General features: G+C 42.2%; 1 protein-coding gene across 1 annotated transcript; it reads right to left on the reverse strand.

The window, feature by feature from the left end:
* Positions 1 to 38041: 38041 nt before the first annotated feature.
* Positions 38042 to 121219, reverse strand: LOC133409942 (xin actin-binding repeat-containing protein 2-like). The gene is given in 11 exon segments (XM_061690558.1): positions 38042 to 38131; positions 38215 to 38348; positions 40126 to 49231; positions 49474 to 49577; positions 49865 to 49931; positions 52650 to 52736; positions 54389 to 54526; positions 66137 to 66282; positions 84105 to 84216; positions 120891 to 120974; positions 120976 to 121219. Coding segments are annotated over 10 exon segments (10050 nt in total). The 5' UTR covers positions 121087 to 121219; the 3' UTR covers positions 38042 to 38131; positions 38215 to 38253.
* Between the last annotated feature and the right edge of the window lie 677 nt (positions 121220 to 121896).

The following is a 121896-nucleotide window of genomic DNA, read 5'->3' on the forward strand; positions in this document are numbered from 1 at the left end:
TCCTGCAGTACAAATCCACCTAAAATGAGTGGCAGAAATCAAAGGACATTTTTTAAATTTCATTTTAAGACAGAACTGCATTTGCGTCAATTCAGTACTTGCTTGCTCAAGGTAAATCCAGATTGACATTCAATGAAGGGCTTGTAGGGAAATTTCATGGGAGGGGAAAAGTGATTATGCTGAAGCTGTCAGCTGAAAGCAGCACGTCAAAATGCCACCCAGGCATCTAGCCCTCCAGGTGCTTGATGCATCACGGTTATGAAAACTGAGCATGTGTTCATGAGCCTGATGACTAATGAGTTACTGTGGGATTGTGTGGCAGGCGCACACACAGAACACATAAAACATTATCACTAATGCAAAATAAGCGATGCGCGTTAATTTGTGAGTAGATGACCCGCCATTTACCATTTCTGTCACTACTATAAATCGAATGATTTGAGATGAGAGAGCAGCTAATAACATGACTGAATGATTCAAAATGTGTCATCCCGTTAGTCAAATTCATTCATCCTCAATTCATGCATTTTAAAGCAACAATGTTGTAATTAACAATGGGACATGAATCTAAAAGAATATCAAATAATAGTTATTTTTCATTCATTCATCTTCTATTCCGCTTCTCCTCACTTGGGTCGCGGGCGTGATGGTGCCTATCCCAGCTATCTCCAGGCGAGAGGCAGGGTATACCCTGAACTGGTTGCCAGCCAATCGCAGGGCAATTTAGAGTCTTCAATCAACCTACCATGCATGGGATGTGGGAGGCAACCGGAGTGCCTGTCCGCATTCGGGAGGGAGACGAGTGGAAGACAGCATTTAACACCCATAGAGGGCACTACGAGTACCTCGTCATGCCTTTCAGCTTAACCAATGCCCCTGCTGTCTTCCAGGCACCAGTCAATGACGTCCTGCGTGACCTGATCGAAAAATGTGTTTTGTAAACCTGGATGACATCCTGATTTTCTTCCGTTTCTGCACGGATCACAAATGACATGTTTGCCAAGTGCATTAGAGACTCCTTGAGAACAAGTTCTTTTTAAAAGCAGAAAATGTGAGGTCCATGTTTCAAAGACCACCTTTCAAAAGTAGCCGCAGTCACCGAGTGGCCAACGCCATCCACACGAAAGGAGCTGCAACGGTTCCTTGGCTTTGCCAACTTCTATCGACGGTTCATTCGGAGCTACAGTCGGGTTGCACCACCCCTCACTGCCCTCACGTCAACCTTAACATCCTTCCATTGGCCTGAGAAGGCTGACCTGGCCTTCTGTTACCTAAAGAAATGTTTCCTCTGCTCCTATCCTCATTCATCCGGAACCACATAGGCAGTTCATTGTTGAGGTCGACGCATCGGAGGCGGGGGTTGGATGATGGTAAGGTCAACCCTTGTGCTTCTTTTCTCACAGGTTGTCTCGTGCAGAAAATAATTATGGGATTGGAGACAGGGAACTCTCGGCGGTGAAGATAGCGTTGGAGGAATGGCAGCATTTACTGCAAGGCGCCGAACACCCATTTATCGTGTGGACCGACCACAAAAATTCGGAGTACACCCGCTCTGCCAAAAGGCTGATCTCCCATCAAGCCAGATGGGCGTTGTTTTTTGACCAGTTCGCATTCACCTTGTCCTACTGCCCAGGGGCCCATAACACCAAGCCTGATGCCCTGTCGCACCAGTTTACCTCAGAGAGTACCAAAGACAATGCCATCTTGTCTCCCTGTTGCTTTCTTGGCCCAATGACACTAGAAATAGAAGCACTTCTAAAGGAGGCCCAAGAAGATCTGGTCCCGGTGGGGGTCCCCGCAGCTCCTTTTTTGTCCCCGATTCTGTCCGCTCCCAGGTGCTACAGTGGGCCCATTCATCACGACTTATCTGTCACCCTGGGATCCAAAGAACGTTGGCCTTCCTCGTCACCTCTTCTGGTGGCCCACCATGGAAGACGACACCTGGTCCTTTGTCTCTGCATGCACCGTATGTGCTAAAAATAAGACATCAGGCTCTAGTCTACTTCGTCCGCTTCCCAATCCCAGACACCCTTGGTCGCACATTGCCCTGTCATTTGTTTCTGGGCTTCACCCATCAAATGGAAACCCTGTCATTCTCACTGTGGTGGACAGGTTTTCTAAAAAAAAAAAAAAAGCCTCCTTTGCACAATATAATCATATTCCCAGTGTTGGACTGAGGCAAATAGTCATTTGTTTTAACAAAGTTAAGGTGTCTTAACTTTTGTTCGCCGCCGCCGTTGGGCACAAGCATGTCTTCATTTGTGTTCTTCTTCGTTGGTTTTTGCTGCTTCTTTGGTGGTTTTCGCGACTTTCGTCTTTGGGGTCGGCAGACTGTAAGCATTGAAACTGCGAACCGAAATTTTAAAATTTGAACGATTCTGGGAGGACCGCAATGTTGATCCCGGTTCCAATCGGTTCCCGATTCTCAATGCCCAACCCTACTCATAAGGAAGTGGAACGCTGGAGCAGCCTGGCTAACGATGTGGCAACGTGCAGCCGGCCCTAAACAAAATTTTAACCATGACGGCTTATTAATTTACACTGAGATAAGACCACGATGATATCGAGGTACTTTTAATACCCAAATATTGTGATATTGTGAATATTGTGGCATCCCTACGGTTAACGTCTATTTATATTTTTCGACTGTGAAGAATGAAAGAGAACAAGTTGCCTGTACAGTTGGTAAAGCTTTTATGATGAAGACAGTTTAATCCTTGAACAAACTACCGTAATTTCTCGTGTATAATGCGCATTCTTTACCCCCCAAAAATTGTCAAAAGTCAATAGTGCGCATTATACATAGGTATAGGAGAAAATGGAAAAAAAACTTTCACATTTTATCAATGTATGCCGCCGTCTAGAGGTTATGAAAAAGCTGTACAGTTTAATTCCACTATGCCAGTATTATACACTATTTTGATTTATTATTTGAACAAGGTGTTATACTACGCTAAGCATCGGCAAGGTGATACATCCCGGGAGACCCATTGCAATAAGATGAACTGCTGTTGTTGTTGTTGTTTTTTTTTTTGTGGAAATGAAATGTATAAATTGCTTCATCAAAGCCACGTCATGGGTTGACCCCCAGTTGTCATGAATCAGTGGGAGAGACACAGGCGCCACAAAATGGTATTGGGATTTTCCTCTGCAGTGAAACACAACAGGCTGAAAAGTGCTGTTACCTTCATAAATATTATATTTACACAGAAAACAACCAGGTCAGTTCTGTCGAAACCCGGTACCAAACCTCGTGACTAGGAAGAAACCAGGTCATCATAATTTTCAACAGAAGACAAATGAAGATCAAGTAGTGTCTAAAATGTTTAAGATATTTTGTATTTCCTTCCAAGACCTGATTGTCTCAATTACGTTTGAGTCAAACAATGTAGAGATTGTTTCAGATTCTAAATAAGAGCAGGTGGTGCATTGTTTGTATTCCTGACATGTGACTAACAATCAGAGACGAAAAACAAAAAGCATCTCATATTAGACACTGAATTTTTCGAAATGATATTTTGTGATGGAAATCTTGTCACCAATTACCAGGTAAATTGGAAGCGCAGCTAACAATAAAAGGCCCAAAAGAAATGCATTTCTCCAAGGACAATTGGACCAATCATGCATCTCAGCTTTCTTCTTGGTGGCAACAACTATACATTGAAAGAACAAGGCAAATGAAACCATTATATACCTATAACCTTGAACCTAGTTCTTGTAAAGGAATATAAAGGCCACCTGGTGCTGGTTGCGCTCAAATAGTGCATTCTACGTAAGCCGCCATCACTTCCAGGCATGATAGACTGCACAGCAGAGCCATGTGAATACAAATGAAAGATCGGCAAAGTTCCACACAATTTGAAAACCTCTTCAGAAACAATATAATCTAATCTAAACAATCTCAACTACTCTTCTGCTATTATGGAACATGCATTTATAATGTATCTACTTCTGGTTTACTTTATTGTAGGCCAGTTTGAATAGGACGAGAATCATTGCTGTAAGGGGACAACTGGGATCATAATCATGTTCTTATATGCCCTGTACAGTATGTAAAATAAAAATTATTACTACTTATTATTATTATTACTCATCAAAGGCTGCACTTAAGCCTGGCAGTTCCAGTGCCAGAGTATTCCCATACCTCCGTGGTACATTGGCCGACTGTTCGTCTGAGTATTGCTTGTCGGAAAAGCTATTTCATTACCTGTGCTCATACTTACCCTTGTGTCTTCTTCTCCTCCTCCGCCAGTGCTTTTTTGTGTCTCTTGCAACGCCACCCGCCTAAACCACACTGCCAAACTCACTTACCTGCTCACTCTTCAGCCTCCTACACGCTCCTGCTCCCACGGACTACTCTTTTTGTAGCCAATTTTTATTAAATTGTTCTCTAGTGTTTGATCTGCAGCCACTAACTTATCCCACTGATAAATCTAAAATTGCCTTCTTAATTAACCTTCTGCGCGGTAGAGCTGCTAGATGGGCTACCGCTTTGTGGCACAATCCCTCACCGGTGTTAGCCTCATTAAACTTGTTTTCTGCTGAGCTGAGTTTTTGACCACCCCCTTAAAGGCAGGGAAACCACTCCGGGTCTCCTGGTCCTCACTCAGGGATCAAAATCCATAGCCTCCTATTCCATTGATTTTAAGAGTCTAGCTTGTGTGGGTGGGATGAAGCAGCCTTGATGGGAATTTTCATTAAAGGGTTATCCAAACATCTTAAGGACGAGTTAGATGCTAGAGATGAGTCCACCTCGTTGGGGGAGGTTAATTTCTTTAACTATCAAGTTGGACAAAGGACTGAGGGAGGGAGTTAGAAAGAGAGGGGATAGAGGCCGCAGTTTAGCACCCTCTGCGGGCATTGTCCCTCCAGCTACTCCTCTGCCCGCTGAACCCCCACGGTCTCCCTGCTTGACTGGAGGAGCCCATGCAGCTGGGCAAGGCTCATTTGGATCTTCTGGAGCGTCAGTGCCGCTTGAGTCACCGGGCTATGCATCTACTGCAACTCTCCGGTCACTGTTATCATGGACTCCAAAGCTGTCAACAGTTTTATTCATGGGGGTTTGGTGCGTCAACTCCGGCTACTCCTCGAGCTTCTCCCATTCCCCAACAAGGTTACTGCCCTGGATGGGTGCCTAATTTCCCAAGTGACCAACCAGACTGCACCGATCACCCTCATCTCTGGGAACCACTGGGAAACCCTCCAAATGTCCGTCATCCCCTCTCCTGAGACTCCGTTAGTTTTTGGACTTCCCTGGCCAAAGAAACACAACCCCACCATCGATTGGAGCAACCTGTCGATTACTGGTTGGAGCCATTTTTGACATTCTCACTGTCTTCTCTCAGCCGTCCCGACCTCCAGTGAACCTCAGCTACCAGTAGCACCACTTCATCTCTCTCTCTCTCTCTCTCTCTCTCTCTGTCTCTCTCTCTCTCTCTCTCTCTCTCTCTCTCTCTGTCTGTCTCTCTCTCTCTCTCTCCCTCTCTCTCTCTCTCTCTCTGTCACTAGTCCCAGAAGAATACCACGACCTCTCTCCTGTTTTTTGGAAGGATTTGCCTGTCTCTCTACCCCCGACCGCCCTTGCTACGTCATCGACCTCCTTTCTGGTGCCCTCTCCCCTCAAGTTGCCTCCTCAACCTTTCCCGCCCTGAAAAGACTGCTATGGAGACCTACATCAGAGAGTCCCTAGCCTCTGGGCTCATCCAGCCTTCCTCCTCTCCCCTCGGGGGCCGGTTTCTTCTTTATTGAGACGAAAGACTCTTCTCTCCACCCCTGTATTGACTTTCATGGACTCAACAACATCACTGTTAAAACAAATCCCCTCTGCCCCTCATTGACCCCTCATTCAAACCCCTCTTTGATGCTCAGATCTTCACCAAGTTGGACCTGCGCAACCCTTGTCACCTGATCCGCATTAAAGAGGGGGATGAATGGAAAACAGCCTTCAATAAAAAAAAAAAACCTGACCCCATCCTTCCCCCTTCCTGCTTTGTTGGGGCCGCCACTTGGGAGATTGAACAGGTGGTTAAGAAGGCTAAGAGGAGCCAACCGGACCCCAAGACCGGATCTCCAGACTGTCTCTTCGTGCCCGGTTCTGCTCGCTTTCAGGTGCTTCAGTGGGGCCACAGCTCTAAACTCAGCTGGGATCCCAGAATCACCCAAACCCTCCAATTCCTCAAAGAGCACTTCTGGTGGCCCTAAAGACACCCGGGAGTTCATCCTAGCCTGGTCTGTCTGTCTGTGCCTGAGGAAAGGCGTTGCATCAGCCTCCAGCTGGTGTGGTTACTCATCCCGAGCCACCCCTGGTCCCACATCGCCCTGTCTCCGGCACTTATCACTTCCTCGCCTGCGCACCTTCATGACATGATATGGTTTCCAACCCCCTCTGTTTACGTAGCAGGAGCATCGAGTGGTGGTTCCTTCAGTGAGGGCACACCTGCGACAGATCCGAGCGATATGAAGAAATGTCAGGGCACCTCGCACTCGTTCGGCCGGAAAAAAACTAGTTGTTGGCTGATCTCCATCACTCCCCTACACCTGAGTACAAGGTAGGTCAGATGGTGTGGGTCTTCTCTCGGGTCCTCCCTCTTCAGAAGGAATCACATAATCTCACACTACGCTTCATTGGACCTTTTCCTGTTACCAAGATCATCAACCCCACAGCTGTACAGTTAAAGTTACCCCAGTCTCTCAAGATCCATCCCTATCTATCTCTTCTCTAGCCTGTCTCCACCAGTGTTCTCGGCCCGCCACTTTGTGTTTTCAATGAACCTACCATGCATGTTTTTGGACTGTGAGAGAAAACCCACACAGGCGCAAGGAGATCATGCAAAATCCACACAGGAATGCCAGAGCCAGGATTTGAACTCATGACCACTGAACTGTGAGGTGAATGTGCCAGCCAGTAGTCCACCATACCACCACGTAGCCAGTAGTATTTTGATGCAACTGAAAGAAGGCTGACAAACAATTTTAAAGTTTCACAGGCCTCTCAAGCCTAATTTTCAAGTAACACTGAACAGGCAAATGAAGCCTATTCAAGTAAATCAGAACAGGTAGATGCACATTTCAAATAAAAAAACATTTTGTTTACCTTCCAGTCTCACAGCTGCATTGACACATTCCTTTACGACCAAAATGCTCGTATACGTTGCCCAAAATCCACCCTATGAAGAAGGAACATTCATTTGCTTTTTGTTGAGGTGAATCAGGCGGCACGGTGTGCGACTGTTTAGCACATCCGCCTCATAGTTCTGAGGACCTGGGTTCAAATCCGGCCTCGCCTGTGTCAAGTTTGCATGTTCTCCCCGTGCCTGTGTGGATTTTCTCCAGGTACTCCAGTTTCCTCCCACATCCCAAAAAAATGCATGGCAGGTTAATTCATGACTCAAAATTGCCCGTAGATGTGAATATGATTGCAAATGGTTGTTTGTTTATATATGTGACCTGCGATTGGCTGGCGACTATTTCAGGGTGTACCCCGCCGCTCGCCCGAAGATAGCTGGGATAGGCTCCAGCACGCCCGCGACCCCAATGAGGATAAGCGGTACGGAAAATTAATGAATGAATGAGTTGAGTCATATAGGCTCTGTTGTTCTAGCCTCTCACAAGGATTCACGTTTCATTTCGGAAGGCCTCCTTAACGTTCCCGTTCTATTGAAGACTGTCTTGCAAAACCCTGTATGAGACACAAGAGGTTTGACGCCGGCTTCCGGAAGAATAGAACCATGCTGGTCTGTCCGTCTCGCCCAAAGAGAGCTGGGATAGGCTCCAGCATGCCCGGGACCCTAGTGAGGAGAAGCGGTACAGAAAATGGATGGATGGTTGGATGGATGGTCTGTCCGTTCATTCTTAAAAACAATTTTTTCTGATTCAACTTTGCGAACTTTGAAAAGGGCCATGCCGACCACATGTTCTCCGGCAAATCGCTACCACAAATGTCACTGGTAAACAAATGTTTGTTTCTTTGTTTGTTTACACTAACTAGTTTTACTCATACACAGTCAGTATCTTTATTTAGTGGCGTGGGGCAACATGAGACCTTGACTTGGACCAGATCCGGACCAAGGTCCGCCATTTGAAGATGCCCTGTCTAGTGGTACACTCGCCGGACTTTGGTGCAGACAGCGTGCGTTCCGTTCCTACTCTGTGATGGTGTGGACGTAAGTATAAGTGGTTGTTTGTCTCTATATGTGCCCTATAATTGACTGGCGACCATTCCAGCCCAAAGTCAGCCGGGATAGGCTTTAGCGCTCAGCAACCCTAAACTGGATCAGCAGTATACAAGAACAGATGGATGACATTGTGGCTACACAAAGCATATCACTTAATGCTACACTTATGAGACAGCAATCCAGAAACTACAGGCTGGATGGATACCTTAAAAGCAGGGGTGTCAAACTAATTTTTTGTCGCAGGCCACATTGTTGGTACGGTTTCCCTCATCCTTATTATTTATTACATATTATTTATTATTATATTATTACAGACATTTTGGTGCGGATTTTAGCAAGAATCATGGAAGTTGATGCAAATTATTGGCTTTGCCGGCCACATAAAATGATGTGCCTTAAGGCATCATGAGATCACGGCCACTGTATCCTCGTGTTTGTTTTTCTCTCAAATTTTACATTTGCGTTTTGTTTCTAAACACCCGCAAGGCATTGAGGAAGAATGGGAAAATTGTTTAACTGTTCTCACATGCACTTTTCTTAGATGTTTATATTTTTGTCTCTATTTAATATCCATGAGGTTACCTGCATTTTTACATAATTTTGTTATATTTTTTAAGAAAAAGAAAATGTAAAGGAACAATAAAATGCATTTGCACTGATAACAAGAACAAAATTAAACAAGCTTTTAAAAATAAACTTGCATCACTTATTAGCATTAAACCAGATTCTTCTGATTTATTTATAAACACGAATGATGACCAAACTAAAAACTGTTTCCTTTGTAAATTGCTTTATTTGGCTTAAATAATTCTCCTAAATTCTTAGTTTTAATCTTTCAGTTCTTAAAACCTTTATAAGTACTGCCCTGATATTTGCTGTTCATCAGATTTCTCATGTGTTTTGTTGTATTTGTTGACTTGTAATTAAGTGACGTGTTGAATGCAGGCAATGGTTTTGGTGGCAAATAAGTTTCCCATCTGAGGGATCAATAATCTTTCTTTGTCCGAAGATGCACATCACTGCCACCTCGATCGCAAATTAAACTTTCCTTTAAAGGAAGAGAGAACTTTCCGAGATCTCAGTGACTTACAAACACACAAAAATTGACACAGCGTACTCAGCTAGTATGGACAGCCTGTTTGTCTTTCACACAAAAGCTGATACAGGATGGACAGCAGGGATCACTTCCCTTGTGAATGTGGCCTAAAGCTGCTTCACATTTGGCAAATACTAGCTAGTCTTTTATTACAGAGTCCTGCTCACTCTCATCAGCATTCACTCTGGGGAGCGCCGGACACTAAGGTGGATGCTCAGCGAGTTATTGGAAAGCTAATCTCTTCCTGGGAGGCCTTTTCAGCCCGGTGGACAGCTGAGAGTGGAAAAGGCAATAAGCCATGTAGGACAGCAGCTGATGATAAACCTGATTGAGAAGGCTACAGTGGCAGAGGGAGGGAGTGCGTCTGCCAACAAATGTCCATATATTTTGCTGAGCTGAGGAAGAATTGCTGTCAGGCTAGTAAGAGCATGATTTAATTCTTACAGTCTTGCTTTTATTTTAAGGTGGCTCTGGCTCACATCATGGTGATGGGGGCAACTTGGCTCACTGCTGTTGAATTCAGACAACAAATATTGCAATACTGTGGTATTCCTACAGCATGAAAGACAATCATGTTAAATTTTGAGAATTATTGTGAGTGGTATTCATTTGATAGTGCTTCGATTATTGTGAGTGGTATTTTCAGTGTTGTAGAACTGTACTGCATCAGACTGGTGCATTTGAAAAATGTAGCTAAATGAGGAAAAGCTAACATTATTCAGAAAAACTCACACACGCAAGCTAAATCATAATAACAATATAGTAAAAGGTAATTTAAATGTTTTATGCACTGCTCAGTTCTAACCTGCAATGACGATGCTACTAAACCATGAAACAGCAACATCAAAAAAATTAAGATAAACAAACAAGATGATGTGCATTCAACGTAATGCATTCAACGTAATGCATTTAAAGTAATGAACCATAAGAACCAAGCTTTTCAGGACTAATTTAAAACAACAACAATGAACAATAATAAACATAATAATAATTAGTGGAGATAAGCAAAATAGAATGGATGGATGGATTATGCTGCAGCTTGTTAGCATGAAACACTGAGTGTTTCAATTGTGTGTTTGGCTTTGAACCTGCATCTTCAGGCCAGAGGGCACATTCAAACACACATCAGAGAGTGGAGGCAGTCTGACCAGCAAATTAAAAATGTAATCCTGTGGTTCAATACAGATGGGCTGTGTCAGTGTGCGTGCACTGGCTACTGGCTATTGGATATCTGCCCATCGTACGTAACACTGTTTAAAACTTGGGACAGTACACCGAAAAGTATACTATAGACCACCACCTAGGCTGAACTAGAAATAAAAAATTAATGCAATCTATAGAGCTTTCTATTTTTTTTTGTCCATTTGTTTGTTAGTAAGCAAAGCGATTTCACGGAGAATAGGAAAAAGATGGGAGGTGCCAATATGATTCTTGGGATTGTACAGTTCTATTGATGCCATGGTGACTCGTAATACATAAAAATGCCAAATTTCCCCAATTAACTAATAAAGCTTATCTTAAAAATATAACTATCTGTACCCAAATTCAGATCTTCAGCAAAATATACAGCAATTCCTTGTCTTCTGCACTACCCTTCCACAATGATTTGTGGACATTGTTTTTTATTTATTTCTTTTTGTGGTGTAATCCTGCTAACTGTATGTGTCATATTATTATAGATTTAAAACTAACTTTAAAAAAAAAACTAAAAAAAAAAAAATAACTGATGTTAAAGGGGGTACAGTATTTTTTTTTTTTTTTTTAAAAGCTCAAGTATCAAGTTCACAGTTTGGTCTGTATATACAGAGGTCTGGGATAAATTGACGGTGACGAGTCTGCATATCGACAGGAAGCGGAGCGGCTGGAGCTGTGGTGCGGCCGACACAACCTGGAGCTGAACACGCTCAAGACGGTAGAGATGATCGTGGACTTCAGGAGGCATCCTTTGCCACAGCTGCCCCGCACGTTGTCCAGCTGCCTTGTGTCAACCGTCGAGACCTTCAAGTTCCTGGGAATTACAATCTCTCAGGACCTGAAGTGGGCGAACAACATCAACTCCGTCCTCAAAAAGGCCCAGCAGAGGATGTACTTCCTGCGGCTTCTGAGAAAGCACGGCCTGCCACCGGAGCTGCTGAGACAGTTCTACACAGCGGTCATCGAATCAGTCCTGTGTTCTTCCATCACAGTCTGGTTTGGTGCTGCTACAAAAAAGGACAAACTCCGACTGCAACGGACAATTAAAACTGCTGAAAGGATTGTCGGTACCCCCCTACCCACCATTGAGGACTTGCACGCTGCCAGAACTAAGACAAGGGCGTGCAAAATCCTCTCGGACCGTCTGCACCCCGGTCACCAGCTCTTCCAGCTCCTTCCCTCAGGTAGGCGCTACCGATCAACGCAAACTAGAACTAGTAGACATTCCAACAGCTTCTTCCCTCTTGCGATCAACTTCTTAAACACCTAACCTATAATTCCATTACAACAAGCTGGCAATTTTTTGACTTGAGTTCGTTGTCACATTTGTGTGGGGCCAATTATGTATTACTCGTGCACTCACTGTAGTTGTCTCGCCATGCTGCACTATTTGCATATACTGGCCACTCATGCCAGAGTAGCATCTGCTCCATTTGCACACTGATTGAGGAGTATCTGTAACATTTGCACAACCAACAATTGTCCCAGATGATCGCACTACTCGTCACTTTAAACCGCATACACTCCTTGAAGTCTCAGCGCCCTTTGCACAATGGTCATTGCACCGGAGTATTGCAATATTAGTCGTTCGAACTGCTCTAAGTGCTAGTGGACTCTGCATCTTTTTGCACAATTGTTTTTTGTCAATGTCTTTATGTCCCCAAAGTGTTCTGTAAATTGACTGTCTGTTGCACTAGAGCGGCTCCAACTACCGGAGACACATTCCTCGTGTGTTTTGGACATACTTGGCCAATAAAGATGATTCTGATTCTGATTCTGATTCTGATGAGCCCACGTTATTCTAGTTATATATGGTCATAGCAAACAATAAATCCAATAGTAACTAGGACGCAGTACTCTATGTTATTAATGCAAAATAAAAACATGAAACAAGTAAATGCATGTGTGCCATGTAGATATACTGAATATTAATGCCCACTGGTGTGCAAGTAAAACCCATACTGCCTAAAGCTGATGAAATATGAAAACTCATCCGACGGATGTAATCCACCACATTCTGAAAAATGCATGCACTTCACATATTGAAGAACGCAAGGGGTACATCCCACCAGAACAAACCATAGCACGTTCCTGTTAGATTATTTTTCCCATAAGAGCAACTCACTAAAATAGACAATTCCGAAGTAACTGGAGCACCAAGGGATTTTTACTAATAGACCTTGAGAAAAGTCATTTATCCTCGTCATACCATCGTGCATTTGCTGCAAAGTAAAACATTACGCCTTTTGCAGTGAAACATACAGGGTTAAAATCAATACACAAAATATTCACAAACTTCTCCTGAAAGAAAGATGATTGCTGGTGGCCATTACATGAAAAACAAACATCCTAATGTGAGAGAACAAACACCTTCCAAGAAATGATTACACCAATCAAACCTCAAAAGTGTTTTATTTCAATCTCGGCCATCTTGAGTGCTCAAGGAGAAGATGAGTTTGTATTTTACCCCATTTTGCTGCTATTTCTGATGTACCCGTCTGGTACAATTGAACAACACCAAAGACTTTCAGGTGTGCACATGCGTCAATCACTCAGAAATGCTTTGCTTGTGAAATTACACTCTTCCTGTGGTAGAGCAATTGATTTAAAAAAATAAATAAATAAGAATTAAAGCAGGAAAGGGCTGCAATTGAATTATTCAGTTCCCTTTCTTGCCATAAAATGAGAGATGAACATAAAAAATAAACACCAGAATCCTTATGCCCAGTATACCAAGGCATGAAGGTAGTTTAGATGGAACCTATAGCTTTTCATTTGTGACTAGTTGAGATGTCTCCCTCGGGCTAAGATGTTTGCCAACTTGTGTGTTAGGTCAAAAGCCATTATTGCAACACAAATCCATTTTGTCACCACTTCATCAATCGTTCATTTGAACTTCTTTCTTACCTAACTTTGCAATATGTACAACGAAGGTTGACGCAAAGGAAGCTAATCAATGAACAGTACAAAACGCATCATAGCGTCATATCTTAAAAGAAGGGGTTGCTCATCAATAGAGGGTGCAAGGGCTTTTCTTGCTTTTTGTACTTTTCTTAAGACATAAAAATAAAAAAATAAATAATGATGAGTAAAGTTGTGTTGTTAATCTCTGTTGTCTGAAATCATGATGGACTTCTGGTCTGGGGCACAGAACTTTTTTACCCATTGACTCAGGTTTGACATGCGCAGTAGCTTTTCTTATAATGCAAAAGATAGGGCAAAGGTGGTGTGCTGAGTTTTAGCGCCCAAAGTGGCCTACATAACATCCTGGCTCGTTCTCTCTGCGGACAGCACTTTCGGAGTTGGCATGTCAACAGCCGCCGGACGTCGTCTGATCGAGACATCACAGTTCACTACTAGAATAATTATTTATTAGTTTGAAGTTTTATGTCTCAAATGTTGGTAATGCTTTTCTCTGTGTGATTGTTGTTCAGTGTGAAACGAGAGTACTTATACTCTCGTCCTATACACTTTTATAATTTACATAATGAATGCCACCACACTTCATTTGTACAGCCGGGTTCATGACCCTGGTGCTGCATGCTTCGTCTCCTGTCCTTGTCCTGTTCTATCTTGTCCTGTCCTTCCCTCACAGGGTGTAGCACTACAGCCCCATGCAACACTCATATTTAACGTTTCATTGTTGTAGATAATGTAATGATTTACTTCACTCATCCTGTTTACAATTAGTGCTTTGTCTTTTGTCTTTGTTTCTTTCTCCCTTCTAGAAACTTTGTTCTGTTCGACTGATCAAGTCTGATTCTCAATAAACCTCTATTATAATACCACGAGGTCACTGATGGTGTAGTGGTACACTCGCCTGACTTTGGTGCAGGCAGCGTGGGTTCAGTTCCCACTCAGTGACGGTGTGAATGTGAGTGCGAATGGTTGCCCGTGTCTATATGTGCCCTGCGACTGACTGGCGACCAGTTCAGGGTGTAGTCCGCCTTACGCCCGAAGTCAGCTGGGATAGGCTCCAGCGTCCCGCGACCCTAACCAGGATAAGCGGTGTTGAAAATGGATGGATGGATATAATACCACAGGGGAAGCTTAAAAACTCCACTGTGACAAAGTAAAACTGTTTCGGCATAAAAGGGATACAGATTTTCCATTCTGCTTGACCGAACAGCCGAACAGGACAAAAAAAAAAAAAAGGTTTAGTATGAAATAGACATGTTATCGCATTATTAAGTTATCGCAGGTGGTGTGAAGGCACAAGTCATTCTTCGGCAGCCTTAAAAATGGCATGCTGCCGCTAAATTTTCATCATAAATCCTTATCTGAGTGGTGAGTGCCTAAGGCAATTACAGGAGCTGTTTATGATTTTGCTAGAGTGAGTTTCCCTTTTATGTGATTTTACAACACTTTTATTCTGTTTCGAAGGACAGCCGGTGGGGGAAAATAGAGGGATTCTTCAGAAGCGAAAATTGTTGTAAAAACCTAAGTAGTGCTGCGTTTTGTGCATGCATTGTTAGGACGGTGCTGAACTTCGTGTATTTTACATCAGGCACCTTTTTGGGCAGCTAAGGGTTCCTCAAATTTTTTTGTTGAATTCATTCACGACAAGTATTGTTTTAGTTTACACAGTTACAAAATGATGATGATGATGACGTATGATTAGTTTCCGCTACAGAAACGCAAAAATACTGCAACACATTTAGTTAGCTTTGTCATGGGTGTGTGTTCTGGTTGTTGTCTTCCCCCTGTCTTCGTACACACCTGTTCCTGAGAGAATCTTCCCCACCTGTGCCTCGTTTACCCTAATTAGCCCTTGCATTTAACCTCATGTCTCATTCTTTCTGGTCGCCAGTTCGTTGTACCTTGTTGTCACGTTCTAGCATTCCTTGTTTCCATGTCACCGACTCATCGTAAGACTAGACCCTGTTCTGATTACTCACATTTTTTGGATACTGTTGCCTTTTCGAATTGCCTGCCTGTGTACCGACCTCTGCTCGTTAATTAAACCTCTCTTTTGTGAAACTGTCAATTTGTATTGGAGTCGTGCATTTTTGGGTCCTGTCCTCTGTTCCGTTCATGACAGAATGAACTGGCCATAACACGGAACCAGCAGACTCAGACCCGGTGCGCAAAGCCCTTCAAACGCAGGGTCAACGCCTCTCGAAGCAGGATGAGCAGCTTGCTGCCCTCCACCTTCATCTAAAGGGACTGTCAGAGCATCAGGACATTATGATGAGACAGGTGGCCTCACAGTTTGAAGTTCTAATGAATATGGTTCAGAAGAAGAACCAGCTGGCACAACACCCGATGCAGCCACTGTACCACCGTTTCAATGTGAAGCAGTTACCATGCAGCCACCTGCCACCTCCGCTGCTGTCTGCCCACAGCTTTCTCGACCGGAGAGGTTCTCCGGAGATTCTGGGAATATTAAACCGTTCATCACTCAGTACGAACTCCACTTTGTGCTACAGGCAGCTGCCTTCCCCACCAAGTGGGCAAAGATCGCTTTTGTCATTTCCCACCTGACTGGTCGTGCCTAGGCGTGGGCTACTGCTGAATGGAGTCGCAATTCTGCCGCGTGTCATTCTTGGGCTTCTTTCGAAAAGACTATGGAGCAGATTTTTCAGTATTCCACACCAGATCTTGAGGCAGCTCGCTCCCTTGTCACCTTACAACAAGGCAAGCGCAGGGTGTCAGATTACGCGATTGAGTTTCGCATTCTAGCAGCTGAGAGTCAGTGGAATAGGGCACTGCTCGATGCATTTTTTTCAAAGACTATCCCCCGCCGTCAAGGATTGTTTGGTCCCGCTAGACCTGCCGACCGACTTGAACACACTTGCCGTGAAGATCGACAAAAGGTTTTGGATCGCGAGCTGGACAGAGATCGGTGGAAGGATGCGTCACCGCGCACTTGGAGGACGAGCCTCAGTGACCAGCCAAACCACATCAGATCCCATGTTGCCTGTCTCAATCCACTGGCTAGCGTCACCACGGAAGAACCCATGCAACTGGGCAGGTTCCGTCTCTCCCCTGAGGAACGTCAATGCCGGCTGAGGGAACCACCACCCCATGGGGGAGGTTGTTCTCTCTTTCAGGGCCGGAACACAAGGCTATGAAGGACTATGTGGAAGAATCACTGGCAGCCGGGATTATTCGCCCATCTTCTTCCCCTGCGGGAGCAAGATTTTTCTTTGTGGACAAAAAGGACAAGACCCTGCGACCCTGTATTGATTACTGGGGTCTCAACGAGATAACTGTAAAAAACAGGTACCCTCTTCCTCTCATCTCCACCGCCTTTGACTATTTGGACGATATTTTGATATTCTCCCCGGATGAGGAGACTCACATTATTCATGTCCGCTCTGTATTGCACCGGTTACTGCAGAATGAACTTTATGTAAAGGCTGAGAAATGTGAGTTCCACAAGGCGTCAGTTTCTTTTCTGGGTTTCGTGCTGGCTCAAGGTGAAGTCAAAATGGACCCTTGCAAAGTCGATGCCGTGATTAATTGGCCTACTCCCACGTCACGAAAGTATGTACAAAGGTTCTTAGGGTTCGCAAACTTCTACAGAAAATTCATCAGAAATTTCAGTTCAATAGCCTCGCCTTTGCATGATCTTACGTCGCCACACAGACCATTTGTGTGGAACTCGGTTTTTCAGTCAGCTTTACAGAAACTAAGATCGAGCTTTACCACCGCTCCCATCCTCACTTTCCCAGATACCAAACAGCAGTTTCTGGTAGAAGTTGATGCGTCTGATGCCGGAATAGGAGGAGTGCTCTCCCAGAAATGTCTTAAGGATGGTAAGTTACATTCTTGTGCCGATCGCTCTAAAAAAACCTAGAAATTATGACATAGGTTACCGTGAACTGCTGGTGGTTAAGGTGGCTTTGTTAGAGTGAAGGCACTGGCACAGACTCCGTTTTTCGTATGGACAGATCACAAGAACCTTGAGTATATTAAATCTGCTAAAAGATTAAATGCTAGGCAAACTCGATGAGCTCTATTCTTCACGAGATTTAATTTCATGTTATCGTACCGACCTGGTTCTGAAAATGGTAAGCCAGATGCTTTGTCACATATTTTCTGCGACGAGAATTCTTTGTCCGACCCTAAAACTATTTTGCCCAAGTGATGTTTTATTTCTGCTTTTGTTTGGGACGTTAAAACTGTGGTGAAAGAGGCTCTGAATAACACTCTTAGCCCTGAAGATTGCCCTGAAAACAGGCTTTATGTGCTCCCGACCTTAAGGGGAAAAGTCATCTACTGGGCTCACACTAACCGGACCGTATGTCACCCAGGCATTGTCAAAACGCAATCTGTGGTCGAACAGCGCTTTTGGTGGCCCAATGTTAGAAGGGATGTTATCAATTATGTCAATGCTTCCCAGGTATGTGCTGCTAACAAGCCCTCTCATAAACGTCCTTCTGGGGAGTTGTGACCCCTGCCAATACCACAACGTCCTTGGTCAGACATCTCCGTAGACTTTGTGACGGGATTACCGGCCTCAAAGGGGCATACCACAATTCTCAGTTATTGACAGGTTCTCTAATATGGCACAATTGATTGCACTTCCAAAACTCCCCTCAGCTAAAGACACTGCAGAGTAGATGATAAACCAGGTATTCAAGTTTCATGGTTTCCCCAAGATTGTGGTATCTGATAGGGGCCCCCAATTCATTTCACGATTTTGGAGTTTTGCAGTCTCATAGGTGCTACCGTCATTCTGTCATCTGGGTTTCATCCTGAAACCAACGGACAAACCGAGAGGCTGAACCAGGACCTGGAGGCTGGGCTCCGATGTCTTTCTTCACAGGAACCACAATCCTGGTCTCAGAAACTGGTTTGGGTCAAGTTCTCTCACAATTCTCTCCCCTCTGCATCCACTGGTCTATCGCCTTTTCACGTTGTGCATGGTTACCAACCATCTCTGTTTCCTGCCATAACCCTAGAGTCCACGGTTCCAGCTGCATTGACCTTGGTTAGACGCTGTAGGAGGACCTGGGAGCGAGCCCGCCAGGTTTTGTAGTTTTGTAGGACCAAGGATGGTCCTACAAAACCGCAGCTGACCAAAGGAGGACACCGGCCCCGAACTACCAAGTGGGTCAGCGTGTTTGGCTCTCCACCAAGCATATTCCACTCTGGGTGGAGTCCAGGAAGCTCGCTCCCAGGTTAGTTTGGCCCTTCCCCATCACAAAGGTCATCAACCCTGTCACCATGAAGCTTAGGCTCCCAAGGTCGATGCGGGTCCACCCTGCATTTCACGTCAGCCTGCTCAAGCCCGCCCAAGAGTCCCCTCTGGTCCCCCCTTCCAGGCCCCTTCCTCCCCTCCGTTTCGTGGATGGGGGCCCTGTCTTCACGGTGAGGCGGCTGTTGTCATCTCGTCGGTGGGGGAGGAGGTTTCAATATCTGATGGACTGGGAGGGCTACGGGCCTGAGGAACGTTCATGGGTGCCGTCTGGGCTTATCGTTGATGACTCACTCATTCAGGACTTCCACGTTGCGCATCCTGGGCTCCGGGGCTAGCTGATAACGGGGGGGACTAGGGGTACTGTCATGGGTGGGTCTTCTGGTTGTTGTCTTCCCCCTGTCTCTTACACACCTGCTCCTGAGAGCATCTTCCCCACCTGTGCCTCGTTTACCTTACTTACCCCTTGCATTTAACCTCGTGTCTCATTCTTTCTGGTCGCCAGTTCTTTGTACCTTGTTGTCACGTTCTAGCATTCCTTGTTTCCACGTCACCGACTCATAGTAAGACTAGAGCCTGACCTTGCCTCTTCGCCTCACATTTTTTTGGATACTGTTGCCTTTTCGGATTGCCTGCCTGTGTACCGACTTCTGCTCGTTTATTAAACCTCTCTTTTGTGAAACTGTTAATTTGTATTGGAGTCATGCATTTTGGGGTCCTGTCCTCTGTTCCGTTCATGACAAGCTTTTATATATATATATTTAAAGCTGGAGAGTGTAACTTTTTAGGTATATGTGTGTGTGTACGTGTGCCTGCGTTTGTGCGTGTGTGTGTGTGTGTGTGTGCATGTGCAAAAGGCAATCTATTTACCTGTTCCAGCACACAGGAATACTGCATTGCCTCCCAGTTCTACATACAGTATATAAAAAGTAGGATGTTTGGCTGATGGTTCCATTGTTTATGTCCACTGGTCCAACAGTCATACAAGACGTTATGGGAAAACCTGAACAGACAGCATTAGAAACACTTAAAGAGCAAGAAAAAAGCAAAGGTGCGATATTTTAACCTCTGCCCAGGAGGATAGGCTTCTATTAGTATTTGTTATAAGCAGATTGAGTCAAGCTAAAACTACAGATTACTCTGAAAAGGAAGCCAAGAAACAACAGTAGATTCAGATGTACATCCTGGATTTCCTTTCCACTCTTGTTAAAACTGTGGGAATTTTTGCACAGATGGCAAAATTCAGGAATATGGACAAGGTAAAGTAGGTACCTCTAAAAGAAAAAAATAAATTTTGATGACACTTATATAGCACTTTACAGGATACCCAAAGATGTGTGGCAGCCTTTAATTCAGCACCACAAGTGGATGCAGCAGAGCTCAAGATCAACAGCTCAGCTGTTTGATCTGTCCATAATAAACTGAACAGCCTGGGATGAAATGGGGTTCATAAATTGCAATATAGTCACCCTGCCTACAGTGAAAATCAATTTGAGTCCCTTTGGGAGACATAAAGAAGAGGAGCAAATGTCAAATTTATATAGGGTAACAATGCCTAAACATGCATCAAGAGTATCAAACCGTTGATGAAATCGCTGGTCTTACATCTTGTTAGGCTAGGATTAATGGTGCTCAGCATGGTGTTTGGGTGCACACAATAATGTGTGTGCTATAATTAGACCGAGAAGTCAAAAACATGAAATCTGAAATGGGTCCACAGAGGTTTGCGTACTTGTTGAGAGCAAATTCTGTTTGAAAGCAGCTGCAAAGTCACAGAGATTACATCTAATTTACAGGAAAAATTATTTTGGTGACTGGATCAAACTGCAATCTGTATTTTATTATTTTAACTGAATACCACAAACAGCATGACAAGAGGCAGGACTCCTCATCATAGTTTACGTTTAATCCTGCTGCCTATAAATTATTATCGGTATACAACCGTGAATTCTGTTCACCAGACTTTCCAAATTTTATGATCAGATGGTGTTTTGTTTCGACAAGACAATATACTAGTACTGTTTCGTATTATAGCGTCCACGGTAATACTGGTACTGTATCAACTGCACTACAGTATATCAACGATAGTGTATCAGCTTTCTGCAATGTGAACACATGAGATTCCTTTGTTACTGATGTGAGTGATGTCTAAAATTATTTGTGTGTGATAAGACTAATAGAGCCTAATACAAATAGTCATCGCTGGAAGCTTAAGTACCAACAATGTTATGGTTTTATTTGGGTAAACATCTCCGTGTGTAAATGTACTTTTAAATTAAGGGGTTCAGAAGTATTTAGGTTGAAAGGTTACAAATACAAATATGGCATGAGATAATAACGGCCTCCTTGGAATACAATGTAGCATGGAAGAGGTTTGGCTACAAAAGGTGCAACAACTAGGCACAATATTTAGAGTCCTGTGTAAGAACATTGGAATCATAGCATGGCATACAAGCAGGACATAGAAGCACATGAGGCGCAGATTTCAGCTACTGAAAGATGCAGCCTGAGAGGATTTTGTTTGCACACTGCAAAAATACATACTGGTGCCTGTAAACTGCAATTACACTTCAATGTCATTTTGTTCTCCATTTTTCATAAATATTTGAACACTGTAATAACAAACAGTACAACTGCTTGACCAAAGAGTCATCTTGGCAAAGGAAATCTCAGGCCAAATTCAGTAACAGAGGGAGGGAGAGCCTTCCTCACAGTCATAGCAAGACATGTAGGGAGCTCAACAGGCTTTGCTCAGAGCATTGTGCATGAAATGCGAAGGTGACAGCAGCCAACATACAACACACAGCTGCGAGAGTTGGCGATGCAGCCCTGCGTGGGAGCTGTGCAAAGCCAATGAGAGGCCACGTAACGACGTGTCTGATGAGTCTTTGCATCGCTGCATTCAGTCTAAAGACTCCCATGAAAACCTAAGCTCCTGCAACAACAATCGTAGCTTTGACAACAAACATTCTCGCTCTACAACAATTACCTCTCGCAAAACATCCTCAATCTTAGTTGAAAAACAAAAGCTCAGGCTCAGCAGGGAGTCACGCAGCACTGAGTTTTGCAAACAATGACGTTATTTTATCACATTTACGCCATCACAATTAAGGTCAGTCCCTTCAGAGTATTCACATCATACTCATTTGTCATCTACAGCAACAACATGAGCCATTTCCAACATACAGTGAAATAAGATCAAATTAGTTGGTCCTCCCACATAATTTGCCTGTTGAAACGTAAGAAATTGTAAAAACAAAGGTGCAAGAAACATGTTATTTAGTCCATCATAGTCCTACTACTGTGGTGAGAAATACTGCGGCAGTAATAGTTGTGTGTGTGTGTCAAATACAGTAAATTCATTTACTTACAAATGCATAGAAATGTTCTCACTCTGCACTCAAGTTGAGCATATATACATAGTAAACATCAGAGTCATGACACGTGCGTAACAGCCAAGCACCATGCGTATGTTAATGAATCAGAATCCATTCTAAATTACGTGCTTGTGCCCGGGGCGCTCTAATCTGCATAAACTGCACCCCTATTTCCCTATATACATATTTACATAAACTATATACATAAACATATTTCCCTATGTTTGACGCTTCTTAGCCAATGCGCAAAGGTTGAAAGTTGCGACGCACAAAACGTACATAACTTCCTTAATCTTTATCGTATTTTCAAACGGTACGTATCATCGGAAAGCTTGCCAAAAAAAGAAAGTGAAAACATATTCTAATGATGTTAATCATTTTTTCATTAATTCCGAAGTTAAATTGACAAATGCTGCACACAAAACTTGCATAGAAAAAATAAATTAAGAGCCGAGAATGAGCAAACACTGCACAAATTGTAAGAATAGATAGTAAGGGATATACTGTATATAGCACAAGAAAAGCAATTAGTAGTTGATTAAATTCATGAAATTAGCATTGGAAACGAGAGAAAATATATAAGCCATGCCACTCGAATTTACGTCACAAGCAAGCAATGGCGATTTGTGTGCCTCTGATCTTTTCGACAGTCGTTTGTCAACTGTAAGTTTCGGGAAATGTTGCTTGAGAATTGTATCTGTATCATGCATCTGTACTTGAGCGATACAAAAACTCTGAAGCCTTGGATTAGGGCTGCACAATTAATCACATTTTAATCGTGATCACGATTTTGGTTGCCACGATTAAATGAGACTGATCGTCGGCGATTTTTTGACATTTAAAATGCGGGCACTGCTGCATATGGAAAGTGCTTCATTTGCAGCAGTGCCCGCAACCTAGTCAGCCAGCCACCAGGGGCCAAATCTATGGTTAAGGCTTCATTAAGCGCTGGCACTGCGCTCTGGGGTCAACTTCACAATTAAAGCCTAAAATGTCATTGATGTCCGCCAGGCCACTAGGAGACCGACCAGACCTGAGAGACCAGAGGCACGACAAATATGTATAGGTAGATACGACACACTCATTTTGAGCTCCATGCCGACGGTGATGCTAAACTAGAGAGGTCAAAGTCATCAGTGCATTCCATGTGTGGAGACGGCGAGAAAACCAAAAGACCAAGGATGCCGGCACATTGTGCTGCATACGGCTGAACGCTATACAATTATGACAAGGGACCTGGAAGTCCGTTTCACAGATAATTTTTTGCAATTTTTTTAAATGTTATCAAATGTTGCGTATTGATAGCATACGCTTTGGCGTTGACAAAACAGTGACCCTCATGAAAATCGGTTGAGAAATGAGCAAGTCACGACTAATTTCAGTGTCCATGCATTACCTTCTATGGGAAAGACGACCTCCCCAACATGGCCCCCACACGGGCACGTCGGTTAGTCGGGCTGCTATGGGAAAGACGACCTCCCCAACATGGCCTCCACATGGGCACGTCGGTTAGTCGGGGTGCTACAGGGCGCTGGCCTATCTAGTACCTATGAAAGGCATTCCCTGGTCTCACAGGACTGGTCCATCCCAGAGGGCAGCAGTGTGTGAGTCGAGCAGGAAAATGTCGACTCTGACTGGCTTTTGTCAACCACATTTCCGCCATGTTTGAGCGAGGAACTATGCACACAGCTGATTACCGTGAGCGACCCGAAATTAATTGCGATCATTTAATCTCCCAGCCTTAGAAATGAGTGTGAATGGTTGTCTGTTTATATTTGCCGTGCCATTGGCTGGCGAGCAGTCCAGGGCGCAGCCTGCCTCTCGCCCAAAGCCAGCTGGGACAGGCTCAGCTCACCGGTGACCCTAATGAGGATAAGCGATAGAGAAAATGGATGGATTATTGTTTACTTCGTTGTTGTTTCACACTTGCATCATTGTTAAATGACAATTTGGGCAATTTCATGTGTTCAGTGAATGTTATTTGCAGTGCGCAAAAACTACATGAGTCAATTTTGTTTTTGTATTCAAATTGTAATTTGCTGCAATGCTTTCTGCTATTTCAGCAATAATGTGATCATACTGATAAACCTAATACTTTGGGTCAATATAAATCATGACATTGTGAAATTTGCATACTGTTTCATCTCTAATGTGCTCACTGCTCAGAACAAAAATACTTTGATATTAATATATTATTTGCAATAATCTCTATTATGATTATGGTTCCGATTTTTACTGTCACAGTATGCTGTAGTAATTAGCCGCAGCCACAGTAACAAGAGATAACCTCTGGTGCGATTTACAGGAGGCCGTTCCAGCATGGAAATCGGGGATTATTAAGGAAATAGAGGCCATGCAATTATCTTTATTGGATCTGTTTACAGCAACTAGATAAAGATTTGTAACTTTTGCCTATTACCCTACTGTGAAATGGGGGTTGAATAATTTGGACTCGTAACTTGACATCAAATGTGCAAGTCGAGTTCAGATTTCATCAATATGAAAATACCGTCAAAGAGAAAAAATAAACACTACAGCCACAGTGGTGCCAGCCTCCTGACCTTATAAAAGATGACACCATCATAAAGACCGCTTCCAGGAACAACAGTAAAAACCAGGCACGCATGAATTGTAATGCACTGCAGATTGTAGTTGACTGTTCATTATTCAGTAAGAAGGTCAAGCAAAAAAAAAACATGCGATGACTCTTTGTTGACCCCATTCCCCTCTCCCTGAGGTCAGTTGTTCAGGTTCCAGGGTCTACTACAAGATAAACTACAACCCATGGAGGCACATTGCCCTATTAAAGGCCCCCTGTTGAAGTATTGATGAATTGTTTCCACATAATAGCACCTCAGACTGGTGACCTCTGGCTAACACGAACCACTGTGGACAACTTTCACAAGCATTTTGAGATGAGTTGCGAATATCTCGCTGAGGGAAACATATTGTGCATTTTTTCCAACTCCCAGGTGTTTAGTAACCTTTCTGTGACACACATTCATCAAACTACTCCACAGATCACCGAAGAGCCAAAGCACACTTTACACACCCTATTTCTTGTCTTCCTGAAATCAGCTGATTGCCAGGGGCCAAACTTGTCTTTTCATGCAATAGAGCAGGGTTGGGCTATTAATTGATTATTGATTGATTAAATTGAATTTATTTGTTGAGACCATTATTTTTCATTATTATTCTAGCATCTTGTGAATTTAATCCCTTCTAAGAGACAGACAACATGAGTGGAACAATTTTCACATGGTTTTTAGCCCAACAAGAAAGGAACCCAGTGGAAGGCAACCATGGAATCAATCGTGCTGACATTTCCAAAGACATGGTGCCCATTTATACTTTGCAAAAGCAGCGATTTATCAGTATGTTGGAAACTTTTGATCCGCGTTACGTGCTTTACACCGATCTGATCGGCTTGATCGGTATCGACCTATTATTAGCATTTTATGCTGATCGGCTTTAATGTCATAAATCGCCGATCCGATCAATGACACCGTAAAAGACATTTACTCCACGTCGTCGTCGTATACAGTATATTTGAATCCAAAAGCGAGTTTATTTTTTCCCTTGTCATGTGTCTTTTGACGTCATTTACGGTCACTGGGCTTTGTCAAATCAAATACGACCGGATGCACTCGTTCCCACGCGGCCACGACAACAACAATGGATTGCGCGTGAATTGTGTTGGTCAAAAAAAGAACAAAATGGTGGTGGTGGTCACCGGTGCTTGGGAAAAGACACTCATTCAAGGATTGCTTGAGATATGTTCACGTACTTTTAATACAATAAGCCAACAAACACGTTATGTAGCCGAGCAAGCTAATGCTAGCACTAACAGTTGTAGGTAAACATGCCGCCGTTCTGTCGAATCATGCTCTAAAGTTTTGGTGTGTGTGAAGTAATTTAATTAATTTAAGACGGCACGGTGGACGACTGGTTAGCATATCTGCCTCACAGTTCTGAGGACCGGCATTCGAATCCCGGCCTCGCCTGTGTGGACTTTGCATGCTCTCCCCGTGCCTACATGGGTTTTCTCCGGGTACTCCAGTTTCCTCCCACATCCCAAAAACATGTGTGATAGTTTAATTGAAGACTCAAAATTGTGTGAATGTGAGTGCGAATGCTTGTTTGTTTATATGTGCCCTGCGATTGGTTGGCAACCAGTTCAGGGTGTAACCCGCCTCTCGCCCGAAGATAGCTGGGATAGGCTCCAGCACGCCCGCGACCCTAGTGAGGAGAAGCGGAACAGAAAATGGATGGATGGATGGATGGATAAAGTAATTTAATTAGAGTAAACTGCAACAGGCTGCTTGCTACTTGTGGAAGCAGAGCCCACAGTGTGGAAAAAAAGCAAACAATACACATATTGCTCTCTGACAGTGACAATCAAAACTGAGCATTATTTATTTTGTAAAGGCAGAAAGCAATGCACACTCTGGGGTCTAAGTACCCAATTCCAATTTCGTACCTACGATCTGATATTTTGACTGTCTATTTACACGTACAACAAACTGGAATGTAAAGCGAGAAACAAAACGAAAGGCCCTCATAAAATGGAGATTCCTCGGGAGACTCACTAAAAGCAATTTTGACATTTGCGAAGCTCCCTGATGGCATCAACGTTGCCAGTGTAACAACCAACAAACTGACTGATTTTCCCTTTGAACATTGTTGACAAGGGAAGGCGCATCAAAAGCAAAAATGTGCGACAACATTGTATATTGCAATTCAATCCGTTGGTTTGAAATACAACATCCTACCGTGCGCTTTACAAGCACCATTCATCATTGTCAGAGGCATTTTATTGCATCTGGGAGGGCTGCCTTGCACCAATAAATTGAATTCCAAACACTTCCTGTATGAAAATGTATCGTTTATGTGTAGTAATTAAGAAATGATGTTTTTGCTTAAGCTCTTTTTGCAGATCCAATCCACTCTCAAAATAAAATCCTTAAATTTCCCGCCCTTGAACGAGAAGACACTTGGAAACCCCAACACATTAGGTGAATAACTAAGGGAGTGCACATGGGATTTTACAGAGGTTTTACCACAAAATCATTCAACAGGCAATATTGTAATCAGTCATAAACTGGAATGAGACCATTTCTTGTAACAAGAGTTTCTTATGATAATAATTTATCATAAGAAACTAATAAAAAAAAAAAAAAAATTCTTCTACTGGCCTTTTGTGAGCCTCCGAACCCAATTCCCATCACTGTCATATGAAGGCAATCATGTCAATCATTTTTTTAAATCAAAGAGACAACCCCCCGCCCCACCTCATCATTTTAGACCGCATCAGTATCTGATCATGGGCCAGCACACAGGCCCAAATGAGAGAATGTGGAAGGTGTGTGGAAAAAAAAGACAAAGAAAAAAGTATGTGGAACATGCTGATATAATGACCTTACAGGGCAACATGGGGCCCTTGAGTACCATAATTTCAATCCTCTGTATGTGCTACGCATATTGTAGAAATGACAATAAAAGTACCTTGTACCTTGAAAAAGGAAATTATGTGTATTAATCTCTTAATGCTAGTCAAAAAAATATCAAAGTACATGTCTCCAAATTGGTATGGGAGATTTAGGTGATCAGAGATAGTAGATAGTAGTCTTGAATAGTAGTAAGACCTCTTGGCTAAAAAATTAAAGCCTGAGGAGCCGCCCAGTTGAGTATCACTAAGCAACACTTTGTTTTGTTTCCATGTGCTTTGGGCTTTCTTCCGCAACCAGATTAATCCAATTTTTACACAATAACATTTGTAACTGAAAACTTTCCATGTTAAAAGAACAAATCATAGTCTGTAACAACAAAGGCCGTGCACTTGCCAGTTTAAGTGTAATGTTTCGGCAAGCCAAAAAAAAGGTGACAACCAATACAATAATGGCAGAACAGAGCACTGTTATAGCTTTTGTGTTTATAGTCCTTCTCCAGCAAAGCTTCCATGTAATACGACTTTATTTCCATCCATCCATGTTCTTTACCCCTTTATCCTCACAAGGGTCGCGGGCGTGCTGGAGCTTATCCCAGCTATCTTCGGGCGAGAGGCGGGGTACACCCTTAACTGGTTGCCAGCCAATTGCAGGGCACATACAAACAAACAACCATTCGCACTCACATTCACACCTACAGGCAATTTAGAGTCTTCAATTAACCTACCATGCATGTCTTTGGGATGTGAGAGGAAACCGGAGTGCCCGGAGAAAACCCACGCAGGCACGGGGAGAAGATGCAAACTTCACACAGGCGGGGCCGGGAATCGAACCCCGGTCCTCAGAACTGTGAGGCAGATGATCTAACCAGTCATTCACCGTGCCGCCTACTACTTAATTTATTCTATATATTCAAATATCACATACATGCCCAAGCAGGGTATTTAAAAGACAACTTTGTTCAGACAATCATCCATCCATCCATCCATTTTCTGAGCCGCTTCCCCTCACTAGGGTCGCGGGCGTGCTGGAGCCTATCCCAGCTGTCATCGGGCAGGAGGCGGGGTACACCCTGAACTGGTTGCCAGCCAATCGCAGAGCACATACAAACAGACAACCATTCGCACTCACAGTCATGCCTACGGGCAATTTAGAGTCTCCAATTAATGCATGTTTTGGGGATGTGGGAGGAAACCGGAGTGCCTGGAGAAAACCCACACAGGCACGGGGAGAACATGCAAACTCCACACAGTCGGGGCCAGGGATTGAACCCGGGTCCTCAGAACTGTGAGGCTGACGCTCTAACCAGTCAGGCACCGTGCCGCCTTCAGACAACCAATTGGTGCAAATTTAAGATTTTCTTTACTCATACGGTACCATCACCTACTATGACCTGCATGCATATTACAATATTTTCATTCCTTTTTGAAGGAGGCTCATTTAGACAATGTATGTTAAACTTTTTTTTTTTTTTAATATTAAGACTGGGTCATGTTGACCTGCCCTCAGGGTGACTTAAAATATTTTACAAAACACAGTTTTCAGCATTTGAGAGTTAATGTAAAAAAAGAAATCTTGCTTTTGATCTTACGCCACAATGAGCACTGGGTTCTCCATCATTCAACTTTAAATGTTAATTTTGTTGCTTTTATGTTTCAGCACGATGTTCAGTAATAACTCCACTATCACTTCACACTTCTCCAATGTTGTCAATCTGCCCTCCCGGTAAAATGACTTTTACAAGGTTCTGATTTGCTGAAATGCTTGCCTGACAGCCTGAATTAATTATTTTCAAGTGGACTTTTACTTTTTAATGAAATATGTGCCAAAAGAGATTTTTTTTTTTTTAAATTATTGGGTACATCGCTTGAATGACTGAACACATTATTTGTACTAAAAAGCGCATGATGGATTTGACTCACATGGATTAGTAGCCAGATGCAGTCCTGTTATTAGGCTATGAAGAACTGGGTATTATGAGATGCACAATGCACTAATCTGGACATCTCTGCGACGCTCCCATTCTCTCACACATATAGGGGCCAGTAGCAGAGGCTTCTTGTCACTGGATGATGGCATGCTCTTAAAACGTCTTACAGTCCAACACAGCATGATCTGTGCACGCAATAGATAGTTGCAACACCACTTGCCAAGTAACTAACGCAAAGTAAACATTCAACTGTTATAAATCCATATTGATGAAATACAAACATGCACAATTTATTTACACTCAAGGCAGCGTTACGGCCCGTCATTCGAGAGAGAGAGAGAGAGAGAGAGAGAGAGTGAGAGATGCGGGGAACAATATCACTTCATCAACAGCATTGGTCCGGTGGCACGAGCGCACCTGCAGCGACAAATGAATGATTCGAAAAATAAAATTAAACAAAAACACCCAGGAACCCACACACGAAAGTAATGCGGTATTGAGAGAATTTCCGTGCACATACCGGTGCTCTCCTGCTCTGTTGTGCAGCTTGTCGAGGAACTGCGCTTCGGTAAGGTCGCCAGTTTTGATGTACAGTATGGAGCGCCGCGCGCCGCACGCTCCTGCAACCGGCGCGAGAACATCAGCCGTCCAATGAGACGACCCCTAGTGGAACGGTAGCAGCCAATCAGCATCGGTCTCGGAAGTGAGGGGGGAGGGGAGGGGCCGAAATAGGCGGACGGTGCTGTGAGGCGCTTAAGCAACCGAACGAGCGCAAATGATTGACGGCTCTGATGATGGAATCAGTGCAAAAAGCGACAATATTCAAACATCCACGTATCCCACATTTCAGCTGGCGACGTCAACTTCCCTCCACACTGAGCTAATTCTTCTCCACGCGCACATAAGGGGCGTTTTTGTAGACAGATGGGAACATAAATACATCCCACCAATTGTGTCTTTTCTTTTTTTAAAAACCTGCTTGAATTTGTTTTTGGTTTTTTTTTTAATTCAAATTTATTTTCATTTTCTTTACCACTCAGCCATTGTGGGCCCGAAGAAGAATTTGATTTTGGGGGCCGATGCGTTTCAAGCCCATTTTAAGGGGTGGTCCAGCACCCCTAAATTGAATTCCAGCAGCCCTAAAATTTGAAAGATCCATCCATCCATTTTCTGAGCCCCTTCCCCTCACTAGGGTCGCGGGCGTGCTGGAGCCTATCCCAGCTGTCATCGGGCAGGAGGCGGGGTACACCCTGAACTGGTTGCCAGCCAATCGCAGGGCACATACAAACAAACAACCAGTCGCACTCACAGTCACACCTACGGGCAATTTAATTTTTTTGGGGGATGTGGGAGGAAACCGGAGTGTCCGGAGAAAACCCACGCAGACACGGGGAGAACATGCAAACTCCACACAGGCGGGACCGGGGATTGAACCCGGCCTCAGAACTGTGAGGCTGACGCTCTAACCAGTCGGCCACCGTGCCGCCAGAAATTAACATCACAAAGAAAAATTATGCAATAAAGCTAGCAAAACAGTTTACCGCTAATGACTCTAAACCAGTCTGGCGTGGATTACAATCGCTAACCAATTACAAGCGACCATCTCCCCCAAGATGAGAACAATAAAGGACTAGCTGATGACACCTTATACTGCAGATTTGAAACAGACACTTTCAGACCCCACATCTACCCAGCCGTACCACTGACCACCATGGCACCTCTGACTTCTGCGTTGACCATTCATGAACAGGATGTGAGACGCATCTTCAAACAACAAAAGATCACCAAAGCGGTGATCAGGTTCCTGGGAATTACAGTCACTCAGGACCTGAAGTAGGAGACCAACGTCAACTCCATCCTCAAAAAGGCCCAGCACAGGATGTACTTCCTGCGGCTTCTGAGAAGGTACGGCCTGCCACAGGAGCTGCTGAGGCAGTTCTACACAGCAGTCATCGAATCAGTCCTGTGTTCTTCCATCACAGTCTGGTTTGGTGCTGCCAAAAAAAATGGACAAACTCCGACTGCAACGGACAATTAAAACTGCTGAAAGGATTGTCGGTACCCCCCTACCCACCATTGAAGACTTGCACGCTGCCAGAACTAAGACAAGAGCGTGCAAAATCCTCTCGGACCCTCCGCATCCCGGTCACCAGCTCTTCCAGCTCCTTCCCTCAGGTCGGCGCTACCGATCAATGAAAACTAGAACGAGCAGACATTCCAACAGCTTCTTCCCTCTTGCGATCAACTTCTTAAACACCTAATCTACATTTCCATTACAACATGCTGGCAATTTTTTGACTTGAGTCCGTTGTCACATTTCTGTGGGGCCAATTATACATTACTCGTGCACTCACTGTCGTTGTCTCGCCACGCTGGACTATTTGCATATACTGGCCACTCATGCCAGAGTAGCATCTGCTCCATTTGCACACTGATTGAGGAGTATCTGCAACATTTGCACAATCAACATTGTCCCAGATTATCACACTACCCGTCACTTTAAACTGCATACACTCCTTGAAGTCTCGGCGCCCTTTGCACAATGGTCATTGCACCGGACTATTGCAATATTAGTCGTTCGAACTGCTCTAAGTGCTAGTGGACTCTGCATCTTTTTGCACAATTGTCAAAAAAAATAAATAAAAAATTTACCGGCATTACCAGATAACAAGTAACCCTTTACTGCTCAGTGACTGCTTGTTTTTTTTGTCAATGTCTTTATGTCTCAAAAGTGTTCTCTGTCAATTGACTGTCTGTTGTCGTACTAGAGCGGCTCCAACTTCCGGAGACAAATTGCTTGTGTGTTTTTTGGACATACTTGGCAAATAAAGATGATTTTGATTCATATATTTTTGTTCAAACTGCATTTCGTTATGTTAAAATTTTATCGTTCTCGTTTTGTTGGTGGATAAAAGCATGTGTTTACGTTAAAGTTCAGAACAAGTCAATTGTTTATATTCCCATTTATATGTTTATATTATTGGGTTTCAGAGGACTTTCAGACTTCAAATTGGGACCTGGCACGCTCTAAGTTTTGGGAATTTCTGGAGTAGTGTCTGATTCAAAACATGTCAGGTCATAGTAAAACATGTTGATCAATTTTCCTGAATCCCAGCTGATGTACATGAATGATTTCCTCTTTTTTGTTGTTGTAAAAACACAGACAATTTGTCAGAATCAGAATCAAAATCAAAATCAGAATCAGAATCATCTTTTTTTGCCAAGTATGTCCAAAAAACACACAAGGAATTTGTCTCCAGTAGTTGGAGCCGCTCTAGTACGACAACAGACAGTCAATTGACAGAGAACACTTTTCAGACATAAAGACATTGACAAAAAAAAAAAACAGTCAGTTGCTAGTTATCTGGTAATGCCGGTACATTTTTATTTTTTATTTTTTGTGACAATTGTGCAAAAAGATGCAGAGTCCTCTAGCACTTAAAGCAGTTCGAATGACTAATATTGCAATAGTCTGGTGCATTGTGCAAAGGGCGCCGAGACTTCAAGGAGTGTATGCAGTTTAAAGTGACGAGTAGTGTGATAATCTGGGACAATGTTGATTGTGCAAATGTTGCCGATACTCCTCGATCAGTGTGCAAATGGAGCAGATGCTACTCTGGCATGAGTGGCCAGTGTTGGTCAACAACAGATATGCTTTCATGCAGGACTAGAAATCAAAGTATTCATATTTCAGAGGTTGAAATCAGATGATTTTGACATTTTTTGAATAATATTTTAAAATGTTTCAAAACCTTTTCACTTTCTTTCCATTTTGTGTCCATTAAGCTTGCTGCTAAGAGTGATGTTTTACTGATTTTTTTAATCTTCAGTTTTGGCTTTGGGGATTTAATTATCTGACCACTTATGTATTACTGTAAATGTGCTTCACCTCAACCAGAGTTTGACAGTTGAGTTATTTAGTTCTTTGGCCACTATGGAGAGGAGCAGAAGTGATGATGTTCTGTCAAATTCATTGTTCTGTCAAATTCATTTATATGCTGACAACACAGTAATATACTCCTCAAGTTCAGACATTCCACAAATTCAACCATCATTTCTGTGGTTCTGTGACAATAAGTTTCTTTGAAATAAGGAAAAAGTCATACTTTATGTTGTTTTGCTCTTGACCAGATTCTTTGCCTTTACCACAAAACCGGTATATTGATTTCTGTGATGGAACAGGACTACAAAAGTGGATGAATTTAAATACAGTATTTAGGCCTTTAGCTGGATTCCCACTTATCTTTTAAACCTCAACTCAATATTAAAATACATAATTTAAAGTCACTTTACTGTTCTGTTGAATGTTTCTCTCTGCAAGTATGGAAAATAATTGTGAATGCCAATGTTTTTTATTGCAACACCCCAGAGACAAATTTTCATTCTTTCACTATTTTATACAATAGTCTTTGTAGATTTGTTATTGGACCCAACACCGTGCAATGTACGAGTCCTTGAAGTGGCTAGCTCCAAAGGTCGAAAGGAAATTTCATTGGTTGTTATGTATTGTTTTCTAATGTATTTACTTTATTTCTCTTCCATATTTCTCCTCCATATTTGACATCGTAGGTTAATTGACTACTCTAAGTTGCCCCATAGGTGTGAATGTGACTACGAATGGTTGTTTGGTTGTATGTGCCCTGCGATTGGCTGGCAACCAGTTTGGGTGTATCCCGCCTCCTGCCCGATGATAGCTGGGATAGGCTCCAGCGCGCCCGCGACCCTAGTGAGGAGAACCGGCTCACAAAATGGATGGATTTGAAACAGCTCATAATTTCTTTGAGCTCACAGTATACAGTAGTTTAAGACACACTGATCATTTATCTTTCTTCACTCCAAGATTTAGGAAAGAAATCGGTCTCCGTGCATTTAAGTATGAAGCTCCATCGGATTGGAACAACCTACCTCATTTACTAAAATCTCTCACCTCTTTCCATAGCTTTAAATCAGCTTTATTTGTTCATTGTCAAACATTCTGCTCTTGTTTTTGATTTCCATTTTCTGCTGGACTCAGTCAATCGGGACACACGCTCCATCTTCTTGAAGTTTTACACCTTACATCTAGATGTATTTATTGTGTTTTATTTTGTATCTTGATATTGTGGACACTTTATATAGCATGTATCAATAGATATGTACATGTATATTGTGAAATATTGGCTGGTTGGTGGCAGGCTAGGCTTAGGAGACCACTAAGTGTGAGTGAATTTGTGTGTTTATGGTTTAAGTCTGCCTGTTCTACCCGTGTTATGTCCTGGATTTATCTTTATTATTTTGTATACCTGCGGTTGGCTCCCGACCAGTTCAGGGTGTACCCCACCTCCTGCCCGAAGATAGCCGGGATAGGCTCCAGCACGCCCGCACGCCACATGAGGAGAAGCGGTACAGAAAATGGATGGATGGATATTTTGTATACTGGTTATTATTTGTATGTGTTGAAAGGAACCCCTTTGATGATGCATCTCAAGGGGCTAATCTTGAAATTTAAAAAAACTAACAGGCGGCACAGTGGGCGACTGGTTAGCACATCTGCCTCACAAGTTCTGAGGACCGTGTTTAAATCCCGGCCCCGCCTGTGTGGAGTTTGGATGTTCTCCCCGTGCCTGTGTGGGTTTTCTCCGGGCACTCCGGTTTCCTCCCACATCCCAAAAACATGCACGGCAGGTTAATTGAAGTATCTAAATTGCCCGTCGGTGTGAATGTGAGTGTGAATGGTTGTTTGTTTCAATGTGCTCTGTGATTGGCTGCCGACCAGCTATCTTCTCGCTCGAAGATAGCTGTGATAGGCTCCAGCGCTAGGCCCGCGACCCGCATGAGGAGAAGCGGAACAGAAGATGAAACGAATGAAACAAACAAACAAACCAGGGGGCACTGCCCCCCACACACACCCGCACTTTTTGGCTTGCCTTTAATTTGGCCCTTTTTTTCCTCCTTTTATCTCGTATGTTTTCACACCCCTTATTGTATAAACTGAGCATATGTTACTTATCAGTGGCATAATTACAAGCAGCATCCCATCAAAGTGATTTGTATTTTGCTTTTGAGCAAGGTTGCACTCTTTGTTGGTCGTGCCCCATGAGCACTGTGCACCCCATCCACAAGTAGCTCCACCCCCTCTGGAGAGGAGTAGTTGAACACGAGAGGATGAGAAAATAATCATGCTCCTCTGTTCCAATACAGCTTTTATGCAGACAGGTGGTGTGTAACTCATTAAGAAAAGTTCTGCTTTGCTGTTTTAATGCTCAATAAAAGCTAGAAGCTTTTAACCTCTCTGCTCCCAGAAAGATCTTGCTCCTACGCTGAATCACTCTGAAATGTGCATTATTCTTCTGTTACTGTGGGAATTAAGTCTTTTAGTCCTCCTGCACTTTGGTCCTTACATTTCAGTAAAAACAAGAGAAATAACGTCATGCTAAAACCTTTGACCTGCAGTGAAGCTGTACCACACAGTTTAAGCGTAACACAGAGGAATCAAAAGATTAAAAATGAATGAAAAGAGCCTCTACTGTGAATTGTCAATCCAGATATTGCATGAATAAATGGCTTAATTAAAAAGACAGTAAACATCGATTTAGAAAAAAGGATGCTGAATTATTGAACCAGCAACAACGGTTGCCTTACATACATAAGGGAGCTGTCAGCAGAATGTGCTGTCGAACCCACTCAAAGTCAGTTTTCCGAAACCTGTTGTTTTTGCTGCGGTAATTGACATACAGTACATAGTACCATATCCTCTTTGCTGTCGGAATAAGTGGCTACTAAAATTGGATAAGTAGTATCAAATGAAAAAATGTGTAAGTCCTACAAAGTCTTTCTGTATCAGTAAAAATCAATATACCTCTCTCCGAAGAGATCCCTTCTTGCCCGTGATGTGTGTGAGTAGTGTATCAAACACCCCAGTGCCACAGCTGCTCTCATTTCTCTGTGCACTTACTCATTAAAAAGTCATAAACTGTTGAGGTCATGAAGCTTTATTTCACCCAAAGCGCAGACAATAAATGGAAAAAAAGGAAAAACCTGTCCAAATGTATTCATTCAAGCAATCAATTTTAGGAAAATCTATTTATGTGAAATGCAATATTGCAAATAATATTGCAGCAAGTCATATGTGAATTCTGTGCAACATACAAGAGCAATTAGTCATGTTTTGGTGCACACCAGGTGCAGCACATCTTTGCTAAAAGTGCTGAAAGTTAGGTGAATTAAATGAGAACAGTTCATCTCTCCATGGACAAGATAAAATTGAACATCGGCTAGGCTGCCTGATTATGCACTGCTGGTTGGTATTTAATAATCGTCGCTGTCATCATCATAGCATCGGTTCATCTTGATCTGTTCCTCTGCTGTCAGATTGTCGTCACGGGACCACAGAAAAGCATCCCGGCCGCTGTCGCCCTTTCTCCTCTCATCTCCTGCTTGGTCTGCACTTTCCCTTTGGTCTTGCCCTAGATCCAAAAGGTCGTCCAGTGCTGACAGCGGAGGCCCCTCCCCAGTTGTTTTCCCAAAGATGTCAAATTGTAAATCTGATAGCAGAGTGGAGCCGCTGGTACTGAGGCCGGCAAAAATGTCCTCCAGGAAGCTCGACGTGTTAATCTTTGGCTCAGCCGCCGCCTTCTTGAAAGAAAATGCTCCCTCGGCTTTCTCTTCTGGAAAATGTGCGAAAACGTCTGGATCTGAATCTGTGGCTTCAGCACATTTGGCATCCGCTGGCACGAAGGAGTCATCCCTCTGTGCCAATTGTAGCACTTCAGTTGGCATCCAGTTTGAGTCTTCACTGCAGTCAGCTAGGAAAACATCTTTACTTCCACACACGTCTGTAAAAAGGTTGGACTGAATTCCCCTTTCCTCATCCTCAGTCAGGCCTTGCAACAAAACATGATGGTCAAGCACCATACCGCTGTTGTTATTATTGTTGATGTTTGAATTTCGGGCCTCGTCATCTGGTAAGGTCACCTGTAACGCTTCCTCATTTCTCCCTGCAGCCACCTTTTCACCTGCTGTATAATCTGTCTGTCTGTCACTTACAGTCACTTCCTCCACACTCTGCTCTTCTTGCTTCTCCATCACATTTTTCATAAATCCACTCTGAGTCTCTTCGCTTTGCTCCTCGAATTCAGACTCTACAACAGAGTCTAGTGGAGGCACAGAGTCTAAGGGACTGTTGTTCACTTCCTGGCCGGCACGTTCTCCTGCTGCTTCCTGAGAGCCAGAGGCAGTACAAATTGAAGCTTCGACTGCAGTCTCCTCTTTTGTTTTCATATTTGAGATTAAACAAGCACTCCCTTGCACACTGTCCTTTTGTGCTTCCGCAGGGGGAATGCCACCCATTTTCAATGCAGGCTTGATTGGCTGACTGACTTGTTCTTTTTCTTGGGCTGCACCCTCTGCAGGGGGCCATAATGGCTTCATCAGCTTCAGCTGATCCTCAACTGTGAAGCATGTCTTGGGAGAATCAGTCTGAGGTGGCCACACAACAGATATCTTACTTGTGGATTTTGTGTTTCCACTTCCAGCTGAGCTTGTGTCACAATCCTGATAAATAAATTTGCTCTGAGCAGTAGAATATTTGGAATTCTTAACTTTCTTTTCAGGCGAGGATGATTTGAATATGGTCTTTTCAATTGAATCCCTTTGGCTGTTGTTATTCCATCGTTGTTTGAGTGGTTTCTGTCCAAATCCTTCGTCATAATTTCCTTTGGACTTGAAGAGTTGCTTGTAGTGTGGCGTGCAATACATTCGTCCATGGAGAGATGCGTAGTTGCCAAGACTATTAAAGAAGGAGCACAAAGAGCAGGTAAACTCTTGGAAAAGAGGCACAATACAAATATTTGCTGGATGGCATCACTTCACCTTAGTTTGCCTCTACAATGTTCACAGCGAAAGCAGCTTTTATGGAAGTTTTGCTTGTCTGCAATCAGAGATTCCATCGGGTACACCCTCTTCTGACACACCCTGCACAGTTCGGAATCTGGAACTTGAATCTTCTGCACACAGAGGAGATACCATTTTAATTTACACAAACATACATTAACAACAGCATGCAGCTTCAAGAACATTTTCTGGTTCACTTAATCAGGTACGCCTGCACCGCAATGACATGCAATTCAAGAGCGACTGTATGTCAAAAATCTAAAATCAAAAAGCTAATACTGTAAAGTTTTGACTGACACTGCTGGAGTCAAATTGTGGTAAGAAATGATTGTGATCATGCACCCTCATATTGGTGAGAATGAAAACCCTTCATGGCAATTTTGTCATTGCACGAACAGGGGGGAAAAAAGTTCTGAATCATAAATGTTTGTAATTGTGGTCATAGTTTACATTGGTCTACTACCACACTGCATCGTATTGTGAGGTGTGAACAAAATACAGTATAAGACAGTTCTCAGTATGACACCTTACAGTTCTATTTGACTGCAAACTACAACCGCAGTAGATATATTGATTAGTTGGACCCTACAAACCTGGTGTTGAATTCAGCAGAACCATTATGCAGTTATTTGTATTTAAAAGCTTTTTTCAGCATCACAGCAACAATGTATCAGATTTTAATTTAAGATCCTGGTTTCATATATCTAGCCTGGATGTATTACTTCAAGTGCAACGTGGAAAACCACAGACTATTCAAATGTATTAAAACCAGTGGCGGGCGAGCTGGAACTCAATGACGTCAGCATTTTTTTGTCTTCTAAGTGGTTGGTCAGAGCAAACCAAGTAGACTAGCAAAACAATTCTGTAGCAATCTGCACACATTAATACATTTAATAATCAGCATCTCTGGTGAGTTTGCTATATTTTATTTACATGTTTTGTGTTGGTCATGCTATTAGCTAATGATTAATTCTGACCTGCTCCAGATGATGTCTGTGGTACAGCTGTGTTTTGTTATATTGCATCTTTGTATAGTATTGATTAGTATTATACAGTGCAACGGTAAAACCTTGGTTTATGAACAAATTGGTTTACGAACAAAATTTGGGGATAAATATTTAGTGATTTCACAAACTATGCTTCAGTTCGCAAACAGTCAAAGCATCTAAATGATACACCAAGTTGTGCTTTCTCTCACACAGTATGCCACGTAATTTAGGAAGTATCTTTGTTTTTCTGTGAATGAACCCCCAGTATGACTACTAAAAAAGTGAAAACCGTAAGTGATTCTGCTTTTTGGAAGCCCTAGAAAGTGTCGCAGTTTCGGTGCCAATTGGCCCGCTTTTACTGCTGGGGCTAAGCGCATGCCGCCACATATTGTTTTATTGATTTGTTTTTCTTTTGAAGAGCTGTAAACACGACTCTGTAATACAGGATGAGGAGTTCCATTACTATGACTGTGAAAATGCAATGCGCTGAGCAGTCATTGCTGGTGCATGTAACATAAGCCCCACTGCTGGCCTACGTACTAAATGGCCCGCTCACCACTGATTAAAACACATTGATTGCTTGCTTCTCATTGGAGACAATGAAAAAAATCACGCAACTCAGTGTGAGAAATAGGAGTTCAATATGTTAGTATCATTGCTAGAATCACATCAAAGTGGCATGAACAAACAGAAAAATATGTGAGCTGTGAATACTAGGTGTGAAACTGCTTGTGTCACTGCACCTGGAAACTGCTCCAAACAACAAAATAGTCACGACAACAATAGGCAGGGTTAAGCAGGGTTGATTAAATATTTTTTTTTACACAATGCATTAAAATGTCACAACCAAAACACACCATCATGCCTGTTTAGTCTCCTCATGCTGCAATGCTCGGTTTACCCATCACGACAGTCTCCTGCTGATGTGTGACAATCTGTGAACTCCTCTGCTCCATGACTCTGAAGCCCACATTCTGTAAGCTTCCTTGGCTTTCAGCCCAAGACTGCTGCAAGTTTCTCAGTAGCTCCTCGGTAGAGGCATCAGAGGGCACAGCAACTGTTGGAACTCTGCCTCTCACCACATCAGCATAGGATGGAGGATTGCCACGGGTCACAGAGCTCCCACAATACACCTCACTCCTCATGATGTTCCCAAAATCATCAATGCTGCATAACCCCTCAGCAAGTGAGGAAATTTCAGACTGGTCCACTGGCTTAGAGTGGGAAAAGTCTGTTTCTCTTTTTTCAATTTGTTCTCGTAGGTCTCGGGCTGCCTGAGAACTGTGCTCGCCACTTTCAAACACATTCTTTATCGCTTTGACGTTGAATGTTGACATTTCTTCTATTCGCGGGGCGTGTGGGTTGGGCTCTGCATCCTCAGTGTCACTACCTAGCCTCTCTGTGATCGCAATTGGCTCTTTCCTGGAGTAGACGGTTGCTTGTGGAGACTCAAATTTATTTACCAGCTTTGTCATGTCCACTCTAGGGAGGTCCTCTTTCAGGATGTCTGCAGTCAAAACCTGAGCACTCTCCTCAGTATCAGCTTCAAGGCGTTCAGGGATATCAATTGGATCCTTCCGAAGGTATGACTTGTTTTCTTCTGCTTTCTGGGCCTCCTCAAAGAAACACTTTTTGTCTCTGACTGTCATCATGGAGTCGCCCACTTCTGCCACATTCACCAATACCTGCTCACTTCTCACTGTGGGAGTATCCTGTACGATACACTGAGATGATTGCTCTCCGGCATCCACAAACAACTCTGGTGTCGCCAAAGGAGGAGGAGGGATGGGGTTGCAAGAAACCTTTGAGGCAGTGTCTTTCAATTTCATCAGCTTCTCAGAGCGGTTCATGGTGGGAGATGGTGTGGCCCGGAAGGTAGATGTGGCAGTGTACTGCTTACGAGTTGGAGGCGGAGGCGTTCCGACAGACTTGTAAGGCGGTGGTGACGGGGTGCCTCTGAGCGGTGACTCTATCCTTCTAGATTCAATGCTAATGAAGGTGGGAGAGGGAGTGCGGATGCTTGCCAATGGGGAGTGGACTCTCTGATGTGCTGCCTCACTCAGCTCATGTTGCACTTTGCTTTCGTGCAGTGACTTTTTTTCTTCAGACCCCTTCTTTTCAGTTTTAGATGAACCAATGCTGATTTTTGCTAACTTTGTAGTCACACCACTTAAGACCTGATCTGGTTTTGGAGCCACTGGGGGTGGTGGGGAAGGGAACGCTTTCTCTTTCATTTCCACAGCTGTCAGTTTCTCCACGAGATTTGTGTGCTTAACTTGAATAATATTCTTCAAATAAACCACCATCTCTTTCAACTTTTTCTTATTTGACTGTTTTGCAAGTCCACATAAATTATTTCTCTCATCTGAGCCAACCAGCCAGTCAGGGAGATCACTTATAATCCTGCTGACAGTGGTGGGGTCGATCTTGCTTGGTGTGCCCTCAAACTCTTTCATTTGAGTGAGCAGCTTCTGCATTGCATGACATTTCTCTAATTGTGGCATTTCCTCTGAATGGGCCTGGTCCATACAAGTCATTTGAACAGACATGTCACTTTTTGACTTTCCCGATGTTGTCTGCGTTTTGCTTGCTTCTGCCGATTCTTGCTTTATTTGCTTTTGATGCATATGAGCAGCTTCTTGCCTCTGAGAGCTATGCTGGACCACCCTCTCAGTCACAACCATTTCCTGGTCTCTTTGGACCTGCTGTGCCCTCATGCTCTGCTGAACCTGTGACACAGACGACGTCTTAGCCTTCTTGGCCATTAAAACAGTGACTGCTGGTGGCTGGGTTTCTTTGGTTTCATTCATATGCACGGGTTTCCCAGAAATCATGTGACTTTCTTTCTTAATGGGCACCTGATTTTTTGTCTCTCTCACTTGAACTTCTGTTATTGATGATGTCACCTGGCTTCTTTCCTGAGTCAATTTTGCTTCACTCCTCAGTGACACGTTGCTTATCTGCTGCTGGAAGTGCGTTTCACTTTTCTTTGCCTCTATTTGTCCTAATGTGTCATCTTTCTCATCTTTTTTCTGAGCCGACATCTTAAAGGTTCTCACCTTGAAACTTGGGGTTACCTTGGGAATTTTTGTGGGCTGAGAGGAGGGCATTTTTCCTTCTTTTGTCAAAACCTCATTGACATTTTTCACATCCTTGGCTTCCCGCATGGGTGCAACCTGCCCTTGGAAATGTATATTTTCTTGAGATAGATCACTGTGTGTGACAGCGATATTACTGGCCTTGGACTTCTTAATAATTTGCTGCTCCTCAGTGACTGAAGACGTGACGACATTTGTGCATGACTGGACTGCTACATTAGAGGTTTCATGCTCTGACTGGGATACAGAAAAAGGTTGAGTCTTGAGCACGGGCGCTGGTTGATTTTTTACGCTGACTTTTGAAGAGAGTAATTTACCTGAGGAGATCTTGGTGGAAAGTTGCTGGCTATCTAAATTGGAACATCCTGGAGCTACTTTCTTACTTGCCACAGAGGTCAAGGGCTTGCTCAAAGGAATCTGAGATGGGATTTTCTTGGTGGTTATGTGTTGTACTGAAGTTTCTTCTTTGGGAACTTGTACATTTAGTTTTGCTGCTTCTGTGGTCTCTACTTTTTCAGTCCCATTTAATGTGGAAACCCGCAGACTGTCAACATACGGGGTGGGTTGTGTATTTAATGGAGGCGAGGTGGAAGTTGTGACTGTACTTGTTTCCTCATTCTCCATTCTCTGCTGACGGTATTTTTCCTCTGCAAGCATGAGAGGGGTTTTAAATTTGTGAGCGTACGGCCTCGGCTGTGGTGCAGGAGCAGGTTCAGGGGGCAGAGGCGACTTCATGGGGGGAAGAAATATTTTTTGGGGTGGCTGTGGGCTTGCTTTTTGCATCAGTTTAGCAGAATGAAGGTTTGGTATTTTTGTGTCTGATTGAATTATCTTGTGTGCTTTCTGCTCGCTTGCTTCTGTTATACCTTCCTGAACTTTGACATTTCTGAAGGGTGCTATTGTTGTTTTTTCTTGGTCAAGGTGGAGCTGAGTGGGACGTTGCAATAGATTCTGCATGTTTCTTTGCCATTTTGGTTTAACAAGTGCAGGTCTTTGTGCCTCTGGTTGTTTGGGCACTTTAAACAAAGGCTTACCAATGGACTTCCCTAGATTTGTGCCAGGAGGCAAAGGCATTGCATTAAGTTCTTCCTGTGAAGGTGGGGGAGGAAGGAAATCTTGTCCAGAGCACGAGGTTGGAGAAGGAGGTGGAAAAAAGTCTGGCTCTAATTTTCTACTTTCAACAGGAGGCGGCGGCGGTGGTGGTGGTGGAAGGTCACTTTCCTGCGCTGCGACGGGAGGTTGGGACAAGCAAGATGTTGGGTTTTCCAGCAATGGAGATGGTGGTGGAGGAAGGGAAAGCTCAGACTCAGAGGAAGGAGGTGGTGATAAGGGAGGTGGAGGGAAGTGAAGTTCTGGCTTACCCTTTTTGATCACGCCCCGCGTCACCATGTCGAGATTGTGAGAATCACTTTTCATGTTTTTTAAGCTTTTCTTTTGTCTGAAAGCCTGATTCTCCATCTGCTTTTTAGCTGTATGCTCAGTTATTGTGACATTTTCTTTATGAGAGGCCGTTTCCTGCACGACGGTCGTCTGTACGTGTTGGACTGTCTTTGTTTCACATATTTGCTTGTTTGAAATATTTGTCTGCAATGAGCTGTTCACTGATTTAATTGTATTCATGTCAGCTGTTTTAGCTTTTGCTTGCTCATAATTAGATGTTTGCTTAGTCCTTATCATAATGGGCTTAGAGGATTGTGTTTTCTGTGGGGGCAGCACTTTGGGCTTTTCCTCTTTTATGCTCTTTTTTTGAAAGGCCCCAGCAGTATTGTCTGTTTTGGATACAGTCATAGAGGCCTCGTTGGTAATTACCTGTGTTTTCATCAGTTTGCTTTCATTGTGCTTTTGCGACTCACAGCTTTGAAAGAGTTTTTTCACAGCAGTGTCTGAACTGCCTGTTATGCTCTTCTGCTTTTCTTCAAGTAATTGCTCATGTGTCACTTGATTTACAGTAAGTGGATTTTTCTGCGGAGCCCTTACTTTTGATTGCATGCGCTTTGGTTTTGAATACTGTTTTTTTTGCATCAGGCACTTTATCGCGCCTTGAACATCCCCTTTTAATACTTCCTCTTTTTCCACAAAAGTTGTTTCTTGTCCTTCATAGAGTGATTTTATGGATGTTTTCACATCTCCTTCGATGCTCCCCCGGCGCTGCATCCTTGGGCTGGTTGTTGGCTCAAGGAGGAGCTGAATGGTTGCCTTAACATCCCCTTGTTCACTCACTTGATGCTGATGTGTCTTTTTCTCACTGGAGGCCTCATGTAAACTTTGCATAGCAATGTGGATGTCTCCTTTAACAATCTCCTCTCTTTCAACTTCCTTAACAGCATGTTTGGCCTCCTGCAGGGACTTTAGGGTTCCTTTGATATCACCTGGTACTAAATCTTCAATGGTAGCTTCCATTTTTGTAGTTGCAGACTTCTCAAGTGACTCAAGAGCACTTCTAATGTCTCCTCTGATTATTTCTGGCTTTTCCATTTCTTTGGGCTGATACTGAGCCTTCTCCAGAGATCTTAAAGTCATGGATATGTCTCCTTTCACCACCTGCTCTCTCTCTATTGCCGCTTTCTGATTGATGGCTTGGCTCAGTGAATCCAAGGCTGCACTAAGGTCACCTTTTACAATGTCTTGTTTCTCCAGGTTTCTGTAAGTCACAGTGGGCTCTGTCATTAAGACTTGAACAATGCTGCATACATCACCAGGAACTATATCATCTTTTGCCACTGTGCGGCCTATCTCCTGCTGATTCTTCCTAAGCAAGATTTTTGTTTCCTCAATATCGCCACCAATAATGCAGTCCTTTTCTACGACTTGCGCGGTTTCATCTGTTCCATATTGAAGTTGCTTCAAATAGTCCAAGGCTCCAGACTCAATGCACGTGGTGTAAAAGCTTACATTACCCCTTTCTATGTCTCCTACCCTTATCTTTTTAGAGTCCTCTGCCCCCGAGTTGGAGAGGAGGCGATGAAGGGTTTTACTGACATTCCCTTGAATTATATCCTCTTTCTCCATGCATGCTCTTTCCCCTTTATTCAACAAGGAATATATTGTCATCCTCACGTCTCCCTTTTCATCCTCTTGAATCAGAATGCCATGTTTGGAAGAACTCTCATTTCTAAGCAAATTTTTCATGGCCTCCTGAATGTCCCCATGGAGGATTTCTTCTTTGTCAATATTGCTGCCTCTCTCTTGGTTGAACAGTTGCTCTACTGTGGTGTTGATATTGCCCCGCTCTTCAATGTCAATAGTTATCCCCCTCTCAGTGGTCTCCCTACGATTCAAGAGGTTCAACATGATGTTGCTCAGGTCCCCACGGATAATCTCTTCTCTTTGGATTTGGGGAGTCTCCTGGTTCATCAGTTTGTACTTGGCCATGCGAACATCGCCAATTTCATCTGCCTCAATGAGGATACCTTGTGAATTGACCATTTTCTGACAGTAAAGTTCCTCAAGTGTCTCTTTAATGCTTTTACCTACAATGTCGGTTTTTTCCACAGTCCTCTCATTGAATTCATGGAAAGGTGTCGTTTCAAAGAGCCATGTTGTAGTCCTTACATCCCCCTGTGGGATTTCTTCCCTTTCAATCAAAACCTCTGTGTCCTCCATCTTTTTGATGCTGTCGAGTGGCTGCTTCTCAAAGAGCCACACAGACTGTTTAACATCCCCTTTCATCACTTCCTCCTTTGTCACTCTCTCCATACCATCATACTCTGCTCGTTCGCCACCAATCTCATCAATTGCATGGGTTTCAAACATCCACGTGGCTGATCTGACATCTCCATTTTGGATTTCACTCACACTGACCGTTCGAATGTATTTTTGTGATGTGTCATCTGCCTCGAATCGCTGCTTGTTTGTCCTCACATCACCACCTTGGATATGTGCAACTGTTTTGGACTTAACTTTTATTTCCTCTGTAATTTCATCTAGAGGTTGTGTTTCAAACCTCCATCTGGCCGAGCTAACGTCTCCTTTGTTGATTCCTTCTTCAGTAACAGCTTTTATAACATACACCTCCTCTGAGTCTCTAATAGAATCAAGAGGTTTGGTCTCAAACAGCCACCTGGAACCCACCACATCTCCTCTCATTATCTCTTCTTTGGTGACTGTCGTGACTTCATGGTAACAGCCCTCTTTGTCACGGATAGCATAGAGAGGTTGGGTCTCAAACATCATGGTGTAATTTTTTACATCCCCTTTCTCTAAATCATTTCTAAAAATACTTGTGAGTTTTGAAATATGAGGCTCAGTGGACTCATCTTTAATTTGATCCAGGGAGAACGTCTCAAAAGTGAAACGGCCTTTGTCAACATCACCCCCTTGAACATCAGTGACCGTTCGAATTTCTCTGTCCTCTTTGGATTCATCATGGATTGTATCAATAGGGTGGTTTTCAAACATCCAGGTGCAATTGACCACATTGCCCCTCTGGATGTCCTCAGCCTGCTGCATCTTTAACAGCTGCATTGTTTCCCCGGAGGTGGAGCTCATTATGTCTGATGAGCGATTCTCAAAAATGTACTTCATCCTGGAAACATCACCTGACTGAATGTCGATTTCTGTGACCCTTTTAAAAGAACTACTGTCCTCACCGGTTAGGTTTTCAAGATTCTCTGTCTCAAAAAGAAAGCGAGCCAGCCGCACATCTTTTCCTTGTATGTCTTCTTGTTTCACAGTGCAGGTCTTTAAAATGGTCTCAGACTCTGACTCTGTATGGTCGCGTATGTTGTCAAGACTCTGAGTTTCAAAGAGCCAAGTGCACGTTTTGACATCACCTTTCTGCACTTGCTCAACATTTACCTCACTCTTTTCAACCTTCTCATATAAGACATCCATTGGTTGTGTTTCAAATAGCCACCTACAAGTCTTAACATCCCCTCTTTCAATTTCAGTCTCCTCTTTAGTCTCCTTTTCTTCACTATCAACATGTTTAATGGCATCAAGCTGCTGCGTTTCAAACAGCCACTTGGCCGTCTTAACATCCCCTGACTCAATTTCTTGTTTAGATATACCTTTTATGATCTGAAACTTTTTAAGGCTTTCATCAAACTCATCAATAGGCCGTGTTTCAAACATCCATCGACAACTATGCACGTCTCCCTTGACAATCTCCTCCCGCCTTACAGTTCTCACCTCATGGTAATGGCCAGAGCTGTCTTGCATCGCATAAAGAGGTGTAGATTCAAAAAGAACTCTGTTAGATTCCACAGATCCACTTGTGACACCCTCAACTTGAATTTTCTGCGTTCCTTCACATTTACTTAAATCCATACTTTCAAATTTTTCCTTACAGTTTGTCACATCACCTTTGTCGAGAGCTTCAATGTTCACAGTTCGCGTCACTTCTTTTTTCTCTTCTCTTATATTCGCTAAAGGTTGGCTTTCAAAAACCCACTTTTGATGCCTCACATCGCCCTTTTCTTCTTCAGCTGCTACCATTTTCTGAAGTTTCCCCACGTCAATTAGATCCTTGAGATTTTCCATGGGCACCGTTTCAAACAGGTGCTTTGCTGATTGCACATCACCTCCAACAATCTCCTCACAGGCCAAAGATCGAGCATTGGCATTATCTTTCAACATATCCATAGTCTGAGTCTCAAAAACCAGGCAGTGTTTTTTTACATCAGCGCCGATGATCTCTTCCCTTTTTTTCTTGGTGGTCTCCCATTCCTCATCCTTGATGGTGTCCAGAGTCTTTGTCTCAAAAAGCCATCTACCCTTATTGACCCCCCCTTGAATGTTGTCCTCCATGGAAATACCACATATAATCTTGACATTAGCAAAGTCTTTGTTGATAGTATCGAGGGGTTGGGTTTCAAACATCCAGCGTGACGTCTTTACGTCTCCTTTCTCAGTCTCCTCCCTGCGAATGGTTGTGATCTCTAGCATCTCTCCCGAATCCCCCCTGATGACACACATGGGCAGAGTCTCAAACATGCGAGTGGTTGTCTTCACATCCCCTTTAACCTCCTCTCGCTCAGACTTTAGGCTAAGAAAATGGCTTTCCTCAATCGTTTCTGTTTTTCCCAGTGAATCTAGATGCTGTGTCTCAAAGAGATACCTGGCAGTTTTCACATCTCCTCCAGTGATGTCTTTTGTGATAACAGTGTCCTGTTCATCTTCTTGGTAGATCTTATTCAGATAGTCTAGTGGCTGCGTCTCAAAGAGCCAAGTAGCAGTCCGGACATCACCTCTTGCAAGATCAGTCACCTTTTGTATCTCCTCTGAAGAAGCAAGTGTCTCACTCCCCAAAACATCCATGGGCTGAGTCTCAAACATCCATGCTGTGTATCTTACATCTTTACCAGCAATGATTTCTTGCTGTGCAATATTCTTAACCTCATTCTCATCAGGCGTGTCATCTTTTATCGTGTCCAATGGCTTGTTTTCAAACATCCAGCGCCTAGATTGCACTTCTCCTCTTAGGATCTCATCCCACTCCAAAGATTCTCGATCAGGGCTCGTACTCCTACTCGAGCCTTCATTTTCAAACATAAAGCATGTCTGCTGGACATCCCCCACCATTTGCTGAGTCTGTTCTGACTCAGTAAGGTGACTTAGGTAGTCTTCTTCAAGGTTCTTACGAACTTCTGGATGAATATGCTTGTAGAGGCGCTTTAGTTCAGCCCTGCTCTTGTTTTTAAAGTACTGCTCCTTGTTAACATTGCTTTTATATTGGGGGTCTTGCCTGTGGGGCTGGGCACTGCTCTCATGGGTTTCCTGAGGTACCTCAAGCAGATTCATCGGAGGAGGAGGAGGAGGAAAATACTCTTCTGCTTCATGTGTCACTGATGACACTGCACATGTGGCAGTGGTCTTTACAGAGGAGGAGCTTTGGTGGCTGGTCATTGTTGAAGCTTTGGACAACTGGCTTACTGGCATCCACTGAAACTGGTTAAAATCCATATCGACCTAGGTAATTCATAAGTGGGCATGGCAAGAGGAGACGTTAAAGTAAGGTTGCATTGTATTTCCAAAAACCATTAATGTCAACAAATTCACAATGTATTCACAATAGGATTAAATGTCAAGTCTATGTTCAGTTCACCGTTGAACAGGTTGGAAGTTACAGCATATTTGATCATTTCATGTGGCCTAATATTCTAGTCATATGACATAAAACTACGATCTATTTTGATAAACTCAATCAATACCTTAATTTCATTGGGGGGTGTGGCTTCCTCAATGTTCTTTTCATACTGCTGCTTCAACGCCTGGGTGGAAACCTTCGGTAGCTCCTCTCCACCAGTGAGCATAACTGAAAAAGACACAAGAAAAAGGCTGCCTCATTAAGTCCTTCACAGTGAGGGGAATGGAAAGTGAAATAAATTATTTCATTACAAACCCGAGTATTTCTCATTTTCTGGAGCCACACGGCTGCAATTACTCAGTTTCATCTTTCTAAAATTTTATCATCTACACTTTCCCTTATGATTTGTTTTGCTGTGCATTGAACAGACAATCATCCGAATGGCTAGCTATATTATTAATATGCAGGGTATGAAACATGCATATTATAATATAGAAGACACAGGGAGAACTAACCTGTTTCATTGTAAGTTCCGTGACTGGTGGTTACATTGTTATGGTGGACACTCTCATCATGGATCACCTACAAAAAGAAGGCAAATCGTTAGTATGCTCATAGTCACACATTTTTTATCTACGCCATGAAAACTTCTTAGTATGCTTGTATTATTCAGGACACATCATGGAGCAGAAAGTCCAGAATCTTATGGGTGTGACGTGCAACCCAAGTACAATAATTTATCGTGTATAATGCGCATTTCTTCCCCCAAAGAATTGTCAAAAGTCAATAGTGCGCATTATACATAGGTATAGGGGAAAATGGAGAAAAACAATACATTTTATAAATGTATCCTGCCATCTAGAGGTTATGAAAAACCTGTACACTTTCATTCCAATGTCACCACTACCTAGAGGTTATGAAAAAGGTGTACCCTACACTTTCATTCCAATATGACAGGGGTATGTATGTCTGCATTTACTGTATGTACAGACCGGTTAGAGCAGACATGCCTAAAGTCCGGCCCCCGGGCTAAATCCGGCCCGTGTTCATATTTCCACTGGCCCGAAGCCTCTGTCATAAAATCAATAATATGTGGCCCGGCAGTACAAAATACACGCGCAATTTTATATTTCACCACAGGATGGCAGTAAACTTGTGGCTGAACTCTCGCGGGGCCGTTTTGCGCATGATCTGTTTTTTGCCCATTTCTAAAATGGCAACTGGAAGTAAGAAAAGGAAAGTTGATAGCGAGGGCCGACGTTTCCAGGACAAATGGAAGTCTGAATATTTTTTTTCACTGAGTTTAGAAACAACTTCCTAATTTGCCAAGAGACTGTGGCTGTGTTTAATCTCTGCAAGAAATAATGACCCGTTTTCCAGCGCACAATATCAGTGCGCAAATGAGGAAGTATCCCGCAAACATCTCATCTCAGACTGAGGAGTTTCAACAGCGTTTCAGGGATTTTGCAACTATTGAAAAGGAGATCACGCTTTTTTCTTCTCCCGTTTCCGTGGATCTCAGTGACGTTCCAGCCCACCTGCAGTTGGAGCTCATTGAGCTGCAGTGTGACACGGTGTGTCGCAGCCGGTACCAACAACTCCCTCTTGTCAACTTTTACCAGCAGCTGGATAAAGACAGGTTCCAAGAGATTCGTACATTTGCTAAGAAAATGCTGAGCTTGTTTGGCTCGACATACTTGTGTGAAAAGACATTCTCAGTCATGAACATGAATAAGAACCGCGTGAGGACAAGACGAAGTGACTCCCACCTGCGTGACATCTTGTGCATTAAAACCACCGCTTTTGAGCCAGACCTGCCCCATTTACTGCAGTCGAGATCTCAGTATCACCCTTCACATTAATGCAAACATGTTGTTTGTTGATTCTGATGAATAAAGTTTGAGTTTGAGTCAAATTTCATAAAAATACTTTATTTTGCATTTCATTAATTTTTATTTTAACCTTCATTTAACCAGGTCAGGCAGTTATAAGATCTACCTAGCAACAGACAGCATAGTAAAACAAAGTAAAATAAAAATAAATACAAAAAAGCATTCCCCTCGTCGGTAGCATGTAAAATTAATGCTGGCCCGCATGACAATTTTTTTACGGCAATGTGGCCCCTGAGCCAAAAAGTTTGGGCACCCCTGGGTTAGAGGGTCTGCCTCACAGTTTTGAGGACCGGGATTCAATCCCCAGCCCCGCCTGTGTGGGGTTTGCATGTTCTCCCCGTTCCTGCGTGGGTTCTCTCCGGTTTCCTCCCACATCCCAAAAACATGCATGGTAGGTTAATTGAAGACTCTAAATTGCCCGTAGGTGTGAATGTGAGTGCAAATGGTTGTTTGTTTATGTGTTCCCTGCGATTAGCTGGTAACCAGTTCAGGGTGTACCCCGTCTCCTGCACGAAGATAGCTGGGATAGGGTCCAGCACTCCCGCGACCCTTGTGAGGATAAGCAGCTCAGAAAATGGATGGCTGGATGGATGAACAATAACCATTATTCATTTCTTTATGGTTATGTTTTGTTTAATGATAATGCTTTTCTGAAATGCTTGACAGTTTAATTTGAATCCCATCCATCCATCCATCCATTTTCTGAGCCGCTTCTCCTCACTAGGGTCGCGGGCATGCTGGAGCCTATCCCAGCTGTCATCGGGCAGGAGGCGGGGTACACCCTGAACTGGTTGCCAGCCAATCGCAGGGCCCATACAAACAAACAACCATTCGCACTCACAGTCACACCCACGGGCAATTTAGAGTTTTTCAATTAACCTACCATGCATGTTTTTGGGATGTGGGAGGAAACCGGAGTGCCCGGAGAAAACCCACACAGGAACGGGGAGAACATGCAAACTCCACACAGGCGGGGCCGGGGATTGAACCCCGGTCCTCAGAACTGTGAGGCTGACGCTCTAACCAGTCGTCCACCGTGCCGCTAATTTGAATCCCATTGTAAAAAAAAAAGTAAATATGTTTCACCCAGCCCTTCATGTTTTATTTAAGTAATTGTACCCATTTTACAAATACTGCCTGGGTAATCAAACATATGAGCACAACTGTGTGTTTTCTCATTTACTAAATAAAAGTAAGGCTGTGAATTTCAAAATAAGATCAAGTAAATAAAAAAAGTATTACATGTTCAAATAAAGTGCTTAACTTCAGAATAATTCTTTGAAAAAATACTTGTTTTGATCATATGGGTAGAAGCAAAATCAGGCATTGTAAAAATGCATTATACATACATCCAGAATTTTGAGGTCAACATTTGGGGGTGCGCATTATACACGAGAAATTACGGTACCTCTTGCTGATTCTGAAAGATACTTGTGGAGGGATTGGCTTCTCTGACACTGTTTCTCACCGTCACCTCGGAGGAACGGGACACCTCCTTCCAAATGAGAAAAATACACTCAATCCCTCTGGCACTCTCAACATTCACATACACTTAGTGGACATTTTATTTGGTACAATCTGAATGACATCCAGTATGATTTTGCAGTGATGTGAATGCTAAGTAAGACTAATTTAACTGTCTGACTGTGGTCTTTGGTTACATTATTGTTATTTTGATGAAGTTTTTGTATTGGTTGTCATCAAATTGTACCGAATGTGTAGCTGATGAGCTCAGGTCCACATGCATGTGTATAAACCTCATTCTGATCACCACATAGTTGCTGAAAGCTGAAACAGCTGTAGAGTAATTTTCATAAAGATTAACAAAAGCCCTTAATCGTTAGTGGATGTATTGCTGCACAGCAGAGTTGGAATTACACTCAAAGATTTGTTTATAGAAAATGCATTAGCCAGTTCTTCCAAATGAAATGTGTAAGCAAGTTGTATATTGTAGTATTAGAGCTTGTCTCCTTTGCTGTTAATACAAAAGAAACAGCCTCTGCTTCTGAAACCACTTATGTTGGGATTATAATATCTTCTTGAATGTTCAACAAGCTACAAAACATGGCATGGATCCTGGGTAAAACATCAGTGAGGGAAATCTGACTGGAGAGTGCCTTCTGTTGAGGCGCGAGAGCATTGAGTCGATGAAATAGACACAGACATTTCTTGCACACACCTCAATGTAAAATTTAGCATTCAGCAAGGTCTTTCACGCTCAATTCATCCACTCAGCTTTCCGTCTCAATGAACAAATGGGGGAGAGTGAATGGAGGGCCAGATTTGACCTTGCTTCGCTGGGATCAAGCAGAAGCAGATGTAACATGTTCTGGCATTTGCTGTATGCACAGTTGTGAAGAATTGATGATCCACGTTGATGATGACCTCTTTGATTGACAAATGACATTGGCATCATATCACTTCCATGTCTCAAGGAGAACCTTTTAACGGAGACATGTCACTTTCAATACCTATATTTACTAATGCAATAAATTCTCAACAAATTAATAACAAAAGGTGAACTACCTGTTAGTAGTAATTAGTAGACGGTTGCTAATTCCACTCCCTTAAACAAATGTGTGGTTAAATGGAATTTAGCTCCAAGAATAGTGGTTTACTTAAAACAGTGGTAGACGGAATCAGGAAAGCAGACAAGATCACGAAAACACACAGACTGAGAGAAGAGCACCAGCTTGCTAACCAGGATAAGGGCTAACAACAGAGCGTCTTTCCACTTGTCTTCTTGGATAATGTTCACCCACTTTACAACAACATGAAACTGCTGCTACTCTTAAGCAGTTCCATGGACTTGAAAAACTGCTGTGGACATTCTTGTCAGAAACATTTATCATTGTTGATTACGTTGCCTCGAGTGCTATATGCTAGCAAATTTGCACTGGAGAACAGGCACTTGGGATTTTCGGTTACAGGTTATTTTCATTGCATAAAACTGACTGCCACTGCGATTGTTTATATCAGTGCATTACTACAGCAATAATAGAAATGACAATCAATCGCTGTATAACTACATAGCTTGCTTAGCAAGTCGGTCTGAATACAGAGCGGAGATAGTCTGATGTAAAGGGTCAACTGCATACCCATGGGTTCATCAACAATGGCAATGACAACAACTGTTCTCATTCTCACCTGCACAGATCTCTGTTGTAAATGAAACTGGTTGCTGCTGGACTGGGAAGACAATGAGCCAAAGTCCTGGTTTTCAAATTGTTTCTTCACACTGGCCAGGCCACCAGGCAGTGAACAGGCCTCAGACTCATCCATTACCTGGCAAAACAAAATACATTCATACAAATGGACAGAGAAATCAAATGCAAAAGTTCACAATATTTAATACTGTCATGGTCTGTGTTTTGGTTTGGGTTGTGTTTAGTTTTGTTCCATGTTTTCCTGTGTTCCATGTTTGTCGTATGCTCATTAGGTTGTCGTGTCCACCTGTTCTCGTCGACTTTGTGTCGACCAATCAGCTCTCTCCAGCCACTCGTGCCTTGTCCAGGTGTTCCTCGTTGTCTCGTCAATTTGTTTGTATTTAGTTCCCTGGTTTCTTTCAGTTCTTGTCGTTGTCACATGTCTTTGCCATGTCATAGTCATCAGTTGTCTTTATCATTGTGGTATGTCATTGTCAGGTGTCATTTTCCCTATCTATTCCACGTCTTACTCACAGGTCATAGTTTGTCTCCAGTTTTAGATATTCAAGTGTTTCTTTGTTACTTTGGTTTGATTATCTGTTGTAGGACTTCGTTCAGTTTTGCTTCAGCCAATATCCTTGTTTTCCCTTTTTGAAGATTAAATATTATTATTTTGAGACTTCCGCACTCCTGCCTTGCCTCCCTGCTTCCCTACAATTGGGTCCACCATGTTCTTGCCTTGCGTTACTCGCCTTCGCCCTAACCACAAATACAACCCCAATTCCAATGAAGTTGGGACATTGTGTTAAACAAATAAAAACAGAATACATCCATCCATCCATTTTATGAGCTGCGTCTCCCACTAGGGTCGCGGGGGCGCTGGAGCCCATCCCAGCCATCATCAGGCAGGAGGCAGGGTACACCTGAACTGGTTGCCAGTCAATCGCAGGGCACATACAAACTCACATTCACACCTACGGCAATTTAGAGTTGTCAATTAACCTACCATGCATGTTTTTGGGATGTGGGAGGAAACCCACGCAGGCACGTGGAGAACATGCAAACTCCACACAGGCGGGGCCGGGGATTGAACCCCGGTCCTCAGAACTGTGAGGCATTAAATATCTTGTCTATGTATTCAATTAAATATAGGTTGAACATGATTTGCAAAATCATTGTATTTTGTTTTTATTTGTTTAACACACCATCCCAACTTCATTGGAATTGGGGTTGTACATATAGCAACTCATCAGCTACCTTGAGAATTTGTGAGACCTTGGAGTTGTAGTAAGCAGTAAAGTGATGGCACAATTTCTAGGTATTAGGGATGTAACAATATTCATGAAACTGCTTCTTTTCACTTCGGCTTGTCCCGTTAGGGGTCGCCACAGCGCGTCATCCTTTTCCATGTAAGCCTATTTCCTACATCCTCCTCTCGAACACCAACTGCCATCATGTCTTCCCTCACGACATCCATCAACCTTCTCTTTGGTCTTCCTCTAGCTCTCTTGCCTGGCAGCGCCAATCTCATCATCCTTCTACCAATATACTCACTATTTCTCTTCTGGACGTGTCCAAACCATCGAAGTCTGCTCTCTCTAACTTTGTCTCCAAAACATCGAACCTTGGCTGTCCCTCTGATGAGCTCATTTCTAATTTCATCCAACCTGGTCACTCCAAGAGCGAACCTCAACATCTTCATTTCCGCTACCTCCAACTCTGCTTCCTGTTGTCTCTTCAGTGCCACTGTCTCAAATCCGTACATCACGGCTGGTCTCACTACTGTTTTATAAACTTTGCCCTTCATCCTAGCAGACACTCTTCTCTCACATAACACACCTGACACCTTTCTCCACCCGCTCCAACCTGCTTGGACCAGTTTCTTCACTTCCTGACCACACTCACCATTGCTCCGGACGGTTGACCCCAAGTATTTAAAGTCCTCCACCTTTGCTATCTCTTCTCCCTGTAGCCTCACTCTTCCCCCACCACCCCTCTCATTCATGCACATATATTCTGTCTTACTTCGGCTAATCTTCATTCCTCTTCTTTCCAGTGCATGCCTCCATCTTTCTAACTGTTCCTCCAGCTGCTCCCTGCTTTCACTGCACATCACAAAGTCATCTACAAACATCATGGTCCACGGGAATTCCAGTCTAACCTCATCTGTCAGCCTATCCATCACCACTGCAAAAAGGAAGGGTCTCAAGGCTGATCCCTGATGCAGTCCCACGTCCTCCTTAAATTCGTCTGTCACACCTACAGCACACCTCACCGCTGTTCTGCTGCCCTCGTACATGTCCTGTATTATTCTAACATACTTCTCTGCCACTCCAGATATTCATCCATCCATCCATCCATTTTCTGAGCCGCTTCTCCTCACTAGGGTCGCGGGGGTGCTGGAGCCTATCCCAGCTGTCATCGGGCAGGAGGCGGGGTACACCCTGAACTGGTTGCCAGCTAATCGCAGGGCACATAGAAACAAACAACCATTCGCACTCACAGTCATGCCTACGGGCAATTTAGAGTCTCCAATTCATGCATGTTTTTGGGATGTGGGAGGAAACCGGAGAGCCCGGAGAAAACCCACGCAGGCACGGGGAGAACATGCAAACTCCACACAGGCGGGGCCAGGGATTGAACCCGGGTCCTCAGAACTGTGAGGCTGACGCTCTAACCAGTCGTCCACCGTGCCGCCTCCAGATATTCATGATACTGCAATATCACAAGATTAAAAGTACTTCGATATCGTCGTGGTCTTGTCTCAGTATACAATAATGAGCCCTTGTGTTTAAAATTTTGTTTTGGGCCGGCTATACGCAGCCATACAGTTTAGCCAGGCTGCTACAGCCAGACTGCTACAGCCAGGCTACAGTGCGCTCTCATTAAGGGTATCAACGCACCCGATCGGGAACGTAACCCACGTGGCCAAGTGGGTACGTCACAAAAAATACACTGATTGGCTGAGTGGCCCACGTGACCAAAAGGCTGCATTGGGAGTGATGCAGAAACAACTTGGTGCCCCGAGTCCCAAGGCTACAGCGTAACTGCTATGCCGGTCTGAGCGTCGCAATCTATTTGGCAAGAGGAGTCTTGTTGTCCGCACCGGCTTGTGCCGGCCGCCACCGGGAAGGCCCAATATCCACCACCGCTCCCCTTCGAAGAGATGATCCACTGAAATATTTAAGCATATTGTAACAGCAGCACTCTAGTGGTACACTCGTGAGTGTTTGTCTCAAGTCGGAAATCGTGGGTGAAAGAACATCACACAGAGAGCGAATAACAATTCTGACTCCCCATTACAACATATCCGTCCACCAATACATTACAGTAGTCCCAAGAATTAAATATTGAAATAGATCCACTCGATACAAATACAGATATCCAGCCATCCATTTTCTTTACCACTTACCCACTATGTGGGAGGAAACCGGAGTAACCGGAGAAAACCCACCCAGGCATGGGAAGAACATGCAAACTCCACACAGGCGAGGCCAGGACTTGAACCCTGCTCCTCAGAACTGTGAGGCAGATGTGCTAACCAGTCGTTCACCGTGCCAGCACAAATACCGATATCAATGTAAAAATAAATCTGACATACTTTCCTCTCCAAATATCCACATTTCAAATGAAAAATATTACAGAGGCTCATCAGAAAAATTATCCTACAATATCACTAAGCCGAGGAAAAGAAACTTAGGATTCTCATGCCTTTAAGAGTGCTCCTGCGTTTATGACTTCACTTGAATTTTTAGACTCAAGCAAAGAAATCGCTGTGAGTAGGCAAAATCCGATTTCTTATATTATAAATAAAAACATATGATGCTACAGTAACGACTGTTAAATTATTGAACAGACAATATCTCAATGGACAGTTTTGTTATTGTGAGCATATAGTATTGCTGCAGCAATAATGCTGTTTTGGAGGTAGAATATATGAATGTAAACATTGGATGGATGGGGATAGAAGTGCATGGTAACATATGATTTGAAGCTGTCTTTTTCACAAAAACCTGTGGGAAAACAAACAGAAACTCCTAAAACCTGTTGTGAAAGACTCAGCCAGAGTCAAGAAGAAGAGCAAGAAAATATTTTTTTCACTTCTACTGCTTTCGCCTCTTTGCCCCACCTGTGAACCTTCCTGCAATGAGTCTTTTTGAGTCTCGTGAGTCTTTTTGCAGTATTGTGAGCTTTCCCATGATATCGCAATTATCAATCAATTAGTACCGTGATAAAACCGAATCATGAGACTGACATTGTGACGTCACTACTAGGTATGTTACAACAGTATATCCAGAAAAACGGCCACCATTTTCTTTCCATTCTGCTGTGTTGCATTTTAGGCACGTGAATTTAGTGGAGGTCCACCAAAATCGCATTTTCTCATTGTTTCATGCAAGGTAATACTTGCTCTTTTCAGATTACATTGTTGGGAAATCTCTTTATCACCTTGTTTTCAAAAATGTTAATTTCGATGAGATTTTCTGTGGTCCTGATAAAGATGAAAATGTTCCTCGATTTCGGATTCGAAAATCAGATGTTCATAGGATTCGTACAGGATAGAAAACTATACAGTGCCGTGAAAAAGTATTGGCGCACTTCTCAAATTCTTACACTTTTGCATAGTTTCCCCACTTTAATGATTAATATCATCAAACAAAGAGGTATAGGCAGAGATATAAACGGCTCGCGGACTTTCGTCGCTCCCCTACACCTGAGTACAAGGTGGGTCAGACTGTTTGCCTTTCCTCCCGTGACCTCCCACTCCAGACGGAATCCTGCAAACTCACTCTGCGCTTTAATGATCCGTTCCCGATCACTAAAATCATCAATCCCTCGTCAGTTCAACTAACACTTCCGCAATCTCTTAAAATTCATCCGACGTTCCATGTGTCACTACTCAAGCCTGTCTACACCTGCGCTCTTTCAGCATTAATGGTGCCTTCCAGGGGCCTCACTAGGTTTCATGGATAGGGGGGGGGGGGGGGGGGGCTTAGCCTGCAGGAGATACACAGGATGTGAATGAAGGCAGCGCTCTAGCGCAAAATTTCTCAAACAGCTAACACAGACTGAGAAATTGCTTGTTTTTTCATGTTTTTGGACAGATTTTAAAACAATACAACTGGTTAAAATTTCAAAGTCACCGTTGGATTTGTATTGTGTTTTTTTCAGTCTGTTTATTTTAATAGAGTACACAATCATATTTTACAGCGTTAACCACAAAAAAATATTTTAAAAAATTACACATTGTTACAGTGAAAAAAAATAGTATGCAAAAAAGGTCAGTGTTGTCACAGTCAGCCAAGACAATAATTTTCAATTAACAAAAAAATTACAGAGAATATTTTCCCTTCAAGGAGTTAACAATGTAATCAAGATCAAATTACCAGCTGCAATCGCAAACTACTTGGTGGGTGGAAGCATCAACGAATGCCATCTGTTTTTAAGGGTGGCAAATCGGTCTCTCACTCTGTTGTGACTCAAATTTTCAAGTGTCTTTTTCAATTGACTGTGACTGTGAATTCTTCCCCTTCAAGATACAGTGAAACACATGTAATTAACACCTGAGCAACATAGAAGCTAATGACAATGACTTTGGCTAACAACATATTAACTGTGTGCTCCCAAATACTTTTGAAGTCGCAGAGATTATATTTTGGGCGCATATGTGACTAAAATGGTTGGAGAAAATTGCGTTCCATATGATTCCTAGACTGCATCACAAATGGCTTTATTCTATGAGATCCTTTAAGGCTTCGTTATACTTGCGCGGACATCACTCCGGCTGTCCCTCGCGAAGTTTGCCTTTATACTCGAGCGCAACCCACGCGCGCAGTTTTGAAAATATACTGCAGTTCACCTCCAAGTCGGGGGTGTCACTATGGCGGGTATTGGGTCGTACACCACAGAGTGAAGTTTCCTCATTTTTTTGGCCATTTCCAGTAGCCGTTTTTACTTTCCTTTCAGTAACAAGGAACAAAGCAACAACAACGACCTTGGAACTGTGTCTGCTAGGACAAATGTACTTAGATGACCAGATGATTTAATTATGCTGTAAAATCGATCGATAAGGTGCCGGCGAAGATGGTATGTAGAACCAAGGGGCACGCTGAGTACGTCATCACAGCATGTGACTAAAACGGACCAATCATGAGAGATGATCTCCGCAGCGTTCTAGGCGCAGCAACTATTTTTCCCGTGCGCGCTTCAAGCTACGCAGAGGTGGGGCAATTCGGCGGTCACATGATGCAATGCGGGCGTTGTCGGCCGTGCGACCGCAGGAGTATAAAGAGGCCTTTAGACTCACATTTCCAGTAGATGTCACTTCCTTGCTACTCTCTCTACTGTGATGATGATTATTATTATTATTATTATTGTCATTATTTTCATCCACAGATGACAACTATAAGTGAATGAGCTCAGCTCCTGTTTCACGGTGTGAATTCATGCATAAAGTTCACTCTATAGCCTCCATATTTACGTAAACAGGCATGAGCTTCACAATGATAAGATGTTGCTTCACCATGTTATAAGCCGGACATAAGAGAGTTTTTCGAAAAAGTAAGTCTTCATCACTACTGGTAGTAAGAATTAGTTAGCTCTGGCCACCAGCAAACAGCAGAAAGTCACATGCTTCGACCAACTAGCTTGCCAATTACAGTGGACCCCCACATAATAACACCCGCAGAGTCACTATCTGCTGATTTATTTATTTTTTTTCTCCAAGTTTTTTTTTCTTCTTTTTATTATTTCTTTTGGGGGCAGAAACAAACATTGAAAATGCTTCTTGGTGGTTTATCCTCACTTATTCAAGAATGTATATAATGCAGCCCTATGGGGCACAAGCCAGTGCAATCTGTTGGCCGGTCCCAAGCCCGGATAAATGCAGACGGTTGCGTCAGGAAGGGCATCCGGCTTAAAACTTTGCCAAACAAATATGAGCATTCATCCAAAGAATTCTATACCGGATCGGTCGTGGGCAGGGTTAACAACTTCTGCCACCGGTGCCGTCAACCTGCAAGGCGCCGTTGGAAATTCAGCTACTGTGGGTCGAAGAAGAAGAGGTGGAAAGCAAGTTCTTCGGCAGCACAGAGCCGAGAACTGAATGTGGGGACTTTGAATGTTGGGACTATGACAGGAAAATCTCGGGAGTTGGTTGACATGATGATTAGGAGAAAGATTGATATATTGTGTGTACAGGAGACCAGGTGGAAAGGCAGTAAGGCTAGAAGTTTAGGGTCAGAGTTTAAATTATTTTACCATGGTGTAGATGGGAAGAGAAATGGAGTTGGAGTTATTTTAAAAGAAGTGTTGGCTAAGAATGTCTTGGAGGTGAAAAGAGTATCAGATTGAGTGATGAGGCTGAAACTTGAAATTGAGAGTGTTATGTATAATTTATTAGAGGCTATGCCCCACAGGTAGGATGTGACCGAGAGGTGAAAGAGAAATTCTGGAAGGACCTAGATGAAGTAGTTCTGAGCATCCCAGACAGAGAGAGAGTCGTGATTGGTGCAGATTTTAATGGACATGTTGGAAATAGGGGTGATGAAGAAGTGATGGGTCGGTATGGCATCCAGGAAAGGAACTTGGAGGGACAGATGGTGGTAGACTTTGCAACAAGGATGCAAATGGCTGTAATGAACACTTGAGATTGAGATTGCGACATAAGGCAAAGGTAGAGGTGGCAAAGGCCAAACAAGAGGCATATGATGACATGTATGCCAGGTTGGACACTAAAGAAGGAGAAAAGGATCTATATAGGCTGGCCAGACAGAGGGATAGAGATGGGAAGGATGTGCAGCAGGTGAGGGTGATTAAGGATAGAGATGGAAATATGTTGACTAGTGCCAGCAGTGTGCTAGCAAGATGGAAAGAATACCTCGAGGAGTTGATGAATGAGGAAAATGAGAGAGAAGGGAGAGTAGAAGAGGCAAGTGTGGTGGACCAGGAAGTGGCAATGATTAGTAAGGGGGAAGTTGGAAAGGCATTAAAGAGGATGAAAAATGGAAAGGCAGTTGGTCCTGATGACATTCCTGTGGAGGTATGGCAGCATCTAGGAGAGGTGGCTGTGGCGTTTTTGACCAGCTTGTTCAATAGAATTCTAGCGCATGAGAAGATGCGTGAGGAATGTAGGAAAAGTGTGCTGGTGCCCATTTTTAACAACAAGGGTGATGTGCAGAGCTGTGGGAGCTATAGAGGAATAAAGTTGATGAGCCACACAATGAAGTTATGGGAAAGAGTAGTGGAGGCTAGACTCAAGACAGAAGTGAGTATTTGCAAGCAACAGTATGGTTTCATGCCTAGAAAGAGTACCACAGATGCATTATTTGCCTTGAGAATGTTGATGGAAAAGTACAGAGAAGGTCAGAAGGAGCTACCTTGTGTCTTTGTAGATCTAGAGAAAGCCTATGACAGAGTACCCAGAGAGGAACTGTGGTACTGCATGCGGAAGTCTGGAGTGGCAGAGAAGTATGTTAGAATAATACAGGACATGTACGAGGGCAGCAGAACAGCGGTGAGGTGTGCTGTAGATGTGACAGAGGAGTTTAAGGTGGAGGTGGGACTGCATCAGGGATCAGCCCTGAGCCCCTTCCTGTTTGCAGTAGTGATGGATAGGCTGACAGATGAGGTTAGACTGGAATCCTCGTGGACCATGATGTTTGCAGATAACATTGTGATTTGCAGTGAAAGCAGGGAGCAGGTGACGGAACAGTTCGAAAGATGGAGGCATGCACTGGAAAGCAGAGGAATGAAGATTAGCCGAAGTATGATAGAATATATGTGCACGAATGAGAGGGGTGGTGGGGGAAGAGTGAGGCTACAGGGAGAAGAGATAGCAAGGGTGGAGGACTTACTTGGGGTCAACCGTCCAGAGCAATGGTAAGTGTGGTCAGGAAGTGAAGAAACGGGTCCAAGCAGGTTGGAACGGGTGGAGGAAGGTGTCAGGTGTGTTATGTGAAAGAAGAGTGTCTGCTAGGATGAAGGGAAAAGTTTATAAAACAGTGGTGAGGCCAGCCATGATGTACGGATTAGAGACAGTGGCACTGAAGAGACAACAGGAAGCAGAGTTGGAGGTGGCGGAAATGAAGATGTTGAGGTTCGCTCTCGGAGTGACCAGGTTGGATAAAATTAGAAATGAGCTCATCAGAGGGACAGCCAAGGTTCTATGTTTTGGAGACAAAGTTAGAGAGAGCAGACTTCGACGGTTTGGACACATCCAGAGGAGAAATGGTGAGTATATTGGTAGATTTACATGAAAGTGTTTTTTTGTTTGTTTTTGTTTTTCTTCACCCACACATACAGTACAACTGTAATATGCTTTCGCATCCATCACTATGCTCTATATGTTGAAGTGGACTTTAAGGTCTAAATGGAATAATGCCTTCTTTTGATGAACAGATAGCTGCAAGCCAATAGCTGCCATTCTCCTTTTTGTGTTGGTCATAGCTTGTAACAATTTCATTAAAGCATTGCAATTACATTAAACACTGAACCCAATAAAATTAACTGTCAAGTTGTTAATTTAGCCATCAGATTATTACCACATTTCTGACAATAGGTTTATTAAAACAAAGTAAGGGCAATCATCTCTTTACAGAGTTGTGAGTCTTGGCCCAGTGCAAAGTGAATGCTGGCGGCACGATGTCAAGTGGAAGTACACTATTTGAAGGACTGTGCAGATGACCAATGGAGATACTCGCTATAAGCATGGTGTTATGGAATGTTTTTTATGTGTTATTTAGGATGTATGTTAGGATCACTCACGTTTATATGATTTTACGCTGCATGTTGCAAACACAGTGTGTTGCAATGTGCAAAGTAATTATATGACTTTTTTTATGGGAAGAAAATACAACATAGACTGTTTATTTTTATTGGATGATGGACAGGGCACACTGAGGTTCCTGAGGCACCTTGTCACGTTTATGTGGATATGCCAACGACAGCTGCCTAAGGTAGGGAAGAAAGAAAAAACTCAAAAATCCCATGCAGATTTTATCTGGCAGTTATAGGCCCCAGCTCACAGCTGTCAGTGCTTCCACATGAGGCCCGACACTGAGCATTAAGTGAGGTCAGGGAGGTTGTGGCACTGCAGCAATGGCTATTATAGCAGTGAAGTGCATGAAAATGATTCAGTGCATCCTGCTTGAAGCTCTGCCTGCCGTCCTTCCATACAGCTATTATGTGATGCAGGGAAAGTGATTATGGCACAATTTTAGAACTCTGCACCGAAAATGGATGGATGGATATTTGTAAAGTGGGTTTGCTGCAATTTTAGTGGGACAAGAAAAGCACCAACAACACATCTTTTCTGGAGAGAAATGTAGGTAAAACTTGAGCTCTTAGAAGGCTTCCTGTGCTGTGTAATCAACTGACTGCTGTAAGAGCACAGCCTTTGCTTTATAGCACTTATTACTTCTGTCTGTAGAACCTCAATCACAACGTTCAATAAAAAATATTCTGTTATTGCTGTTTTTCTATCATACCCAGTGGCAGACGGTCAATAGAGGATGCTCGGACCTCCGCCCTACCGCTTAGCTGAGTCACCTTGAATAAGACAAAAATTATTCATTCATACATTTTCCATATCGCTTATCCTCACTAGGATCACAGGCGTGCTGGAATCTATCCCAGCTATCTTCGGGCGAGAGGGTACACCCTGAACTGGTCGCCAGCCAATCGCAGGGCACATATAAACAAACAACCATTCACACTCACAGTCACACCTACAAGAAATTTAGAGTCTTCGATCAACATACCATGGATGTTTTTGGGATGTGGGAGGTGTTTTGTTTGTAGGCATTCTCAGCCATTTTGAGATGTGTGCTACGATTCCTGAAGGAAGCTCCCTACGACCTGCAGCTGAGACTGAGCTGGGCAGTAAAGTTTGTTCTTTGATTGTCTTTGTACCATGCTCATTATCAAGAAACCCTGTTCCGGATGCAGCAAAGCAGCTCTAGCACATACAGTAAGAGTCTCCTCTATGTACAGAGTTCCTTTTTGTACACATAACACAGGGAACATTGATAACAAAATAAACAACAATAGTTATTGAAATACAGTAACCTGATGCCAAGGACTGGAATTTGGCGAAATGCATACTGATGAGACAAAACACTGATCTCATTTGACAGATGAAACTAAACTGGAGCATTTTGTCATGTCAACTCTGTTTTATGGTAAGAGGCACTAAAATGAAGCATGCAAAAAAAAAAAAAAAAAAAAAAAAAACACATCGTACCTACTGTGAAACTTAAGGCAGCTTAGGACTACTTTGTTGCAGGGGTGTTTTGAATGCTTCTCCTCGCCGTATCTTTTTGATAAACACATCTGCCTTAAGTGAAGCTGGTGCCAGTTAGTCTGAGCTGTTACATCTATTCAAGTTTGCATGTGCTTCATGGCTATAAGACCATGCTATGATGTGTATTTTGTTTGCTGTCGGTTCATTAATTAAGTAACCCAGTTTTGAGTTTTTGTTTTATGTCTAAAGAATAAAGCCCCTTTTTTTTTTAAATGAAGACCTCCACCTTTCTGTGCTACCTTAAGTGAAGCGTTTACTATATATGTTGGTAATTGAAGCACAGCATCAACTAGAGCAAAGGCCACTATTTGAGGATATGTATAGGATAGTACTTGAACCGAATCTGAAGCTACAAATGCATGATGAAAGCAGGGTTAGACAGATTCTGAGCATTTCTGTCTGTTTGCACACCATGTCTTCTGCTAAATCTGTGCTGCACGGTCTTACCGCTGCAGAGGAGGAGCTGGTACTTTCTTTGTGGGACACTGCAGCCTGATACAGGGCCAGCCGCTCTTTCAGCGACACAGACTCACTGGTCTCACGGTCATCAGCGTCTGGGGCCTGACTCCCCTGGATGAGCTGTTCCTCTGCAGCTGCATACACACACAAACATGAAGACATGACCTTCTCATATGTGAATACATGTCATCATTGTTGGTCTCTAAGTGGAGACAATATTGAAGTTATTTGGCATTCTCTTTTGTTATTGACGCTGTATATTAATAAGCAAGACAAGCTCAGCGACAAGAATTCTCAACAAAGCCATCAATAAGCACATACTAGTTTATGATTCTTCATTTTGCTCAACGCACCCCATGGACTGCCAATTAGAGGAGACCATTGATTCTACATTTGACTTTTCTGCGCTACAAAGCATCATTAAGCGACAGAGAACGCTGCAACGTGGCTCAGCACACACCCACACTGGACCTTTTAGCTCTTTACACGTTCAGTCTCTCCGGGAAACAATGTGGTGGGATGAAAGAAAAACCTACATGAAAATGATTTTCTCTCATTATGTGCACAGGCTGCAGCCTTTGGACATGCTGAAATCCTACGCCTTGTTCTCTTGTCATTAGACACTCACATACAGTATTTGCTGCACATGCGCTCTATGAGCACAAGTACTGAAAGTCAGACGTTTTTGTGGAGACTTGTAGCACCTGCTTCTTTATAACATAATAGGGCAAAATAAAGATCCTGCTTGCTTTTATTTCTTCCTGTGCTTGGCTGTGCAACTTCTCTCTAAGTCTAAACATTTAAATATGTGTCGTCCAGTATATACCCTCCTAGCCCACTCACCTCTTCTTTTTAATTCTTTAATTCTTTCATCAGAATTTAACTGGGGACAACAATTTATTATTTTATGGACGGAATAAACATCTTGTAGGAATGAGTAATTACTTTCTCTGCAGCTGAACGTGTGAATCTGCAGAGCATAATCGGTCTGCCCAAAGTTAGGAGCAGATCTAAGAGCTGGAAAGTCTCTAAGGGAACTACAGTATATAAAAGTAGTGTACACTCCATGATTTCCGGATCAGATCAGATCCTCTCCCACATGTGATATTTTTGAATGCTTGCCTTATTCACTTACAGATCTCATGAGGAAATGTCTTCTTAAGCTTGACTCACACACTTTTAAGAAGAATACCATGGAAAAATAACTTTTGTGTTTCCTGTGATGCGTTTTCCCATAGCGTTGCTTAATTAAAGTTAGAGCAATTAAAAAAAAAGTTAAAGTTAAAGCAATTTCCTTGGAAAATGATATGGCCTGTCAGCTGCACCTAATTTGTAAAGGTATCCCGTTCTCTGTATTTCATACTAAGGTGTTGAGAGATGAAAGGCTTACCAAAGCTGCCTGCCAAAGAAAAAGGTCTTGAGTTTGAATCGATTTTGTAAGAGAAGTCACTGGTGGTCTAGTGATCTCTTCCCACAGTCAGTTTTAACGTGAGTGTGAATGGTTGTCTCCAGTTACCAATCCAGGGTGTGTCTGCCTTTGTCCCGCATTCAAGTGGGATAGACTTTATCTTCCCCCTTGACACTGAACAGGATTCATGGATGGATCCAGCTTCCTCCCACAGTCCAAAAACATGTATGTTAGGATCACTCAGTACACTTACATGCACAAATTAATTAGTTCACTAACATACTCTAGTTTGGTCTTGCTACTTTTTCACACTTCTCTGTATAGTGACAGTTTACATGCACGGGGTCCAATTCCATGTATGGCAGAGCTACACTATATTTCTAAAGGTATTCACTTGACTCCCATATGAACTTAAGCGATTATTATTTATCAAGAATGATTAATTCATAAGGTGTAATATGACATCAGTCCACCCTTTGCAGCTCTTCTGGGAAGGCTTTCCATAAGGGTTAGGAGTTTGTTTATGGGAATTTTTTTTTACCATTATTCCAGAACCGCATTTGTGAGGTCACACACTGATGTTGAATGAGAAGGGTTGGCTCTCTGTCTCAGCTCTAATTTATCCCAAAGGTGTTCAATCTGGTTGCGGTCACAACTCTGTTCAGGCCAGTAAAGTTAATCCACACCAAACTCTCTCAACCATGTCTTCATGGACCTTGATTTGTGAAAATTAGTGCACAGTTATGTTGGAACAGAAAGAACTTTTCCCACAAAGTTGGGAGCATGGAATTGTCCAAAGTCCGTATTTTCTGCTCCTTAGTTTCAATGAAAGGAACACTGACTGCTTCAGCGGAGTCTTTGTGGCCGACTGGTTAGAGCGTCTGCCTCACAGTTCTGAGGACTGGGGTTCAATTCCCGGCCCCGCCTGTGTGGAGTTTGCATGTTCTGCCCGTGCCTGCGTGGGTTTTCTCCGGGCACTCCGGTTTCCTCCCATATCCCAAAAAAACATGCATGGTACTTTAATTGACAACTCTAAATTGCTCGTAGGTGTGAATGTGAGTGCGAATAGTTGTTTGTTTGTATGTGCCCTGCGATTGGTTGGCAACCAGTTCAGGGGTGTACCCTGCATCCTGCCCGATGATAGCTGGGATAGGCTCCAGCACTCCCGTGACCCTTGTGAGGATAAGCGGCTCAGAGAATGGATGGATGGATGGATGGACTGCTTCTGCTTCATTTGGGGCAAGTCCATCCTCCTAACTTTCTGTGAACAGTTTGGCGATGGCGCCTTCCTGTTCCAACCTGACTGTGCACCAATGCACAAAGCAAGGTCCATAAAGACATGGTTGAGAGAGTTTGGTGGGGATAAACTTGACTGGCCTGCATAGAGTCCTGACCCCAACCCCGTCGAACAACTTTGGGATTAATTTGAGGAGAGGCTGAGAGCCAGGGCTTCCCTTCCAAAATCAGAGTATGACCTCACAAAAGCAATTCTGGAAGAATCGGCAATAATTCCAATAAATACACTCCTAAACCTTGTGAAAGCTTTCCCAGAAGTGTTGAAGCTGTTATAGCTGCAAAGGGTGGACCAATGGCATATTAAACTGTATAAAATAAGAAGGGGAAGTCACTGGAGTTCATATGCAAGTCAAGGCAGGTGAAATAATATAGTTGGCAATACAGTGTTTGTCTGCTGAATGCTAGGTGGTGATGACGCTCCATTTAGCTCATTTAGAAAGCAAGTAAAGAAAAGAATGGATGTTGATTTTTCAAAAAGGAAGAGGTTGCTGGTTCTGGGATTCAAGGGCGTTGAAGTATGGGGAAAAGTTGGACAGTTGGGGCCCCCTGGGCATTTGTAAATTTTTAAAGATTTTCTTTTCTTTTATTTAAATATTTCAGTTGTAAAAAAAAAAAAAAAAAACATCCTAAGTGTTAAGATAGAGTAAATTTTGCTGTTAACGTTCAGAGAGGTTGTTTTGATTAAATTAAGACTGTTTGAGACGAGTTAACTACACCCACCTTGGCAAAACATGCAAAAGGGTTTCTTCCACAATCCATGTGTGTGCGTGTGCATATATTGTGTCATGTGTTTTGAAGAGCTTTATGTCAAACAGAGACAGACAGTGAACCAGGTGACAGTTGCAGTCCTTATGTTACGTAGGTGTAATAAAGTCTACAAGAGTAAAACAAGTAAAGGAATACAGTTCTTTAATCCACATAAAACATTTTTATCATTATTGTATAATAATTAAATTGAAATTAATTAAAATGTTCCTTTTCCTGGTGAAAAGAAATGGGAAAAAAGCAGAAATTAAATAACTGTATAATATAGGATAAAGTAACTAGAAACAAGATATTGACTATAATAGAAACATGAAATAGAAATAACAGAGCCCCCACCCACTACATGAGAGTTCTAGTTTTAATACACTGCTATGAAACCATCAGGAGATTCCCGCAGTCAAAAGCTTAAGGCTACATATATTGTTTTTAACTGCTATTTGTAACTATTAACCTACTCATTTTAAAACATGTTTTTTGTTACTATTGGTAATATTGATACTGAAAATAATTAAAAGCATCTATTTAATGGAGGAGGCTTCTGTATGGGGTCCCAGAATTTGGTGTTATGTCCTTGCTAGGTTGCTAGGGTAACGAGAACTACAGTTAAAACTATTAAGATTTTTTAGTGTTTGTTTTTATTGTCATGGACTACCAAAGTGCAGACATTATTTTATTTTTTCAATGGTGAATAAAAATTCCGTTTTGGTTGAAATATGCCTGTTTGATATGTGTATACATAGTTCACACAAAGGTCACAGTTTAAAACAGAAGTTTGTAGATATTGCACCACTTTTTAAAAACAAATGTTTTCCTTCCATCTATATGCCTTGAAATATTTACCTCTTTAAAATAAATGTATTTTCTTGTCTAGCCATCATTTCTTTTCTCTTGTGAATTAAAGTAAGTAAGTAATAAATTGTTATAGGCAGTCACAGAGCCTGGAGCATATGCGATATGCAGATCAAGGTGTTTACATGCATGATTTAATCGATTTAAAGTAATGTTTCATTTTTTATTTATTTTTTCCCCTGTAGACAAGAGGTGTAAATGTGAACAGTTGTCTATTATTATTTCTCAGTCCTGTGACTGAGTCAGCTGGGATGGACTCCAGCTTCTTCATCACCCTTTACAGGACAAGCAACATATTAAATGGTGCTAAGGTTTCAATACTTAAGAGGGGATTCTGTTTGTTGTCTGTTGAAACTTGTTTTCATAGGACTGGAAAAATGTCTTAATGCTTTAAAACATATACAATTAATTTAGTATGACCCTTAGAGGACTAAAACAGAAATAACTCCTGACAGGGAAAACGATCCCCACCTGATCTAATGTGTGACTTTGAGTGGTATTAATGACTATGGTTCAGGGACCATATGATAAAAACATGCTGTCCTCATGACACCAGTTTAAGCTTTCTGTTACGTGCGGCATGTCAGTGTGTGGTGAGTAATAGGCTGCCAGTAGGATCTGAAAATAAACAGGTTTTTACTGGATCCGTCCTATAAATATTGGTCAGATATCCTACACCTGAGGCCGTCTTGAAACCTCACACCGACACGATGACAGAAGCACAAGGATAACGCCTTCATTTATCACCAGAGATGAATGTTCGCGTCATGGTCTGGCGCTGTCACAAAGCCAGAGACCCGCTTTTTGATGCATGACGGCAGAGACAACAGCCTCTCTCAAAGGTATGTTGTCTGCAAAACTGGCATAGCTCAAAAGTGAGAACTAGCCAGCCTTAGGCTAAGAAAATAAACCAGACCTTTTTATATACTGCCTGTTACTGCAGCATCCCATTCTCCTGTAGAGAGAAAGATTTAGTAAAGGAAGGGGAGAGGTGTGTTGAGGCAGGTGCTGTGTTAACGTGACAAAAGAATGTTAAATGTCTGTAATTTTTCCCAGAAGTTGCTTCCGTGCTCTCGCTATCCTAATTATTACACGCATTAATTAACTTATCATAACCCTAATTTCCTTTTAACGCTAATGTGCTCTTGGTACCAGCTAAACCCAAGAAACTGATGGGCAGGTACTCTGGTTTCTTCCAACATTCCAAAAACATACATGGCAGGTTAATTGAAGATGAGGTGTGAATGTGAGTGCGAATGGTTGTTTGTATGTGTGCCCAGCGATTGGCTGGCGACCAGTTCAGGGTGTACGCCGCCTCTCGTGTGAAGTCAGCTAGGATAGGCTCCAACACGCCCCCGACCTTAGTGAGTGCAAGCGATATGGAAAATGAATGGCTGGATAATTTAAAATATAAAAATGGAAAAACTCAATAGGTAGATGTTGTCAACTATGCATGTATAATATACGTTATTTTTTCTTTTTTTTCTGATATGCATGTTAGTAGCGTAGATTAGGCCAATGGCGACATCGACTGAGTGGGTTTCATTTCCACAAATGATCTACAGTATAATAGTTAAGACACCTCCATGCCGTGAAGATACAGAAATATGGTTATTTACTGATTAGCATACCATATTGAGGCTAATCGCTCAGAAGCAAGCTATCAAGCAAGTACACAGTGCTAATTAACTGGAGGCGGTGGAGCTATTTGCAGATGTAGGAGCAAGTCACAATGTGCCAGTTGGAAGCTTCAAGTTTCAAGCAAGTCCCAGTACTGTGGCAAAAATTAAGCAAATTCATCCCAATTAAATTCAAAGTATGTGAAGTCATTACTTGATTTAAGGAATATGTAAGTCAATTCATTCACAAAATTGCTCAGTTATAACATATATTGGCGTGATAATAAAATCACTGATCGTAAAAAAATAGTGGATTTACACCTATAAAAGCTTAATGAACAACAATTAGAGTATGAGATGGAATTTATACATGTTATACATACGGTGCTTTTTTCTAGCACAAATGTTTACAGTTTTGGTCTCCACGTTGTCTATTGTTTTAGTAACCTACCTCAAGCTTAGTTAATGTTTGACCAGCTATCAGTAAGCTAATTGTGAATTTAGAGTAGCTTACCTACATGCACCTGCAATTTTTTGGTGACGGATGACGTTAGACATTGTAGTTGCTGTGAGACTGTGAGACATCTTTCAGTAGGATGTCGCCATTCTCTTGTTCCTGATTTTATTAAAAACATAATCCATGAATTCGAATGTAATCATTTTAGGCTCTCCCTGCGCCATGATACTTTCTATGAGGTGTCGCAGGAGTACAGGGGGGCGGGTTAGCGGGCCGCCATGTTCACGGTGTTTATCCCTCCATAAAAAGAATAATTATATTTCTTTCAAAAACAACTCACGCTCTCCTCTGAAGATGAAGAAGAAGTTTTCATCACTTTTATTTTGTTAGCAGTACGACCCGAAAACTGCTTAAATTTATGTGCGGTTCCAGATCAAATTTGCGAATCCACGAAGCCTCCCTGACTTTGCCGCACTCCTGCTGAGGTGGGACAGAGACAAACAATGACTTACTTCGGTGATTAAATGTACATGGCAAGAACACTGCCCGGGCTAATCATAGCAGTGTCACACCTCCCTTTCAGCCCTCTCCATACGCCACATGCCTTAAGCAACCCAATTTTGTATTATGGACCAAAGTCTTTGGTTGGTGAGGTTTGACAGGAGTGCAACAAAATAAGCTAGACTAATTGAAATGTCAGCCATGGAGGCTGATTTTCTCCTCACAGATAAAAGCAAAACAGGCGCAATAATTGAGTTGTCAAATATCTCAGAATTAGTGGACTGCTTCCTTGTGCTCAGCTAACCACTTAGTTTCTCATTCGCTACACTCTTAGAATACTCCAGATGAGCTTGGTGCCAGCGATGGTAGTTTTCCTTGTGGAGTCACTGAAATATAACATTTTGGTCCCTTTGGAGCTTATACCACAGCAACTACAGATCACAATCTCCTCATTCTCACCCCCCACCTATGAAAACAATTAATTATGACCGCAAAAGTCAGTCCTATTTCCAAATTGTTTTCTTTTGTGCTTTGGCTGTAATCAGTTTGAATGTGCATGCTTGTTTTGAATGAGGCTCGCCATTTGAATGCCCGTAATTCACAGTGACTGCTTACCTTCTGCCTCGGACACACTGAACAACTGATGTCAATAGAATCCCACTGAATAGCAAAGGATCTTGCAACTCCAGAAAAGAATACTTATCAGAAAAAAGAAGTTGAGTCCTGGATAGAGACCAATGGAAAAGCTTGGAGGCCAGCTCCAGCAGCGTGCTCCTCAGCAGTGAGGCCCTGGCATGCAGTGACAGCTGATTTTATTTTAGAATCCCCCTTCGTAAAAAAAATAGGATGGACTTACAGGAGAGGATTGGTGCATGTGCCTTGGCCTTTTTTTAGAAACAAGTATCGAGGTACCCCGCATGCCCTTTACCTTATGTCACAGCAGTGTTATGGAAGCAGACTTTACATATTGTCAGAGTAGGTATAGAAAAGTCTGTAACAATTCTATATTGACTATTTGCAGCATAAGATACTCTTTCACAAGCTAATGAGCTCTAATACATGAGCCGTATTCATTGTAATAACTTTGATTTTGTATTTAAAAACAAACTGTCCTCTCCACAGGCCCTTGTTTTACAAACCCCAATTCCAATGTAGTTTGGACATTGTGTAAAACCTAAATAAAAACAGAATACAATGATTTGCAAATCCTTTTCAACCTACTTTATATTCAACTGATTACACAACAATGGCAAGATATTAAATGTTCAAACTGATTAAAGTTATTCTTTTTTTTTTTTTTGCAAATATTTTTAATGTGATGCGTACAGCACGTTCCAAAAGAGCCAGTGATGGGCACAGCGATTCTGAGTGGACTGAATCACTAGAATCAGTTTGTGAGAAAGATACATTCAAAAGATTAATTCACGAAATCGTTCATTCAGTTCATAATTCAGCTCTGCGGTTCACGTTCCCCCACCCCTTTAACAAAGGACGATACGTTGCTGTTGTCACGTATCGTAAACTACGAAAGCGGTGGCGGGGGGTGGGGGGGGTGGACAAAACAAAACAAAAAAAAAGCTATTTTATCACCTCTCTCTCTCAGCAAGCTCTCAAACATCCGGCTTCGGTCGTGACTCGTGAACATCCGTGCAACGAGCTCAGCTACCGTGTAATTATATACGTGTTATTTTCAATTTCTTATTAATCTATTAAATAAATCTCCCCCTTAACTCCCTGCTGCTGCTGTTTCAGCTTGCCTTCCACTAACTCAGATGCCGGTCTCCTGTCTGTCACGGTTAGGGTTTTCGAAGGCGAGGACATGGATGGCAAAAACATGGAGGACCCAAGTGCAGGGAAGCAGGGAGGTAAGGCAGGAGTCTCAAAAAATTATATTTAATTTCCCCCCCTCAAAAAAAGACAAACAAGTAACCGCCGGAGCAAGGACGGGAGCCTGGCACAGCTTCCAGGGAGCAGGAACGGGAGCCTGCCGCATCTATCGAGGAGCAGGAACGGGGCCTGCAATCGCTTCCTCAGCCTGCCGCCATTGAGGTTTGGGAGCAGATGAAACGAGAGGAGCAAAGTGCACAGGGACTCGGGGAGGTAATAATTGGAAGTGTGAAACAAGATGTGGGAACTGCTGAAAAATTAAGTGACTTGGGAACAGGGAGAAAATACAGAAGGACGAAATATGACGCTTCCATGATAGCAAGCTATAGACCCATCTCAAATCTCGCTTTCAAAGCCAAGATTGTTGAGAAAGTTATTTTTAACCAGCTCAAGAATTTCTTCAACTTAAATGGACTTTTTGACAAATTTCAATCAGGGTTCCGAACTCATCACAGTACAGAATCTGCTATTATTATAGTGCTAAATGATATAAAGTTGAATACTGACTTGGAAAAGGTGTCAATTCTGGTCTTGTTGGACCTCAGTGCGGCTTTTGATACGGTAGTTCATAATATACTGCTGAACAGTTTGGAAACGTGGGTAGGGCTAAATGGAACAGTCCTTAAATGGTTCAGGTCCTACCTGGAGGAAAGGAGTTATTTTGTAACCATTGGAAGTGTTCAATCTCATCGAATGGCAATGACCTATGGGGTCCCTCAGGGGTCAGTTCTTGGACCCCTCCTGTTCAACCTGTATATGCTATCCTTGGGTCAAATTCTTCAGAACTTTAATTTTTACGATCATAGCTATGCAGATGACACAGTCATATCTACCAGTGTCTCCAGATGACTACAGTTCAATTGAGGTGTTGTGTCACTGTCTAAAACAGATAAATATCTGGATGAGCCAAAATTTTCTTCAATTAAACCACAACAAAACTGAGATAATTGTTTTGGGCAATAATGAAAAGAGGATTGCTGTTAGTAAATACCTGGAGTCACTCTCTTTAAAAACTATAGACCAAATCCGAAACCTTGGTGTTCTGATAGATTCCAACCTGACTTTCAACAGTCATATCAAATCAATTACTAAAACTGCCTTCTACCATCTGAAGAGCATATCCAGAGTGAAGGCTTGAATGTGTCAAGCAGACAAGGAGAAGCTCATCCATGCTTTTATCTCAAGTAGACCTGACTATTGTAATGGTCTTCTGACTGGACTCCTTGAACAGCTGCAGCTCATTCAGAATGCTGCAGTTCGGGTTCTGACCAGAACAAAGAGGTCAGAGCATATTACCCAAATTCTAAAGTCTTTACACTGGCTTGCAGTCAGCTTTAGAATAGATTTCAAAGTTCTGCTACTGGTCTATAAATCACTAAACAGTTTAGTTTTTTTTTTTTGCCAACAGAAGTGACATGAGCCCCAAGTGTGCATGTTTTTAAGTCCTTGTTAGAAACTCTTCTTTTTTTCCCATGCTTTCGAGAGCATTTCCACTTTTAAATGATATTTCTTGCACTGTTTTAGTACGCTGTTTTAACTGTATTTATATTTTATTTTATTCTCTCTGTTTTAAATGTGGCGGCACGGTGGACGACTGGTTAGAGTGTCTGCCTCACATTTCTGAGGACCGAGGTTCAATCCCTGGCCCCGACTGTGTGGAGTTTGCATGTTCTCCGCGTGCCTGCGTAGGTTTTCTCCAGGTACTCCGGTTTCCTCCCACATCCCAAAAACATGCATGGTAAGTTAATTGACAACTCTAAATTGCCCGTAGGTGTGAATGTGAGTGCGAATGGTTGTTTGTTTGTATGTGCCCTGCGATGGGCTGGCAACCAATTCAGGGTGTACCCCGCCTCCTGCCCGATGATAGCTGGGATAGGCTCCAGCACTCCCGCGACCCTAGTGAGGAGAAGCGGCTCAGAAAATGGATGGATGGATGTTTTAAATGCTTATAAGCTGTCTCGGACGGGAAAAACTAGAGAAGGAACCAGAAAAATCTAAATACATGTCAAAGTCAGAATCAGACAGGTTAACTAAATCGGGGCCATCTTCACAATTTGAAAAATCTGAATCTAAAAAACGTGGGGTTAAAATGGTAGGGCAGTGTGAATAACTAGGAAAAGTGGGGGACACAGGTGAAAAGGACAGAGAGATGAAACGTTAGGGCTTACTGGAGGAGGGTAGGCATGGTTGGTTGGCTGAGGGCGCTGGAAGGCAGACTGGTGGCGTGCAGGGTGACACAGTGTTCTTCCCGCTGGGTTCTGTTTTGGTCAGTTCATTCTGTCTCGGTTAGGGTTTTCGAAGGCGAGGAAATGCATGGCAAAAATGTGGAGGACCCAAGTACTGGGAAGCAGGGACGCAAGGCAGGAGTGCAGGAGTCTCAAAAAATTAGATAAAATTTTTTTTTTAAAAAGGCAAAAAAGAAACGAGGATAAAGCAAACTAAACAAAGACAACCAAAGTAACAAAGAAACACTTGAATAAACATAAAACTGGAAACAAAACATGACTGGTAACTAAGACGTGGCACAAACAGAAACAATGAGACCTGACAATGACAATGAACCGACAAGAACTGAAAGAAACCAGGGAACAAAATACAACCAGATTGACAAGACAACGAGGAACACCTGGACAAGACACGAGCGGCTGGAGGGATCTGATTGCTCAACACAAGGTAGAAGGTTGACGAGAACAGGTGGACACAATAACTAAATGAGCACACGACATGAACAACATGGAACACAGGAAAACATGAAACAAAACTAACCACAACCCAAACCGAAACACAGACCATGACACTGCCCTCTCTTTACTTTATGTGTAGTCTGTTGAGATTATGGAGACACGGGCCGACCCACGCCCCGTGTGTGTGCTTGCTGTGATGTGCTGGACTGACTCAACATTAGCTGTTAGTTTGGAGAAACAGATGCCAGTGAAGGCTATCCCCGCGAAGACAAACAGTTAAAATCACTCATGAGTACATTCGTTGAGTAGTAGGTCGTTCCTTGTGCGAACGAATCACTCATTGTATTAGTTCGCAGTGAACTGTTCCACATGAGTCACTATGGCAGAACAGTTCATTGTATACAAACTAGTATGTCACTCCTTAGTGGATCGCAAATGAAGAAGTTCAATGAGCAAATCATTCGTGGCTGACCTTACATTAAGTTCAGTTCAGTTCAGTACAGTCCCTCCCTCGCCTGCACAGCGCTGCCTGATGTTGGCTGCTCATTGGTCATTTGCCGAAGTGAGTGACAGAACGCTGTAGTTCCACTTTCTTGTTGCTTGACGAATCCCGAATTACATAGCAATACTTTTAGTGAAGTCCCCTCCCCTGCCTGCACCCTGGCGGTTCATTGGTCATTCGCTGAAGATTCAGGAGTGAGAGAACGCTGCAGCATTTCCTTTTCTGCTTCTGCTTCACTCACTCATGGCGGCGGCCAAGCTCAAAGAACGAATCATCTCATGAACTGATTCAGTTCAGTACATTCACTAAAAAGAATCATTAGTTCGAAAGAAACGTTTGCAAACGATACTCCTCTCCTCTAAGCTTCTCCAGGTCAGCGTCTCGCCTGCCATCTGCCAGTAGATTTATAGCTTCCTGACAGGCAGGACACAGCAGGGGAGGCTGTGGGACACCACCTCATCTCCACGCACCACCAGCACCGGGGTGCCCCAAGGATGTGTCGATAGTGATAGTGCCTCAGGTAGGCTACTATCAAACAATGGAAACTAAAACAAGCAGACATTCCAACAGCTTCTTCCCTCTTCCCATTAACTTTTGAAACAGTTAACTTACAATTCCATTGTAACATGCTGCCAGTTTTGTCTTGAGAATGTTGTCACATCTCTGTCGGGGGAATTATACAATACTCATGCACTCACTGTAGTAGCCTCGCCACTCTGCACTATTTGCATATCTGTTGTTGACCAATAATGGCCACTCATGTGCTTGAGTAGCATCTGCACTATTTGCACAATTGACATTGTCCCAGATTATCGCACTACTTGTCACTTTAAACTGCTTCAATTTCTTGAAGTTTCTGCACCCTTTGCACAGTGGTCATTTCACCGGACTATTGTTCTATTAATCATTTAAAACTGGTATAATTGCTAGAGGACTCTGCATGTCTTTGAACTATTGTCAAAACAAAAAATAAATAAATAAATTGTACCGGCATTACCACATTACTGTTAAACTTTTATTGCTCAGCGACTGTGTTTTTTATGTCTTTATGTCTCAAAAGTATTCTCTGTCAATTGACTGTCTGTTGTAGTACTAGAGCGGCTCCAACTACTGAAGACAAATTCCTTGTGTGTCTTTGACCCACTTGGCAGATAAAGATTCAGATTCTGATTCTGAAAAGGAGGAGCCCTGAAAGGCTCAGTTGTTCACAAGCAAGGATGGGGAGAGGTTCACCACTTGGTGGACAACTGCATAAGCAAATTGTCCAACAGTTTAAGAATAACTTTTTTTAACATACGATTGCAAGGAATTTTGGGATTTCATCATCTACAGTGCATAATACCATCAAAAGATTCAGAGTAAGTAAGTGGCAAGGCCGTGATCTTCGATCCCTCAGGCGGCACTGCATTCAAAACCGCCATCATTGTGGATTTTGCCACGTGGACTCAGCAACACTTTTGAAACCATTATCAGTTAACACAGTTTGTCGCTACATCTACAAATGCAAGTTAAAAATCTACCATGCAAAGCGAAAGCCATATACCTACAACACCCAGAAACACCGCCAGCCTCTCTGGGCCCAAGCTCATCTGAGATGGACTGACGCAAAGTGGAAATGTGTGTTGTGGTCTGACGAGTCCACATTTCAAATTGTTCTGGGAAATCATGGTCGTCGTGTCCTCTGGGCCAAAGAGGAAAAGGACCATCCAGATTGTGATCAGCGCAAAGTTCAAAAGCCAGTATCTATGATGGTATGCGTTGTATTAGTGCCCGTGGCATGGGTATCTTGTCAAGGCACATAGACGTTTTGGAGGAACATACCAGCCAAGCAAGGTCTTTTACAGGGACGTCCCTGCTCATTTCAGCACCACATTCTGCACGTGTTACAACAGCGTGGCTTCGTAATAAAAGAGTGTGATTACTACACTGGCCTGCCAGCAGTCCCATTGAATATGTGTGGCTTATTATGAAGCTTAAAATACGACAACGGAGACCAAGGACTGTTGAGCAAATAAAGTTGTAAATCAAGCTAGAATGGGAAATAATTCCACCGACAAAGCTTCAACAATTAGTGTCCCCAGGTCCCAAACGCTTATTCTTCTGCTACTTTTCCTTTCAGCTTGTCCCGTTAGGGGTCGCCAGAGCGCGTCAACCTTTTACATGTAAGCTTATCTCCTGCATCCTCCTCTCTTAAGACCAACTGCCCTCATTTCTTCCCTCACTACATCTATCAATCTTATCTTTGGTCTTGTTCGAGCTCTATTGCCTGGCAGCTCCATCCTCATCACCCTTCTACCAATATACTCACGATAGTTGCTCTGGATGTGTCCACACCATCGACTTCTGCTCTCTCTAACTTTGTCTCCAAAACATCTAACCTTGGCCATCCCTCTGATGAGCTCATTTCTAATCCTATTCTAAAATCTTAACAACTCCATTTATGCCACCTCCTCCAGCAAACCGTCGAAGTCTGCTCTCTCTAATTTTGTCTCCAAAACATAGACCCTTGGCTGTCCCTCTCTAATTTTATCCAACCTGGTCACTCCGAGAGCGAACCTCAACATCTTCATTTCCGCCACCTCCAGCTCTGTTTCCTTTTGTCTCTTCAGTGTCACTGACTCTAATCTGTACATCATGGCTCACCTCACCACTGTCTTATAAATGTTGCCCTTCATCCTAGCAGAGACTCTTCTGTCACATAACACACCTGACACCTTCCTCCACCCGTTCCAGACTGCTTTGGCCCGTTTCTTCACTTCCTTACCACACTCACCATTGCTAGCCACCTCTCGAAGATTAGGTCCAATGTGTATCCTAGTTTTTTATACTAGCTTTCTCTATCAGATTGCATCTGTTTCACCTTTCTGGTCTGTTCGCTCTGCTTGTGTTTCCTTGTATTAGAAGATCTAGTTGTTGGCAAACGAAGGATAGCTTCTCCACATTCACCATTGTTCCCAGAGCTTCCTTCTGGCATAAATGCGCATACACAAGAAAATGATTGACCCACTTCCAGGCCATGCCTCCAGTCACCAGTCTCCTTCTAAATTATAACAAAATGTACTTTAGAGGAATTACATGAGGCCGAAGAGCGATGAGTTTTCAAAACATCTGGACATGGAGAGTTATATCATATATGATGATATGTGTTTGTTTTTCCTAACTGCCTACTCCATCTGGAAGGCACCCAAATCTAAATCCGAAATTGCCTGTATAAAATAAAAACCCATTACAAAAAGTAACACTTAAAAGTATAACAGTCTACCAGGGGTTCTCTTACTTTTTACACGAAGGATCACCTCAAAACTTGTACCTAAATAAATGTTTGAAAATAAATATTTCTAAATGTATGCAAATGGTTAGTACCAGTACTGAAAAGTTAAATACAACTGAACTCTACTTAACAAATGTACTGTCCTGGATTTAAAAAAATAAATGAATAAATGTTGAAGACACTGGAACATTATGCACAGTTTGACTATTTAATTCAGTGATTCTTTTATGTACCACTAGTAGGAGCCCATGTACTACCAGTGGTTCTCAGACCACACTTTGAGAATTACTGCAGTATGTAATTCAGTTTGATTCTATACTGAGCAAATTACCTCATCTCCCAAACAATAGTGACAGCAGACAGTGTCAAACATCTCAAACGCAGGTCAGCCCATGTAGGCTTGAGTGAACCTTCCGACCAAATGCCCTGAGAAGCAGCAGCAACCGAGGTGAACAGATTTCCTCTTTTATCCCTCCCGTGAACAAACATTGCCCTACAGCATAAGCAAGGGTACTTTCATAAACCACTGACCTCAACCCAAAGCCTTTCATTTATTCTTTCTGGCGCTATATCCTTCTCACAATACAAGACTGAATCCATTTCATATGAATTATTCATGTCTATTTTGTCTATTATTAGCTGTGATCACTGGTGTTTACTGACTTGAGCCCACCCCGAGCTGCTGTTGGCAGCCCATTGACCACAGAAAAGTATGGTTATCGGCCCTTGAGGAGAGGCTGCACTCGACTGATAATCCCACTGAAATTGCACATGGATTTCCTGTTCCGAAAGTGGAAAATAAACACACTCCCATAGAATACCTATTGAAGGACTATACTTACTACCCAAAGTAAAAGTAAGTAAATGCTTTTTTTTTACCACACCCTTTGTGCTTGTGTTTTTGAGTGACAAACAAATAAGGTCAGAAATTAATAGAGTGTAATGGTGCATCAAAATAATAAATACAATTTAAAAAACACTTTGTACAATTTGGAAACCAACAAACCTTTCCTTGGGGGGAAAAAAAACATCTCTAAAGTTACATGTGTGAAACTTCACTAGAGCTCATTTCAGCCAGCATAAAAGGTTACACTACTGTGTGTTTTTGTTTTTTATTTGGCTTTTTTGCACTAATCACAACAGGCAATGTTCAGAGAAGAATGCTGACTGCTCGCCGGTCACTATCTAGCAATGCAGATCATCACTTTGTATCACTGCCACAACATTTTAATTGATTAGACATTATCTTTACATCCATTTTCTATACCATGTATCCTCATTAGGGTCACGGTTGAGCTAGTGTGTATCAGCTGACTTGGGCGACAGGCGGAGTACACCCTGGTCTGGTGCATGATGTTGCTGATTCATTTATTTTTACACGTGTCACTGTTAATTAAAAAATATGATCTGTGATCACATTATATAACATCACCCACCCGAGTGTGCTTTATTTTTACAAGGCGAGTAAACTCTGATCAATAATATAAATAAATACCACAATGTGACATTTGTCCGCGCTGTTCCACCAATATTTTAGGCTGCTGAAGTATGCCATCCAGGTTATATTGGAGATTTTAAAGCTTTAATTTTCAATTAAAATGGTTATATACTGTATGCTTTAAATAACGGAAAAATTGGACCAAACAGCCCGTATCAGGGAGTCCGGTACCACATACTCCAGGAGCACACCCCACAGGACTCGCTGAGGGACATGGTCGAACGCCTTCTCCAAGTCCACAAAACACATGTAGACTGGTTCGGCAAACTCCCATACACCCACCCAAATGTTAATATGTATCAATAGTCTATATACAGTGTAAGCACTAAGCACATAAGAAGCTATACGTATTCATTAACAGCTGTGATGTTACTATTCATCAATAAATAATATAGGCATAAATAAATAATAATATAGGAACAGAATACTGTACTGTACTATGCATGCTACCGTATGTCCAGCATGTATGCAGATAACTATGTGAATTAAGGCAGCATGAATAGGTAGCAGAATTATACATGGCTATAAATGGAGCAATACTGTACATATACAGTATGCAGTTGGGAATGGACATCAGCAGTATTACCGGTACTTAGTATTTTAATATAATATTACTCAATATTATATAATTTAATAATTACTAAAAATTGTATAAAAAGTTGGTTGTAAAGTCTCCCTGTATATTCACTTTCTCTTTCTATTATTAGTTATTAGTTACTATTATTAATAGTTATTCTTGGTTGATCCTTGCTGAACTAAGGTCTCATGAGGTACGCAAAGATTACATGATGCCATACGTGATGGTGGTTTGAATTGTGGCATATTTTTCGCAAACCTTTGGTGAAATTCCCGATTGCACGACTTTGAGGGCGTTGAACTTTGGAGCAGACTCTGAAAACTGAGTTGCGAGTTAACTAGTCCAACACACACACAACTCTAAGCACTGTGAAAGTTAGCTGTGCACACCACTGTCACAATCATCTGAAAACTTCTTCAGTGCTGCTATCACAGTCTGGATGCAGAGTATCTAAAAGACACAGTTATCTTCCAAGATTCAAGATTCATTATTAAAAATGTTCCAGGCAGGCAGTTTTATCTGGCAAGAATAATCTAGTATTCCCAAACTGGTATTTTCTACAGCTGGGTTTGTTATTTGAGAGCACCGGTGAAGGGCCTCCTATCACATATCACACATCACATTTTCATGGAAAGTACTCACAGAAACTGTCATCCAGACATAAGGCCATTGTCTTATCTCGTGGGTGATCGGGCAGCACAATACTTCTGGATGTCACTCGTTTTGATGGCGATCCATGGACACTTGTCACTTCCTGCTTACAGAGAGAACAAAAGGGCAGAGCTGTCACATCGCAACACCTGCACTTTTTTTTTTTTTTTTTTTTTAAACTGTGATGAAGGAGAGGTGGCATCTTAGGTCATTGACAGCAGCTGGCTGTTGTCCGGTCAATCACAAGTACCCATATATTTAAAAAAGGCCATAAAAGTGAAATCATATCAGCCTGGGATTTGTTTCCATTTGTAAAATAAAAGGAAAAAGAGTTCCAGTAAGTAGAATGGAAAGACTGATGCTGTATAGTTGAAGAGATGGCAAATGGAATATGGCTGGTTGAACTCACAATCCCCCATTATAATTAGTTAATTCTGCTATGCCGTCTATATAGTGTCTATCGAATCCCACTTTTCAGCACCCTTTTGTTGGGGTCCCAGTCACTGTCATATAGTATGTTGGTATGGTATGCCATGTATAAGTTAACATGCTGCTGTCCACTGACTTGTGGAGCGAAAGCTGTCCCTTCCGTGATACAACAGACAACGCGCAGTAACACTGGAGAGTGGAACAGGAAGAAAAAAACATAGTTGATTATGATGGAGAGAGTGGCACGGCGGCCAACTGGTTTGCACATCCGCCTTAAAGTTCAAGGGTCGTGGGTTCAAATCCAGTTTTCCTGTGTGGAGTTTGCATGTTCTCTGGGGCCTGCGTGGGTTTTAGCTGGGTACTCCGACTTCCTCTCACATTCAAAAAACATGCATGGTAGGTTAATTGAACTCTAAATTGTCTATATGTGCCCTGCGATTGGCAGGGCATATACATGGTGTACCCCGCCTCTACTCAACTCAACGGTAACAACTTTAACAAAGTGCTGTACATAATCCAGAATCTAGCAATAACTTGTCTCTGTCTGCAATGTCAAAACACCATTTAGTAGAAACAAATTGTATTAATACCTGCTTATACATTATATGTAAGCAGGAGGAGGAGGCTCTCAAGGAGTTCAACAGTTGTAGAGAAGAGCAACTCGTGCTGAAGCCCTTATGGGCCATCATCACGTGCTTGATGTGGACTTTTTTGATTGATTTTATTCTTGATAAATTTTACAGTAGTAGTAGTTTCTTTGTTGTTTGCTTTTTTTGTGGGGTAAAATTAGTTTCATGTTTTCTGTAAAGCAAAGTCTTTACAGATGTATTTACTTTTCACAGCAAAAAACAAAAGAAACAAAAAAATTGATAACCAGGGAAGACTACTAATCCAAAGCGTCATTCTTCCACCGCTGTCCCAAATCGCACAGGATGATGGAGAGGAATTTATCTATTTGAATATCTTTTTCTCATCTAATATCAGCGCAGCTGTGTGCGGCGTTTATCCTTAGTGTTTAACTTATTGGTGAGTTACATGTTGTCTCGCTGCTATGATGTTGCACAATTTTTAAATCCTTCCCAAGCCTGATCAAGATTAATCAATCAAAAGTGATCCGAACTGAACCGGCCCACTCGGGGGAAACATATCTGAAATTAGCAAATTATAGAACAGAACGAGTCAGTGGATTTCAGAATGGCGTCGTTCATTTAGCGTTTTCGTCGCTTATAGTTATGCAGTTTCGCCTCATAAAACCAGCATATAAACAGTGGGTTTGATTTTACTTATTGATTTTCTGAAGACCAATTTTGTGGAGGTTCTGATGATTCCAGACATAAAAGAATATCGATCGTTTTTTCCTCTTAAAGCTGAAGTTACTTTAGAAGGTCTAAAAAAAATGTGTGTTCATTCTTTGACAATCACACCATTTGGGTAACTGAGAGTCAATTTCTTTGCCGAAATCAAATGGAAAGATGAAACGCATGATCTTCCATCATCAGTGCAGCTGTACACCATCATTTCTGGTTATATAGTTAGATCCATATGGGGAGTGCATGTTGTTCAGTTGACAGTCTGACACTGAAAAAGGAGGACAGACTCAGATTTTAATCCAGGTTGTCAATGCCATCTGTCTGACATATAAACACACACCTACAATTTCAGATACCAACGGTGCTGCTCAACTGGTCTACACATAATCACAAGTAAATACGGATGAGCGCGGTATACGTACATTGACTGGAAGTGCACTTGGTTGAACTTGAATAAATACTATCCTGCTGTATGTAATTATCCATCCATCCATCTATTATCTGAGCCGCTTATCCTCACAAGGGTCGCGGGATCGCTGGAGCCTATCCCAGCAATCATCAGGCAGGAGGCGGGGTACACCCTGAACTGGTTGCCAGCCAATCGCAGGGCACATATAAACAAACAACCAGTCGCACTCACATTCACACCTACGGGCAATTTAGAGTTATCAATTAACCTACCATGCATGTTTTTTTGGGATGTGGGAGGAAACCGGAGTGCCCGGTGAAAACCTACGCAGGCACGGTGAGAACATGCAAACTCCACACAGGCGGGGCCGTTGATTGAACCCCGGTCCTCAGAACTGTGAGGCAGACGCTCTAACTAGTCGCTACTACTAAAAAATATATTCAATACGGACATGTCCTTGGTGGAATGTTTTTCTTTTGCAAGCATTTTGTCACAATTTAGGAGTCAGCCTTCACAACGGTTTTCTACTTGCAAATCCAGTATGTGTGTGTGTGTGCGTGTGTGTGTGTGTGTGTGTGTGTGTGTGTTTGTGTGATACTAGGAGAGAGTATGCAAATAAGAATGTATGTATTTTAGAGATTTGAATCTTTGAGGACAAATGTTTTTTCTTTTTGAGCAATTTTTCAATTCTTGGTTGACAACTAATAATTGCATAATTTTGCTTTGTATGAGGCGCCGTTAGGGACATTATTTAGGATTAGCTCTCACACTTACTATTCAAATGCTTTCACACACACACAAACAACTGAAAGGCTCTCATAAGGACTACTCAAACACTCTTATACGCACGAGTCTTGGTTTTATTAACACTACTTAAATGCTCTCATTGCCTACTCAAATGCTCTCATTGGCACTACTCAAATGCTCTCATACACACGGGTCTTGCTCTCATTAACACTACTAAAATGCTCTCATTGACACTAGTCAAATGCTCTCATTTACACTTGTCAAATGCTCTCATTTACAATAGTCAAATGCTCTCATTTACACTACTCAAATGCTCTCATTGACACTACTCAAATGCTCTCATACACACACGTCTTGCTCTCATGAACACTACTCAAATGCGTTCACGCGAGCACGTCAATAACATTCTCGCACACATCAGTGGCATTCACGAATTCATGTCAATCATGCTCACACATGAATAGTGTAAATCTTTTATTAGGTAGGTCAATTCAAAAAGTGAAATTATGGAGATGAACTGCACACTGCACACACTCAGTGAAGTATTTCATATTTAAAATATGTATTATTTTGATGATTGTAGCACATAGCAAAAAAAAAAAGAATTCCCCATATTGAGAAACTAAAATATAACGTCAAACAAAATAGTGAATTAATTCATCTTAAAATAAATCTCCCAAGAAGTATGTATGCGAGCATTTGAGCATGGAAATGTGAAAGGGTTTGAGTATATTTTATGAATGGATTTGAGGATGGTATATGAATAGATTTGACATGTTTATGCGAGTGTGTTTGAAGTGTACGTGTGCAAACATTTGAAATGTTTATGTGAGCGTGTATTTATATGAGTTGAAAAGGAAGTGGTTTCAAAATAAATATAGCATTGACCAACAGCCATAAAGTACAATAGTAAGCCTAACTTAAGCAGTAGCGTTACATAGCATTACACTGTATAGTACATATACATATATATATATATATATATATATATATATATATATATATATATATATATATATATATATGTTGTATACTTATTATTGGGTTACAATAACGCTTTTCCTCAATGATTTAAAATGGCTGCTTTTAATGTGTAAGTGCTGTAGGATATGACGTAATGGTCGGCCAATCAGAAGCCGTGTCGTGTATGACGTAGGGCTAGCCTGCCTCGTCTATCAAGAGCGAGACGCCATTATTCGGTCGCGGATGCTGCCGAATAAATGTGCCTTTCGGGCTAAAGCGCAGTGGACGTGTGTTTACTCCTGGACTCAAGGCAAAGTTTCAACACCGCTGCGTTACAATCAGAAACGTACACGGTTCGTTGCAGGCAGGATGGCCGGATAGTCGCGTTTAAGCTCCCCTGCGCTGTTGTACCTAATGAGGTGTCCAAAGGGAATGAAGGCATTTAATTGTCGTAGTGAAACTTGTGTCATAGATATGCACTCCAGACTACACACAGTCAGTCAAATATTTTATGACTTTTTTAAATATAGGTACATCTCAATAAATAAGAATATAGTTGAAAAGTTTTTCTTCAGTACTCATCAGAATCAGAATCATCTTTATTTGCCAAGTATGTCCAAAAAAACACACAAGGAATTTCTCTTCGGTCGTGGTCACCCTCATAGAGTGATTAAACACTGAAGTACTTTTCAGAGGGCAAATTCCAGTCTAATTTCTAAATTAAAAATAATTTTATTTCTTGAATTATTTAACTATTTCGTTTGACGCTATATTTTAGTCTCTCAATATGAGAAAAAAAATTTTATTTGCTCTGTGCTACAATCGGCGGCACGGTGTGGGACGGGTTAGAGCGTCTGCCTCACAGTTCTGAGGAGTGGGGTTCAATCCACGACCCCGCCTGTGTGGAGTTTCTCCGGGCACTCCGGTTTCCTCCCACATCCCAAAAACATGCATGGTAGGTTAATTGACAACTCTAAATTGCCCGTAGGTGTGACTGTGAGTGCGAATGGTTGTTTGTTTGTATGTGCCCTGCGATTGGTTGGCAACCAGTTCAGTTCATAGCTGGGATAGGTTCCAGCATGCCCGCGACCCTAGTGAGGAAAAGCGGCTCAGAAAATGGATGGATGGATGGATGTGCTACAATCATTAAAATAATACATATTTTAAATATGAAATACTTCACTCTGAGTGTGTGCAGTGTGCAGTTCATCTGTATAATTTCACTTTTTGACTTGAACTACCTAGTAAAAGATTTACATAAGTCACGTGTGAGCATGATTGACATGAAGTCGTGAATGCCAGTGATGTGTGCGAGAATGTGATTGATGTGCTTGCGTGAACGCATTTGAGTACTGTTCATGAGAGCAAGCTGCGTGAGTGTGAGAGAAGTTGACTAGTGTCAATGAGAGCATTTGACTAGTGTAAATGAGAGCAAGGCTCTTGTGTATGAGAGTGTTTGAGTCGTCCTTATGAGAGCCTTTCTGTAGTTTGTGTGTGTGTGTGTATGTGTGAAAGCATTTGAATAGTATGTGTGAGAGCTAATCCTGAATAATGTCCCTAACGGCCCCTCATAGCCTTGGGTACATTGTGCATTGCGTGACTGAAGTGGCTCCATGATGACGCCCTGCAAGATGCAATTCAAAGACCGCTACGGGGAAAACATCATTTGCATAAAACAAACACCCATACATTTGCAAGCGCACACACACACGTGCACACACACACACACATGTGCACACACACACACACACACCCATCATGGAGAGTTCATCGTCTTTCCCTTTCTGTCACTGTCAATCCCTCTCTTTCTCTCATGGCGCTCACCTCAAATGAAGCTCAACTCACTGAGCTGCACTGAGCACTGTCACATGGTCGAAACTGGCTTCCCTGTGCTCCATGTTTCACAAAATGTGTGTTTGACTTCACAGCGGAAGGGAATCACAGATGTCACTCACTGAGAACAAGTACGTTGTATATTAGAAATGATATTCGGACTGGTACACATGCACGACAGGAAACTCTCTATAGCACAGTGAAAGCTACCATTTGAAATTTACGGTCCTCAGCACAGAATATTAATCGTGCAGCTTCTTGCAATTTGTCTATTATTAAAACAAAAATACTTTTATAATGAATGTCAAAAGAGTTTGACACCAGGAAACAGGGAAAAAATTGTTTTAAGAAAATGAACAGTAGAATTTGCTGCATCCATCCATCCATTTTCTGAGCCGCTTCTCCTCACTAGTGTCGCAGGCGTGCTGGAGCCTATCCCAGCTGTCATCGGGCAGGAGGCGGGGTACACCCTGAACTGGTTGCCAGCCTATCGCAGGGCACATACAAACAAACAACCATTCGCACTCACAGTCACACCTACGGGCCAATTTAGAGTCTCCAATTTATGCATGTTTTTGGGATGTAGGAGGAAACCGGAGTGCCCGGAGAAAACCCACACAGGCACGGGGAGAACATACAAACTCCACACAGTCGGGGAGTGGGGTTCAATCCATTGAACCCGGGTCCTCAGAACTGTGAGGCTGACACTCTAACCAGTCGCCCACCGAATTTGCTGCATGCAAACATAATTACCCCACTCAACTCCATATTTCAATTATGTACCTTAAATAAACAAAGTATTACTGTATGCCAGAGTCAGTATATTGTAAACAAGTGAAGGAATACAAGTACAGTAGTACCTTGACTTGTGAGTTTAATTCTTACGTGACCAAGCTTCTCACGCAATTTACTTGTATATCAAATCAATTATCCGCATTGAAATTAATTGAAATGCCATTAATCCATTACAGCCCTCCAAAACAATTTTTTTTTGTGTTACCATCAATCCATCCATCCATCCATCCATCCATTTTCAATACTGCTTGTCCCGTTCAAGGTCGCAGGATCCTGCAGCCTATCCCAGCTGACTGGGGGCAAAAAGAATGCAACCTGATTTATAAAGTATAAATACTGTACATCCTGTCGTATTCGTGAGCTGACCTTCAAGGGGTATGAACTTGTAAGTGACGTCGGATTGTCCGGTTAGTTAGTGTGAGTGTCTGGGCATGACTTGTAGCCTACAACAGCTCCTTGCGAGTTTTGTCCTTTTTTATTTGTGTGTTTGACTGCTAATCTCGTTCAGTAAACATCTAAAGTACATCGCTGACTGTTGATCTCCTTGCCCACATGCCCCCTCTAGAAACTTTTCTAAAAAAAAGTGACGAGCAACTTCTGCTGTGAATGACCTAACACTGTGTGGGACCCCTCGTAAATGAGATTGCATCTCAAGGGGTTTATCCGACCTAAATAAAGAGTTTTCAACAAACACTAGCAGTGGCAATGTTGGTTAATTTAATGTCCTTCCGATTCTCTCACCTGCCTTGACTCAGATATAAATTTTAGTGACATCCCATTTTTAATCCGTAGGGTTTCTTGAGCAAATCTGAAGGCCACATGAAGATTGGAGGTCTGTAGCGACTGACTCAGCAGAAAGTGACCTAACTCTTCTTACTATGCGCCTCAGCGTCGTCTGCCCTAGCCCCCGTTAGTTTACGTGGCCTACAACTACGTGGCTGAGTTGCTGTCATTCTCAAACGATTCCAGGTTAATATTTATGAGTGAGGAAATTTCACGACTGGACTTGAAGTGGTTGGAACACCTGATTCTGATCATTTGGATGAGTGAGTGAATACTTTTGGCAATATAATGTAGTTGGTTCCAATTACAAGTTACCCGGTTGAAAATGTAATAGTAGTGTATCTATTTCAATTTTCAATTACTTTCCCAAAGTAATATTACTAATTACATTTCATTACATTTTGTTTACTTTTCTTAATTTTGAATAATGCATCAACAATAATAAACTGATAACAAAACATGATTAAATGTGAATAGATAATACAAAAAAATTATTGTTACGTTATGCATATATACTGTATGCATATTCTGCATATGTTGACGCATTTGGAAAACATGATAACATGTTGATAGACATTGTAGGGAGTGCATACCGGCACATGAAGGCCACACACACACAACTGAGCTTCATTTTTATGTCTTAAGGAAAAGTTGGAGCCATCCAATAAGTTACGTATGTATTCATTATGTTAGTCCGACATTGAAAATCAGGACTCCTTCAGAATTGGGCCAAGAACCTGTCAATAAACTTAAGCAGAACATCTTTGTAGGCCACAGTCAGGAAACATCCAATGGTCTGCAAACATTATCATTTTTTTCATCAGAAGGTCATAAGGACATGCAGTACAATCGCACTTGTTATTACACTTTTGCATCTACAGTACTTCTTTGGTCCCCATGTGGAGGAGGAAGAGGGCAAGGATGAAGGGGATCTCACTCATGTTGGTGAAGGATTTACAGATTCCCGCAGATTTACAGAGGGAATAATTGGTAAAAATAAATTGTGGAAATCTGTCTGAATGGTGCCAGACCTTCATAATAGAGAATCTATTCATGAGGGGGGGGCGGGGGGGGGGGGGAACTGGATCCGCTTAATAGAATTTCAGCTAATGAAATCAATTCTGGCCATCTGGGACCATTTTATATCACATATGCCAACAGCAAGGCCATTCAAACGGGGTGATAGTGAAACCATGGTAACAGTGATGTGCGCACCATATTGCCTGGAGAGATGACACGGTGCTATCCTTCATAGAATCTTCACATTGGTGTCTGCCTATAGGAGGGAGAGATGATTATTTAACTGTCACACAGACAGGAATTTTCCCAATTTTTGTCTTGCATCAACCACTGGCATTTACGTTCTCGCAACAATAATCTTTGCTCTTATTTGTTTTTTAATGACATACCATTGTGCATCTATGGTCTCTCAAGAGTGCTGTTGACCTTTCTATACTTAATGTGATTCATTTGTCCTCCTTCTCACCTGGAATGTGCTTGTTTGCAGCTGCATGAATGTAAGAATTAACACTAACACTGGGCACAAGTGTAATGAAACTGAAAGTATTAAATAAAAAGTGCCTCCTACCCACAATTCAGTGCCACCGCTAATTTTATATCCCACTTCAAATGTATCAATTCTGAATTTGGCCAGACCATCTATGGCATTAATTCCACAGCTGTGTTTTTCTTCTTCCTTCAGTTTTTTTATTTATTGACTTATTAAGTTATTCATTGATGCTAACACAGAAGGGAACCATGATGGCAAATGGGAAAATGTAATAAATCCCTTCTATCTGGACATGGAATTACGAAATAGGAAAGTCATACAATGCCCTGCCTGCTCAGTACAGTACGGCTAACATATCAATAATTTACACTTAAAGTTTTAGGATGGCCAAAATTTGACCTGAAATGGATGAATTCAATTTTCATTATTTTCTATGGTAATAATTGTCTTGGGGCAGAATGGTGTAATAGCAGTTAGTGCCTCTCAAATTTGAAAAACTCGTTAGGTTGTTGAAGACTCAAAATTGTCCATTGATGTAAAAGTGAAAGTGAATGGTTGGTTATTTACATTGTGTGCCCTACAATTGGCTGATGACCAGTCCAGGGTGTACTCAAACTCCAGCTCACCCGTGACCCTAATGAAGATAGCACTATAGAAAATGGATGGATGGATAATTGTTCGTTAAATTTGAACAAATCTGGAGATTGCATTTCTAACATTAGGAGGTAAAAGTGTGTGTACCTCAAAATCATTGTTTCCACAAAGTAGAGAAGTTCAGGTCGACATATTTTTTTTTATCAAACATTACAAAGGTTGCTAATATGAGTGATTTGTACTTTAAATAAATGTGGCACCATTTTGGCTTCATAGTATGTAGAAGGTAGAGGTTGACACTGCAGTCAGGCCATTGGTCAACAAACAGTCATTACTTGCAAAAGTGCGTACCATTGTGGGAATGGAGAAAGGCAAAAGCTGGTCTCAAAAAAAGCTTCCTTTTGTAATAAAATGCCAAGAAGAAAGAACATGAAATACTGGAAGTCTTCCATTGTTGATTTCTGTCAAAAGTGAGTTTTGTTTCTTTTCTTTGCTGAATTCACTGGTGAGTTAAACTCTGTTGCACCGCTGTTGATTATTATTTACGTCGCTGATGTGGCTTACTGTGTCTGTCTTTCTTACTCCTTTCGAGATGTACGTGTGTCCAAACAATTCTGATGAATATGTATTGGTTTACATTCGGTCTTCCTGTGTGAAGTTTGCATGTTCTCCCTGTGCTTGCATTTTTAGTCCTGCTTTTTCCACATTACAAAAAGATGTTTCTTATGTTAATTTTAAATCAGGGAAGGGCAACTGGTGGCCCAAGGGCTGCAATTTTTCTTTTTTGGGAGTGGGGGGTGTTGAAAATTTTAACCATTTGGTAGAGGAAACAGGGAGCATGCGCCCACACTCAGAGTGGCACCTAGATTAATTTTTTTTTTAAATGATAAATAAGGCCGACTGGTTAGAGCGTCAGCCTCACAGTTTTTAGGACCCGGGTTCAATCCCCGGCCCCGCCTGTGTGGAGTTTGCATGTTCTCCCCGTGCCTGAGTGGGTTTTCTCCGGGCACTCCGGTTTCCTCCCACATCCCAAAAACATGCATTAATTGGAGACTCTAAAATTGCCCGTAGGTGTGACTGTGAGTGCGAATGGTTGTTTGTTTGTATGTGCCCTGCGATTGGCTGGCAACCAGTTCAGGGTGTACCCCGCCTCCTGCCCGATGACAGCTGGGATAGGCTCCAGCACGCCCGCGACCCTAGTGAGGAGAAGCGGCTCAGAAAATGGATGGATGGATGATAAATAAGGTTTATGTCCTGTAAAACAGAGAAGTATAAAGTTGTAATAATACCATTCACCACTAGATAGCCGACATGGTTTACAATAGTGCCAGATCTTCTCCATCAAAGAAGAAGAGTGGTGGTGCCATGATGAAAATCAGCAGTAAGAGAGAGCAATGGCAAAAAGCTGCGGGAAGAGTAAGGCACAACAATTACAGGACACTTCTGTCAGTCATTGTGGATGCAAAACAGTGTCAATTCACCCCTGGGACTTACTCGCTGGGTATGGGGTCACTCACTTATTGCAACAAATAACTCATGATTATGTGAACTGCTTGAGCATTATAATTTACATAGCCACTCATAGCCACACTTTAGTTGTGCAGCTGGGTTCACGATCCTTGTCCTGCATGCTTCCCCTCCTGTCCTTGTCCTGTCCTTCCCTCACAGGGTGTAGCACTACTGCCCCATACAACACTCATATCTAAGGTGTCATTGTTCTTGGTAGAGAATGATTTACTTTCCTCATTTTGTTTATAGTTAGTGCTGTCTTTCATTGTCTTCTTTTCTTCTTTTCTCATTCCCCTCTACAAACGTTTTTTCTGTTCGACTGATCAACTCTGATTCTCAATAAATATCCAATATCCAATACTAAGAAACCACAGTGGCAGCTTAAAAGGTCCACTACGACCAGTGATGCCAAAAATCTGCCATTTTGAGTGACGAGCAAAGTAACGCGTTACTTTTCCCAGGGAAGTAATTAGGTTACAGTTATTTCTTCAATCTAACAATAGTTACTGTTACATCATCAACTTCCCTCACCAAACAGTAACTTTGTAGATAGTGATTCAAACAAAGAGCAGTTCAGGTGTACTGCAGCATTTAACAGAGACTACCCAGAAGAAAGCGATTGGGGACTGCTGATTCTAAAATTCACAGTGAGTTGCAGTACGATAAAAGTGCAAAGAAATGCACAATTTCACTGTCGCCACACTATTTTTGTTATTTTCCTTAGTAAAAAGTGAATTTGATTGTTGTTACTTTTTTTATTTACACATTAAGAATAGTTTTACTGGCGCGTTAAACGCGCAATGCATTGTGGGTTAATTATTCATACCGAGTGCGTGCTCATCAATCGGTCATGGAGGGTAAGGACTGACTCACTGAAAGACTTACAATAATTAGCTTAAATAATATTTACAATGAAAATTGAGAATTCTCAACTTCGTCTGTGAGCTGGCTGACGTCACGTAGTAAGAAAAAAGTTTTCTTGCTCTTAGCACCAAAATTGCTGCGGTGGGAGCAGTGGTGTCTGTGTGTCACTCACTTTCACATTTAAGTGCACGCACGCACAAAGGCACGCACACACACACACACACACACACACACAGTTGCTTTCATGGACCACAATCGGCTGCGTACTGTGAATGGTGTGCTTGTTTACGTTTAGGAACTTACTGTATTGTGTTGGCATGTCAAGTTTGCACTAAGTTGCTGATTTAATGTGGCTTCAACTACACTAATATTTAAGTTATTGCTTCATGTTGATGACATCCTTCTGTAACTTGTGTGGCGTACAGTACCAAGTAATGGGTATGGTTAAGCTAATGCTTTGTTTTGTACTGTGAGTAAGTGATATTCCTGCCACTTGGCAGCTGTCGAAAGTAAATAAAAAGTTACCTTTTTCTAATTTAGTTACTTTTTAAATCAAGTAATCAGCAAAGTAACTAAATTACTTTTAATCTCAAGTAATCAGTAAAGTAACTAAGTTACTTTTTCAAGGTAACTGTGGCAACACTGACTGTGACGCAGTAAAACTGTTCCAGCATAAAAGGGATCCTTTCTGCTTGACCTAACAGCTGAACAGGACAAAAATAAAAAATTAAATAAATTTGCAAATAAGTGAAGTTCGCGAATGCCAAATCGTGGAGATGCGAGTCTTCGCGGTATTGTTTAGCATGAATTAAATATGTGATTTTCTAAGGGCTCTGAAGTAATTAAATAAAGTAATTAAATATTACCTACCAGACCTTCCAGTGTTTGTTAACTGAATCCCGTATAAATAATTGAACACCCAATTACTAATCAAACAACAAAGCACACCCATTCAAGTAGAATCGTACTTTTGTTGCCATATTTCCATCCTGTTGGGTATGTCTTTTCAATTCAGTGTTTAATTTCTAAGCAGGCCTTTGTTCCAATGGTAGCTTACATGTTTTCAAGGCATTTTGCAAATGAAATGGTTAATATAATGTCCTAGGATATGGCTTTTAATTCTGGTGTCTGTGGAGTAATGCAGGCTTTATTGGCCAGTAAGTAACTCAAGGGAGCCTGCCAAGAAAACAAGTCACTCACAATTTGGAAAAATCATTTCAAATGATATGGTAACTTTTATCTGTAAATGTTGCACACATGCAGTATACACCACTCACAACGAGTGTGACAGTTCTTTGGCCGATTGCCTCTGGCTGTAAAAGTGCCTTATGGCTTTTATGGCAGCGCATACAAGCGAGAGCTCTCAAACATAACCCACACTGCACTTGGCAAACCTTCTACAGTCAATCATTCCAGCAGCCCACACCACACAACTGACAATAACAATAGCCTAATGTTAAGGTCCAAGACAAAAAGACCCTTTTTTCCACATTTTTGAAACCATAATTGTCACTTTAAAGGTTACTGGTTGGACTCCATCCATCCATTTTCTGAGCCGTTACTCCTCACTCGGGTCGCGGACGTGCTGGAGCCTATCCCAGCTATCATCGGGCAGGAGGCGGGGTACACCCTGAACTGGTTGGCAGCCAATCGCAGGGCACATACAAACAAACAACCATTCGGACCCACATTCACACCTACGGGCAATTTAGAGTCATCAATTTACCTACCATGCATGTTTTTGGGATGTGGGAGGAAACCGGAGTGCCCGGAGAAAACCCACGCAGGCACGGGGAGTTCATGCAAAATCCAGACAGGCGGGGCTGGCGATTGAATCCCGGTCCTCAGAACTGTGAGGCAGTAAATGGAATTATTTCTTTAAAGAATAAAAAAAAAAACTAGATACAAACTCTAAAGTTCTGTAAATCTCTTCAAATTGTGTACAGTATATACATTACTCCCTGGCTTTATGTGACATTAGGTACACCTGCAGAATCTTAGAAACACATCTCTGTATGATGTAGTGCACCGCAACAATAATAACCTTGTTATATCCACACCTCTTTGACATTCAAATAAAGGTAAAGATTTTTGATTTGTTGCTGTTATGTTCCTGGTTCTGTTTTTGAGTGTTACATGTTGTTTTGCAGTTTATAGCTTTTGTGTATGTGGGCGGAGCCTCTTGTGTCACACCTGCTGCCATTACTCGTGCACTCACTGTAGTAGTCTCGCCACGCTGCACTATTTGCATATCTGTTATTGACAAATATTGGCCACTCATGCCAGAGTAGCATCTGCTCCATTTGCACACTGATTGAGGAGTATCTGCAACATTTGCACAATCAACATTGTCCCAGATTATCGCACTACTCGCTTGAAGTCTCGGCGCCCCTTGCACAATGGTCATTGCACCGGACTATTGCAATATTAGTCTTTCGAACTGCTTTAAGTGCTAGAGGACTCTGCATCTTTTTGCACAATTGTCAAAAAATAAATAATAATGTACCGGCATTACCAGATAACTAGCAACCCTTTACTGCTCAGTGACTGTTTTTTTTGTCAATGTCTTTATGTCTCAAAAGTGTTCTCTGTCAATTTACTGTCTGTTGTCGTACTAGAGCGGCTCCAACTACAGGAGACAAATTCCTTGTGTGTTTTTTGGACATACTTGGCAAATAAAGAGGATTCTGATTCTGATTTGCAACTAACATGGTTTAATAAGCACAGCAGAAGTGGAAAGGAGATGCCTGATCATTACCTTGCTCTCTGTCACGGTCACTCTCTGCAGCAGATTCCTTGTATTCTGTATTCCAGTCATTTTTGCTCATCTCTTATTCGTACTTATTGTGTTCGCTTACTAAATGTTACCACCAAGCAGTGTTGCCACAGTTACCTTGAAAAAGTAACTTAGTTACGAGACTTTACAACGATCTGATCGGCTTGATCGGTTTCGGCCGATAATTAACATTTTATGCTGATACATTGATCGGCTTTAATGTCATAATTCGCCTATCCGATCAATGACGTTATTGATCGGCTCCGCAAAAGACATTTACTCTGCGTCGCCATCGTATATACGGTATATTTGAATCCTACAGTAGCTACAGTAGTTTATTTTTAGCCTTGTCACGTGTCTTTTGACGTTATTTACGATCACTGGGCTTTGTCAAATCAAACACGACCGGATACACTCGTTCCCACATCCACATCATCAACAATAGATTGCGCGTGTATTGTGTTGGTCAAAAAAAGAACAAAATGGAGAAACGTGTGGTGGTGGTGGTCACTGGTGCTCGGGAGAAGACGTTCGTTCAAGGATTGCTTGAGGTATGTTCACGTACTTTTAATAAATTACGGCAATCAAGCAGCCAACAAAATGATATGTAGCCTAGCAAGCTAGTGCTAGCACCAACGGTTGTACGTAAACATGCCGGCGTGATGTTGAATCATGCTCTATGGTTTCTGTGTGTGTGAAGTAATTTAATTACAATAAAGTAATTTAAGTACAGTAAGTTAGCACCCATTATTTCTGTCATATTGTAATGTTGGTTTGAGCTGACTGATTAGAATACATGACCTGACTAGAGGATATTTTTGAAGAAAGTCAGTATACAGTACACTAGTATACACAGTAAATGAACAAGTCATTTAAATAGACACATTGCTCTATCTTGTGGTCGGATCGGTTATCGTTTTTTTTTTTATTTGCTGATCAGTGATCGGCTCCCAAAAATCCTGATCGTGTAAAGCATATTAATTACTTTACTGATTACTTGATTTCAAAAGTAACAAAGTTAGAAAAAAGTAACTTCTTAGTTACTTTCAGCGGCTGCCAAGTGGTAGGAATATCACTTAGCCACAATACAAAAAAAGCATTAGCTTAACCGAACCCATTAGTTGTTAATGTACACCACACAAGTTACAGAATGATGTCATCAACATGAACCAATAACTTAAATATTAGTGTAGTTGAAGCCACATTAAATGAGCAACTCGGTGCAGACTTGACATGCAAATACAATAAGTACATAAACATGTAAAAAAAACACACCATTCTCAGTACACTTCTCTAAAGACTCTTAACTGATAGATAGATAGATAGATAGATAGATAGATAGATAGATAGATAGATAGATAGATAGATAGATAGATAGATAGATAGATAGATAGATAGATAGATAGAACTATTTGTCAAAATGTATCTATCTATCTATATATATATATATATATATATATATATATATATATATATATATATATATCTCTGCCACAATACGTTTTTTCAGGAATGGAAAATATCGAGCTCCCCCACTTCTAAAGTTGTTCCGCCGCCCCTGCTTTTCAGTGCGTCAGAAAAATGACAGATTGGCAGTCATTTACGATATGTTCCACTGTTTGATCTTCGTGACTACAATCACAAGCAGTGCTGTCTTTCATCGTCCACTTGTTGAGGTGGTAGGCCGATATAGCATGGAGTGTTAATTTTTTTTCTTCATAGCCCAGAAGGAATGTTGGACAAAATAAAAATAAAAAAAACTGTAGGGGTTGACTTGAGTGTTCCACTGAGTTGAGAACTGTGTCAACTAGCTCCAGTGAGGAGCAATATTCAGTAGCAGTGAACACCAAAGCAATGCACACAGTTCGCAGAGTATGGGCATCTGCTCCCCATGTGATTCCAGCTAATTTACAGATGATATTGCTTCTGGCCTTTAGCTTGGCAGAGAATGTTTCCAGAGGGCCGCTCTCGGGTGGACTCCAGGGCCCGACCCCGCCTCTTGATTGTGTGAGGGGGGGGTCCTCAGCCTCCGCGGTGCAGGCACAGCAATTACAGGACACTTCTGATGGTCATTGTGCATGTGAAACGGTGTCAATTCCCTTGCATGTGTCCGCAGACACCCACCCCTGGACTTATTCACTGGGTGTGGGGCCACTCACACATTGTGACAAATAACTTATGACGATGTGAATTTCTTGGGTATCTCCTCACTTACACTCTGGTCCTATAGACATTTATAATTTACATAACCACTCCCACCAGACTTCAGTTGTACAGCCAGGTTCACGACCCTTGTCCTGCATGCTTCCCCTCCTGTCCTTGTCTTGTCCAGTCCTGTCCTTCCCTCACACGGTGCAGCACGACTACCCTATACATCACATATCTCATGTGTCATTGTATACAGGTATAATGATTTACAGTACTTTCCTCATCTTGTTTATAGCTAGTGCTTTGTTTTTTGTTGTCTTGTTTTCCCATATTATTTAGTTATCCCCTCTAAACACCTTGCTCTGTTCGACTGATCAACTTTGATTCTCAATAAATATCCATTAAAATACAAAGACATCACAGCGGCAGCTTAAAAAGTCCACTGTGACACTGTAAAATTCTTCTGGCATCAAAGGGATACAGATCCTCCTTTCTGCTTGACCTAACAGCCGAACAGGACAACAACAACAAAAATTAAATTAAATTAAATAAAAAGTGGCGGCACGGTGGGTGACTGGTTAGCACATCTGCCTCACAGTTCTGAAGACCGGGGTTAAAATCCCAGCCCCGCGTGTGCAGAGTTTGCATGTTCTCCCCGTGCCTGCGTGCCTGCCTCCCACATCCCAAAAACATGCATAAATTTAAGACTCTAAATTGCCCGTAGGTGTGAATGTGAGTGCTAAGGGTTCTTTGTTTCTATGTGCCCTGCGATTGGCTGGCGACTACTTCAGGGTGTACCCGCCTTTCGCCCGAAGATAGCTGGGATAGGCTCCAGCACGCCCGCGACCCTAGTGAGGAGAAGCGGAACAGAAGATGAATGAATGAATTAATTAATTAATTAATAAAAAGTACCGGTAGTTTAAAAAAAACAAAAAACTTGACAGCGCTCCATTCATGCGGTGTCTTAAAGGCCGGTACCCAAAAGGCTTACAGTCACCCATTAACTTCCTGTCTTCCGTCAAGTTGTGTGCACGCAACTGTGGGAGCCGGGAGAAAGTAATGGCTTCAAACTGCCGACTGGCTTCTGTCTCCTGCAGACACTTTAGCAAGCTTTAGCCACTGGGACGTAACCTCAGAGCCTGTAGCTCACGAGGCTATGTGAACAAAGTTAGTGTAACACTTGTATATGCAGTGGATTCTCTTGTGTGCTGTTAGGGAAACTCGGCATTCGATGCACACAAGAGCCAGTGTTATATGTTATATATATCTATCCTTTTTCTGAGCCGCTTCTCCTCACTAGGGTCGCGGGCGTGCTGGAGCCTATCCCAGCTGTCATCGGGCAGGAGGCGGGGTACACCCTGAACTGGTTGCCAGTCAATCACAGGGCACATACAAACAAACAATCAGTCGCACTCACAGTCACACCTACGGGCAATTTAGAGTCTCCAATTCATGCATGTTTTTGGGATGTGGGAGGAAACCGGAGTGCCCGGAGAAAACCCACGCAGGCACGGGGAGAACATGCAAACTCCACACAGGCGGGGCCGGGGATTGAACCCGGGTCCTCAGAACTGTGAGGCTGATGCTCTAACCAGTCGTCCACCGTGCCGCCATGTTTTATATGTACATATATATATATATATTAGGGGTGGGATTCCATAAAAAATAATTGTAATCAATTAATCTTGATTAATTCTAATCAATTAATCTTGATTAATCACATTTTAATTGTAAAACAATATTCGTTCTAAAAAGAATATTTTTTTTTATTTAAATGGGTTTTAGTGGGTGACTGAATCAAGTAATTGACACAGGATGGAATATTGTTAACTCTGGAAAAATGCATTTGATTGCAGTTCAATAAAATAAAATAAAAAACAGTAGAAAAACAAATAGAAAATATCCCTGTCAAAAATTAAACAGACCTAAAGTTAAAGTGCCATTTTAGGACAGTTTTTTTCAGAAGAGTATTAAATGGTTTCTGTGTAGCAGTTGAAAAGTTGGATCACGTCGCTGCCTATACAGGTGCATCTCGAATTAGAATTAGAAATCTTAATGTACTTCTGCAGTTCAATTCAAAAACTCATATAACTTCACTACATGGAGTAAACTATTTTATGATGTTATTTGTTATTATGTTATATGATCTTAGCTTACAGCTAACGAAAACCCACATTTTACCAGCTCCAATAAATTAGAATGTTACGCAAGAAACAGCCAAAAATATTTTAATATGGGAATGAGATTGGAATTGGCCTTCTGAAATGTACTTTTTTGTGTTAAATGAATCTGTATAATTTTTTTGTTTCACTCGGAATTGCAATGCTAAAATGAACAATGTACTCTTCTTCAGTTTTATAACTTATTGAGGTGCAAATGTTTGTAGCACATTTTTATTGTGTTCGCTGTGACAAGCTTTGGAGATACGAACAGACTTGATACACCAGAGCACAGCAGTAAGGACACGGCTAAGTGACTTGCCAAAAGCAGGCAGTTTTGTTTTTCTTTCAAAAAACAAAAGACACACTACAGTATATTGAAATTTCTGATTTTCAAATGTGAACACTATGAAATGTCATGTAGTTCAAGTCAAAGTCAAGCCGAGTCTCATGAATGCCAAGTCTAAGTCAAGTTGTCTTTCATGTTTTAGCCAAACAAGTCGCAAGTCCTAAAATTGCTGACTTGAGTCTGACTTTAGTCAAGTCGAGTGCCCCACCTCCAGTAGATACAGTACTTACAGTAAACCCAGTAATCGTTGGTGTTGGGCCAAAACCACCTATGTCAAAATTTGGTCAATTTCATATTTTTTTACAAATCGATGCTATTGGTCAGTCCCCACGGGTATGTTATTTTAAAAAATTATTGACGAATATAAAGTGTGAAAATGCTTGCTCTGTTATACGATGCAATGTTAATGTCATAACAAACGACGTTTTTTTTTTGGTTTCCTGAAAACTGATGGTTTTGGAGATACAAGGTTACTGCCCGAAGCCAGCGATATGAACAGTAATAGTATATACTGTACATACACACAGTATGTAAACATACACCGTACATACAGTATATATACACATACAGTATATTGCATATATTTTGTATATGTGATATTAAGTGAGTTGTCTCTATAATTTTGTCCATATAGTGTCAAACTTGGAGATAGTGTTGAGAGGATGCTTTGGAATTTGGATTTGACAGAAGAATACCACAAAAGCTCAGCTGCGGGGAAACAGACAAACATTGCATTGCTTTTACAATACGAACAAGAGTGGAACTAAAAACATATCTCCTGTTGATATTGCTCATCTTCCATCTGGCAGGGCTGATACATTCATTTGTCTGCTTAGCTGATATTGGAATCATAGGCTCTCTTTGTGGAAGCTTTGGCTTCCCATACCACGTTGCTCTGTCCTTTTTACTTTTTGATTCTTTCACTGAGCCTTCAGGTTTGTGCAATTCCATCATCTTCGAATTTTTCACTCCATTCCGTCAGCCTTTCCCTCGTCTCATCACTCTCCCTCAACTTTGTCTCCTCTGTGCCTGTGTTTGTATAGGATTGTCTCGCAATAGCTATGTTTATCAAGGGGGAGGCGTACTGGTTTGTGCTGTTGCAGGAGAAAATAAATATTGTTTTGTTTTTAAAAAAAGAGAGAAGCGCTTATGCCACCGAACAACACACAGCACTTGCAGAGAGAGAAAGCAGATATCAGAGTTCACAAAATTTGAGGGAGGGGAAGAGAGATTACATGAAAGCCTGGATGACCTTCAAAAGAAGAATGCTCACTATTGCATAATATCAACAGAAGGCATGTGACATTGGAGCGAGGAAGGCAAGTCATGAACTCTGACATCAGGGAGCCAGCATTAATATGCTTGTGGAATTAATGCTACACAAGAAATTGTCGATTAATAAAGCGTTGTGCTCATCCATCACTTGTTTGGTCATCTACTCACCTGCCACAACATTAGGTACACCTGCCCAATCTAAAGAGAGCCAATTCAACAGCTGTTTTAATCATTCTACCTTTGCAAAGAAAAGTGGTAAAAGCTACATGAAAATAAGCTATATTTTATTTTTCATTGGACCCATCTTTCTTTGATTTGGTGTGTCTATATTTTCCTTTACTGGGTAAATGTAACAAATGTAATCACCTGGGATCAATATACAGTTTTTGATTTTTAATAACACTCAATACATCGCAGACTTCTGCCAAGGCTATAGAATCCCAAACGGTCCCACCCTGTGCAACTCCATCCGTTGGATCAACTGCAAATGGACTGTCACTGTAACAGACAAATAATGGATCCCAGAGCAAACAAGATCAGGAGATTGCAATACAACAATTTATTAATGACCGCAAGGAACACGTAACGATCTGATGGCGAAAGAGACAACTAAAATAAGTAACTAAATAAAGTTAGTGGGCAAAGCCATGGCAGAAAGTTGACACCAATAAAAAAAATTACTTCACACAAACACACAACAGAATCGATTCAAAATCAGAAATGAATGAACACAACAAAAAAGCAGAGGTAGGCTACTTGTTTGCGGTGATGGCGGTAATGTGTTACAAAGCACCGAGTTACTCCAAAATGCTGCTATTTTGTGTAACAAGCAAAGTAATGCATTACTTCTCCTGGGAAAGTAGTCAAACAACAGTTACGTCTTCATAACACCAATAGCTACTTGTTAGTCATCTATATTTCTCATCAACTTCGAATTTATGGCTGGGGACTCATACAAGGAGCAGTCAAGCAGTTCATAAATATTATACAGATCACACAAACCGCTCATTATTCGACAAACACAACGAAGTGATTGGCAGATGATTGTTTATTATACAATGCAGAGTGATGGTGCAGTACCATAAAACTGCAAAGAAATACGCACTATTTTTGTTATTTTCCTTGGTAAAAAGTGTGTTTGATTGTTCTTACCTTTTTATTTACACATTAAGAATACAGTTTTACTGGCGTGTTAAGCGCGCATTGCATAGTGGGTTAATTATTCATACCGAAGTGCACAGTAATAAATCGTCATACAATAAGGAGTCACTGAAGGACTTATAATACTTAGCTTAAATAATATTTACAACAAAAAGTGAGAACTTTCAACTTCATTGTAGTCCGGACTGTGAGCTGGTTGTTTAACGCGCTGCTCGGCTCCCCCCCCCCCCCCCCCCCCCCCCCCCGGCCCAACCACCACTACCAACCCCAGGAAAAATGGTGTGTTGTGCATGCGTATGTGTGTGTATGTTTCATCATTTTGTCTTCCCAGTGTGATTCATCATTTCATCATGATAGATTTGCTCAAATGTGAGCTTCATTTGTATTCTCCCTCATCCTATCACAGTTTCTGTCAAATCATGCCAGTGTTTATTTTCCTTTTTTTTTTTAAATAATTTTCATCTCTCTTTTCCAGTCTCCAATCAAATCCAATCCAACAGTCTGGGTTTTATAAAGTTCTTTGGTTCCATTATTTCAGAATATAAATCATATTTCACTCTCTTTCATCATGCTTGATGCTATCTTGAGCGTCAGTGACCACATCAGCATGCACTACTATTTATACATGACGATTTACAATGTGGCTGTGGGATGTGGCTCTGTTTTTAGCCTCTCCGAAAACTGTGTAAAGCCCGCCGAAGAACTGACATTGGCTTACACACCTGCTTGGACGCCTGCTTGATGTTCTCCAATTTCTCTCTCAAGTTTGTGTGAGTTAATGGACTTCAAGTCATTTACTGGCCTTTAAGACAAGCTGGGAAGAAACCCTAACCATTGTAGACACACTTCTTCACTTGTTCCACTGTGTGTATGAGTGTGCGTGCATGCATGCATGCTTGCGTGTATTCATCATGTTTTGGGGACAGAGTCCCATCACACAGACCACACACTGTCCACAGCCACGTCATGAGGACCACTTCTGGTATGGAGACCAAAACTCAGTTCCTCATGTAGGGAAACAATCGAGGCTCTGCCTGAAAAAGATCATCGCACACATACATACAAATGCCCTTCCAAATGTGGTTGATTAGAATTTTAGACTAGGCAACACCTGGTCCAATTGGAAGACACTTTCCACTGGAGGTGCACCATGTATTGTAGCTAAGGCTATATAAATATTTAGGAAAGAGTGAATAGTATCACACGTCATTATAAGATGCATTATACTGTATTTGAAGCTTTGCCAGCCTGGAAAATAAGAATCTGTTCATAATTGTCTTCAAGTTAAATAAAAATAAATAAAATCTAGCAATATTGAGATGCAACATGCATCAAATCTTCTAAGGTCAGGTGATTTATTTTTCTGTTTCAAAAGAAAAACATAGCTATCATGTGAGGAGGGGCTACCCCCCTTTTCTTTGTGGTCTTCCAGCCGGTCGGGCACGAGGCATAATGAGGCTGATGCCAGAGCGGACATCTGTGCTGGTCTCCGGTCTGGTCGCCCCCCTTCTCTGCCCTGCCGGTCCTCCAGTTTTAATGCATCATACACCTGTCAGTGGGGGGAGGGCAGTGTCGGGCTGAGGAGGACACTCGGCCAGATGTTCAGGCACTGCGGCCTGCTCTCTGGCCCGCCATGCCTTTCCCTCGCAGATTTTTAATGCACCACATACATTCGTACATCCTTTAGGGAGCTGTTTGTCCTGGGTGGGGGAGGGGGTTACGAGTCATCATTGCCCTGTGACCGTTTCGCCTCAACCCCACCAGTCTCACCAATTTTAATGCATGACACCCCACCACACACATTAACTTTACAGGGATAATGGTTGCCAGTCGGGGACTTGGTAATCATAGTGTAGAGGACATGCCACGCAAAAGATGCCACCCCAGCCTCGCACTACCGCCGCTCCCCACCGAGGTAGACGTTAACTCCAGAGTCACACGCAGAATCTAAACGGATCAACACAATAAAATATCTTCAACAACACACAGACATTTGCTTTGCCATGCCGACGCTAAGTGAATCACGGCTGCCTGGCACTTCATAGCGGAGACCCAAGGATGCCGAGTTCGCCCCCGGACGCTAAGGTAATTAACTCCCCGCCAGCCGAAGGATTGCACCAACAAAGGCGCTTTCACCCTGCTGAGTAATGCAACTTGGGAGTTGGACCAGGCAACAACGACACCCACGGGCGACGGAACGACACTACAGACATGGGTTCATAAGACAGTCTGTGACTCGATTGGGAGTTAATATTTTAAGAACTTTACATGAACGCCACTAGTGACTGCATTGCTGCAAACTTGAATGTCTAACGTCGAATATGTTGTTAACTGAACCAGATGTAATGTTCTCCACACCACCCAACATTTGAAAAAGTCATTACAGGTATGAAAGAGCATGAGCGTGGAACAATGCAGGGTGAGGAGATGGTCTCCCTTCCTTCACCAATGTTCGTCTGTACCTTGTTTGTTTTGTGTTTGTCTGTGTTTTATCCTGTAGAAACCCATTTTTATTATGACATTTTCTGTAAAATTCACCACTTGCATTGATAATGTGTGTGTTTGGGTTCAGAACAAAACCTCTAGAAAGTCTAGAACTCAAAGTTTCTAAACTGTAGCCACCTTCCGATAAGAGACTGATTATAAAGGTTTGTCGTCATTTTGCCTCAAGTTAAACTGGTAAAAATATGGCGTGGTGCCCCTCAGATATATCAAATATCTTGGTTTATAATGCTGTAATTTAAAATTACGATAACCCGGAAGTGACGCAGGCACTAAATTAAGCACAATTCTTATTTCATTCCATAAACGCTACAATAGTAATAGGGTGGGTGGTGTCTTTTCACATTTCTCTTGGTTTTGACTCCTGGGACCTTTAAAAAAATAAATACAATTTTTTTAAAAATGTTTTAAAAAGTAAAAGAAAATCATCTTGGTCACATCTCAGTGGGGAAAATTTGCCTACAATGCTGACGTTATTGAATCAGGAAAGGGTGAACTATAGTAAAGAAGCGCAGGGAAGTAACTTCATGCACTATGCCTACAGTCAAGACCTTTTTAGGATGGTTTTATGGTGACCTGCATGGCAATCTCTAATAAGCCTAGGGTTTAATCATGGACAATGAAGCACTTGCAAAGAAAGCCACTTAGTTCCAAGAAGTCCATCATGAAAAGTGGAATGTCTTGGTTTCGGCTACAGCACTGAGAAACATCAGGGAGTCTCGATGGAACGTGTGCACTCTTATTCCTTTTATTGAAAATGTTCAAAAAATGCAGACATATCTCAATCAAAGCACGACAAATCCATAGTTCAAAGCCCTTATATCAAAGCCTTGATGGAGCTGGCAAAGGTATGTCTCAGCCAAATTATTCTCTGTAAGCAACACAGCGGGCAGAAGTTGTGGCCATACCCTGATCTGCATTTTTAACAAGAGACACTACTGATCCACACAAGGATGTGGACTGGATGCTCTCCGAAGTACAGAACAAACTGTCCAGACAACTCCTTGTTCAGCAGAGTCAGCCATGTGGATTTAAAGATAACCAATACCTCTTTGTAAGACCAGAAGCAATAAACATGCCTGAGATTCAGACTGCCTCTGTGGCCATGCAAATCTTTGTGGAAAGGAAAATGCATTGTGAATTGTGTTAAACTGGAGTTGATAAAAATGATATTCAATGCAAGTTCAGAGAGTAGTACTCTTGTTTCAGTAACTGAGGCTGATCCGTGAGAAGAGCCCGGCGGCGAGGAGATGTAGATGTAGCCCCCTACAACAGACCTGCCTTCTCGGAATGCGCGGCAGGGTGCACCTTTCCCAGCGGCAATCCACAAGGGGACAAGCCCCCAGCGGTGCACGCGCCTGACTTGGAGCCTTTGACCCCCGTTGGACCACCCAACCGCAACACATCTGGAATGGAAGTGAGGGATGGCCAGCAGGGCAGCTGCCCCGCTAAATGTGGCACACGCACATGCTCTTTGCCACTCACACACGGTACTCAGGGTGCGTGTGCGTTTTTGAGTAGTAAATGAATGAGCCGTCATTGGTGGAAAGTTTTCACGTAAGGCTGCGTTTTCGGCAAATTCAATATGCAAAATGGCGTAGCGTTGGTGACAATTTATCACTCTGATTGGTAGTTAACTAGTGAATCAGCACAAAATCAAAAACAAATGACAAAGAAAAGGGCACTATATGGTAAAACAAGCTGAGCTACATGTTGATCATTACTTAGAATAGTTTGTGCTTGCATTATGAGTGAGGCGAGTAAGGTTCGCAGTCTATATATGCGCATTTTTTTTTCATAAAACTGTGTCTGTGGATTGTATGGAAAACAATGATTTCTCGGCCATGCTCGCTAAAATGTAAAGGGAAAATGTGGAGGTTGTTTGTGTATACATCCCCTGGTTGGCCGCTTGAGTCTTTCTGTAAGTCTTCTAACACTGCACTTACTTTGAAAGACTTGACATATCCAAAATGGGCAGACTTTCATCCATATTAGTGAAATAAATATGCTTTGAGAGAACATGGATGTTGAGGAACTAGTGGTGGGCAAGTGAAGCCTCATGAAGCGCTGAGGCTTTCGGAACAATTGTGTCGAAAAAGATTCAAAGCTTCAAGGCTTCAGTGATGGTGACATCTGGTGGACAACTGATGCCATAGCAACCGCTCAAGAACACGACTGAAGCACTGGCACTGTTTCTCCCATGACAGCAATAAAAGTTCAGAAAAGTCTGTGTGGTCATTCAAGTGTTTTGTTCATTCATACCAAATAATGATTATATCTCCATTACAATAAAATATGCAGATGCTCTCCCCGTACTCTAAAACACATTCCAGGTTAACCCAACAAATAAATGCAAATTATATTCAATGTTAAATGTGGTTAAATTATGGTTAAGGGTTTATTTAAAGCTTTGAGTTTTATTTAAAAACTACTCAAGGTCCCTAACAGGAATAGAGAGCCTTCCTACTTTGCAAATGATCATGGTGTGTGAAGTCAGAAACATTGTTTTGTGTGAGTGCGTGTGCGAGTGTGTGTGTGTCTGTGTGTGTGTGTGTGGTGTTTTTAAGGAAAGGTAATGGTTTGTCATTTGGGGACTTGTATGGTTGACTTGCCAAAATACTCTCACTCTCCAAATCTCTATCTCCTCACAACCCCATTTTGAAGCATGATGATGCATTTTATATAGCTAGTGTGGCGCCAAACCACTCAAATCTGTCAAACCTGTCAAGCTGTTATAGGCTTAGAATGCGTTGAAACGCCATGAGCCAATGAAAAGCTTCGAAACATTTTGAAGGAATGAAGCGCGAAACGAAACAGCGATAACGTTCGAAGCTTCAAACGTCATCGGTCACGTGACACTGGTGTTTTGATACGCTTCAGGAAGAGTGACACAAACTCCAAAACCTCGGTATCATTTGTCCATCACTATGAGGAACACACTTTACAAGCTATAATAGGGGGGGCACATGCATACACACACTTTCATAGACATGATAGATCCCCAGGATTCCCAGCATCATGAAGACTACAGCATAGAGAGTGGCATACATGGTCTTTGCATGGCTGTCAGGCCTCAGTCTTGTCAAACCTCTTGTTCATTGTGCATCTATGCATCTAAGCACTGCTTCCCAGTCAGTTTTTCTCACCATGAGGTCCAGTAGGATAAGCCGCCAAACATTTTCATTGGAAAGCCTCTCTTGATGTGTGATGCCAGGCAGAGATTGCAGTGAGCCTCCAGTGACAAAAAAAAAAAAAAAGTGTGTCTACAGTAGATGATAAGTCCTTGTATCTGAAGCTAAATGTTCATGCAAATGAGTGGTGAGAAGACAGCAAATACTGACCGTATTTGTAAGATGTGCAAATTTAGCAATGGACATACACAAATTTACACTCTGGACTGGCCGCCAGCCAACAGAGGTGTCAAAAGTATTCACATTCATTGCTTAAGTAAAAATATAGATATTAGGGTTTAAGAAGATTTCTGGAGACGTTTAAGTATCAACTTGAGCTTTTTACTCAAGTAAAAGTGTAAAAGTAATTTTCAAAACGTAAGTTTCAAAACTACTGAAGGTATAAAAGTAAAATAAATGCAAAGGGGAGAAATTCCATGAAGTATAAAAGCTCAAGCTGTGTCACGGGGGCCTATGGTGCACTATCACATTTCCCCAGAAAAACAACATTTTCCTAAAGGCCACAATAACCTAGTTATACTATATTAAAATTTTATGTTGAAGGCCACCTGTTTCAGCTGCATATATGCCCATTGAGAATGATCACATTTAATAGGCTTATAATGCAAATATACAAAAGAACATTGTATACTACTGAGCATTAACTCCTTCTGACTCTGCCAGACGTTCCCAGGAGACCCTCACAATACGTTTGGGCCTGCGAGGTCGGACCGGCATCTTCCCCCACCATCGCAGCCAACTCACCACAAGGTGGGGATTAGTTGACACCTCTCTTCACCCGAGTGTCAAACACTTGCGGCCGCAATTCCGATGACACGACCACAAAGTCGATCATCGAACTGCGACCTAGGGTGTCCTGGTGCCAAGTGCACGTGTGGACACCCTTATGCTTGAACATGGTGTTCGTTATGGACAATCCGTGATGAGCACAGAAGTCCAATAACAGAACACCGCTCGGGTTCTGATCGGGGGGGGGCGTTCCTTCCATTCACACCCTTCCAGGTCTCATTGTCATTGCCCACGTGAGCATTGAAGTACCCCAGCAGAACGATGGAGTCCCCAGCGGGAGCGCTCTCCAGCACCCCTTCCAAGGACTCCAAAAAGGGTGGGTACTCTGAACTGCTGTTTGGTGCATAGGCAACAAACAACAGTCAGGACGAAGGCGGAGGGAGGCTACACTCTCGTCCACGAGGGTGAACCCCAACGTACAGGCGCCGAGTCGGGGGGCAATAAGTATACCCACACCTGCTCGGCGCCTCTCACCGTGGGCAACTCCAGAGTGGAAGAGAGTCCAACCCCTCTCAAGAGGACTGGTACCAGAGCCCAAGCTGTGTGTGGAGGCGAGCCCAACTATATCTAGTCAGAACTTCTCGACCTCACACACCAGCTCGGGCTCCTTCCCTGCCAGAGAGGTGACATTCCTCACACTGCACCCGACCCCTATGGCCCCTCCCACAGGTGGTGAGCCCATGGGAAGGGAGAACCACGTTACCCTTCCGGGCTGCGCCCGGAAATGGGTGCAGGCCCGGCCACCAGGCGCTCGCCTTCGAGCCCCACCTCCAGGCCTGGCTCCAGAGGGGGGCCCGGTGACCTGACTTGTTTGTCATCATAGGGGTTTTTGGAGCTGTGCTTTGTCTGGTCCCTCACCTAGGACCTGTTTGCCATGGGTGACCCTCCCATGGGCATAAAGCCCCAGACAACTTAGCTCCTAGGATCATTGGGACACACAAATCCCTCCACCATGATAAGGTGACAGCTCAAGCTTACATTTTCACACAAATATCTGTACTTTCTACTCCTTACATTGAAAAAAAAAGCCTTGTTGTATTTCATTTTGGATTGTGTTCATACTTGTCATTGTTCAAAAACATAAAAACCTATCCTGATAAATTATGTCAGGATAGCATGATTTTGATTGTGGTTGGATGAGAAATAAAAATATATATAGTGGAACCGCGACAGAACGAACTAATAGGGACAGGGGGGGTCATCCAATGTAGCCGATTGTCCGTTACATTGAAGCACTTTTATTTATTTTTTTAAGGCCATCTGCACCCATATTACTGTACAGTACAAAATTATTGTTTTGTAGGGGTTTTTTTTCATGTCCTAAACACACAGTAAAGTACAAAGTTATTGTAAATAAGATTTCCCATTTTATCCAAACGTACCACACCCGTGTGCTTGGTCATGATGACATTGTTAACGTACCGTACTCATAGGCGAGTCGCTTTCATGAGCCGCAAGGAATTTGTGTGCTTCGTACTTCCAAGTCCGTTGCCAAAGGTGACCAGCTTGACAAAAAAAAAAAAAAAAAAAAAAAAACTGCTACTCTATCAAAAATTGCATGTTCCAGACTCAGAGGCTTCTGTTTTGTATTCCGCAGAGTTAACATCACAGCAATGCCGCTCTCTTTCTTAGACAATAGATATAACCATTACACCATGTCCAAAATTATTATTATTACTATTTTTGAACACATTGTTCAGTCCTGACGGTCCGTTTTATCCCATATCTGTTATATCAGAGTCTGTTTTATTGAGGTTCCCCAGTATGCGGTGCATACAATGGGTACGGAAAGTATTCAGACCCCCTTAAATTTTTCAATCTTTGTTATATTGCCGTTATATTTTCTAAAATCATTAAAGTATTTTTTTTTCCTCATTAATGTACACACAGCACCCCATATTGGCAGAAAAAAACGGAATTGTTGAAATTTTTGCAGCTTTATTAAAAAAGAAAAACTGAAATATCACATAGCCATAAGTATTCAGAGCCTTTGCTGTGACACTCATATATTTCACTCAGGTGCTGTCCATTTGTTCTGATCATCCTTGAGATGGTTCTACACCTTCATTGAAGTCCAGCTGTGTTTGATTATACTTATTGGACTTGATTAGGAAAGCCACACACCTGTCTATATAAGACCTGACAGCTCACAGTGCATGTCAGAGCAAATGAGAATCATGAGGTCAAAGGATTTATTGCTTAAACATTAGATAGTGCTTATTTTCGGCTTTGGGTTTCACCTGTGAAAACTCCATTTGCTGTTAAACAAACATGAAAACCAGAGAGCTGTCTATGGGAGAAAAGCAAACCATTTTGAAGTTGAGAGAAGAGGGAAAATCGATCAGAGCTATGGCACAAACATTGGGCAAATCCAATACAACAATTTGGAATGTCCTGAAAAAGAAAGAAACTACTGGTGTACTGAGCAACAGACAATGACGAACAGGTCGGCCAAGGGTATCAACAGCAGTATGAGACAGAAACATTGTGAGAGCTGTGAAGAAACACCCAAAGACAACACTCCGTGACATCACTGGCAACCTCCACAGGGCAGGGGTGAAGGAACACAGTCCACTGATCGAAGCAGACTTCGAGAGAAGAAATATACAGGCCATACCACAAGATGCAAACCACTCATCAGCAAAAAGAATCCGAAGCCCAGACTGGATTTTGCAAAGAAGTAACAAGCTGAGCCACAAATGTTTTGGAACAAAGTTTTATGGACTTATGAGACCAAGATTAACCTCTACCATTAGTGATGGAAAGGCTAAAGTATGGAGAAAGAAAGGATCTGCTTATGATCCAAGACACACAAGCTCATCTGTGAAGCATGGTGGAGGTAATGTCCTAGCTTGGGCTTGCATGGCTGCTTCTGGAACGGCCTCACTAGTCTTTATTGATGATGTAACTCACGATTGTAGCAGCAGAATGAATTCTGAAGTCTACAAAGCCATTTTGTCTGGCAATTTGCAGAAAAATGCATCCAAACTAATCGGGAGAAGCTTCATCATGCAAGACAATGACCCAAAACACACTGCCAACACAACAAAGTACTTCATCAGGGGGAAGAAGTGGAAGGTCTCAGACTGGCCAAGTCAATCACCGGACTTTAACCCAATGGAGCATGCATTTTACCTCCTGAAGAGGAGACTGAAGGGAGAAACCCCCAGCTGGAATTCTGAACTTTTGTCTCATAACCATCTTTTGATCTTAAACCCAAATGTCTTCATTATACAACAAAAACAAAGGAATTGACCTTGCCGTTCCAATACTTTTGGAGGGGTCCTTCACCCATATTTCTGATAGACAGACTCACAAACAAGACAGACTAAATGAAGGCCAATGACTTATTAAAATGGCTCCAGTGCCACATTTGGCAGACTACGTGCAACCATTGCCAGAGCCCGGCGGACAGCAACAAGTCATCATCACACCGCACATGTAGCCACACACTGGGCCCCATTGCCAGCTCCATTAAAAGATTCGAATCAGTGAAAGCGAGACGCTAGAGATAGCTGGTAAAAGTTAATGGAATTTTTACAAGCTCAATAGACTTGATGGAGACGCCAGTGTCCTCATCAAGTCCAGATCCATTTCTCACAGACCCATTGTGGCTTTTGGTTTATTTAACATTTAACATGCTCTTCTCTCGGCGTGTGTGTTTTGACCAAACAACTGTTCAACTGTAGAGGCTTTACTCCATTTAGTGGCTTAAAAAAAAACAAAAAAAAGTAGAAGGCGGACAGAGCAGAGGACAAACAGGAACATAAAATACAAAACTAACTCTGTTAGTGGTGTTAAGGATTCAAGTTATGAAATATATTGAGGGAACATTCCAGACACCCAGCTCTGCTTTCTAAATTTATTCTTCATGTTGTCATGATGATACATTGCTATTACCACTAGAATCAAGTGACAAAAATCCCCCAATGATTGTCTTTATGGTGATTGGGGTAACTAGACATAACCAAAACAATTAAAACCCTTAACATTTTTGTGTTAATTATACCAGGAAGGCCAGAATGACATACCTTTCATTGAAATCCTGATAATCTGACAGACTGATGCATATAGTCATCCAAGTTATGAACTTAAATGACCGGGATAATAAGGTCTCTGTTGCAATGTCATCCTAGCCTTTCAATGCCACACTACCATCCGCTGGCCAATAGCCACCACTACATCAGTGCAGAACATCACGTCAATTCATTGTTTCGTACCGTACAGTACAAGTAAATGGGGCAATGTCAATGCTGTTTAAATTATGTAATAATAATGTAGTGCACAAATAATACCAGTAATACCAGTAATAAGCTGATGATTAAGTGACACCCTGAAAGGAGGGTTGTCTTACTTGAGAGATGTTTCTCATATTTTGTCACTTATATGTAGCTATAAAAGACAGAAAACAGATCTCTGCAATCTTCAACAACAAAAACAATTAATATATATCGTAGATTTACAATATGCCCTATTGCCCAATTTGTTTTTCAGATCAATGTTGAATATGTTCACCACTTTCTCTTCTTTACAGACACAATGACACGTCTGTAGGCTGTCTGTTTTGCAGTAAAAACATAAAGACTGCAGCAGATGTTGGTATCAGTCAATATAAAAGTAATTACAGACATTTTAGCTGAGGCTTTTGTTCTAGTGGACGACACACCCTTTTTGAGTAGAGACCACTATTTGGGACCTATGGTAATATCTCTAAAGTATCAAAATATATTGCTTGGTCTCAATCAAGTGTCAAAGCGTGAGAATGTAAGGTAATGCTTTGATTGCCATTTGTTTCTTTATTAGTTACCAGGATTGTGCAGAAACTACACAAGATATATCGAATCATTGACATTTAATGGAGGGGTGGCACATGGAAGAAGCAAGTCGCCATTAAATATTGTTTAAAAACTTACACTTGCATTGGGGTCAACCACATCCAGCAGATCTCTGCATCGACAGGGCGAGGGTGCAGTATTATAGCCTCACACATCATGAGTTTTCAATCAAACAAGTCAGATAGATTGTTAATGTTTAGGTTTATAGGGCCTTGGAGGAGGTCTGTACTTAACTGAGTGCTATTCTATGTATACTGCACCAATACTGCATTCAAATTGTGGTGTGTATGCATGTGTGGCCCCGGCATGATAAGAGATGACGTTGGTCTGTATCATGCATGTGAATCAGCATGTGTGCACAGTGAAATGCATGCTGTAAACACAAACCCGTGTCCACCAAGGATCATCCTGCAATGAAAACACGCTCTTTGCACTGCAGATAAATCTGTGGATCACCTTACGCTCAGACTTAATGGACGCAGACAGTACTCCCACAGAGGAGATTTAGGATCCATGACCACTTGCGAGTGTGTCAATCTGCTCAAACAACGACCTGGCATCATTTGAATAAGTGAAATGGGGCACAAAAAGAAAAAATGTGGAGAGAAAAAAAAAGCTTTGCCTTACAAAAGAGTTAAGGTCATGTTTCATAAGCTTTAGACTTTTGCTGGGAACCTGGGGAAAACTGACCATATATGCGCCAACAAAGCTTAACACAGGCTAGCATAGGCTTAAACATTTGGTATACATGTACAATATAATAACCAAAACGTGTCCCTTCACAATGAAGATAATGCTCAATTTCAATACTTCAACTTCAATACTTCACTTCTAAGAAATATTATGTATTTATGTACACACACACACACACACACACACACACACATATATATATATATATATAAAGAGAGAGAGAGAGAGAGAGAGAGAGAGAGAGAGAGAGTGAGAGAGAGGCAGAGGGAGGCAGAGGGAGAGGGAGAGAGAGAGTGTGAGAGAGAGATACAGTGTCGTGAAAAAGTATTGGCCCCCTTCTCAAATTATTATATTTTCGCATAGTTTCCCCACTTTAATGTTTAAGATCATCAAACAAATGTCAGACAAATGTAAACCAGGTGAACTTAAGATGCTGTTTTTAAATGGTGATTTTATTTATTAAGGAGAAAACAAATTCAATTACCTGTCCCTGTGGGAAAAGGTAATGGTCCCCTAAACCTTATAACAGGTTGGGCCACCCTCAGCAGCAACAACTGAAATCAAATGTTTTCTATGACTGGCAATGAGTCTTTCACATCTCTGTGGAGATATTTTGGCCCACTCTTCCTTGCAGAATTGTTGGAATTCAGCAACAATGGAGGGTCTTCGAGCATGAACAGCCTTTTTAAGGTCATGCCACTGCATTTCAATCGGATTCAAGTCTGGAGTTTGACTAGGCCATTCCAAAACTTTCATTTTGTTTTTTCCAGCCATTCAGAAGTTGGCTTGCTAGTGTGTTTTGGATCACTATCCTGCTGCAGAACTCAAGTGTGCTTCAGCTTGAGGCCACGAACTAATGGCTCAACATTCTCTTTCAATATTTTCTGTTAAAGAGCAGAATTTATGGTTCCATCAATCACAGCAAGTTGTCCAGGTCTTAAAGGAGCGAAACAGACCAAGACCATCACACGACCAACAGCATGTTTGACTCTTGGTACGATGCTCTTTTTCTGAAATTCTGTGCTACATTTACGGCAAATGTAAACTGTAGACACACACCTTCCAAAAAACTCAGCTTTCATCTCTTCAGTCCATATACAAATTGTAATACTTTCCCAAAAGTTTGGGAATATATATATATATATATATATATATAGGAAGTCCTCGAGTTACGACGCACTCGACCTACGACGTTTCGACTTTACGACGCACCGTGTCTCATCCGCCATTTTGTCCCAGCACCATAGTGTTTCTGCTTAGCTCGTGCATAGTGCTTGTCTGTGTTTGGGCGCCGGGAGTATCTTTGCCTTTCTTCATACTCTCAGCAGTAGTGGTAAGTACAGCATCTTACTTTTTTACTTTCATGTATTTTAGTTTCTTTATACGAAGTGTTAACCTTTCCTGCTACGGTCACCTGACCGTGGTCGGGAGACGCAGGGGTTAACTCCCTTCTCTCGTTGCACAGCTGAGCTGGGTGGTGGCAACAATAAAGGCACGAAGCACCGATTTGCTGCTTTAATGGCTTTATTAGCTCCTCGGCACATTCAACGTCAAAGGGTCCTCCGCTAATCGCTACTCTTCCACGGTCGCCGTCACGACACTTGCCACTGTACACACTCGCACCGGCGCGCACTCCTTCCTCCTTCGCAGTCCCGTCTCACTCGCACATCGACGCACACGCCCACACACACTGAGCTTGCTGTCACAATCCAATACCAGTAACAGAAGCATTTCGCTATAAATTTCGACTTTAACGGTGAAATCCGACTTACGCGGAAAATCGTGTTACGTCGCCAGCGTAGGAACGGAACTCGTTCGTAAATCGAGGACTTCCTGTATGCTGCGATTGGCTGCCGACCGGTTCAGGGTGTACCCTGCCTCTCACCCGAAAATAGCTGGGATGACAAGTGGGCTGAGGCACAGGCATTTGCAATACTTGATATTTGGGTTGGACCTCTGAAGCAAGCAGTAACTCTAATGTTTGAGACACATTCTAGTATTTATGGCCAAAAATATCTTGACGCTTGCCATTTTCAAGGTTTCTTTTGACAGAAAAGTTCAAATGACAAAAACAGGGCATTCTTTTGACGCTTAAAGCAAATATCAGCATTTTTCAGCTACATTGTGAAGAACAAATATGCAGTCTTGCCTCTTTTTTGTTTTTGATGCAGATCATCAACCACAGTCATCTGTGTGGAATATTTATACCACGGTTGCCAGATGTGCCTCCAAGTGATTTCTGCTCACTCTCTTTTTAGAGATGTTGGATGTGAGTCCAGCTACAGCCGACTTACCAATTACCGGGTTATTTTGAAATCCTTCTTAACCATACATCGGTCTCAAATAACAGGGTGTTAAATGGGACTATCCAGTAGCACTGTACTGGTGTGTCTGTGCCACTGGCTGGCACTGCATGACTACGTTCCCCATAATGCACTGGCTCAGGATTGTGTTCTGGCATTGGGAAGAGGCTTACTGCAGTAAATTTCACAACCACATTGGGCCAAAAAGTAGGTCGGCTCCTCAAAGTGATATTAGGAAAATGTGAGTGAGACTTTCCTCTCAAGAGTGCCAGCTAAAGATGGAAAAACAGAGCAGCAGAGATGTGCACTGTAAAGAGTTTTTTTTTTTTTTTGAGACTCAATTCAACCAAACCATACAATTAGTCCAAATAAGGTTTTGAACATTTTAGCTACAAATGTTTTAAAGTATGTCACAACTTGCTACACAAGATTCATGCATTATTCACTAAAAACCTAAGGAGCGAAAAAAATGTTGCAGCGTTTTACAGTGTTTCCCGGAGGGTTGTGTTTTCTTGGCAATCCACTGGTGATGTAGTTTTTGCACAATAACAAACAAATAAAAAACAATGAAAAGGAAAAATCTTGGGGGAGGCGAGTACAAGTGTTTAATTTCCCCACTGTGATCTGTCCACCAGATGCTTGGCCTGCTACTTGTGGCTTCTGCGTACATTTTTCACATTTCTTTTCAGCTCCCTTGTTGAAATGCAAGTTGCATGAAACCCATCCATCTACGTGACATATTGAGCTGAATGTTTAAGGCATACGACAAACCTCAGACTCAGCTGACATGCAAGAAAAGTGGAAATTGAACAAAGAAGTAAAGGGAATTTAAAAGAGATTCTATACTCACAGTTGACTTCTCAAACATCCTCTTCAGACTGTCGAGCGGGATGTCAAACCTTTCAATCCTCTTAGCAGCTTGCAGGTCCTCTTTGAAGCACTGGATCTTCTGATGTCTCTACCTGTGGCCCATGGTGGCCTTGGGAGTGGATGCCTGAGGACGCTGGGCTCGCCACCCCTTCTCCATTTCCTGATTGAATTTCCATTGTCCTCGAGAAACTGTATCCCCCACCTTCCTTTTCCCTTTAGAAGAGGAAGTGTAACGTGGGTGAGGACGTGAGGGACTAAGAGAAGGTGAATGAAAGATTGTTGCAGGGTTCCTCTTTGTGTGTGGATCTCCACAAGTTGTGCAGGCTTGAAGGAGGAGGAGAAAGGGAAAGTTGACCAACGTTTTTTTCCTCATCTTCCCTGTAATTACTCACACAGAGGGAAAAAGAGTGAGGCTGCCAGAGCAAAGAATGGAGCAGAGAAGCTGTTCTGATTCAATACGATGAACCTTAAAGTGTTTTATTGCAGGAGGCCTTCAGTACTTTTTATTGCATTTGTGTTCTCAGACAAATATCCAAGACATACTTTTTTTTATCAGAAACTAAAGAAGTCAAGCCAATAAATGTTCAGTACTTGCTAACTGTTGTGATGCTCATGGCACCATGTTTACACTATACAACATGGCTGCACTGTAGAGATGCAGTGCATGGGCCGACAACCATTCCAACTGTATACTGCTAGCTATCGAACAGATGGATAAAAAAACAAATACAATACTGTTTTTCACTTTCACATTGGTGGAGGTCTGTGCTCTCGCTGACAGTCAAGGTATACATGCACTGCTAAAAACATAACCAGTTTCACTTAGTGTTGTGCAAATGTGATAGACAACAAGTGGCAAGGATAGACAAATAGAAAAAAAAATACCTCAAGAAAAGGTTTTGCAAGTCATAGCTTCTGACAATGTTTGTCTCCTCATCCTTTCAGGATGACTCCTCGCGAATTGCTTAGGTATTCCCTCACTCACA

The sequence above is a fragment of the Phycodurus eques genome, chromosome 1 (assembly GCF_024500275.1).
Source record: "Phycodurus eques isolate BA_2022a chromosome 1, UOR_Pequ_1.1, whole genome shotgun sequence".
NCBI lineage: Eukaryota > Metazoa > Chordata > Actinopteri > Syngnathiformes > Syngnathidae > Phycodurus > Phycodurus eques.